Here is a 144,179-nt window from a genome sequence, read left to right as displayed (position 1 = left end):
ATGTATCTGCCTAATGGCTTTTGATACTTACGTTGATCTTGAAATTGGTCCCAAACCTATGCTAACAGGCTTGTCCCTCTCTGCTCCTTTCCCTATTCCTCCCATACAGAGATTTATTGCTTCCCATGGTTGTTCCAGACACTCAGCTAAGACACTGAGGAATAAAGAGTGAATAAAAAGGACACAGGCTCTGCTCTTTGGAGTTTATATTCTAGTGAGTAGGAAAGAAAAAAAAACACCAGTGAATAAATAATTGCAAATTGTGATTAATGTACACAGGAAAAAGAAGGAGTTTGGGTGGAGAAAAAAGAGAGAGAACTACTTGGAAACGGTGCTCTTGGAAGGTGATAATTAATCTGAGAAATAGAGAAAGGGAAAAGGCCAGAAATGTGGAGGAGAAGGAACATTCGAGACAAAAGGAGCTTCAAGTAGGAAGACCCTGTATAAGGAAGGATATGACCTGTTCAGTAACCGGAAGAAGACAAACTTGGCTGGACTATAATGAGCAAGCAGGTGTAGAATACAGCATGTATAAGTGGTACAAGATGACTTTTGAGAAAGAGATAGGGACCTATGTAAAATTTATTCACTTCTTTTTTTCCTAATTCCAGGACTTCTGAAATTTTTTTTTCTGTCTAAGAATCCAAGCTTCCCCAGGAGAAAAACCCACCTGTCTCCCTTGCAAACATTACTTAGGTTTACTTTACTCCTCTCTTCTCTTCCCCCCAAAAGTAGGCTCTTAGTCCCACCTCTACATTGGCAGTCACTCTTCGTGCTAAAAGAAAAACACTAACTATTGCCATGTAAAATATTATCCTAAAACTTAACGACTTAAACAAATATTTCCTTCCTTGCTTTCTGTAGTTTAGTAACTCTAGTGTGGTGTAGCTGGGTCTGCTGATTTAGGGTCCTCACAGGTTGCAATCAAGGTGTTGGCTGGGGCTGCAGTCATCTCAAGGCTCAACTGGGGAAGGATCTACTTCAATGATTATTGACGTGATTGTTGGAAGGATTTAGTTCCTCAAGGGCTGTTAAACTGAAGGCTTTCGTTCCTTGCAGGCTACTGATTGAATATTACCTATAGTTCTTTGTTGCATGGGCTTCTCAACAAGGCAGCGTACAACATGGTGGCATGTTTCATCAGAACTAGCAAGAGAGATAGCCAGCAAGACAGGGTGAATAAACCAAGATGGAAGACAAAATCTCTTGTAATTTAGTTTTAGAAGTGACATCTCTTCACTTTTGCCATATTCTATTTATTTGAAGCAAGTTGCTAGATTTTTCCTACATGCAAAGGGAAGGGATTGCATAAGAACATGAATACCAGAAGGTGGGAGTCATTGGGAGCTATCTGAGAAGCTGTCTATCATGGAAAGTTTTTCAAATACTTCCAATATTAGATATCTGTCATAGTTTCTTTAAAATAAATTAAAACAAATCAGAAGTACTTTGAAATTATGGAGATCTTTAAGAATAACATGAACAGGGATTTTATTTGTATTGAGCACATATACAGACACTCTAAAAGGCTAGTGGAAAATGTCTTTGCCATCTCTATCTAGGTTTCAAGAGATTTATATTATAGAAATAATAATTCATGGCACATGACATGTTAATTTTTCCCTAGAGTTCTATGTGTCATAAAATCACATATTGACAGAACTGGGCAAGAAGCAAGATATAATTTAGAAGAATACTCACATTCCGTAGATGAGAAAAACACATGGATATCCTCAGAGAAAAAACAAACTCTCCCATTATCTAGAATTTTAAAATTTGATGTAGAACCATTACTAGAACCCAGGTCTCTAAGTTCCAGTGGCTTTCTCTTTCTGCCATAATACAACATTTTCTTATGCCTTAAACACCAAAATGGACACTGAAATCCCACAGTATTCATTTTTACGGGTGCAGGCTAGCGAAAGGACAGGCAAATAAGTGACAAAATTCTATGAATAAACAGACTATTTCATTTGATAATGTTATTCTGATATTTTTGATAGAAATTACTTTCAGTCAGAATACATTCACATTATTTACTCTAAGAAATGCATTAAAGTAAAATGAAAATTTGTGGACCCTTAAGCTGGAATAATGAACTAATTTGGTCTACGTATAAGGAAAGTATGGCATATTCTCAAGTTTACTCTCACCCAGACTTCAATATTTTATCACTTAGACCAGAAGATTTCTACATGAAGAACAACTGATAAATCTATAGCAAAACATATGCATAAACACAGACACATATGCGTGCACATATGCATACATGTTCATACACTCTCAGGATAGCTAAAATCACCACTATTCTAAATTGTTTTGTTCATAACGGAGATGTCATACCCAAATGGGTAATTTTCATCACTTAAAAGTGATACTTGACATTCATTTCTCAAATCTTTAAACTAGTGTTTGTGTAGGGTGAAGACAAGAGAAGCAAAATTTGTGAAAATACTAAAGAAAGGATGCAAATATGGATGCGTGTTAGTGCATCCATTCCAGTAAGCACTTTCTAAAGCAACTTAACATGACTTTTGGTGAATGATGGTCACATCAAACTTTAAAGCAGGTACAGATCTCCTTATCTTCAAGGAGCAAGAGATTTGGAGTGACACTTAAATATATGGTGTTATATTTTATTTATAATTCACAAATGGCTTTGAAATTTTGACTTTCCCCTTTTTACCAGTTCCTGTCAGTTTCCATTACAGCTGATGTCTAAAGGACAGATTGGGTACCTCAGTAAAAAAATAACATTTTGCTACAACTAGCTTTGATGATGTCACCAGCTAATCAGACAAATATGTACCTTTTTACTTCTAAAGGTCAAACCAAAGAGCTCTATGTTTTGCTGTTGGATATTAATGATGCCTTTATTTTAAAACCTTTAATTATCTCATAATTCATACATTTTTTTACTCTTTTCGTTTTTTTTTTCTTTTTCCCAAACCTCTAAAATTTGGACACAACCAATTCTGGCCAAATTTCCTAAATACTGCACTGAGTTTTGGGAAGATACGGCAGCAATTTAACATGATGAGGGTCCTGGCAGGAAACAGAAGGCATGCTCTAGAGAAATAAACAAGAGAGTTGAATGAAGGAGTACATGCAAAGGCATAGGCAGAGTTAATGGAAACCAACAACATGGTGAAACACATACGGGCAAGCAACGAGGTATTTCTTAACACTTCTGGGCTTAAAGGAGCAAGGGGAAAGATTATGTTATAGATAGAATTGTGTCTCTCCAAAAAGTACATGCTGAAGTCCTCCAGGACCTCAGAATGTGACCTAATTGGGAAATAGGGTCATTGCAGATGTAATTTGGTAACATGAGGTCATACTAGAGTCACATTTACCCAATGGGACTGAGGTCCTTATAAAAAGATGGCCATGTGAAGGCAGAGACACAAGAAGGCAGAGACACAAGGAAAACGCCATGTGATAATGGAGGCAGAGGTTCGAGGGATGCATCTGCAAGCCAGGGAATAACATGGAATGCCTGGAGCAACCAGAATTTGGATTCTTTTCTTCAGTTTTCAGAGGTAGCATGACATGCTGATACATTGATTTCAGAGTCCTAGTCTGTAGGACTTATTGTCTTACAGTCTCCAGAACTGTAAGACAATAAATTTCTGTTTTAAGCAGCCCAAATTATGGTATTTTGTTATGGAAGCCCTAGGAAACTAATACAGTTTGGTTACTGTAACTCAGTTGCAGTGTACCTCTGTGAGGTACAGAGGCTTCCAACAGGAGCGATGGGTTTTTACTGAGGAACACAAGGTCCAGCAGGACAAGAAGAGGGATAATAAACACTCTGACCTATCTCTTCATCACTTTCTCATCTCCTGTCAGTGCCTCTCATTGGCTGAATCTAATAGGAAGCCAGAGCAAGGATGTCTAGTTGATGTAGACTAGCTTGTCAGTCTCCCAGGGCCCAAATATAGATATAGAAAAGGATGGAAAAGGGTCTAGAGAAAGTCAGATTGAAAGTATGAAAAGTAGATGGCTCCTAGATGGAGCAGTGTTATCAATAATACCAAAAACACACAAACAAACAAAAAACCCTTGAATATTTTAGCATTTTTTCATATACACATAGCTTTCTTTAAACCACGTGTGTTAAGATAAACTATGTCAGCCACTGCTGTGGGTACTGGAGTGTAAAGACAAACTAGATGATCAAGGCCCTTGTGATAGTGAAACTTATAGTCTAGTGAGAAATGCCATTAGATACATAGTTACACCGATAATTAATTGAAATTATTATCAGTGCCACAAAAGAGGAGTTCAGAGAATGATGAAGGTTTGTGGATAGGTCTGTAGGTTTAAGAATCTGTGACATTGCGTACAACAGGTTTCTTCAACATGACTTTATTTAAGAGATAAACAGTAACAGAGTGATTAAGACCATAAACTTTAAGTCAGAAGAGTATAGGGGAGGAAGAACTATTCCTCTACCCTCTAGGTCCTTCTGGAAGATCTAAGCATTAAATTGACATGAGACAGAATAACAGGAGAAAATCAAACAAAGTTTAATAACATGTATACATAGGAGAAACCCAGGAAAACTGAGTAACTGAGTAACCAAAATGGCAGAAGCCACTACATTAAATACCATCTTCAGCTAAGGACAAAGGAGGATGTTGGGGGCAGTGGTTTGGGACTTCAAAGAGGAGGAAGACAATTTACACAGAGATGGAAAAACAAATGTTTGGTAAACAAACGTTGACCAGGCCTTTCAGAGACAATGGGACATGGAGAGGACTTTGATTGAAAGGCCCTTGTTAGATTCCTTCCTATCACACCTAGTTTGTATTATATTATAGTCATCTTATGGTATTAGCTCCTTCTTGGAACAGGCCTTCATCTTAAATAATTTTAGGCAGTTAGGGGGAAGGTCGAAGTTTCTTCCTGAGTCTTTTGCTCTTAAAAATAAACAAGCCAAACAGACACACTTTGTGGTGGCAAATTCTGATCCCCTACAAGAGCATAGAGTTTAAGTCAGATAGACATGAATTTGAATCCAAGTTTCCCCACTTACTTGCTTGGTGACTTTTCCAAACAATTTAACCTCAATTATTTTCCTTCTATAGAAGTGGGAAAAATACCTACACCAGAATTTGGTTGAAAAATATGAGATAAATGTTGAAAGTTCGACACAAGTGTTGTTGCAGAGTAAATGCTTACAAAAGGGCAGAAAAGAAGTAACCCTTTATCGGAATTTCCAGAAGAGTTGGTTACTTTGGAGACTAGAAATGAAGGCCCCGGCCCAGAACTACAAGTAACACCCAAAGGAAGGAAGAAAATGGAGTGCAGCACACAGAATGGGAGAAAACAAAAGAAACACAGTTCATGAGAAATTCAATTGCGAGCTCTCAGATCATTATCATTTTTCTGATCCACTGTGTGTAGGACAGAAAAGAGATTTGGAGTGAGGAAACTTGATCTTAAATCTGCATTTACAACTTCCACCTAAACGAATTTATGCTATCACGAACCTCTGTGAGCCTCAATGTCCTCAACTGTAGTGTGTGGTCAATAATAAATGGGTGAATTATCCTGCCAGGAGCATGGAACTTAGACTGTGGTAGCTAGGGAACAAATGAAGCCTCATCGTGTTGAACAGTAAGAGTAAGTAACTCATGTTACTGTCAAATAGGGAGCCTCTTTTCCCCTCACATCTAAACGAGAAAGTTAATCTTGGGGCAACAGAAATGGAAGTAAGGACTCAGGTCAGAGAATGTCCCCTCGTCCTGTTATGGCTCAGCTCAGCGGTCTATGTTCTCCTTTTCTCCCTTGCAACCTAGAATCTTCTCCCCAATTCTCTCAGCACACTGACTGCCCCTATCATCATTTCAGACTTGCTTTTGCCCCAACCTTGTCCCACGTGGCTGTGCATTGGACTTGGTCCCACCAGTTTCCTCTTGCTGGTCCCGAAGGAAAACCTGTGTTATTTTACTGCTATTTCCTCCCTTCTTTATGATAGTGGGAAAACTGAGAATGGCTATCACACTTGGGAAAATTCATTATAAAATCGAAAAGGTGGCATGTTACAAAGTTCATAAAGTTCTGATTCTTAGGATATTGTTACTAAGTCTATTCTCAAGATTTTCTATTGTAATATTACTCTCTGCTTTTAATTTTGAGGTTGGTACTTATCCAGTCCCTCTCATCAATTCACCCTTACTCAGATGAAAGCCTTATGGAGCCTGCCTTTACGTGTGGTCCTTCCATCCAGACCAAAGAGGAAGATGAAGATAATCCAGATTCCAACTAAAAAGTATTTGCCCTTGAGGTCCTCAAGATTTTCTGAGTCTTTTATGGGGAGAGGCATCATTTTTGACATGTCATGAAAGAGAGATTCCCTAGATTTTTGAAGTACTTAGGAGGAGAAAAATATCCTTGGTGATTTTATTGGTAAAGTATTTTTAAAATGAATTTAAGGAATAAAAAAAAAATGAACAGACTATAACATTTCTACCAACAGTGATAATAATGCACACATACACACACACACACACACACATTCTAATGAGACATAAGAGCAGAGTCAGAGAAGTTAAAGAAGATCAGCAGGACCTAAATACCATATGAAGAAAGTACACATATCAAACACAGAGACATTTCTTTCTTTTCACCAAGAGTGACTGACAACATTCATCAATTCTATGGAGGAAATTATAAGTTCATTTCAGAACCACATTCGGTAATATTTGGTAGCTTGCAGAGCATTATAATGTTGAAGTGCAAAACATATATAGAGAGAGATCTTCTTAGCTCTCACAGTAGTGTGGGAGTGCAGTTATTCTCAACTTTTCTTTCATTGGCTCGTATGTCTGGCCTGCATTTACTGCCCCCAACTCTATCCCCTCAAAAACTGTCATTCAGGGTTCTTGTTACTGGGCAAATTTTAGCAGCTTCTTTCAAAATATTCATTTTGAAAGGCCTTTTTTCTGTCTGAGTATACCCTGTTACAAAAACACAGACTAGGCTAGTGTTAGTTGATTCAGCTAGCATTGGCTGACTCTGGATCTGATGAAGGAATGTACGAGAAGGTACTTGGAAAACAGGAAAAATATCTATGTTTTTAGCTTTTGCCAACATCTGTTCCCCTTTCTGTCTAGTTTGCAAGAGCTAATTTAGGGCCCCTTGGCAGATAATACATAATAAAATGAAGCCAATAGTTAAGAAAAAAGTTCACAACAAGAATGTGGTATAATAAAAATAAAGCCAATTACATAACTACGAGAAAGGGTATAAATATGCCAATTTGAACAGTAACCAGTGTAAGTAATGTATAGCTTCAATAACCTAGTACAAATAAGACAAAATCGATATTGCTGAAATCAACATGTATTATAAAAATAATCAGATTTTATTACTAACCCTAATAACTACTATATATTTATTTGGAATTTTACTGCACTACGTTTAATAAAATATCAGAAATTTCATGAATTTTATGAAGCATTTCATCATGTTAATGTTACATCCCTTTCATACAATTTGAAATAATTACCAAATATATCCAAACTACACGTTTGTGAATAAATCCATCAGCTGTGTGAGGCTGAAAGCTTTGCTACATTTTCTACCACTTTTGAAACCTTAACTTTCTTATTTGACTTGTTAATTCATTGGAAATTTCTTTCAGGACATGAAAGGTGAAATAGACAGTATTTCCTGTCCTTTGGATAACTTTATCCAATCCATTGACTTGCAAAGCATTATGCATGGTCATTTTTCTTTTCTTTGATCACTAATCCCACTTTAGGGCAGATTCTTTCTTCCAGTCATTCGAATTACTTCAATAATCTCCTAACTTCATTTCCCGTGTTCAGAGCCAGCTATTAAAATCAAAACTTTGTATGGTCACCTGATTTATCTTTGACTATGTCACTCTCTTTCCAAACACCGTAAAAAACATCTCACTACCTGGAGAATGGCATCTAATCCCATTAGAATACAGTCAAGAATGTAATTTGATACTGATCTCTATGGCCACTAAGATTCTTAAAATCCCTTTAGCAAACCCTCAGTTAAGGTCCAATACCTGTGGCAGGACTGTCTAGTATTGTGTTAAAACTCTAGACCTGCCATTTAGTTGATCTTCAGTCTTGTCAAATATTCCCATTTCATTCATAGAATGTAGAGAATCATTTCTGTTTTTCTTTTTTTGGAGATTACGGGAGACAAACATGATAAGTGTCCAATAAATGTTAGTTTCTGTTACTGTTCAACCATTTTTTCTCCAGGCTTCTATTCATGGTGTTTCATCCAGTTTCAATATCTTCCTATATTCCCCCCTGCCACCATCTTACACGCTATTTAAGACTTAGATCTGGTTCTTCTTACTCAAAGAAAACTATCTCGATATTAACACTCTGAATTGATCCTTTGTATTTTTTTGAGAATTTTGTTCATGCTGTTGGTTCTCAAATATGCTTGCGTAGCAGCAGCTCTTAAGGAGGTGATTTGCTTTTCTTTAACTCAGCTTTGTATTGCTTCACGTGCCATAAAGAGGTATTACTTGGGAATTAAACAAGTATACGAGGGGCCAGCCCCGTAGCGTAGTGGTTGAGTTCATGCACTCTGCTTTGCCGGCCTGGGTTCAGGTGTTCAGATCCCTGGCACAGACCTACACCACTTGTCAGCCATGCTGTGGTGGCGACCCACATATAAAACAGAGGAAGATGGGCACAGATGTTAGCCCAGGGCAAATCTTCTTCAGCGAAAAAAAAAAAAAGTATATGTAAATGAAACATATATATTATTGGGAACATTAACTAATTTCTCTGAGTCTCAGTTTCCTTATCTGTGAGAAAGGGATAAGAGACTATTCTTTAAGGCTATGCCCAAGGGTGGGAAAGAAAGCAAGCTTTGTGCAAGGCAGTCTCTGCACTTGGCTTATAGCAAGTATTCAGCAAACATTGGTTCTCTTTTTTTTTGCCCCTGTTCATACCACAACTGTCATTTTTCAAAAACTTTAAATCTTTATTGATTCACTATTTCTGCAGCTATCTATTGTGTGGAAAAATGTGTCTTAAACAAAGCAAAGATCTATAAATGATACCACAGAGACACTAAACCCCCATGGCTGACAGGGCTTCCCATTGAGTTCAATGTTATAGCTGACACTTCTTTCTCCATTTCTGTTAGAGAATTTCTGTCAACATGGGGACATTAGAAAGTGATGGATTTTAAACTCTCCCTCACAAGAATCTGGGTTATGTGCCGCTCATTCATCATTCACAAGCTATTAGTTCTCAGAGTCTTCAGTGGTGGAATAAAGTACATGGGATCTGCTATTAAATTATCTGATAATATGAAAGGAAAAGTGGGAAATGAACGAAAGTTTAAAACATATGAAGTGGTCTCTGGATACAACTAAAAATAAAGGAATGCATCACCCAGTGACAACTTTTAAAGTATGACTTGGTATAATGGGCCTATATTCATCATGTTAATTTTAGCTTACAGAAGAATGACTAAAAGATATGCAGGGATTTCATCAAAGTCCATAAACTCTAACAGATTATTTCTAAAGTAGTTATTTTATGGAAAAATGAGTGACTAATTATACATTTTAGTAAATTGACAAATATATATAGCCTATTTCAACTTGTAAAAATCCTCTGGAAGAGAGATTTTATTCTATGAGTGGAGATTCCTCTCAACATTTGATGTTCTTTGCCAACAAGGTATTTGTGTGTGTGTTGTGGAGAAAATGGTAGGAGTTTACAACACGATGTTACAAAATTTGAACTTGTCATCATTCTTATCAATATATGCATTTCCTTTTTCTCAATAAATCCTACAAATAAAACAAAAATAAAACAAAGTCTTTGGACAGGTCATCATCCATCTTTGAACTTTATTTCCTCAACTATGCTTATTGTAACTAAATTTCTTCTACTTGACTCTAGAAATCCATATTCCAAATACAATTTCTGATAAATCCAAATCCAAATTCTGTGTGTGTATATTTGTGTGCTTGGGGAGGCAGGGAGGTCGTATGATGAGTTATGCAGATTACAGAGCTCATTAAATATGAGCCACACCATTAAGTTCTTTGAGAGATCGGTTAATTCACCATATCCTTTAGGTAAAGGAAAAGTGTCTCCTTAAATCCACAGCTTGCTGTTTTCAAATTCCGGATTGAGGCACAAATTAGTGACATAATTTCTCAAAAACCTGCTTTCTTCTAATCTCAGAGGATTACAGGAGGAAAAACAAAAACAGTTAACCCATATGCCAGTGGAGATGCTGGCTTGGTATAATTCAGATGATGTCTTTATACTCAAAGAATATAATCAGATGCATTATTGAGGCCAAAGAGAGTAGGTACATCTGAAGAAATGATACTAAACTAACAAGTCAAAACATATACCTATTGAAGTTAGACTGTTTATACAAAAGAAATGGAGTGGATAGTTATGCTTCTTGGAAGATGAGGTAGACATACTTTTCCCTATTCTTCCCACTAATTGCAACTAAAATCTCTGGACATTATATACAAAACAAAGATAATAACAACACTTTGAACGGGAGAGAGAAAAAGCAGACCAGTTGGGAACCTCAGGACTCAAGCAGTGACATGGTAGTGAATTCTCTGGATTGTAACTATGTCATGTAATTAAGACTTGGGACTAAAGAAGCCAGTCATAAAAAATGCCAACAGGTGGAGAACCAAAAAGAAAAGCCTGTTCACTCAAATAAACAGGAGAGAGGGGTCCTGGAAAGAGAAAATTTTTAGAAAATAACTACTCTACTCCAGTCAAACAGCATAGAATATTCTGTAGCCTTAATTTTCACCCTACAGAAAAGGCGAAGTGGGGAGCTAGATTTTCATCTTCTCCAGGATGTAATGAAGTGCTACCACTCACCAACCCACCAGGGTGGTGTCAGAAATGGCCAAGTGGGGAGTCAGGACTTCCAACTCTGCTGTGCAGTGGTAAAGAATTCAAGCAAATGAAAATGGACAAATGAAAAAAAGAAGATAGAAAGTCTCAGCAAAAAATAGAAAATATAAAGAAAAACTAAATGAAAAAATTAAAAGTATAATAATCAAAATAGAAAACTCAATGGATAGGCTCAAAAGCTGAGTGGAGGGATCAGAGGAAATAATCAGTGAAGTTGGAGATAAAAAAATAGAAATTACAATATAAACAACAGAAAGGCAATGGACTTAAAAAAAATTTTAGTAAAGTAAAAAAAGAATAGGACATCATCAATGAACTGTGGAACTATAAGGAAAGATCTAACATTCTCAACATTGGAGTCCCAGAAGGAGAAGATAAAGAGGATAGGGTTGAAAAAATGCTCAAAGAAATAGTGTCTGAAACTTTCCAAATTTGGCAAAAGACATAAAGAATCAAGAAGGTGAGCAAAGCTTACATGGTATAAACACAAAGAAATCCACACCAAGAAACCCCATAGTCAAACTTATGAATAATAAAAACAAAGAAAAATTGTGAAAGCAACAAGAAGGTTTTTCATCAGAAATAATGGAGGCCAGAAGGAAGAAGTACAACATTTTTCAAATGCTGAAAGAAAAGAACTGTCAACCCAGAAGCCTAAGTCCAGCAAAAGCATCCTCCAGGAATAAAGGGGACATCAATACATTAGCAGATGTAGGAAAGCTAAGAGAATTTGGCACTAGCAGACAGACACTAAAAGAATGGATAAAGGAAGTTCTCTAAACAGAAGGGAAATAAATAAAGAATAAACCCTAGAATATCAAAAAGGAAGAAAGAACTTGATAAGCAAAAATATATATACAGGGCTGGTGGCGTAGCAGTTGAGTTCACATGGTCCGCTTCAGGGATCCTGAGTGCAGACCTACTCACTGCTCACCAGGCAATGCTGAGGTGGCATCCCATATAGAAGAACTAGGAGACCTACAGTGAGGATATACAACTATGTACGGGGGCTCTGGGAAGAAAAAAGAAAAAGAGGAAGATTGGCAACAATGTTAGCTTAGGGCCAATCTTCCTCAAAATAAAAAAAAAACAAAAACAAAAAATGAACAAATTGTCTATATGTGCAATAGATATTTCTTCCTCTCTTGACTTTGCTAAATTATTTTTGGCAATTAGCAAAATTTCTAATACTCTCGGATGTGGTTCTAAATGCACGTGGAGGAGATGTTTAAGAAAATTATATTACAAACAGGGAAGGTAAGGAGACATAAAGGAAGGTAAGTTTTGTACAGGTCACTCAAATTGATAAAATGATGACACCAGTAGCCTGTGACAAAATGTGTGTCATAATGTAATACCTTCAGCAACCACTAAAAAAGCTGTACAAAGAGAAACTCATAAACACTGTAGAGAAATCAAAATGGACTTTTAAAAGTTGTCCAAGTAACCCAAAAGAAAGCAGGAAATAAAAAGCAGAGAGAACCAATAGAATCCAAAAATAAAATGGCAGACTTACGCCCTCCATATCAATAATTAGATTAAACAAAAATGGTCTAAATACACCAAGTAAAAGAAAAAGATTGGCAGAGTGGATTAAAACACAAAACCCAACTTACTTCCTGTATAACATAATAGGCGGTTTGAAACTAGAAGAATGAAAAGAGACATATTATCCAAACATTAATCCAATGAAAACATGAGTGAGTATATTAATATCTGATAAAGTAGACTTCATAGCAAAGAAAATTACCAGAGATGGAGTGACATTATATATCGGTAAATGGGTCAATCCACCAAGAAGGCGCAGCAATCCTAAATATACATTCAGCAAACAACAGAGCAGCAAAATAAGTGAAGCAAAAACTGATAGAATTGAAAGGAAAGACAAATCTATAATTATAGTTCAAAATCTCAATAGCCCTAACTCAACTATTCTAAAAAACTAGACAGAAGAGCAGCAAAGTTGTAAAAGAACTTAACATCATCAACCAACAGGATTGAATTGACATTTATGAAACACTCCACTCAACAGCAAAACATGCATACTTTTCATGTTCTCTCAGAACACATACCAAGATAGATCATATTATGAGCCACAAAATAAGTCATAAGTTTAAAAGGATTGAAATCATGTGGTGTATGTTCTTGAATCACAACGGAATCAAACTAGAATTTATAACATAAAGATAACAGAAAAATATCCAAACACTTGGAAACTAAATAACGAACTTTTAAATTCTTCCTATGTGAAAGTAGAAGTCTTAAAGGAAATTTTAAAAGTACATTAGACTGAAAGAAATTGAAAATACAACATTAAAGTGTGTGAGACATGGCTAAAGCCCCACTGAGAGGGAAATTTATAGTATTAAATTCATACATTAGAAAAGAGGAAAAGTCTCAAATCAATAAACTTCTTTACACCTTAAGACCTAAGAAAAAGAAGAGCAAATAAACACAAACTCAAATAGAGGAAAAGTATAATAAAGATATGATCCAAAATCAATAATATTGAAAGCAGAAAAACAATAGAGAAAAATCAATAAAACAAAGAGCTGATTCTTTGAAAAAAATTAACAAAATTTCAAATCTTCAACAAGTGTGCTAAAGAAAAAAAAAAGAGAAGATACAAATGACCAATATCTGGAATAATAGAGGATATCACTACTGATCTTGCAGACCACGAAAAGATAATAAGGAATACTCTGAGAATTCTAAACACATAAATTTGATAACATGAATGAAATGGACAAATTCCTAAAAAAATACAAACTACCGTTAACTCACTCAATATGATATAAATAATTTATATAGCCGTACGTCTATTAAGGAAATTGAATTTAAAACTAAAATCTCCCAAAATAGAAGTCTCCACACCAAGATGGTTTCACTGGTGAATTCTAACCAATGTTAAAAAAAATTAACACCAATCCAGAAAATAGAAGAGAACAATTCCCAATTCATTTTACGAAGCTAGTGTTACCCTAAGAAAAGATCCAAACACAGTACAAAATAAGAAAATAATAAACCAATGTCTGTCAATAATATAGATCGAAAAATCCTTAACAAAATATTAGAAAATAGAATTCAGAAATATGTGAAAATAATTATATACAATGACCAAGTGACATTTATTCCCTAGATGCAAGTCCACTTCATTATTCAAAAATCAAAGTTCCACCTTGTTAATAAACTAAAAGAGAAAAATCACATGATCATATTAAACAATGCAGAAAAAACATTTGACAAAATTCAATATCCATTCATAATAAAAATCTCAGAAAAATAGAGTGGGAGCTTCCTCAACTTGAAAAATAACATTTGCAAAAGTCTTGCAACTAACAGGCTGGCCTGCTGGCATAGTGGTTAAGTTCACGGGCTCTACTTCGGCAGCCCCAGGTTTACTGGTTCAGATCCTGGGCCCGGACCTACAAACCACTCATTAAGCCATGCTGCGGTGGCGTCCCATATATAAAGTAGAGGAAGGTGGGCACAGATGTTAGCTCAGCAACAGTATTCTTCAACAATAAAAAAAAAGAGGAGGATTGGCAACAGGTGTTAGCTCAGGGCCAATCTCCCTCACAAAAAAAAAAAAAAATCTTGCAACTAACATTATACCTAATGATGTTCAGGAATAAGGCCAGGATGTCTTCTCTAACCTTTCTTATTTAGCACAGTGCTGGAAGTTTTGGCCAGTGCAATAAACAAGGAATGGAAATAAAAGTTATGCTAATTAGACAGGAAGCAATAAATCTGCTTGTATTTGCAGAAGACATGACTGCGTGCTTAGAAAATCCCAAGAAATCTCCAAAAAAGTCTTTAGAAATAATAGTAAGGTCAGTAAGGTAACAGGATAAACATAAACATACAGGTATAAGTTGTATTTGTATAGCAATGAAGGTGTGCATATCGGAATTAAAAATACAATACTTTTTATAATCATTCAAAAAATGAAATACGTAGATGTAAATCTAGCAAAATTTTTTCATTGAAAAGTACAAAATGCTAATGAAAGAAGTTAAAAAGATCTAGGTAAATAGAGACGTACACCATGCTAATGAGTTGGAAGACTCAACAGTTAAGATGTCATTTCTCCCCAAATTGATACACAAGTTAAGTGCAATTTCTACCAATGTTCTAGCAAAATTTTTGAAGATATTGCTCATATTATTCAAAAATTTATTTGAAAAGGCAAAAGAATTAGAATAGCTAAAACAATCTTGAAAAAGACAGTGGGAGGAATCAGTCTACTTGATTTCAATACTTATTATATAACTATAGTAATCAAGACTGTGTGTTATTGTTGGAAGAACAGACATGTAGATCAATGGAACAAAATAGGGAACCAAGAAATAGACCTACATAGATATGCTCATCTGATTTTTGACTAAAGTGCAAAGCAAATTCAGTGGAGGACAGATAGACCCTTCAACAAACCATGCTGGAGCAATTGGCTATTCATAGGCAAAATAATGAACCTCAACCTAAATCTCACGCATTATACAAAAATCAGCTCAAAATGATTATGGACTAACTACAAAAATATAAACTTTATTCTAAAAATAGGAGAAATTCTTCAGTATCTATATCTTGTATCCAAAATATAAAAAGAACTCCTAAAACTCAACAATAAGAAAACAAACAACCCAATTAAAAAATGGGCAAGGGATATGAACATACATCTCATCAAAGAAGATATACAGATTCTAAATAAACATATTAAAAAGTGCTCAACATCATGTGTCATTAGGGAATTGTAAATTAAAACAATGAATTATCACCACACACCTGTTAGCACGGCTATTCTCCAAAAAACTGACAACAGCAAATGCTGGTGGGAGTACTGAGCAGCAAGAAGACTCATTCGTTGCTGGTGGAATGCACAACCGTACAGCCACTTTGGAAGACAGTTTGGCACTTTCTTATAAAGCTAAACATAGTCTTACCATAAGATCCAGCAATCATGGTATTTACCCAAATGAGCTGAAAACTTATGTCCACACAAAAGCCTGCACACAAATGTTTATAACTGCTTTATTCATGATTACCCTAAACTGGAAAAAATCAAGATATTTTTCAGTAGGTGAGTGGATAAACAAACTGTGGTACGTACATCCACTGGAATATTATTCAATAATAAAGAGAAATGAGCTATCAAGCCTGAAAAGACATGGAGGAACCTTAAATAAATATTACTAAGTAAAAGTAAAAAGAAGTAAAAATTACTAAGTAAAAACAGTATTACTAAGTAAAAAGACTATATAACATATGAGTCCAGCTATATGACATTCTGGAAAAGGCAAAACCATAAACAGTGAAAAGAGTGGTGTTTGCCAGGGGTTTGGTGGAAGTGAGGGATGGATAAGTGGATCACAGGGGATTTTTAGGGGGATAATGAAACTATTCTGTATGCTCTGTATTGGTGGATACCTGTCATGTATTTGTTGAAAGCCATAGAATGTACAACACAGAGAGTGAATCTTAAACTATAGACTTTACTTAAAAATGTATAGATATTGTCTCATCAGTTTTAACAAATGTGCCATACTAATGCAAGATGTTAGTAATGGAGGAAACCGTATGGGAGAGGGAATATATGAGAACTCTTTGTACTATCTGCTCCATTTTTCTGTAAACTCCTCTAAATATTAAATATTATTAATGAAAATAACATGCAAGTTGCATTAGTTAGCATTGCATTTCTGAGAAGCAGTGAGTCAAAGGTAGTAGAGAGTTGCAGGGTAAATCTAGAGAGTTGCAAGGTAAATCTTCCACGTAGTAAGAACTAGGCTGCAGTAAGGAAGAATCAATATTATGCAAGGGAGGAGAACAGGGAGTTGGATTTCCAAGTAGAGATATTGAATACTTGTCAGGAGCTCTCTGTTACTTTGCTAATTTGTAGCAAAAGATAACACAGACGGAGAAGGCCTCCTTGTTTCAGATATTAACTAAAAATTAATTAACTTCTCTTGACTAGCTCATAAACAACGACCTACACATACGCAATTGATTTAAGAACTTAGAGAAAAAAGACTGCATATACAGGTGGTGCAATTTAAAGGATAAAAGACTCGGATGCTAGTCAGCAAACTTACGATCCAGTATCATGTTCATCTATGAAGCCTCTTAAATCATTTAAAGTTTTGGGATTATAAAATAAAAGGTTTGTATAGAATTTACGTTTTGCAAATATTTTAGCACTAAAGATCTTTTTTATTACTTTTTTATAAACCCACGTTTTATTTTTGTCTAGTAAATGAACTGTATTTTAAATCAATGTCTAATTTTTTATTCTTATTTTTCAAAACCATGTACACATATCATTCAGAATACTTAATTACCATGAAATAGATAACCAGAGTCTCCATATTGAATTGATAGAATTTCTCCCCTCAAATTTGAAAGATGCTATTTTATTTAACCCATGTAACTATATTGAGATTCTCCTCCAGGCTTTTAAAAATACTGACAATTTGTCCTGGGAATTACATTTACTGTATTGGATTTTTATGAAGATCTATGAACGGTTGCTAACTTTGCAAACAGTTTAACACAGTCACTGAAGCCAATGGGAATTTTAAATGTTGAGAATTTTATCATGATCATCATCATCACTCCCACCACCATAATTATCATCATCCTTATCATCATCATCATTTATTATTTTTCTCTAGTTCTGTTTCACGCACTTAAACGTAGAACAAGTTTCACGTAACCGCACATGTTGCTTTGTCTCTGCTGGAACCAGATCATTTTTCCGGCTACACTTAGTTAATGTTTACTTCTTTAAGACTGAGCTAAAAGAGTCACTGCGTTTGAATAATGTTGTCCTGCTCCTCCTAAATACTCCCAGAACACTCTAAGCTTTTCTTTCTCATATCTTTCAATGGTTTAGTTCAAGAAATATGTGTAAGTACTAACTAAATGTCAAATCTGTGCTAGGCACTGAGACAACAGGGATACCATTATAATCATACATATACTTTCAAGAGTTCATGGTGCAATATTAATATCTCATGCACTTGAGTTGTTCCCCAAATGATCTGCTCTGGCAAGTGGAATCAGAACCTTATTTTTTGTAATGTCTTCCTCCTGTATTTACCATTTAATAGATGCTCAAATATGCTTTTTTATTGACAGCGGAATGGAAAACATGATACTGTCTTTTCTTTGTAAACACACCTTCCCTTAAAGAAAGTAGTTTTATGACCAGGGAACCAGGCAAAGAAAGGATTACTGAGGATCTGGTCAACAACCAACATTGTCTGTCAAATATTTTTCAGACAAAAAGAAACTATGTGTTCTGTTTTGCAGAAGTGGTTGTCCCCATGTTGCAGATGCTGCTGTTTTGCAGAGAAATCACACATCTGCAGAAAAACTTCTGCAAAGTGTTCCAGTGACAGATGTCCTAAAGTTACCTTAACTCATTAGCATCTTAAATTCTCCTCTGGAAGGGTCTGAACAGCCATTTTTAGGTCATACAATGAACAGCCATTTTTAGGTCATACAATGTACGTAATAACATGTATACATGCTATGTATGTGCCTTAAAGAAACAAATTGGTTACACAGTAGTTATACAAATAAACCCCGATCTCTGGATCTCTTGCTCTCTCTTGTATAAAGTCTCCACCAGTGGCACTGAGCTCAGTGCCACTGAGCTCAGTGCCTGCTTTGGGGGTTATCCTTGGTGTTCTCCATTGCTTGTATAAGCGATAAACCTTTTCTTCACCTACTTCTGCCTTGGTTTTGCTTTTTGGCTCCACACTCACCAGAAAGGAACCCACTGAGTTTGGTTACAGTTTCTTATACTCAGAGTCTGAACACTCTATGCCACTCCCTTATATATCTGTTCCAGAAAGTAATATCCTGGGTATCTTCCTATGCTGAAGGTTTGTCCTCAACTCCTCACTAAAGAGGTTTCTGCCATTTGTTTCTATTTCCTCTGTTTCTGCTATTAAAAGTACAACCTCTGGAGTCTGCTTGAGATTAGCAGGGGCTCCTTGTCCAACCTTTGATTATGAAATGCAGCTTTTGTTTCCAGCTTTGCCTTGTCTGATTTCCTCCTGTGATTTTTCCTCTTGGCTTTTTAAATTAAAGTGCTAGTCCCTAGGGTTGTATCTCTTGCCTGAAGCTGTCATCTTGTCCAAAGATTACAATGCTGTATTTACCATCACAAAAAAAAGAGAAAATAACACTAGAATGAGAGAATGTTTGACCCATTAGTGATAGTGTCTTTTCATTATAAAGTAATAAACTGTTTAACTCATAGATTGTGCCAGAGATTTTACAGTTTATAAACCCGTTGCCACATCTCTGCTTTCAGTTCATTTTGCTGATGTTTCAAGAATAAAAGGACATTTTAATCAACACAGAAAGATTAACTCTTGGTTAAAATGAAAGTTCCAAACTGACCCCAAAAATGTCTGTGTATGATTGGGTCTATATTTTTTAAGAGAAATAGTTTAAAAAAACAGATGACAAAAACGGATGAGTTTATTTTTGAACTCTGTTTTTTGAAAGCTCTAATATGTTACATTAAAGGGCATATTTTACAAACTGTGACAATACATAGAAACAAACTGTAATTGTAAACTCCTGGGGATAAAAAACTAAATGAATACCTATTTAGAGAAAATAAAAAAGTTCTACCAATTACATTTCTTTTTTTTAATTGAATGCAGAAGTGTGCTAGGTATATTTAGAAGTAGTTTAATTTCAAACAAAAGTGCCAAAGACGTTTTTACATGTAGTCCTTTGATATCTGCGTGCTTCTTTTGTTTAATTTCATGTTCCAAATGTTTCTGAATGCATACCAAGCCACATTGCACAATGACAGGCTTAGAGGATAGAGCTATAGTTTATATTATACATTAATATAATAATGTCTAAGAAGATCTATTACAATCGAGATAATAGAAACATAGAGAGATACTACTAACAAGGTTAATTATGAAGATAGGAAATTTACAAGTAACCTGAAGGATATTATTTTGTCCTTCATGAACCAGAGAAATACTTAGAAAAGTATACCTTTATTTGTTTCTGAAACCACTCTCATCTCTGCATTGTCTCAACTCTAATCAAGGTCAATATTAAGATTTTTTAACAGTGGTTATACTTAATATTAAGTAACATTGTAACAGTACAATGATATACTTAACAAGAGTTAGAGTACTGAGTATTTAAGATTTAGGATGACAAAACCAGGACACTTTTGAGAGTGACAATTTTAGTATTTATGAGCATTTATAATTATGCAGGGATAAAGACAATTCCCTAGAATATTCCAGGCAAGGATGAATGGTCATGCTACACTACTGTGATAGCTAGCAGAAATAAAAGATATCTCCAAAATTAGTAATAAATTAACATTACCAGGAACTATGAAGCACTATGTAAGTGATACTTCTTTAATGCACACAATTTCAGTAATTTATCCCAACATCTAACATCAGGCAAAATCGCCTGGAGAATATTATTACTGGCTACAGATTAGACGTAACAAAAGAATATACACACACCAGAAATGACCCTGAACATGAATGGTGAATTGTGTGTGTATGTGTGTGTTTGTATATATGTTTGTGTGTGTGTGTGTGTGTGTGTCCCATGATACTTGAGTTGGGGAAGAATGGAGGAACATTTTTTCTCCAACCCTATTTCAATAGTAAGTTAAGAAATGTAGAAACTTGTAGCTATTTTTCCTATTGCCACTACAATAGTACCAGACTTGAAGACATGAGACTTTCTAAGCAGACAAATTTAAATCTGGCAATAGCATAACAAACACCACTCTTATGTCCAACAATAACTGTTTGTGCCACAATTCTACACTTCATACTGTGTTGATGCTTGTGGTAGTGTGCCACATTAATCAAGACAATTCTGTGTCCCTCAGAATATTGTCATTTCAAAAGACAGTCATGTTGAAAGTGGCAAGTAAAAGGAAGGGCAAGTAAAGAGAGGTCATGGGATATAGCATCAAGGCTGATATCACATAAAGCTTGGCTTTGAAGGTGAAGACCTGGTTTTCAGTCTGACTTTGTTCCATGTTAGTTCTGTGAACTTGGGAAATCCACTTAACCTACTTGGGATATAACAGTCCTCGTAAAATGGAAATGACAATAACCAATCTCACTAGAATGTCTAAAGGATGACATGAGATAAAGTATGTAGCTTATAGTATGTTGCATTTCCTGGTGCATTTCCATATATGTTTGATAGTGTAAATACTATTTTATTGTTGATATTTATGGCCAGGGAAGTCATTAGCCATTCTCTATTTCCCCACTCTATTCCCCAACTTCATACGCATCCACAACAGGAACAAAATGTCACATCAGCACTTTAAGAAATCAGTTAGTGTGGCAATGTAGAAGAATACCTGGTTTTTGGAATCAGCAGCTGTGGGTTTCAGTCTTTGCTAGGTGCCCCTATGACATAAGTACGTCTATCTATTCTCATCACAGCCTACTCAGGCACTCGTAGCCAGCACCTAATCAGAACAAGCTCTAGGCAGTACAGCCTTATTGATGACCTAATTCTTATACACTCTGGTATACTCTCAAATTGCATTTGTGTTTATATCTTGATGCTATAACCTTGGAATTCTGTGACTGCATTCCCTTGTCATAAATGGTGTTGATGATAATATCAGCAAATTAAGGGCTGATATTCCATATGGAAATAACCAGAACACAACACAGGGTCCTACAATATTTGTATCATGTGTTTTGAATCACATTTGATATATGTGGATTTCGAGGTAACATCCTATGACTACTTATCTTCAAAAAATAAAAGAGTCAAGTTGGAGGTACAAATCAAAAGACGTACTTTGGGCCAGGATAGTGGGAAGGTGTTTTCTTGCTTTCCACTTTCTCAGCCCGGTTTCAGTCAGTTAGGACACTAACTGACTGAAAAAGAGGAAAAAACACTCTTTTTCTTCCCCTTCCCCCAATGCTGAATGAAACAGGTGTGATATCTTAGACTTTTAGGAGAAACTCTTTTTTATCTTTGTCTTTTAGACTAAATATGGATATTGTCTTAGGATGAAGAGCAATTTGGCAACATAGTTAGCCACGTAGAACTTCTGACTCCAGCTAGAAAACCCCCTATGTGATGCCACCCAACTCATCATCAATTTATTACTTGGGTTTTGGAGTAATTGCCCCATATTATCATTTTGGCTTTATCCCCCTAAAATACATGGCCTTCGGAGTTACATAAAGCTATGTCTGATTTCTATCTATGAACATTATGCAACAACCATTCCTTAATTACTGATATGTGTCATTTATGATGGTATGTACTGGGTTTGTAATATTCAATAAGGCATTATTCCTTCCTTCAGTGGGATTAGTGCCTAGTGGGTAAAATTGAGAGATGAACAAGCTGTTATTATTATGTTTTATAAATTTTAAGATGAGCATGCAAAGTGTTATTGAAATACAGAGTTTGGACATTTATATCATATGGGACAGTGGTGGTTATTGATGGCTATTCTAAGAGATATTATTTAAATTCCATTTTGAAGGATATATAAAAAGAACCTATAAGAAGAAAGAGTGGGAAGAAGCTCATCCTAGGGACAAAAAATGATGCTTCCTATCCAAATGAACTTCGGCATGTTTCCTAACTTCCCTGGGCTTCGTTTACACGGGAAATAGAACTCACAGCATTTTACTTAGATTTGAGTAGAATATAACGTTCCTGGTTCTTTGGATGAAATCTGGAATTTCATAAAAAATGCAAGATGCCTTCTCTCTTTTCTTTTTGCAACAAATCGTTTTTGCAATGTGTCTTACCATTGACCATTGCTAATCCCTGTAATACCAACTGTAGGCTCTTAAATCACATACCGTCATATTTTCCCCAGGACAAGAGAGACACATTTAAAGCTAGATTTAGAGAACTTCAACTAGAAATTAACTAAGAGTAATAGATGTAAGCCAAATGTCTATTACAATTTCATTGCTGAGATTTGGAATTCAATATGCTCAAAAATTTCTCAAAGATGTCAAAGAGCCAACATTTCTAGAGACAAATCCATTTTTTACTTCTTTCTACATTCAATGAAAGCTATGGCTTGGTACTTTTCTTAGAGCATAATTTAGACGTCAATCTTTACTACTCTAAAATAGTGGCCCTGGAGTTTTAGCTCTACTTAAGACCAGCTTCCAAATATAATAAAAAATAGCTATGAAATCAGAAACCTCTTAGTAATTCTACTGGCTCACAGCAGGACCACTTGAAAAGTCACTCAATATAGGAAAGAAATAAAATGTGAAGGTTCAGAAGACAGTGCCAAAAACGAAGTTGAAACGGTTGGAAATATTATTTTATACCACTTCATCCTTAACCCTTTTGTGACATTTCATTGAAAAGTTGTATTTGAAGCTCCAAATTATATTACACAGAATATTGCAACCAACTTTCAGAATGTGTCTCTTAAGTGAGTGACTTTCTACTGATTCATAGCCACAACCTAGAACAGAGATCTGCCCACACAAGTGTGGTCAATTAGATGCAACATGGCTCCCCCCATTTTGAATCTTGAGCTTTGGGAGATGATCTAGTTTCACCTCATCATTTTAATCACAAAAAATGTGGATGTGGTGAAATGGTACATGCCTCAAGCCAATACTGTTTCCTTCACTATCCTGTCATTTTCAGGTGATCACATGGAAAGTGAGGAGAGGAATAAAGCCATGAGGCAGGGCAAGTGGACGCTTATGCAACCCCTCCTGTAGTTAGAGGCAGAGTCTAAATAGGAACGAATCAAAGTCCAGCACCCTTTCCCTTCACAATTAGATAATTTTAACACAGTTAAGCAGATAATGTCAGTTAAGGTCAAAATTAAATGAAGAATGTGCCTCTTTTATGACGTATTTTATAAGAAATACACACTAATGAACTGGCTGCATTTAAGGGTGACTATCTGTTCTACATAGTTCTTAATTTGTTCATGAGCATTAAAATAATATGCTTTGTTATTTCTGGTAAAAAACTATCCAAAATTTATATCAAGATTCCATGCTTTCTTACATTTTACAGAAGCAGAAAAAAGAATGTGGATTTGGAGTTAGAAAACTTTGTGTAACTCGCGGCTTCCACTTGCCTAGTTAACGGCCTTGGGTAAATCACTAATTTCTGTCATTTTCGTCTTTAAAATGGAGTAGAGCAGAAATGCCTATTTTTTAGGAATTTTTCTGCCACTGATGAAAAAGAAATACTATTAAAAAAGGTATTTTGTTTATATTTTAGTCATAATTATCACAGTTAATTACTACACTATTCTGTAGTAAGTTCATGACCTGCGAACCTGCTGAGGCACAATTGTCAGTTTTTCCCTATACTACTTAATTCCAAATACAATATCTACCTCTCTGAGTTTTCCTGTGATTCTTTTTTTTTTGGGGGGGGGGGTAGTGATCTTTGTTTGCTTATTTATTTTGAATTGATTTGTTCTGCCTGCATCTTTATGGCTAGGTTGCCTTAAGTCTAGATTTGCTGCTGAGCGCAGTGTTTTTGTTTTTGAGTCTTTTTCCCTCCTTCCAATGTCCTGTTTGTTGAAAATCAAGAAATCTTTTAGACATTTGTCAAATAAGTCTAAGAAGTGCCTAGATAAAATCCTGGATGTGTTTCTTATTAGTAATTGATGAACTCTACTGCATCTAGAGGTGTTTGAGCAAATCATAGATCTTGATTTTGGATTTTTTTGCTCCCTCAGCATATAAAACTGGTCAGTAGAATTGAATATTAGAGATTATGAACATGAATAAGACATATTTCCTATCCCCCAAAGCTCACAGTCCAGTGAGAGAGAAAGACAATTATGTTTAGTTAGTGAGGACTTCAATCAAGTAGGTGCTGAAGGCTCTGGGGCCTCAGAGGAGGGACATCTAACACCTATAGAGCTTACAGAGAGTGATTTGGTAGAGAAAACATCTAAGCTAATAGCTAACGGAAGAGAAAGGATTAATCAAAAGGAGAAAGGCCTCTTAGGCAGCAGCAGCAACACAGAAGCACATTTTTTCCTGTGCAACAAGCTCTTTCACGTGCATAGAGGGCACAGCGCAAGAAAGGGTCATTTCTAGTAGTGGCCAGGAAGTAAACTGTGTAGGTAAACCAAGTCCATATCTTGAAGGATCTTGTAGAATGGAGTGAAAAATTTGCTCTATCCCAAGGATAATCTGCCAGGTAAATCACCTTCAGATAAGCGAAGAGTTTGGTTTTGCCCTGCCCCTATTTCAGTCTGCATTGTTGAGTGAGCTCATCTTGATCATTAATAAAATAATTGAGAACACTGATGAGGCTGAAGTGAATGTATGTGCGTGTGTGTGTGTGTGTGTGTGTGTGTGTAGTGGAGGGAGTGAAAATATAGTCCATGAAGAGTCAATGGATCAACAACATAGCGAGTGATGCAAAGAAGTCTCAAAACCGTTACATTAATCTAGCAAGAGATATAATCTATCAAGGTTTTAGACAAAAAGGGATGTATTTAGTCCATGAGCTTGAGAACTTCTTGGGCACAGAGTACCTGTCTGTTGTTTTCCTGTTGGAATGACCTTTTTTGGCAAGAGAATTTGTGAATATGCTATCTTGCTTGTCCTCCATATTAGTATCACTGAATGATGTCACATCAGTCACTCTTGATGAATTAACATAAGGCTAGAGTCACTATTATCTGTGGAAGCTTAATCCTCAATGGATCTCTCTGCTCCTTGATATTTCCACAAAGGACCTCAACCCTGCAGAGGGACGAGATAGATTTCATGGATCAGGGGACAAAGGAGGGACAATATATTCTCAACTGGTGGGCCTTGAGCATGGGCTGCTACTAATGCAGTTATGGAGGATTATCTTGGCAGACGCACGTGAACAATTACTTCAAACATTCATGGTATACAAGTATGGCAAATAAAACAAGAATTGGAAGATCTTGGCATGGGAGAGGGGAGGATTCAATGTCAAAGGTATTTAAGTTTTTTGGAATAAGCAGAAATAAAGCAGATTTTTTTCTCTTAACAACTTTTCCAACAAAGTTATTGTGTATTACTATATTCAGATTGTAGTTTAGTTACTAAATTTTGATTGACACTTTTGGCAGGGGGTAGAAGATTACATTTAAGCTATACTGGTGATGAGATATAATAGAGATAGGATCCTGAGATGATGCAGTTTAACTAATGGATTTAGCATGTACTGTAGATACAATTATTAAAAAGAGAAAATAAAATCTGTAGCTATTAATACAAGCTGGATGGAATTTACTACAAGATGGAAATCAAATTTATTAACTGTAGGTGGTTGAGATCATTATTGAAAGGTTTTTAAAAGTTTACAGTTTGGTGAATTATGTAGTGCACTTTTAAATACAAATAAAGAAATATTGAACACTTACAATGATATTTATTTTGAAAGTTGCTTTCAGAGGATATGAGCACACACACATAGATGACACAATACCTCTTCTCTAAGATTCATTCAGGACATGAGGTATAAATATGGGATATGTTAAATAACAGTACTTAAACAATACAAATATATTGCAAATTGTTATTAGGTTGCAAAAATAAGTGATATATGAAGTAATGTCACACAGAAAGACATCATCTGAACCCAGAAAAGAATTCTTTATAAATTGCCTCTGGCAGGATATACAGATTTAAATATTTATAGGATTCAACTAATTGTAAACATGTCCTCAGAGATTTCCAGATGATTACTTCATTCTTTGTAATTATCTGTTAATCTATTAATTTTTCCACTGGATTTTGGCTCCTTGAGGGCAGGGATTGTATCTTTATGACTCTTTTAATTTTTTGAGATAATATTGGTTTATAAACCAATTATATATAACCAATTGGTTTATAAACCAATTATAAAATTTATATAACATTATATAAATTTCAAGTGTACATCATTACGTTTCAATTTCTGTGTAGATTACATCATGTTCACCACCCAAATGTTAATTACCATCCATCAACCTACACATGTACCTAGTCACCCCGTTCACCCTCCTCTCTCCCCGCTTCCCCTCTGGTAACCACCAATCCAATCTCTGTCTCTATGTGTTTGTTTGTTGTGTTACTATCTTCTATTTATGAGTGAGATCATACGGTATTTGACTTTCTCCCTCTGACTTATTTCACTTAGCATAAAACCCTCAAGGCCCGTCCATATTGTCACAAATGGCAAGATTTCAACCTTTTTATGGCTGAGTAGTATTCCATTGTGTGTACATACCACATCTTCTTTATCCATTAGTCCCTTGATGGGTACCTAGGTTGCATCCAAGTCTTGCGTATTGTGAATAATGCTACAATGAACATAGGTGCATTCATGTTTTCACGTTCTGTGGGTAAATATCCAGGAATGGAAGAGCTGGATCATATGGTAGTTCTATTCTTAGTTTTTTGAGGAACCTCCATACTGTTTTCCATAGTGACTGCACCAGTTTGCAGTGTATGAGAGTTGCCTTTTCTCCACATCCTCTCCAACACTTGTTATTTCCTATCTTGTTAATTATAGCCATTCTGATGGGAGTGAGGTGATATCTCATTGTAGTTTTGATTTGCATTTCCCTAATAGTTAGTGATGTTGAACATCTTATCGTATTCCTGTTGGCCATCTGTATATCTTCGGAAAAATGTCTGCTCAAATCTTTTGACCATTTTTATTTGGGTTGGTATTTTTTTTGTTGTTGAGATGTATGAGTTCTTTAAATATTTTGGATATTAACCCCTTATCAAATATATGGTTTGCAAATATATTCTCCCAATTGTTAGATTGTCTTTTCATTTTGTTGATGGTTTCCTTTGTTGTGCAGAAGCTTTTTAGTTTGATGTAGTCCTATTTGTTTATTTTTTCTATTGTTTCTCTTGCCTGGTCAGACACGGTACTTGAAAATATGCTGCAAAGACCAGTGTCTAAGACTGTATGGCCTATGTGTTCCTCTAGAAGTTTTATGGTTTGAGGTCTTACACTCAAGTCTTTAATCCATTTTGAGTTAATTTTTGTGTATGGCGTAACATAATGGTTTACTTTTATTCTTTTGAATGTGGCTGTCCAGTTTTCCAAACACCATTTGTTGAGGAGACTTTCCTTTCTCCACTGTATGTTCTTGCCTCCCTTGTCAAAAATTAGCTGTCCATAGATGTGTGGGTTTATTTCTGGGTTCTCAATTCTGTTCTGTTTGTCTGTGTGTCTGTTTTTGTGCCATTGCCATGCTGTTTTGATTACTATAGCTTTGTAGTATGTTTTGAAATCAGGGCGTGTGATACCTCCAGCTTTGCTTTTTTTCTCAAGATTCCTTTGGCTCTTCAGGGTCTTTTGTTATTTTATATAAATTTTAGGATTCTTTGTCCTATTTCCATGAAAAATGTTGTTGGAACTTTGATAGGGATTGTATTGAATCTGTAGATTGCTCTAGGAAGTATAACATTTTAACTGTGTTAATTCTTCCAATCCAAGAGGACATTTTTTAGTGTCTTCTTCCATTTCTTTCAAGAATGTTTTATAGTTTTCAATGTATTGGTCTTTCATTTCTTCAGTTAAGTTTATTCCTAGGTATTTTATTCTTTTTGTTGCAATTGTAAATGGGATTGTATTCTTAATTTCTCTTTCTGTTACTTTGTCTTTAATGTATGGAAACACAACTGATTTTTGTATGTTGATTTTGTATCCTGCAACTTCACTGTATTAATTTATTATTTCTAAAAGTTTTTTGGTGGATTCTTTAGGGATTTCTACATATAAAATCATGTAATCTGCAAATAGCGACAATTTCACTTCTTCCTTTCCAATTTAGATCATATTTATTTATTCTTCTTGCCTGATTGCTCTGGCTAGGACTTCCAATACTATGTTAAATAAGAGTGGTGAAAGTAGCATCCTTGTCTGGTTCCTGTTCTTAGGGGGATAGCTTTCAGTTTTTCTCCATTGAGAATGATATTAGCTGTGGGTTTGTCATATACAGCCTTTATTATGTTGAGGTACTTTCCTTCTTTATCCATTTTATTCAGAGTTTTTATCATAAATGCCTGCTGTATCTTTTCAAATGCTTTCTCTGCATCTATTGAGATGATCATGTGATTTTTAGTCTTCATTTTGTTAATGGGCTGTATCATGTTGATTGATTTGTGGATGTTGAACCATTCATGCATCCCTGGAATAAATCCCACTTCATCATGATGTATGATCTTTTTAGTGTATTTTTGTATTCGATTTATTAGTATTTTCTTGAAGATTTTTGCATCAAATTTCATCAGTGATATTGGCCTGTAATTTTCTTTTCTTGTGTTGCCCTTGTCTGGTTTTGGTATGAGGGTAATTTTGGCTTCAGAGAATGAGTTAGGAGGCTTCCCCTCTTCTTCAATTTTTTGGAAGAGTTTTTTAAGAAGGTTAGGTATTAAGTCTTCTTTGAATGTTGGGTAGAATTCACCATGGGTGCTGTCTGCTCCTGGACTTTTATTTTTTTGGAGGTTTTTGATTGCTGTTTCTATCTTCTTACTGGTGATTGGTCTATTTGAATTCTCTACTTCTTCCTGATTCAGTTTTGGAAGATTGTATGATTCTAAGAATTTATCCATTTCTTCAGATTATCCAACTTGTTGGTGTATAGCTTTTTGTAGTATTCTCTTATAATCTTTTATATTTCTGAGTTATCTGTTGTAATTTCTCCTCTTTCTTTTCTGATTTTATTTATTTGAGCCTTCTCTTTTTCTCTTGGTGAGTCTAGCTAAAACCTTGTCTTTTTGTTTATCTTTTGAAAGAACCAGCTCTTGGTTTCATTGACTTTTTCTATTTTTTCTTAGTCTTATTTCATTTATTTCTGCTTTGATTTTTATTATATCCTTCCCTCTACTGACTTTGGGCTTTGTTTGTTCTTCTTTTTCCAGTTCCTTTGGGTGCAGTATTAGATTGTTTATTTGAAATTTTTCTTGTTTCTTGAGGTAGGCCTGTATTGCTATAAACTTCCCTCTTAGAACTGCTTTCGCTGTATTCCATAAATTTTGGCATGTCTTATTTTCATTTTCATTTGTCTCCAGGTATTTTTTGATATCTCCTTTGATTTTTTCATTGACCCAATCATTGTTCAGTAGCATTTTGTTTAATCTCCACATATTTATGGCTTTTCCAATTTTCTTCCTGTAGTTGATTTTTAGTTTCATGCAGTCGTCATCGGAAAAGACGTTTGGTATTATTTCAATCTTCTTAAATTTACTGAGACTTGTTTTGTGGCCTAATATATGATCTATCCGGGAGACCATTCCATGTGCATTCGAAAAGAATGTCTATTCTGTGGTTTTTGGATGGAATGTCCTGTATATATTTACTAAGTCCATCTGGTCGAATGTGTCATTTAAGGCCAATGTTTCCTTATTGATCTTCTGTTTGGATGATCTATCCATTGGGGTAAGAGGAATGGTAAAGTCTCCTACTATTATTGTGTTACTGTCTATTTCTCCTTTAATGTGTGCTAATAATTGCTTCATATATTTTGGTGCTCCTATATTGCATGCATAGATATGTACAAATGTTATGTTCTCTTGTTGGATTGTTCCCTTTGTCATTATGTAGTGCCTTTCTTCGTCTCTTGTTTTAGTTTTGGTTTCAAAATCTCTTTTGTCTGATATAAGTATTGCTACCCCAGCTTTCTTTTCATTAACATTTGCATGGAGTATCTTTTTCCATCCCTAAACTTTCAGTTTGTGAGTGTCTTTAGGTCTGAAGTGTGTCTCTTGCATGCAGCATATATATGGGTCTTGTTTTTTATCCAATCAGCTATCTTCTGCCTTTTTATTAGAGCATTCAGTCCATTGATATTTAAAGTAGCTGTTGATAAGAATGTACTTATTGCCATTTTGCTACTTTTTTCTGCATGTTTTAGTAGTTCTTCTCTGTTCCTTTCTTCTTCTCTTGCTCTCTTTCCTTGTGGTTTGATGGCTTTCTTTAGTATTATATTTGGGTTCTCTTCTCTCAGTTTTTTGTGTATTTATTATAGGTTTCTGATTTGTGATTACCATGAGGTTCATTTATAATAACCTACTTATATAGCAATCTATGTTAAGTTGATGGTCTCTTAAGTTTGACCTCTTGCTAAAAGCTCTACTCTTTTACTCCCCTACTCCCACATTTTATGTTTTTGATATCATATCTAACCTCTTTTCTGTGCATGTGTATCACTTACCCTCTTATAATGGAAATAGATAATTTCAGTACTTTTGTCTTAGATCTTCATTTTAGCTTCATAGATGGTTTATCTGCTACCTTTACTATATATTTGCCTTTAGCAGTAATTTTATTAGTATTATTATTATTTTTTTGATAATTTTCTTACTCTTATTTGTGGTCTTTTCTTTTCCATTTAATTATTCCCTTTAGCATTTCTTGTAAGACTGGTTTCTTGGTGGTAAACTTTAGTTTTTGCTTGTGGGGAAAACTCTTTATCTTTCTTTTCATTCTGAATGATAACCTGGCCAGGTAGAGTATTCTTGGCTGTAGGTTTTTTCCTTTCAGCACTTTAAATATATCGTGCCACTCTCTTCTAGCCTGTAAGATTTCTGCTGATAAGTCAGCTGAGAGCCTTATGGGGTTTCCTTTGTGTTTGACTTCTTGCCTTTCTCTTGAGGCTTTTAGGATTCACTCTTTACCTTCAATTCTTGACATTTTGATTATAATGGGTTTTGGTGTGGGCCTCTTTGGATTTATCTTGTTGAGTGCTCTCTGTGCTTCCTGTACCTGGATGTCTGTTTCTTCCCTTAGGTTAGGGAAGTTTTCAGCTATTATTTTTTCAAGTAGATTTTCTGCCCCTTTGTCTCTCTCTTCTCCTTCTGGGACACCTATAATATGGATATTAGTGCACTTGATGTTGTCCCAGAGGCCCCTAGGCTGTCCTCGTTCTTTTTAATTCTTTTTTCTTTTATCTATTCAGCTTGGTAGATTTCCTCTATTCTTTTGTCCAGCTCACTGATCCATTCTTCTGTATCATCTACTCTGCTTGAATCCTTCTAATGAATTTTTCATTTCTGTTATTGTATTCTTCATTTCTGATTTGTTCTTTTTTATATTTTCCAATTTTTTGTTGAAGATCTCACTGAATTCATCCATTCTTCTCCCAAGATCAGTGAACATCTTTATGACCAATAGTTTGTACTCTTTAGATTGTTTACCTCTGTTTCATCTAGTTATTTTTCTGAAGATTTGTTCTGTTCCCTTATTTGGAACATATTCCTTTGTCTTCTCATTTTGCCTCTTTCTCTCTGCTTATATCTATCTTTAGGTAGATCAGCTATGTCTCCCAATATTAGAGAAGTGGTATTATGTAAGAGATGTCTTATGAGGCCCAGCAGTGTGTTTCCATCTCATCGCCAATTCCAAATGTTCCAAGAGTGTCCTCTATGTGGGCTACATGTGTCCTTCTGTTGTGGCAGGGTTGTTCTTGCTGCAGGTGCCTCGGGAGGCTAGGCTGTCCCCCTGGCTGGCTGGTTGAAACTCTCAGCTTCCTGTGGCTACTATGGTCCTTTTAGTCACTTTATTGGGCATGGGGAGACCCAGCACAGTTGGCTGCAAGATCTAACAGCACTTTCCTCCTGCTGCAGTTTTTCTGTTAAATGAGTAGGTCCCTAGTGTGGTTGGTTGCTAGGCTCAGGGGCTTATGATTGCTGCAGACCTCTGGCTTTCAAGGCTGTTGTCAGCCCTCTCTGGAGTGCTGCTGGGTGGGGCCAGCCCCATGTGTGGCAGCACACAATTGTTTCAAGCTTTGGAAGGTGGGGCCAATCCCTTATGTGGCTGTTTGAGAAGCACAAGTCTGCTGCAGCTGACAAGCCCCACCCTTCACAGGCCCACACACCCTGTCCACACAGTCCTTCCCCATAAACATGCCCCACCCCACTGAAGCAGATCCACTCTCCCTGCTGCAGAGGCCCCACACACTCTGCCAACACAGGCCCACCCCTTGTGCATACTCTGCTCCACAGAGTTGGATCCACTCATCCTGCTGCAGAGGTCCCACACACCCTACATGTGCAGGCCCACAAGTTGCCCAAAGGCTTGCTGTTGGGTAGGGCCAGTCCCTAGGATGAGTTGCCTGCCCTGGCTGAGCTGGATTAAATTAGTGCCCTAGTGGGTGGGGCAGACTCTGTGCTAACAGACAAGGGGAAGAACTCCAATGGCTTTTGCCAGGGTGTGTGTCGTCATGCCTGTACTAGGTGACAATAATGGCTCCCGCCAATGTCTTAGTCCCTGGGCAGGTGGTCCCAGCCTGGGGAGATCTCACCTCTTGCCAAGACGTGCCCAGAGCCTATCAAGTGAGTTTCTTTTCACCAAGGGACTGTGCACCTTTCTTTCTGGTGATTTTAGGCTGCTTTCAGAAATGGTGAATTTTTGCATGGGCTCTTTAAGAGTAGGTTTTTCCTTCCCTTATGTCTGATACCTTTTCTGGGGGTATTCCCTGTTGTTGTTAATAGCCAGCAAAACCAGATATTATGACACTCATTTTGGTTGTGGTGAGTCCAAAAGCTGCTTATTGTGGCAAAGCTCTCCCACTCAGATCCCCCACTCCTCCAGGAAAAGCGTCCTACCTTAAGATTGCTCCCAGCCATGAAGCATTGTGGCTGAAATTTGGCTTTTTCCTCTCCAGAAAGGAATTTCTGCCTCTTCTACCTCAGTCAGCACTGCCCCTTATTGTGAGAGTTCTTTTTATCCAGTTTTCAGTTCTCTCTCAGGGGTAATTATTCCAAGTGTAGTTCTACATTTGTTGTGTCTGTGGGAGGAGGTGAGTTCAGAGTCCTCCTATGCTGCCATCTTGACACCAGATCTTTATGACTCTTAATGTTTCAAATTCCTACCCTGTACTTGACATATAAAAGGCCCTATATGGGTGATGTGATAATTGAAGGAATGACTGTATCCTATGCAGGCAGACAAAGGTAGATCATATTATAGCGATTACTAGTTGCCTTTGTCCAAGATCATGCAAAATACAGCATCAAATAATGACAAAGTCCTGAGTAATGTGCTTACCTTTTGGTCCTCCTTCAAAAAGAAATGAGAAGGGCATTTCAGGTGAGGATAATGGCATGAAGAAGACGTGGCTCTGAAAAATACTGGTATAAGTATTGTGGATTGAAGAAGTACTAGATGTCATAGTTCCCCTGACTCTTTATATGGTTAAACATGGAATATTCTGGAGCCCTGGAATATCTCAGATTCTTGTATAGTGCAGATTCTAGAGAATGCTAAACTGTTCAGCAGATCAGGATCTATGGGTGTTAATGATTCCACTATGGCATCAGGAAACAAACAGATTTCAAGGTCTCCATCATGGAACTGACAATCCTTGGGTTGGGACAAGTCTGAGTTGAAGCATATATCATTTCCAGGAGAGCCACAGGCAGCCTAGCGTGTTAGAAAGAGCATTAGATTAAGAGTGAGGAGATTTGATTTTGTTACTGAGCAATGAGCTCCTTCTGCTTGCTGCAAGACTAGCCAAAAAGTCAGGAGGCAAGTTGGTGGAATAGAAAGGGTTTATTTGTTTTTAACAGCAAAGACAAAAAATGGTGGACTAGTGTCCTTAAAGCCAATCTCACAGAACAAAGACTACAGGTGAGTTATATAGAAGCTGATCTCTGGGTGGATCAGACATCTGGTCTTAGTTCCTGATAATCTTTTGTTTTACTGGATATCCATCAGAGACCGGAGCAACACCCTATACCCTGATTTAGTTTGAAGATAATAAGAACAAAATCTTTAATATGTATAGTAAAGATTACTGTTTATGTGAGTGGCACCAACAATTTCTAGATTTGATTCCACCATTAGCAAGCTGTATGACTCAGTTTCTTTGCTTATAGAATGGGAGGTGGTGGGTCCCACTATCCCTTTTGGATGTATCACAAAATGCTCTATGATTCTATGAACGAAGGTGATTCCTGGGGTCACGTCAGAGGAGAGAAGTGGAAGTCTGTGAGGTAGACTTGTCTGTCTGCTTTCTCTTGGAGACACTTTCATGTCATCAAACTATAGAAATAACTGGCAGGTGAAAGCATGGTAAACTAGCTAATAGCATTGATTTTGGAATAAAAAGGATCTGGGTTCTGGGCTCCAAGACTGCATCCACTCTTAGTAGCTGTCACGTCTTCTGTAAAATGAAGATAGAAAAATCTACCTCTCAGGGCTTTCTGAGTGTTAAATGGGTTCATAATGTAAAGTGCCTGTCACAGCCTGGAGACACAGTGAGGGTGATGACAACACTACTTAACTTATTCTCCCTTGAGATGACCACTCTTCTCTTATCTTGCATCTCCCTAATCATCTCCTAACTGTTTCTAGGAAGAAAAAATATCTAATTTTAATCCTCTTAAAATATGGGAAGAAAATATTGCAAAGTGAGTGAGATGGGAAAAGAAGAGGTATTTTCTTGCTGGAAGAAGTTATATTAGGAACACAGGAGATGGGACGGATTACTTGGAATGCAAGTTTTGGGATTCCCTCATATACCTTTGTCTATTAAGGAACTGTTAGAGGGAACAGACAGGGTAGAAAAAGATAACTTTTTGATGATGCTGAAACAAACAAACAAACCTGAGCTCAGACGCAAACTATTAAGATTATAAACATCCCTTCTTTTGTTATTGTCGATAGAGAAATGTGAATACACCCCTTATGGTCTCTTTCTCCTACCTCTATTCAAAGTTCTTCCGGTGACCCCTCTACTTAATTAACCCCCAACAATTTTCCATCACAAATTAGAACAACATTCAAATTCCTCCCCATAACTGAAAAGGCTTTGCATAAAGTGTCTCTGGCTTCTTCTTGATCCCATCTCCACCATTTTCCCCTTTGTTGCCCCACCTCAGCCTCGCTGATCTCTGAAGCTGGTCCACTAATATACTAAGCCAGAGCTTGTCTCAGGGCACTTATAGTTGTGCCTCCAGTCTAGAAACTTCTCTCAGACCTCTGCTTGATAGGCTCCTGTTCATCCTTCAAGTTGCAGCTCAGATGTCATTCTATGAAGATGCCTTCCCTGGCTCTCTTCTCTAAAGCAGCCCCACGTTCAGACATTTTCTATATTCATGAGCCTGTTGTATGTAGTTCACAGCACTTTGTATTTTCTGAAGATGATTTGGCTAATTAATTAATTCATTGTCTGTTTGTTGACTAGTTTACTTTCCGTCTTTCCTACCAAATGGCAAGCTCTCTGAAGACAGGAGCCCTGTCTACTTAGTTCACTGCTATAATGGAGGTGTCTAGAACAGTGCTCAGCACACAGTATTTATTCAATTAATATTTGCTGAATAAATAAATGAATGTATGGATGTTCATGTTAGCATTGTCCTACCTTGTTTCGGGAGTGGAGAAGTCATCCCCCTTTAGCCTAGCCTTAGGTCCACTTGGGCACATCTGAGAAACAAAAAGTGAATTAGTCCTTTTGCTTAAAATAGCATTATTTGCAGAGCTTTTTAAATACAGATGCCAGCACTGCATCCACCAATTAAATCAGAATCTCTGTGAGTGGGGCTTGAGCGTTGATAAACACAAACAAAATAAGCAAACACAATAAACTCTCTGGTGTTTCTAAGATGCAACTAGATTTGGCAACTATTAGCATACATTTTACTCATCCCAAAAAGAGCTGTAAAGTAATCTGCTTTTAAGAGTCCATGAAATGTTTGGAAATAAAGTTTTAAAGTTTGCAATTTGTGTTACACGGAAATCTACAAAGAACAACAGACTGGAAAGAATAGACTGGTGGTTGCCAGAGGCGGCGGGTGGAGGGTGGGTGATGTGGGTGAAGGTGGTCGAAAGGTACAAAATTCCAGTTATACAATAAATAAGGCCTAGGGATGTACATACGTCATGGTGACAGTACTTAACAATACTGTATTGTATATTTGAAAGCTGTTAAGAGAGTAGATCTTAAAAGTTCTCATCACAAGGCAAAAAAAATAACAGACTGGAAAAGACACTATTCTTAACTAAAACAAGAGGGAAAATAGAGTCTGAAATTCAGCCTCAGTTGGGTTAGATGGTCCACTATGGACATCCTGTCCTTGATTTTGTTTGCACTATTCATTAAGCCTCTGGGTCTTTTGCAGCTGGTCATTGTCCTGTGATCTCTATACTGTTTATACTGCTTCCATCTTTCTCTAAGGATTGCTAGGGGTTCCTTTACTACTGTTGGTACGGTAGTTAGAGCTCCTTGGACGACAGTGGCATTGTGCTTTGACACATTTAAGGCAGGTAAACATTGATATAATTTGAATGGGAGTTGTGTGGCATTGTAGAAAAAGCCTAGATGTTTGAAGTAGCTATGGCAGAGACAAATGAAACAATGAAGTGCAATTGAATTTAAGAAAACCATTTATGCAGAGATTGAAAGATATGCTTTTATTATCTCAATATCAGGTTCTCCCACAAAGTTCTCAAGCACGTGAATCCTGTACTACATAAATGTGTATGCATTGCTTTATATTGATTTTTGAAGGCAGAATCAGTTACATTTACACTTTAATCAATCCAGATGCAATGGGCCACTGTAATTACCAAACGTTTAGAATCCAAATTTTGCTGATTAGAATTCTGAAACGATGATTTATTAGAAAGAGCATAATGATTCCAAATGATTTCCTCGGGAGAATCCTTCCATTATTAATTATTAGGAAATGCTGCTCCCTAAGAACTCCCCAAAGGAGATTGGAAAGAAAAGAATCAAAAACAGCAAAAGGCAGAGAAAGATATATTGATGTAATTGTAGTTAATGTGCTACGCATCATGACCAAAGAGTGCTTTTTATATCTCTTATTAAAAAAGAAAGGCGCTAATTTAATTTTAAATATCTGTGAGAAAAATTATAAAGCAGAAAACTGCAAACAGATGTTGCCAGGCATGAGACCTTGTCTCTTTGGTGACATGAACCTGTTTAGAGGCTGCTTTCTCCACGGCCCTGCCATGACTTTTCCCCAATGGTCCTTCAACCATGCTACTTAAAATTAGGTAGAGATGATTAATTTGTCTCTGCCCTCCTCTGAAAAGACATACTGCATAGAGGCTTTGATCTGATCACACAGGGAGGTCTCCTTATGGTCCAGCCATCCCAGGTTGGAATCAGAGCAAAGGCTCATATGATTATATGTGTCACTGTTAATTGAGCACTAATGTCAGTGTTCATTAGGAACAAAGGGACATGTGGCACTGCAACCAGGGCTTAATTTTCTCATTAACTGTATAACGTTAAGTGGTACCTATGATAGCAAAATCACTGTGTAACTTCATGGAAAAGAGCATATTGTATTTTTGTGTGGTTATGTTCTTTCAAAAGGCTAGAAAAATTATTAGAAATCCATCTGGTATTATTAAGTAGCCATTTGAATATAATTAGTTTAGGATCATGCCTTTTGCAGGAAGGACACCTGCAATGAACACAATTCAAATCATAGTGATTTGTACCTTTTCCTCTTCCTGGTGATCATGGGCTGGTTTTCTTGGCATTTGACACTGTCATGCGCATGAGCCTTCGCCACCCCCCAATCCACCCTCTAAAGCTTTTGTGACAGTTTTCTAAACCTGTCTCTTCCAACTGTACCTATCCCTGCCGCTTACCTCATCCTAATGCCGATGGCAGAGATGAGCTATCAGCTGCTTTGGAGAATTGCCCCACAAGCCTGTGGTTTGGCAAATTTGAAGGAAGTACTGTTTCTGATGACAACAGTGAGTGATACAAGCTTCTAAGTATAGAGATGTGCCTGGGCTATCAGGTGAAATTCATCTCCCCTGGAAGAGTTTAGGGCGGGATTGTGATGAGCTCTTTGTAAAATGCTTTCATGTTGAATGATTTAGTTTGGGTTATAAAAATGAAAACAAATATCACATCCTATTCTGAACCCAGCTTGAACTCACAGGAATGACATGAATAGATTCTAGGGTGGTAGGTGGGAGGGAAGAAGTGGAACTTAAATATCCATTGCTCTGGAGGGAAAAAGATGTCAAGAAAGATTTTGTCTGTGAAGGGACATAAAACTAGATGACTTTGAAGATTGTCTTTGAATGCCAGAGTACTAAAAATGGGAAAAGAAAGGCTTTCTTGTAACTCAGCTTGAATCATTATTAGAAGTAGACAACCTTTCTAAAGGGACAAATTAGGCTGGCTAAAAGTTTGGGGTGAGGTTTAGAGGTGAATCGGGTGAACAATGATAAGTCAGAAAAGGAGGTAGGAATGGGTGACTGCGCTGAATTTCTAAGCCTGTAGAAACAGTTTTAGGAGTGGTTGTCTACCCTCATCCTCAAAAGGAAAGAGAGGAATTAGATGTAGAAAAATAGTAGATAGTCTGTAGATTACTAATTTCTGCCTTGTCTGAAGTAATTGAAGAGACTGGATATCAAGTGGAGTCGTCGGAATTAGAGAAGAGAAGGAAAAAGAAAAGAAAAGGAGAGGAGAGGAAAAAACAACCAAAGATTCTCCACCTTAACCTGAAATAGAGATGCTCACTATATGCATTCTCCTAATAAAACTTTCTTAATATCGCCAGTACCACACATTTAAGTGACACTGTTTTGGCCACCATGCATGCTGCACAGTGTGTTCAATCCACCATATTAAAGGGAGAACTAGTCAACTCTGACGATATGAGTTTAGATCTCAGAGGTGAGGTCTGGGCTACAGTCATCAGTGGGCATGTGGATGCTATTTGATAACACCAGTTTGAGTAAGAGTTCTGGAGAGTAAAATTGAAAGGAGGGATCATGCTTAACGCTGCGAAAGGTAAACATTTAAAGGATGTGTGTGAGGAGATGGTCTGGAAAGGAGCCAGAGATGGAGAAGGTAGGGATGCAGGAGGAAAACTAGAAATACGTAGTCTACAAAGGGCAGAAGCTAAGTCAACTCTGTCTGAGACTACTGAGAAGTTAAATACATTGAGGACCAAAAAATACTAACTGTATTTTATAATATGGTATCGTGGATTTCTTCTTTTGGGACCTTAGTTTATCTCTGTCAAAAGAGGAATCGACTCTTTTAAAGACGGAGAAATTCATAAAAGTAAATAAAAATGTAGAACCTCAGTGCATAGAAAATACTTAAAACAGTTCTTGACAAGTAGGAAGGACTTAATATATGTTGGCTCTCATTATTATGACTGTTCAGTTATTGCAACAAGTCTGTAAAAATTCTCTCACTATTCACATTCTATAGAGAAGAAAACTGGAGCTTAGAGAGAAAAAGATGCTCCTGTAAGGTAAACGCAGTTCAGGTGCTATTAGAGCAGAACTAGAATCTTAATCTCTCTGACTCTGAAGTCCATGCTTCTCTCAACACACTGGAAGTTTCCCAACTCTGTTCTGAGGTGCCCATTGGTCAGAGAATGAACTTAAAGGGTCCTCTGTGTGTGGTATTCAGGAGGAGGGAGATGGGAGAATTCAAGAGAGCTGGGAGAAAGAGGCTCTTGTGTCACTTATTTGAAGCTTCCATTTTCTCTGTTACGTAAATTTGGTTCTTATGTAAGATTTCCCATAGAAAGCACTTTGCTGCTAAGAATGATAAAAACAGTATGATTTTGGAGACACTAACAATAAGCTATACACTCAAAGCCCTTCCCTTTCTCCCATCATAATAATCCAGAGTTCAATTTCACCATATTGACGGTTCATCAACAGGCTGTTGAACAGTGTCAAGGTTCTCAGATTAAAAAGGATATAAAACCTTCTACAATTTCATACTCTCTGGGCAACTTTATGACTTCTCTTAAGGAAGAAGATAACTCTCAGCTTTTAAGGGTCTTGTCTTTAAGTATATGCTCTGCCTAACCACTAGGTCAGACCCTGGTGGTGTAAGCAAAGCAAAGTCTTGTGATAATTCAGCCAAACGGTGACTTCCCTTGATTTCTCCCTGGTACCAATTAACTAGTCTGGAAATGATATTGAGTTGTTTTTGCAAAGCTTCTGAGAAAAAAAAAATACAATTAGACTAGACATATCTTTTTAGTTTCAATCTCTGTTAATGAGAAGTGAGAAACTGTTATACAGATAGTATGCTGCTCCTTTGTTCTCTTGAGCATGATATTCCTTTCACAATAAGCCTTTCATGACATATTCTATGTACAAGGTCTTCTGCTTCCCAATGAACTAGTTATTTTAATCTATATTTTGCAAGGTAAGTAACTTACCCCCCAAATCAAAAGGCTAAATGTGAAATACGTGACATTCAAAACCAGATTTTTCACATCTTAAGGTCATTGCCAAGAACTTCTGTACTGTTGAAACACTCCTTTCCAACACTCTCTCTGCTTTTCCCTGGCGGGCTTGCATGTAGGTCAAAGACCAGGAAAGCCCAGTATATTTATAAATTCCCTTAATTTGAAGTATTACCTGTTAAGAATGTTTGTATAGGTTCATGCAAGTTTTCCTATATTTTAAGCTTCTCTTTCTATAAATCTTAAGTGTTTATGGTGCCTTGGGTGATGTGAGGGTCAGAAAAAGCTACAATGAGATATGCTACATATATATGTCCAGCCCTGTGCAACCACTTTGCTTGTATTAAGATTCTACATCCTTGTTACAAGTAAACAGACAGTAAAAATAGAACCTTAATGTGTATCTGCTGTATCTTCCTCAGATATTATCACACACCAAAAGCGCTGTAACTGCAGGCCTCCCAGGACCAATTCAACTGACCCCATCTTATAAACAGAGTGATTAAGAATTGCATTTCAGAAAATTTGCAAAGTCACTTAACCAGACCATGTACAAAAGAAGAACTCTTGACCTGAAATGACCATGGAACCAACGATTCTCTTCCCCATGGAACCAAAGCACCGGGATATGACTGGATCTTAAAAGTCTTATCAGAAGTGAGGAGTCCGTCAGTCAGGAAGATCTGGTGTTAAAATTCCTTCCCCACCTTACCATAAAAGTTTAGAACCACATCATAAATGTGTAGAACCTTACCATAAATGCTTGAAGCCCACCAATCAAAACCTGTCTCTACAGTGTTTCTACATGCCAGCCTGTTTTCTCTAACCTCTTTTTCTTTTTCTTTTTTTTGTGTGGAAGATCAGCTCTGAGCTAACATCTATGTCAATCCTCCTCTTTTTTTACTGAGGAAGACTGGCCATGGGCTAACATCCATGCCCATCTTTGTCCACTTTATATGGGATGCCACCAAAGCATGGCCTGACAAGCGGTGTATCAGTGCGCACCCGGGATCCAAACCAGGACCGCCAGCATTGGAGCACGCACACTTAACTGCTATGCCATGGGGCCGGCCTCTCCCTAGCCTCTCAAATTTTGCCCCAAATCCTGAATCGGGGAGACAGATCTGAGGGCACATGCCCCCTGTCTCCCTGCAGATCAATCTCACAGAATAAAGATGATTTCTTCTCTCAAAGGCTGATGCTGTAATTAATTGGCTCGTTTACATGCATCGGGCAAGAGAACCCCAATTTTGTGCAGTAACAGCACTTTGGGAAGACAGACAAGTAAAAAGGCCATCACAAAATACTATGATAAAGGAGATAATAGAAATATGTACAAAGATTTGTGGAAATAGGAGAAAAAGGAGTAACTATGTGGGTATTCAAGAAGGCTCTTCAGAGGAGGTGGCACATTTCAAAAAGGTCTTGAGTTGTAAGCAAATGTTTTCCAGAGGAGAAGAAAAGGGAGGGAATTCCAGATGGAAGGAACAGCATATGCAAAACCAAGGAGGTATGTGTTAGCATATTTTGCTGGGGAAGAAATGAGCAATCCTAGAAGGAGAGCAGAGCAAGCTTAAGGAGAGATATGACAGGAGATAAAGCTGAAAATGTAGCTTGGAATTAGATTTGGAAGAGTCTTAAATGCCAGGCTAAGATGTTTGTACTTTATTCTGTAAGAAGTAGACAACCATCCTAGGGTTTCAAGAATGAACCTGCCATGATTAGATTGATTTGAAAAGATACATCTGGCTCTGTGTAGAAGAAAGACCAGAATGGAAAGAGACAAGAAGGAAGAGAAAAATGATCAAGATCACCTCTTGAGAGAAAAGTGATATATTTATTGACTGAAATATTGATTTATCTCCTTAAGCCCTATCTTCTAGCTCTCAACACTCTTCATGTTAGTTTAAATGTGAGCGCTGCTTTGAAAATGAAAGGCTTTTAGCTAGCTTGTTATGTGTCTTAATGAAATAAAACCTAATTTATCAGAACAAACAATCTTTAAAATACTTGAAAATGCAAGCACTTTGATGATCCTGATGGATAAATTCATAAGCAATATACAGGAAACGAAAATTATTAATATCCATAGAAGAGTTTCACAAGCATGCTGTTTCACACTTTAAACATTGATCTATGTGGGAGCCCTAATATAATTTAGAAGCAAGGCAAAGTTATCTATGTGGTATTATGGATCAAGACTTCTAAGTTAGTGGCCAACGATGGGAAAGAGTGTTAAGAACAGACTTCATATTTATAGATTTGAAGACCTATTAAAATCATGCAACTTTGGCTCTAAAATAGAAGGAATTCACATACTATGAGAAAGTGTGAGCATATTTTTATTGTGGACAAGCAAGAAGGGTTATGGGTGTTACCAACTCTCCAAGGCTGACGATCTCAAGCCACTGTGTCCTCTCTCTTTGGGCTTTGTGGGTGTGGAGCTTTATTAGCTTAGCTTTCTTCTCCCTTCTAGCATTTGTTTGTCTGCTGTGCTGGACTGTTTGCTCTGCTCAACCACAGTGTGAATGGCTTTTATTTGCTGTCAGTAAAATTATCTGATGACATATTGATAACTTTATTATGTCATATTTCATGTATGGCATGAAACACCCCACTTCTTCAGCCTCGATCCCTTTGGCTGTGTACTCCATCTACTCTATCCATTTTAAGCTCTTGACAGCTCTGGCTTGGGCTTCCTAGATGGCCTCTTACATCCACTCACACCATCTTTAATGGCTTTTCCCTGCCATGAAGAAAAGTGATGACTTCAATATGCAAATCTAAGTGTTTAAAATTAGTGGATGATTTCTTATCACTCCTGTAATAAAGACAAACTCCTTACCTTGGGCTTCCTTATCCTGCATATGTATCTGTCTGGTCTCATTTTAGACCACTTAATCCCTTCTTTCTGTGATCCACTTACAGAGATCTTCCTTTTTGTCGTGCTAATTTCTGTCACAAGGCCTTTGCACCTCCCATTTTCTGTCTTAAATCTTCTTTCCTTGCTTATTTGTCCAGACAAATCTCACTCATTCTTTAGATATCAACTGAAATATTATTTTTTTACTAAAAGCCCTCTGTAACCTCCTGCAGTTGTTCAAGGTTTCCCTTTACAGATTATCCTGACCATAAGTGTCTCTTTTTAGATGCAACACGTTGTAATTTCTTAGAATTCTACTATTTGGGAAATGTCTTTTTTCCCCACTAGATCATAAGTTTCACGAAGGCAGGGGTAGTGGTGGCAGGGAGTACATTTTAGCTGTCATTATTTTTCCCATTCACCTACTCAGGGGCTAGCACAGAGTCTGGCATAAATTAAATACTCATTAAATCATCTTTGAAATTTTTTAAAATTAATAAATGAATGAATGCTGGGCTACTGGATTTGAAGTCTTGACTCTATTCTGGCATTACAACTTACCAATTGTGTGACTTCGATGAAGGAAATGATTTTCTCTAATTTTCACTATACTTAGATGAAAAATGGGAATATAATACCAGTATTTAGTGCAGAAGACTACTAGACAATCAGAGGAAACAAACCAAGGGGGAGAGGAGACCAGAAACCTAGAACCTGCAACACAGTAGTTTCTCAGGGTCACAGCTTGGGCTCCCAGCAGCAGATGATGAGATGTAGCTTGGGGTGCAAGATGTTTCTTAGAGATTAAAGGAGAGCAGAATATGCCACCCCAAAATATGCATCTTTGGCATAAGGATTATTTTGAGCTGGTTATTTAAAAAACAAGCAGACATAGGAGAAGCTCTGAAAACTCAGCAGAAGTTACCCTTTTGTCAGAGACATTTATAATTATAAGGGAAATCTCCAAGTGTAAGAGTGTCTCCCTCTCTCTACCGGGAAGAGGATGACTAAGTCTCTAGAAAGTCTTATCAATGGAGAAGGCAGTGACAAATCTGCATTACAACCCTACCCTAGTTTACTGTGCTTTGCCTGATAACCTCCTATAACTGAATCACCCCTCCGACCCCGCCCTCAACCTCTTTTTTTGTCTTTAGCTAGAGATAGTATTTAAGGTAGTGGCTTGAGCCATTTCGAGGAGTTATTCAGTTTTCCTAAATATTTAGGTATACATGTTATTAAAATTCTGTTTGTTTTTCTCCTGTTAATCTATCTTTTTATTGCAGTAGGGTCTCAGCCAGGCACCTAGAAGGATAGAGGGAAAATTATTTTTCCTCCCCTACAAGATCATTACATGTGAAAGGAAGGGGAAGGAAGCAGGACTGGGCAAAGGGAGAAGTTGAACTCTAATGCAGACCCAGCACAACCTCAGCCAACTCAGTGCTGTCCTGCAACAAACTAAAATGGCGTGACCTTTATAGCCTGCCCCACTGGGTCCCTGGACACAGGCAGCCCAGGGAGAAAGTGAGTTCAGTGAAGCAGCTCCCTGGAGCTGAGGCTCACCCTGATGGAGCTGATGACACCCCTGGCCTCTGGGCAGCAAGTCTGTCCTTGCTGCCTAATTTTTTTTTCCTGGCACAGCTTTAGATGGGGTTAAAATGTCTCAGTGTGTGCAGGAAACAGGCAAAGAAGTTTTCTGAGGGAGGTAATGTCTGTAGAGAGAATGAACCATCTGGTCTACTCTTGGAGAGGAGTTCCCTGAAGCTAGCGGGCCTCGAGGAAGGTATTGGTTTGGAAGATGGAGGGGACGATCTTGCCGGTGGTGTTGCTAGGGGAGGAGACGATCGTGCCGGTGGTGTTAATAGTACATTCGCTGTCTGTGCTGGACCCAGAGTCACTGCTCCCAGAGTAGGGGCCCAGGCCTGGGAGGATGCTGAAACAGACTGGAGCTGTAACTTCAGGCCCCCCCGGGACGACTTCATCTGACCCCATCTCTTATCAACAGAGTGATTAAGAATTGCCTTTCAGAAAACGTACAAAGTCCCATAGCCAGAGCATGCACAGAAGAAGAAATCATGACCTGAAATGACTGCAGAACCAAAAATCCTTCCCCCCATAGACCCAAAGGACTGGGACAAGACCAGGACTTGAAAGTCAGACTCTTATCAGAAGAGAGAGGTCTGTCGTTCAGGAAGATCTGGTGTTAAAATTCCTTCTCCACCTCATCATACATGTTTATAACCCTATCATAAAACTTTAGAGCCTCATCATAAATGTTTGGAACCCTGTCATAAATGTTTAGAACCTCATTATAAATGCTTGAAGCCTACCAATCAAAACCTATCCTGCCAGGTCTTCCATGTGCCAGCCTGCTCTCCCTAACCTCTTAAATTTTGCCCCAAATCCTGAATCAGGGAGACAGATCTGAGGGCACATGCCCCCTGTTTCCCTGCAGATCGATCTCACAGAATAAAGTTGATTTATCCCCCAAAGCTGATGCCATAATTAATTGGCCATTTATGTGCATCAAGCAAGGGAACCCAAATTTTGTGCAGTAGCACAGCAGAGAGGCAGTGGATGGAGGGACCACTCAGGGAGGTGCTTCCAAGAGACACGCAGGACAGAGTCTCTTGATTCTTGTCATCTTGGTCAGGGTCTGATTTCAGTCTTTACAGACTGTTGCCACTCTCTGAGCTCTTATGCTTCACAGCTCCTGCTGACAGCTTTGCCTGGGACAATGTGTTCTTGGTTCTTATAGGTTTCACAGCTAGTTTCTTCTCCACTTCTTTATTGTTATCTGGAAAAATTCCAACATTGTTGAGATTACTTTTGTATTCCTTCAGTTCTTCTTCTCTTCATTGCTCTTCTGTTAGTTTCTGCTGCCTCATCAAGGACCTTGGTCTCATCTTCATCTAAGCCTCTTCCCATGTTTGTGAATTTGAACCGCTCCTCATACTCCTGCTGCTTTCTGTCTCTCTGTTCCTATCTCCTTTCATATAGGGACCAAGGGTCATAAACCTCATCTGGACATTTTTCTGGATCTTCATGTTTTCAAAATTTCTTTCATTCTTCTTGCCACATCTACACTCCCACTCAGTGCTTTCATTCATGGGGGCAGTTGGTCAGTCCATCAGTCACTCTTTCACAAAATGCCCAAATGGGCTTCCACAGACCCTGCATTTCACAAAGGTTCAAAACGAGCAGTCAAGAGTACTGATATTAAACCTTTCCTGATCAATGACACAAGACACAGAAGACACCGAAGGAAGTGATGGATGCTGAGAAGAGGAAATTAGAGAGAGAAGTGCCAATTAATCTAAGGCTGGAGATCACACGGCATAGAAGGAAGCGAATGAGTCTGCTTTTGAGGAGACTAGGAAGTAAACTCGACTTGACCACTACAAGTGATTGTTTACATTTACCAAGCACTTTCTACTTGTCTGTGTTTCAGAAATTTGAATAATGTATAAATGAACTTGTTTAAAAGGAAGGAAAAAAAAAAAACAAGAGAATCTATGCTGATTTAAATTAATTTCACTATAAGATTATTCATGCAATAAACGTAAAACTAGTTAGAAACTTCATAGGCTTACAGCTAATAAACAACTATAAAACCACAAATTTATAATTAAATACATAAAAAATTTCACATTAATAAAATTCACAATAACAAGCATGGATTTTTCTTGACAGGTGACATTGTTCGGCTGAAATAAAGTCCCTGCTTGGCATGTGATTGCTATGCACAGGTTCTTTTGCAATTGAAATGTCAATTGTACCATGTACGCTGTGGGAATCAAAATTGTGATCATTTTTCTCTACTGAAATTATTATAAAACCGTTATTCCTATAGTGTGGTATGATGTAATTTGACCTTCATTTGGCATACGTGTGTCGCTCATGTAGTAGAATTGCTACAATTCTTTCTTCATTACTGCCTAACCATTAAAACGGTTCTATTTGTTACCGGCAATTTTATAACCAAGAATACAAATGTGAATCCTGAAATCTTATGGAAATATTTTTTTTTATAAACTGGTCATCCAGATTACCCATAATATACAGACATTAATATTTTCTAAGTTATTTTTTTAAATGGAAATAATTTTGGATGATTTTTTGGAATTATTTTCTTTAAATTTTTGCTATATATTGCTAGTGATTTCCAATATCCACTGTCCTCTTCAGCTGAAGTTACAGAATCATACTTTTCAACTGGGCATATCGCTGCTCACATAATAGGATGTATTTCCCAATGCTTCTTGAAGCTAGACGAGGCCATGTGCCACCGAGAAAGATATCACTGTAAGTTTAACGAAATGCAACCATGAAGGATATTCAAAAAGAAGATGATATGTCGTTCTTTTCCTTTTTTCTCCACGCTGCCCCCTAGAGTATGGAACTCATGGCTGGAGTGCTGGAAGCTATCTTGGATTGTGAGGGCAAGAGGCATACGATAGAGATGTTGGAGTAGAAAGCTGAGATGCTCGTGAACTCATGACCATGGTGCTGTCACACAAGTCTTGGCTTTCATTTACATGACAGACAAATGCAATTTTATTTTTCAAGTCTCTGTAAGACTCATAGTCCTGATACAAAATTATGATATAGACTTGTTCAACTTTCATCACATTGTCCATAAAATTCCTCAAAATGTGTATTCTCTTCACTTATTCATATGCAATATAGACAAGAACCTATGCTATAGTGTCAGGTTCAAAAGCCAGGCTAGGCCATCTATTAGCTGTGTGACTTTGAGGAAGCTGCTTAATTTCTCTAAGCACTAGTCTCCTGATGTATAAAATAGTGATAAAAATGTCATAGTGGTGTTGTGAGTATTAAATATGATCATGCACATAAAATGGTTATCAGAACAGTTAGCATAAGCTAAATAAATAATGACTTGAAATTTGTGATGATGTTGATGACAACATCATCATCATGTGATGATCTCTTCATACACAGGGACAGTTACCTTTCATCACTTCCACCCAACCCAAAGATAGACACAATCTTAAAGAAACAAAGTTGACAATCTTTCTGAATATTTCTAAAGAGATGCCTAAAAAACTCTATACATAGCTCAAGAATAAGCAGTTCGAGGCTTTATTGAATTTCAATACAAAACTATAATCTTTCCAATTGTACAAGAGAGGATGCAAATTCCTCTTTCAGACTATGATTTTTCTAGTATAATTGCCCCCTGAGAGCACTTGAGTCATGAAGCCGTCCAGTGCACATGTTACCAGTGGGCTGGCGTGTCCTTAACAAGCACATGAGCCCCTCTCAGTGCACCTTGAGGAATTCAACATATGGTCATCAACATCTCTGGATTGTCCACAGTGCGATTCGACATGAATCTCTGTTAAATTGTAACCGATTAAACATTACATGGCATAATATTGCATTTAACAGAATTAGGATGTTATTTTATTCTATGCATTTTTGTCTGTCCCTGACACCATATGACAATCCACCCCCTCCAAAAAAACTGCCTGTCAGTCATTCCTACTGACATAGCTGGTTTTGGAAGACAAACAAACTTCATCAGGCTTCCAATGCACGTCTGGAAGAGAAAACACTTTGCAAAAATCTGTTGAATTTCAGGATTTTGCTGGTCTGTTCCACTCACCAAAGGGAAAGCCAAAGGCCACAGACTTCAGGCCACGATGATCAATTTACTTAAAATAATGTAATCACCTTTTCTTACAACATATATTTAATCCCATTGTGAGCTACGTAAAATCAAAAGTTGTTTTCTTAGTATATTGCCTAATTACTCGCTCCTCTTTTGCTTCTCGTGTTTTTAAAATACATGCTTAAACAGTAGAAAAAATAAACAAATGGGACTACATCAAACTAAAAAGCTTTTGCACAGCAAAGAAAACCATCAACAAAACGAAAAGACAACCTAACAATTGGGAGAAGATATTTGCAAACCATACATCTGATAAGGGGTTAATCTTCAAAATATATAAAGAACTCATGCATCTCAACAACAAAAAAACTAACAACTCAATTAAAAAATGGGCAAAAGACCTGAACAGACATTTCTCCAAAGAAGATATACAGATGGCCAACAGGCACATGAAAAGATGTTCAAAATCATTAGCTATCAGGGAAATGCAAATCAAAACTACAATGAGATATCACCTCACACCCGTCAGAATGGCTATAATTAAGAAGACAGGAAACAACATGTCTTGGAGAGGATGTGGAGAGAAGGGAACTCTCATACACTGCTGGTGGGAGTGCAAACTGGTGCAGCCACTATGGAAAACAGTGTGGAGATTCCTCAGAAAATCAAGGATAGAACTACCATATGATCCAGCTATTCCACTGCTGAGTGTTTATCCAAAGAACTTGAAAACACCAATGCATATAGATACATGCACCCCTGTGTTCATTGCAGCATTATTCACAATAGCCGAGACTTGGAAGCAACCTAAGTGCCCATCAAGGGACGAATGGATAAAGAAGCTGTGGTATATATACACAATGGAATACTACTCAGCCATAAGAAACGATGAAATCCAGCCATTTGTGACAACATGGGTGGACATTGAGGGTATTATGAAAAGTGAAATAAGTCAGAGGGAGAAGGTGAAATACCGTATGATTTCCTTCATTAAGTAGTAGATAATAACAACAATAAACAAACACATAGAGACAGAGATTGGATTGGTGGTTACTAGAGGGGAAGAGGGGAGGGAGGAGGGCGAAAGGGATAATTCAGCACATGTGTGTGGTGATGGGTTGTAATTAGTATTTGGGTGGTGAACATGATGTAATCTATGCATAAATAGAAGTATAATGATGTACACCTGAAATTTATACAATGTTATAAACCAATGTTATTGCAATAAACAAAAAATTTAAAAAAAATAATAAAATACATGCTTATACACACACCTGAAATAATCAATAATAAAAAAAAAATAAAACTTGATCCTCTGTAGTAGTCAAAAAGACTTGATGAAACACAGTGGTATTTCAAAATTCTCCTGCAAGCTTTTGCTGTTGTTGAAAGGCTTCGAGAAAATGGTATTTTTAATTTTTTCCCCCTCACCAAAGGAGTTCAAATGATTCATGTAGTTCTTATGTGTTGAGTGCCTTTTTCTGGTTTGGTCAATTTTCTTTGTACTGGCAAATGTGTAGAGGGACTATTAGGTGTTCTTTGCCCCTTTGTTTTGTACCCTTGTGTGTGAGGCTTGTCAACAATAGCGATCCAAGTTTCAGATTTCAGGACTTCAGAGATCAGTTGACGTAGTATGTGGGGAAAACGAGACTCTGCAAATGTGCGTGCTTGGATCAATGGAAATGAGTGTCCAGTCATTCAACACCTCAACCACGGAGAATAAGTCCTCTGTAAACTCCTTTAGATGGGCCAATCGATGGATTCATTGATTTTTATATTTGTCGGACCACTCTTTCTCGAACATTATTTATATATCATCAGAAGATCTTGTAAAAATGCCAACTCTGATTTGATAGTTCAAGGGTGGGACCTGAGGTTCTGCATTTCTAACACTCTCTCAGATGATTTCAATGCTTCCTGTCCACAGACCACACTTTGATAGTGTGACTTGAGGCCACCACTGCCATTGAGAATTCAAGAGGCAGTTACATCTTAGAGTTTCTGCTGGTTGCTCCTGTTATTCACTATTATGTTTGTCCAAGAAATATTTACTGGGCTACTACTATATACCGTGAACAATCCTGCTGCAGAAGTTCAGTAGGGAAACAAAATCACTGTCCTCTCAACACTGCTATTCTTTTGGGGACCAGGAGAGAGAAAACAAATAAACAAGTGTGGTAGGCAGAGTAATAGCTCTCCCTGATAATATCCGTGTCCTAATCCCTGGAACCTGTGAATATGTTACGTGGCATGGTACAGGGGAGTTAAAGTTATATATGGAATTAAACTTGTTAATCAACTGACCTTAAGATCGAGGAATCCTCCTGGATTATCTGGGTGGGCCCAATGTAATCACAAGGGCCCTTAAATTGGAACAAGGAGGCACAATGTCAGAGTCAGAACAGTATGATGTGAGATAGTCTCAACCAGACATTGCTGGCTTTCAAGGTGGAAACGGGCCATGATCATGCCAAGGACTGAAGGAAGCTGGAAAAGGTAAGGAAACAGATTTTCACTAAGAGCCTCCGTAAAAGAATTCTAGCCCCACCAACACCTTGATTTTAGCATGACTTGTGTCAGATTTCTGATCTACAGAATTCTAAGATAATAAATTTTTGTTTCTTTAAGCCACTAAGTTTGTGATAACTTCTTACAAAAGCCATAGAAAACTAACACAACAATCAAACAACCAATTAAATAATATGTTCTTTTGGTGATGTTATAAAGAGAAAAAAATTAGTTAAGCAGGATAGGGAGAAGGAAGTTTGGGGCTACAATTTTATATAGGGATCTCTAGAAAGTCATAATAAATAATATATGATTTGATGATAAATGGAACGAGGGAAAAAGAGTTAATCAGGGTAAAGCAGAAGAAAGTGGACATGTGTAGGGGGTGGCTATTAATTTTATATAGGGTTTTTGAGAAGTCATCTTTAATAGGATGACATTTGGCCTGAGATCTCCAAGACGCAAGAGAGTCATGCAGATATATCAGAGAGGTGCTATCCAGGCAGAGGGAAAAGTGAAGATCAAGTCCCTGAGGTGGAAGTAGGCTTTACATGTTTGAGAACTAGCAAGTTGACCAGGCAGGCAGGGTGAAATTAGCTAAGGTGAGATTGGTAGGAGACGAGGTCAGAGAGACAGGGAGGAGCGAGGACGTGTGGCCTGAGGCCATTTGAAGCCTTTGGGTTGCATAGTGTGGGAAAATATTACAGAGTTTTTAGGAATGGAATGATATACTCTGAACTAAGGCTTAAAAGGATTATTCTGGATAGTTTGTTAAAAATAAATAGCAAGGGCGTAAATTTGGTAAAAAAGGAAAATCAGTTAAGAGGTGCAATAATCCAAGTGACAGATAAAAGTGGTGAACTAGGATCAAGGTGGTGGTTGGACTAGTGCTCAGATCAGGATCTAATTCAAAATAAAAGTGTTCAGGACTTTCAGATGAATTGCATGAGAGAGAGCGAGATTTTCCTGGAAAATTCTAAGACTGGGCCTGAGCCAATGAGAGTTGCCATTTACAGAGCTGAAACATGCAGGAGGACCAGGTTGGAGACAGGGCCCATCATTAGCTTTGTTTCAACTTGTTAAGTTTTAAATGTCTATGAAACATCCACGTGAAGATGTTTAAGAGATAGCTGGATATATCCTTCTGGATTTCAGGGGAGATGCTGGTGCTGGAGAGAGAAATTTGGGCATCATTAGCGTAGATTATTTTTTTAATGCAGTATTCTGAAAGTTTCCATGAGGTGAAAGAGCAAAGTTCAAGCATCAGTCATTAACTTTGACAGATTTTGCAAAATTTGATTTAAAAAACCCAAATCATTGATGCTTACTCAAGTTTGTGGTATCTAAGTTACATATTACATATTGTATGTTAATACAGCATAATATATTATGTATATAATATTTAATTAAGATCCTACAAGTCATCTCGTAATTATTTATTTCATTTAATTCCCCTATAAATATTTTCCCAACCCTAATTTACAGATGAGAACAAGGAGAAGCTTAGCCAAGTTAAGAAATTTGTCTAAAGGTACCCAGTGAAACAGGGCCAGAGTGGGAGTTATTTGAGACCAAGTCTTCTTGTGCCATACTCGATGCTTTTTTAACTACATAAAAAGACACTTACAAACAAGAGAACAATGAGAGGGGAGAGTTGGGTGAATTGGTAAAGTAAAAATAGATTTTAAGAAATATTTTATATGATAAAATATTTTCTATATTTAAAAATGACTATTTCAACTATATATTTTGTTTTGTTTTCTTGTTAAAAAGACCTCAGTTTACATTTCTGTGTGGGTGTTCTTGAGCTGCTTAAGGCAAATAGTCTAATGATATTTTAAAATACCTGTATACTTGTCAATCAAAGTAAACAAATATCAATATTTTCCACAATTTGCTTTAATAAATCTTATAAAGTCCCATTCTGCTCCTTCTTCAGAGGAAGGTGCAACAGAGGAAGTTTTCAGCCGTTAAAATCATGGCCTAAGTTATACCATCACAAGTAAATTATTTTAAACCAATGGTAGTTATACAATAGGGCAGAGTTAAGTTACCAATATAATAATATCAATCACCTGCAAAGTTGGAAATGATGTGCTTTCTTGAATGGAAGACAACAGGAGAGGAATTAAATACAGGATGTGGGAAAATGCATATAACTTACAAGTTTGGCAATTCTCCAGTGCTTAGAGAGCAATGCTGTTACACTGTTAATAGCTGTTGAAATTTCGAACTGTAGAATTTATTTCCTTGCAAAGCTATTGTCAATTTTGTTAACATTCATAGGAGTTATTACTCATGTGAACTTCATCATGTCTGAAAAGGCAGAAATCATTATCATGATTTTCTGGAAAAGGTAAGCATAATTTCTCTTCTGTCTCAGAAATCTACATTTCTATAAGTGGAGTGGCCTCATCAACTTCATAGGCCTTATGAAATTTTATTATACTGTTTTAAACTTCAAGTTTTGTCTGAAAGGACAGAAAAATACAGAATCAAAGGAAGATTGGGTACATTATTTTCTGACTGTGAAGCTTCCGTCTGGAAGTTTTTTTCCTTTAAAAGCTAGGGTAACATTAGAAATTACGGTTACAGATTTTGGAGGCTGATCCAGTTTATTTCAAGACCAATATCCTATTTTGAAAACAAGAGTTAATATGCCTTTATTCTCAGTCTTTAAATATGGCTACCTAGATATCCCAGACAAACCACTTTCTCTTTTCTTTACATTTCTACACATTAGCATGTCCTCAATGATTTTGTCTTCTGCTTTTCTTTGTGAGTCAGGAGCATGTTCCCGTGTAGCCATCCTCGAGGCCAAGGATGACAACTTACCTATTTCTGTTTCTCTACTACAATACCAATCATGCATGCAATTCCTCTTAATTAATACACTCCCTCCTGCCTCATGGGTTCTTGAAGTCCTCAAACTTAACCTCAATTTGCATAGTCAACGGGACACACTCTGTCGCTGATCACAGACTTATTTTTTCCTGATTATATTAACACTCTGTACTTTACGTCCCAAATTACCTCACCTCCTAAGCTTCTCATAATTCCTTTTCTTCCCAGGCATTTGTGGCTTTTCATTGATCTTGGTTTGGTTTTGCTCTTTGTACCTGCTTCTCTGCCCATGATCTGTTTCTCCTTTTCTTGTGGTTTGTTAGCAGGACTCAGCCCCAGTTCCTCCTCCACACCTAGCCCACTTTACCATCCTTATGGATGGTATTGCAACTCAGTTTGCTTTAGGACCAGATGTGGCTCCCAGGTGCTATTTGTTGGCAAGAGAAAATAAAATACGCATTCATTAATCAAACATATATTTTGTCAAGCACGCATACTTCAATAGCAACAGGTTTAATTGCAGATTTCCTACTCAGCTCCCAAAATCTCATGTCATCAAGTTCAAACAAACTCTAACTTCCTAAAAACATGCCTTGTCATTTATGTATTTTAGCCAATGATATACAAAATGTGTCAATATGAATGAAAGTACCTAGAGGCATTAATATATTTCCTATTGGTCTAAACTTGACACTAAAACTTAGCAATGTCTTATGTATGATCTCATCTGATTTTGACACAAGGCTTATTATATGTTCAATACAGTTATGGATGTACAAATTATGGGGGCTTATGAAAAATCAATTTACACAAATTGACTCTACACAGTAGAAAACCCTCTTTTTCACTACCTGAGTTGTTCTGTAAGGCATGTGCGTGTACAAAGACATCTAAAGTTTTTTTTTTCCCAGCCCCACTTTTCAAGGCACTCAACTGTTACACTCTGAGACAGCTAAGCTCCTGGCTTCTTAGGTCTACCTGGGTATCATATTTGTAACCATTAATATGCAGACAGGAGATGATTAAATGCGGGCATGATAAAATGTGACACCCTGTAATAAATGAGAATGAAAAAATGACTGTATAACCATAAATCATGTATTAAAATTTATGTCACAGGCTTACATTGATGAAGACAATGTAGAAATAAGAAAATATGAGATAGACCTATTTAAAAAATTATAATGAAAGACATTTAAATTTTATGATTTTTTTTCAACTCTTTATCTTAGGTAGAAAATTTGACTTTTTGCCTCTAAAGGTAGAACGCTTGAACTTTGTGGTTTAGAATAAGACACTGGACAGTTACCAGTTTCATTATAATGCAAATTTTTTAACTTCAGTATTTTAAATATCAGTGTTCTTATGCATCCAAGACAATGAGCTACTAGTATCTTCTCAGAAAAAAAGAAATAAAAAGTCTATTTTAAAAGACAAAAAATTATTGAAGTTTAGTCTTACCACGTACTTTACCTAAAAAGAATTTGACTATGCTATTGTATGCCCTGTTGTGTAAAGTTTTATCATAATTATAAAACTTTCAATCATTAAACTTTAAGAGCAGAACCTCACAAATTAAGTGATATGATCTTCAATTAGAAAAATTAAATACCAAACTGAAAATTTCCAGGAATTCAAAATATGATCAGAAATCCCATTTAGAAAGCTAGGGCATTCAGGATGTCATTATAAAATAAAATAACAGGACTTATATTTCAGTAAACTAGCCATCATTTGAATTACAGATGGATGCTGTTCCTTCAAATGTACCCCATTTGGCAGGAGGTAAAATTATTCTAGTGCTATTGAAACAATTTACGTAGTCAGTTACATATGCAATACCTGAGTTATGTTAAAAAATGAATTTCAGAAAAAAATAATTGCCTCGTGACTTTTGGGAAAATAAAGAAATTAACTCTATCATTCATTAGTACCTGACTAAATCTTCATTTTTTTTCTATATTCCCTACATTCAAGGGCTGTCTTGTGCAAAGGAGTAAATTTGAGGACCTGCCAAAGAGCTTTCATAACATAGAGTGACTTTCTAAAGTCATATTTATTTATTTATTTTTTTTATCTTCCCTTTTTTTTATATTTCTATATTTTATTTATTTATTTTTCATTGTGAAATTTTTGTTGTACATTATTGTTTGTCAGTCACCATATAAGTGCATCCCTCCACCCCTTGTGCCTACCCCCCACCCCCCTTGCCCCTGGTAACCACCAAACAGTTCTATATGTCCGTGTGTTGGTTTATCATCCACATATGAATGAAATCATGCACCGTTTGTCTTTCTCTTTCTGGCTTATTTCACTTAACATAATACCCTCCAGGTCCATCCATGTTGTTGCAAATGGGACGATATTGTCTTTCTTTACGGCTGAGTAGTATTCCATGGTATATATATATACCACATCTTCTTTATCCAATCATCAGTCGAGGGACACTTGGATTGCTTCCATGTCTTGGCTATAGTGAATAATGCTGCGATGAACATAGGGGCGCATAAGTCTCTTTGGATTGTTGATTTCAGGTTTGTTGGGTAGATACCCAGTAGTGGGATAGCTGGATCATAAGGTATTTCTATTTTTAATTTTTCGAGGAATCTCCATATTGTTTTCCATAGATGCTGCACCAGTTTGCATTCCCACCAGCAGTGGATTAGGGTTCCCATTTCTCTATATCCTCTCCAGCATTTGTTGCTTTTTGTCTTGGTGATTATAGCCATTCTAACGGGTGTAAGATGATATCTTAGTGTGGTTTTCATTTGTATTTCCCTGATGACTAGTGATGTTGAACTTTTCATGTGCCTATTGACCATCTGTATATCTTCTTTGGAGAAGTGTCTGTTCATTTCCTCTGCCCAATTTTTGATTGAGTTGTTTGTTTTTTTGTTATTCAGTTGTGTGAGTTCTTTATATATTATGTAGATTAATCCCTTGTCAGATATACGGTTTGCAAATATTTTTTCCCAGGGGGTGGGTTGCCTATTCATTTTGATCCTGGTTTCATTTGCCTTGTAGAAGCTCTTTAATCTGATGAAGTCCCACTTGTTTATTTTTTTCTTTTGTTTCCCTTGTCTGAGTAGGCATGGAATTCAAGAAGATCCCTTTATGGCTGATGGTGAGTAGTGTACTACTTGTATTTTCCTCCAGGAGTTTTATAGTTTTAGGTCTCACCTTCAGGTCTTTGATCCATTTTGAGTTAATTTTTGTGTATGGTGAAAGAAGATGGTCTACTTTCATTCTTTTGCAAGTGGCTGTCCAGTTTTCCCAGCACTATTTATTGAAGAGACTTTCCTTTCTCCACTGTATGTTCTTAGCTCCTTTGCCAAAGATTAGCTGCCCATAAATACGAGGTTTTTTTTCTGGACTTTCAATTCTGTTCCATTGATCTATGTGTCTCTTTTTGTACCAGTACCATGCTGTTTTAATTACTATCGCTTTGTAGTATGTTTTGAAGTCAGGGATTGTGATGCCTCCAGGCTTGTTCTTCTTTTTCAGGATTGCTTTAGTTATATGGAGTCTTTTATTGCCCCATATGAATGCTAGTATTCTTTGTTCTATTTCTGTGAAGAATGTCCTTGGGATTCTGATTGGGATTGCATTGAATCTGTAGATTGCTTTAGGTAGTGTGGACATTTTAACTATGTTTATTCTTCCAATCCAAGTGCATGGAATATATTTCCATTTCTTTATGTCATCATTGATTTCACTCAATAATGTCTTATAGTTTTCATTATATAGGACTTTCACTTCCTTGGTTAAATTTACTTCTAGATATTTTATTCTTTTTGTTGCAATTGTAATTGGGATTGTCTTCTTGAGTTCTCTTTCTGTTAGTTTGTTGTTGGTATATAGAAATGCAACTGATTTCTGTAACTTGATTTTGTACCCTGCCACTTGATTGTAGTTGTTGATTATTTATAATAGTTTTCCAATGGATTCTTTAGGGTTTTCTATATATAAGATCATCTCATCTGCAAACAGTGAGAGTTTCACTTCTTTGTTGCCTATTTGGATTCCTTTTATTCCTTTTTCTTGCCTAATTGCTCTGGCCAGAACCTCCAGTATTGTGTTGAATAAAAGTGGCGAGAGTGGGCACCCTTGTCTTGTCCTTGTTTTCAGAGGGATAGCTTTCAGTTTTCCCCATTGAGTATGATGTTTGCTGTGCGTTTGTCATATATGGCCTTTATTATGTTAAGGCACTTTCCTTCTATACCCATTTTGTTGAGAGTTTTTATCATAAATGGATGCTGGATCTTGTCAAAAGCCTTCTCTGCATCTATTGAGATAATCATATGGTTTTTATTTCTAGTTTTGTTGATGTGGTGTATCACATTGATTGATTTGCGGATGTTGAACCATCCCTGTGTCCCTGGTGTAAATCCCACTTGATCATGGTGTATGATCTTTTTAATGTATTGCTGTATTCGGTTTGCCAATATTTTGTTGAGGATTATTGCATCTATGTTCATCAAGGATATTGGTCTGTAGTTTTCCTTCTTAGTATTGTCTTTGCCTGGCTTTGGTATCAGAGTGATGTTGGCCTCATAGAATGTGTTGGGAAGTGTTCCATCTTCCTCTATTTTTTGGAATAGTTTGGGAAGGATAGGTATTAAGTCTTCTTTGAATGTTTGGTAAAATTCTCCAGAGAAGCCATCTGGTCCTGGACTTTTATTTTTTGGGAGGTTTTTGATTCTTGTTTCAATCTCTTTACTTGTGATTGGTCTTTTCAGGTTCTCTAGTTCTTCTTGATTCAGTTTTGAGAGGTTGTATGATTCTAGGAATTTACCCATTTGTTGGCATATAGTTTTTCATAGTATTCTCTTATAATCTTCTGTATTTCTGTGGTATCTGTTGTAATTTCTCCTTTTTCATTTCTAATTTTATTTATTTGAGCCTTCTCTCTTTTTTTCTTGGTGAGTCTGGCTAAGAGTCTGTCAATTTTGTTTATTTTCTCAAAGAACCAGCTCTTTGTTTCATTGATCCTTTCTATTTTTTTTTTATTTCAATTTCATTTATTTCTGCTCTGATTTTTATTATTTCCCTCCTTCTGCTGACTTTAGGCTTTGTTTTTTCTTCTTTTTCTAATTCTGTTAGGCATAGTTTGAGGTTGCTTATTTGGGCTTTTTCTTGTTTGTTAAGGTGGGCCTGTATTGCTATGAGTTTCTCTCTCAGGATCACTTTTGCTGCATCCTATATGAGTTGGTATTGTGTATTTTCATTTTCATTTTTCTCCAGATATGCTTTGATTTCTCTTTAATTTCATCAGTGATCCATTGGTGGTTTAGTAGCATGTTGTCAAGTCTCCACAGCTTTGTCACTTTTCCGGTTTTTTCCTTGTAGTTGATTTCTAACCTCATGGCATTATGGTCTGAAAAGATGCTTGTTATGGTTTCAATCTTCTTAAATTTATATAAGCATGCCTTATTTCCCAACATATGGTATATTCGTGAGAATGTTCCATGCATGCTTGAGAAGAACGTGTAATCTGCTGTGTTTGGATGGAGTGCTCCGTGTATGTCTATTAAGTCCATCTCATCTTGTTTTTCATTTAGGGCCATTATTTCCTTATTTATTTTCTGTCTGGATGATCTGTCCATTGATGAGATTGGGGTGTTAAGATCTCCTACTATTATAGTGTTGTTGTTAATATCTCCTTTTAGGTTTAATAGTTGCTTTATGTACCTTGGTGCTCCTGTATTGGGTGCATATATATTTAAGACTGATATGTCTTCTTGGTGGAGTGTCTCTTTTATCATTATATATTGCCCCTCTTTGTTTCTCATTACCTGTTTTATCTTGAAGTCAACTTTGTCTAAGTATGGCAACACCTGCTTTCTTTTGTTTGCCATTAGCTTGGAGTATTGTGTTCCATCCATTCTCTCTGAGCCTGTGTTTGTCTTTAGATGTGAGATGTGTTTCCTGGAGGCAGCATATTGTTGGGTCTGTTTTTTTAATCCACTCACCACTCTGTGTCTTTTAATTGAAGGATTCAGTCCATTTACATTTAGGGTAATTATTGATATATGGGGGCTTATTGTTGTTATTTTATCACTCTTTTTCCAGTTCTTTTGCATTTCTTTTGTTTCTTGTCCCATGTGTTTTGGACTACCAATGCACTTTGGGAGTTCTGTATGGGAGTTAGCTTAGTTTTCTCTTTCTTTATCGTGTGTGATTCTGTTCTGATTATTTGGTTAGTGGTTACCATGAGATTTGTATAAAAAAATCTTGTGGATGTGATAGTGCATTTTTTGATGGCCTCTTATTCCCTTAGACTAAGTCGATACAATCCCTTTTCTCTTCCCATTCTAATTTATTGTTGTCACATCTTATTCCTTCTTGTGTTGTGAGTTTGTGTTTAACATGATGAGGTTATATTTATTCTTGGTGCTTACCTTCCCTTGATCTTTGGTTTTATAATTAAATGTTTGCTAATCTATTTTGATAGAGGACTAAAATTTTTCTAGTTTTGTCGTCCTATTTTCCTCCTCATTCAAAACTTTGAATCCCCTTTCTCTTTTTTTCCTCAGGGATGAGGGCCTTCTTGAGCACTTCTTGTAGTGGGGGTCTTGTGGCAATGAACTCCCTTAGCTTTTGTTTATCTCGGATAGTTATTATTTCTCCATCATATCTGAAGGATATTTTTGTTGGATAGAGTATTCTTGGCTGAAAGTTTTTGTCCTTGAGAATTTTGAATATATTGTTCCACTCTCTCCTAGCCTGTAAAGTTTCTGTCAAGAAATCAGCTGAGAGCCTGATAGGAAATCCTTTGTATGTTATTATTTTTTTTTTTTGTCTAGCTGCCCTTAATACTTTTTCTTTGTCATTGACTTTTGCCGGCTTTACTACTATATGCCTTGGAGAGGGTCTTTTCATGTTGATATATTTGGGAGATCTATTGATTTCATTCACTGTTATTTCCAGCTCCTTCCCCATGTTTGGGAAGTTCTCAGATATTATTTCTTTGAACAAGTTTTCTGCTCCTTTTTCTCTCTCTTCTCCCTCTGGAATACATATAATCCTCATGTTGAATTTCCTAATTGAGTCAGATATTTCTCGGAGAGTTTCTTCATTTCTTTTTAGTCTTAGTTCTCTTTCCTCCTCCATCTGGAGCACTTATGCATCACTGTCCTCAATATTGCTTAATCTTTCCTCCATATTGTCAGCTCTGGTGCTTAAGGCTTCCAGATTTGTCTTTACCTCCTCTATTGTGTTTTTCATCTCTAAGATTTCTTATTGGTTTTTTTTATAGTTTCAATCTCTTTTGTGAAGAAACTACTGATTTCACTGAACTGTCTGTCTGTGTTTTGTTGTATTTTATTAAACTTTTTTATGATGGCTATTTTGAATTCTATGTCATTAAGGTTATACATTTCTGTGCTTTCCAGGTTGACTTCTGGGTGCTTGTCATTTTCCTTTTGGTCTGGAGATTTAATATATTTTTGCATGGTGCCTGTCGGTGTTGGCTTACCTTTCCTCATAGTGAAAATGTATAGTCGCAGTTTCCTCTTGCTGCCACTGGGTGGGGGTCAAGGGCTGTGTGCTCTGGCCTGCCTCAATCTGTGGGCACTCTTGTTGATCCCTGGCTGATCTGCAGTGTGGCTGAGTGGAGGCTGCTGGGGGAGAAGCGTGGCGATAGCTGGAGCTGGAGCATAGCTAGGCTGAAGCAGCTGGGTCTCGGGTGTGGGTGTGTTGAAGCAGCTGCAGCTGAAGGGCCACTGGGCCAAAGAAGCTGGAACTGGAGTGCACTAGGCAGAAGAAGCTGGAACTGGAGTGCGCTGGGCCTAAGAAGCTGGAACTGGAGTGTGCTGGGCCGAAGAAGGAAGAGCTGGAGTGTCACTGGGCCAAAGAAGCTGGAACTGGAGTGCGGTGAGCCAAAGTTGCTGGTGCTGAGTCAGCTGGAGCCTGTGCACAGGCCAAGTGGAAGCAGCTGGAGCCAGGGGTAGGGGGGCAGTCAAGCCGAAGGAGCTGGGGGTGGGGCATGTTCCAGCTGAAAGAGGGGCCATGGCATGGTGGAGCCGGGGAAGCTGGGGCTGTGGCTTGGTCCAGCTGGAGCAGCTGGGGCTGTGGCGTGTTGGGGACTAAGCTGCCACTGCCTCTCATGTGGGGGGGGCAGGCTTGCCCTGCCTCTGGTGTGGGGGTGCAGGTTTGCCCCACTCCTGGTCAGGCCAAGCCCCTGGGGGCCACTGCCTCTGGGGACGGGGCTGAACTGAAGCACTGCTGTGCTGAAGCACCAGTCAGGTAGGCTGGGTGGGGGAGGGGCGTTTACTTTCGCCTCCCCAATCTCAGAGGCTTCTCGCCTTGCTGTTGCTCTCTGCTCTCCTAAGGGGGTAGATTGTTGAAACTACCCTTGCAACAGTTCCACACCCTCCACAGAGGACTCCCCTTGGGCTGTGAGGGGTCTTGGAGAGCACCGTTTTTCACGTGGCGAGCCGCCCCTCCCCCTCCTCTGAGAGCCACATGGTCTCAGTCTCTGGGTTGCAGTCCTTGGGGAAGGAAGGGAGCTCCTCTTACCTCGTTCCAGTTACTCTGGAGATTCCAGCACCTCAGTCCTCAGGTGTATGGCTGCCTGGGTGCCTCAGATGTCCCCTGTGTTGTGTGAATAGCTTCTGTTGGAATATGAATGTCCTTTTTGTTGTGTCTTAGAGGGGGAGAGTTCAGTGGGGGAAGCTCACTCCACCATGATGCTGACATCACTCTAAAGTCATATTTATTATCTACTGTTGTGAGTTGAATTGTGTCTCCTCAAAATAGGTATGTTGGAGTCCTAACACCCAGTAGGTCAAAATGTAACCTTATATGGAGGAAAGTATTTACAGAAGTAACCAAGTTAAAGTGAAGTCATTAGGATAGATTTTAATCCAATAGACTAGTGTCCTTATTAAGGGGAAATTTGGACATAGAGACAGATATGCATAGAGGGAAGATGATTTGAAGAGACACAGAGGGAAGACAGCCATCTATAAGCCAAGGAAAGAGGCCTGGAAGAGATCCTTCCCTGCCAGCCCTCCGAAGGAACCAACCCCGCTGACACCTTGATTTTGGACCTCTAGCCTCCAAAAATATCAGGCAATGAATTTCTGTTGTTTAAGCCTCCCAGTTGATGGTACTTTGTTACTTCAGTGCTCGCAAACTAATATGCCTGCTGTAATGCAATCATAAACTCTCTTGTCAGTATTTTACTGCAATAGTCACAAGTTTAGTTGCAATCACTCTGTTATTGTTATTGTTATTGTTATTGTTATTGTTATTGTTATTGTTATGAAAGCTCCTTAGAAGGACCCCAAAAGTCCCCACTAGGTCTAATACCACTGTACTAGGGAAATAGTAGATGCTCAAGACATATCTCTTAAACCCAAATGTCAACTAAGTACCATGACCTTTGAAAGTCAGGTGAATACTATGGAACACACAGTGTCCACTCCAATTTACTCTCACTAACTCTCCAGAGATTTAGGGGTCAGCTGTAACTCCCCCTTTATTCCTGAGCTCCTGCTTCTGCTAATTTCGTCGATGGCTTGCCTTGTTGTCTCTATAGTTAGGTTCTATTCTGCTTGGCGTTGCCAACAACATAATCCTTTTTCCTAGAATTTTCCCTGTGATATCACTATATAAGGCACTCTTGGAGCTTAAGGTGAAAGAGAAGAATTATTGCAGCCACCATAAAGAGCCTAGAACTGAATATCAGGTATCTCAACTTTTAGTAGACTTTTGTTCATTTCAGCCAAGCAGATTTTCTTAATTTGCCCCTTCTGTTTTTTTAAAAATAGATTTTAGTCCCCCACCATCTCTTTGCCCCCTAATTTCTCTATGATTGTATGGCTTTTCCTTTTCCTTTGGTCTCTCTTGCTATGGACTGAATTGTTTTCCCTCCAAAATTCATACGTTTAAGCCCTAACCCCCAATGTGCTGGTATTTGGATATGGAGCTTTTGGAGGTAATTAGGTTTAGATGAAGTCATGAAGGTGGGACCTCTGATGGAATTAGTTTCCTTATAAGAAGAGACACAAGAGAACTGACTCCCTCTCTTTCCCTCTCCTTGTGCGCACACATCTAGGAAAGGCCAAGTGAACACACAGTCAGATGGCAGCCATCTGCAAGCCAGGAGAAGAGCGCTCACCAGAACTTGACCATTTTGGCACCCTGACAGTAGATATTCAGCCTCCAAAACTGTGAGAGAATAGCCCCGATGGCCTAGTGGTTAAAGATTGACGTGCTCCACTTAGGCAGCATAGGTTCAGTTCCACCCATCTGTCAGTAGCCATGCTGTGGTGGTGGCTCACACAGAAGAACTAGAAGGGCTTACAACTAGAATATACAGCTATATACTGGGGCTTTGGGAAGAGGGAAAAAAAAGCAACTGTGAGAGAATAAATATCTATTGGTTAAGCCACCCAGTCTATGGTATTTTGTTATGGCAGCCCAAACTGACTGAGACACCTCTCTTCCAGGTTTATTGGAAATTCAGTCCCCTTTACTTCATTTTGCTAAGAAACTTAGCTCTATACCCATCATTATACTTGCCTATGCAAATCCAGAGGGTCCACAAGGAGCTATACTAAGAAATGGTCATCGATTTTGGGTGTTATCTTTTAGGCACACAGAAAAAAGAAAATAACAAACGCTTCTAAATTTCTGTATTTGCCTCTAATTCTCTGCAGGGAAAGTAACTTGAAAGCAGCGTTAAATATTATGTATATTTCTTTAATGATATAAATTATGCCACCCTGCTTAGAAGTCAGGAGTGACCAGAGTTCATTTAGATTTAAAGAAAAACTCTATATGTTTGTTTAACAAAAAGACATAATACACTACTTGAATGAATGAATTAGCAAATAAATAATAATAATAATGATAAAAGAATATAGATAACTGAATCAGACAAACTTGAATTCAAATTCTAAACATATTTATCCTCTGTATGACCTTTGGTGTAACTTGCCTCAACCATTTTTCTCATTTGTGAAATTAAGTTAAAAATGTTTCTCTTGAAGTGTTGCTAGGAATTAAATAATATATCACACCTAACGTTGTTGTCTGGCTAGTTATAGATACTCAAAAACAAACAGAAAATGATTCTTACCTTCTCATGAAAGTCTTTTACTATCTTCATTTAGATTTACTTTTAGTGCTAATGACTTAAAATAACACACATGCACACATATATACGTGTGTGTGTGTGTGTATACGATTTTCTGTCTCTATTTTTGTTTTTATGTGGAATAAAATTATATTAACTTAGGAGAGATGAAGAAAACTTTAAAAATAGTTCAGAATCATGGGCTCATGCTCCAGACTGTGTGAAGGCATGGATGAACAGACATGCATGGAGAGGTTTGTGAAATTGTAAAAGAAGAGAAAAGAAGAAGGTATCCTTTCTCTACTGTGTTTACATCTATACTTTCAAAAACATGACGCTAAAGGTGACGGTTGAGCAAAATAACGTTATTTCAGCTACTCAGGAAGCTCGCTGACAATAAGTACAGTCCCTTGAGGCAAGATTCTTCCCAGCAGCATTGTTCGCTACAATATTTGTTCGAAACTGAGAAGTGATTTGTAAGATCTGTCCCTTCAGGAAAAAAGTGATATTGATGCCATGTAGCTAATGTAGAACCAAACCTAAAAAACAACAACAACAAAAAAAACCCCTTCAAACCAGCGAAATGATGAACGTACCGCCACTTTCAATTTTTCCTTTGAGTGAAAGATTTGTTTTGTAGCATCAAAGTAATTCCCTGTGCAATCCAGCTAAAATATAATAGGAAAAAAAAAAAAAGAAAAAAAGAAGAGTAGGTTTTTGTGGAAGGGGTTTTGGAGTCTTAATGAAAATTTATTATTATTTTTCAACATTTCGAGTTCTCATGAGTTTAATCAAAGAACTTCATTAAGCCCCTGTGCCAAGTCTCCTGGTAGACAGTAAAGGGTCTGTGCCCAACAGTGTTTTCTGGGCATCTACTGTATACCATACACCTCTGGCACCTTGTTGTTGTTGTTATTCTTATCCCTAGGTTACAGAAGAGAAACCCAGGATCAGGTAATTTAAATGCTTGTCCCATGGTAAAATCTCTCATAAGCAACAGAACTTGGCCCAAGAGCTCATGAATGTGTTGCAAAGACAGAGGGAAGCAGCCAAAGCTTACTTAAGGATACAAGAGCAAAGGAGGAAGCACAAAAAATGTTTCTCCTCGAGGTCTTTTACAGAACATTCTCTAAGATGCCACAGCAAGCTTACATTGCCCCAGTCACTCACTTTACTTGAGAGATAAAGCGGTGTAACCCAGAGTAGAGAAACTGCCTGTATTCAAAGATCAGCTTATTCATGTACCCTTTCTTTAAATTTGAGGAGATGTTTCATCTGCCCATACTTCTATTTCACTGTATGTACAATTAGAATGATGAGATAGTAATGCATGCTTCACAGGAATGTGATAAAGATTAACGAAGTTAACGTGTTCAGGACAGTGCCTGGCTATTGTAAGTTTCCCACAATTGTTAGCTGTCAGTAGTATTGTTATATGAGTCTTCCCTGTCACAATCATCTCGTGGTTTTGGCTTATTTATAGATTCTACTCTCTTCTGGCGTTTGCTTACTTCCTTCATCCCATATGTCTCTCTGATGCTGTAGACACAAAAATATCCCTCTGTGTGCCTCATGTTCAAATTCCTCAAGGAAGTAGATATGATCGGATTGGTTAGTCACTATCCAATACAGACTCTCTGTTTAGAGCAGACCACTTTACTTCTGCAAAACCCCATTGGAGGCTCATAATAATCACAGGTTAATCAGCTCCCATTAGGATCGTGTTGTCTTATGGAATAAAACACGGCAAAATATGGGTAAGTCAAACCAGCAGCAGGTTTTTTTCTTTAATATGTAGCTTGATCTTTGATACATCTCCAGTATATTCGGTCTCCCCCATTCTTGCCCTATGAAGCACACTACAATTAACATTCTCTCCTGATGCACGTCAAAGAGGAGCCAAATAGCTCTCTCATACTTCAAACCCAAGATTAAGTGGAAAATTCACAATATAAAGAGGTAAACATGTTAAGCTAGCAAATACTACATTTTCAAAGCAAATGGTGACGTACTTACTTACAGATTAGTGATTGGATTTATCCCATATGGTATTTTTTCTGGAGCAGAGCCTGTAGTGATGGTGATTTGATGTATCAGAGTCGTTGATGCATGCAGCTTGCCAATTGCAGTGTAGATGCTCATGATGACAAAACAAAGATGTGTCTGATTTCTCTTAACAAGCTGAGAAGGCATTTCTCCAATCTCCTTGCAAACATCAGAGTTGTATAGTCACAGTCTAATCCATAAATTAAATACAGCTCCTTGCCAAGCCTCAGTTGTCTACGTCCTCAAAGATGTCATGAGATTGTGGTTCTTAGTCTCATGGTTCTTTACCTGTAGCTTCCTGAGTCACGCTGAAGGTCCCATAGTAAATAAGCTCTGCCTACCATTTATGTCTTTTTCACTCTCTAGTAGCTCTGATATTCTTTTTCGTTTTCTTTTTTTTACAGTTATACTTAAAGGAATTGACTGTCCAATTGCATAAATTGGAAACAAAATTGATAACAATAACCAGGGTTAAGCCATATGATTCAATTAGGAGCATTTTCAAAGTAACAGTAAACTTTTCTTACAGTGACTTAAGCAAAAAGTGATTTTTTTTTTTCTGATTTAACAAGAGGTCTGTTGGTGGATGATTGCTGACAGCAGTTGAGTGGTTTATTAATGTGCAGGCTGGCAATTCTGATTCTTTTGGTCTATGTCTATGTTTGTACTTCATAATCATAATATGACTGTTGTGGTTGAATTTCAAAGCTAAAAACACTGAAAGGATGTTTTAGGGAAACAAGATGGCTTTCCAGAAACCCTAGCTGACTACTACTTATATCTAATTGGCCAGGATTGTGTCCCATCGCCTCTCTTACATCTACAAGGGAAGCTAGGAAAGTTAAAATCTCTGCTAGGGCTTAGTATATCATTTTATTGAACCAAATAGGTTTTTGTTTTCAAGAAAGAAAATAATAGTGGTTGGTGATTAGGCAATTGACAATGTCTGTTATATTATGATGGTAGAATTTTGTGTAAGGAGAACTCAGATTTGACAAAAGTTTACCGCTTCTTTTCCTGATTGTGGATCTGATAGAGAAGGAGGTAGAAACTTCAACAGATAAAATTTGCAATGTGTAGCACTGTAAATGGTTTAGGAGAACACAGGCTGGCACTCTAAGGGGAGGAGAGAAAGAAGAAATTTGTGTAATAACTCGAGTAATTGCAACTTTCAAATGCTTCTGCTCACAATTCCACCTTAAAATTTGGAAAGATGCCAACCCAATGCTTCTATCTGTTCTGCTGATATTGCATCTCCAAAGCTCTACTCTCTGGTGTTGTTTACACTGGATCTGTTCACTCAGGTTGTCACTGGGTCTGTCAATATTGCTGCAACAAGTGCTTCCTCCAAGAAAGGGACACTGTAAAAATAGCCACAAAGCCCGGATCTTTATGCTGCTGCTATTTTCATCAATTTGAGGAAATTAACATTTATTTAGCACCCAAGGGGTGTTAGTAGGGGCTGCTATAACAGAATACCACAGACCAGGTGTCTTATAAACAACAGAAATTTATTTCTTACAGTTCTGGAGTCTGGGCGCCAACAGAGTCGATGTCTGGAGATACCTGCTTCCTGGTTCATAGACAGCCATCTTCTCGTGTGTCCTCATGTAGCAGAAAGGGAGAGGGAGCTCTCTGGGGTCTCTTTGATATGGGCACTAATCTCATTCATGAAGGTTCCACCCTCATGACCTAAGAACCTTCTGAAGTCCCCACCTCCTAATGCCATCACATTGGGGATTATGTTTCAACTTCAACATGTGAATTTTAGGGGGATACAAACATGCAGTCCATTGCACGAGGTATACCAGGCTCTGTGGTACACACTTTATAAAGTCTTACGGGTATTTGTCCTCAGGCAGGGATTTTAATCCTGAACTCTCTGAATCCAAAGCGTGTTTTCTTTCTATTTGATGTTGAGATTTCAAAACTGTACTCTACACACATACACAAATACACATGAATTTAACTATATCCAGGTGTTATCCTCATCTTAATTTTAAACTCTTTGATGACAGAGAAGAGCTCTGTTTATGTTCTTATGTCTCAAAATGCCTAACAACATGCGCAATGAATGAACAGTCTCAATAAATAATTCAGTTCTAATGTGTTCCAATGTGTAATGTAAAGAATACATACTCCCTCTGGTTACATGAGTATTTTCAGTTTCAAACTTCATGATACTATGTACCTATGGGCTGAGTACATAAAATATGTTTACTAAACGTCAATAAATAATTTTAAAGGTATTCACTTTCGGAAGTCATTTGCACATTAACAATAAGAGTGTAACACACCACACAAAAAGACCAATTTCAGGTTAAGAAACAAACTTCATATCTGCAATGACATGTGTAGAGAAAATGACGTTAACTGTGGAGTTCTTAAAATAAAGGGCTATGAAGCATAACCAAATCTGTGAAGTTGGGGGAAATTTACACTCTATAAAAATCATTGAAGTTGTTTTTATCATAAATATCTATGAATATCTTCTGTAAGACTGATATAAATGTGTCAATTTACCTATTTTGGATTTATATGCCACATATCATGTTGGAGAAGTTAAAACAGTTTAAACAATCTTAGCAACGTGTCTCTGAGAATCCTAATTGTATTTAGCTTGTCCATTAAATCAGCAGATTTCAAATTTTTTGACCATGACCCACAGTAAGAAAAACCTTTACATCCAAACCCAACACATACACACACACACACACACACACAATGGAAACAAATGTTTCACAAAAATAGTAATTATTAGTGTGGTACATACTTTTTGTCTTATTGCTTCTATTTGTTTCACTTCTGTTCTCTGTTCTCTTTAATTCTTTTCTTTATTTTATAAGAATGCTTGTCCAAAACCACAAAATTAATTTCCTGGCTCACAGACTCCAAAGTTGGTAAATATCATTCTCTAAACGGCCAGAGAGTAAATATTATAGGCTTTACGAGCCATATGAGTCTTTGTCATAATTACTGAATTTTGCTGCAGTGATTCAATTCTACCATTGCAGTGTGAAAGCAGCCATAAGTAATATGGGAACAGTTGGGCATATTTGTGTTCCAATAAAACTTTATTTACAAAAGCAGACCGTTGTTCAGATTTGGCCCACAATCAGTAGTTTTCCTGCTATGGGATCATAGCAACCAAGCGATCATAAGGCTCAGTTTGAAAAATATTCCTCGAAAAGTAGCTATTCTCAAACATTTGGTCTCAGGAACTCTTTCTACTCTTAAAATTATTGAACCAAGCAAATAGATTTTTTATGTGAGTTGTATCCCTCAGTATTTATCATATTAGAAGGAAAAACTGAGAAATTTTGAAATATATTTATTATTAATTTTAAAATAATTAAATTTCATGTTAATGTAAATGACATACATTTATGAAAAAATAATTGTTTCACAAAACAAAAAAATAATTATTGATGATAGCAGTGTGCTTTTAGATTTTAACAAATCTCTTCAATATCTGGATTAAAAGAATAGAGCTGAATTCTCATTTCTATTTTTGCATTTAATCTGTGAAACACAGCACATTATTTTGATAAAATTATATGAAGAGAATCCAGCCTTACACTGACATGTGTTGAAAAAAGGAGGAGTATTTTAATAGCCTTATCAGATAATTATGGGTATTCTTTTATGATACTACACCAAAACTTGATAAATGGTAGTTTCTTAAATGGTAGTTGTAAGTTAGATTCTGAAAAATCATATCAATGAACATTTGTTAATGTCATCACTGATCTCTCCAGAAAAGTCTCTAAATATTTTGAAGCTGTCAAACTCGTGATTGTGGATACACATTTTCCAAAGTCTAATGTTTGCTTAAAACTTTAATTTGGGCAGTGAAGAATTTAACCTTGCCCCAAGAGAGGTCTGATCTATGTCCTGAGCTTCTTGGAGGTAATCTCCAAGACCTTGGAATGTCATGCCTATATGATTATCTTTGTTTATCCTGAGGCCTTGGGACCTTGCCAAATAATAAGAGTGTGATTTAGGGTTGGGGCTTTGGGCTACACCAACAATGTGATTTAGAGGGCTTTGGTCAGGTTGTATCAGCTTGACTTTCAGAGGGCTGGAGATTGAGTTTATCCATGTGGGCAGCCAACCAGGTTTGCATGACCAAGCCTCAGTAAAGACTGGACACTAAGGCTAGGGTGAGTTCCCCCGGTTGGAAATATTTCATGCATATGTCACACATTGATGCCAGAAAGTAATACTGTCTACCACTCCATGGGGAGAAGACATTGAAGGTTTGTGTATGGAATTTTCCTGGACTTTGCTGTATGTGCCTCTTGGCTGATTTTAATCTATATCCTTAAGTTGTAATAAACTATAACCATAGCAGCTTTCTTTGAGTTATTGAGTCCTTCTAGCAAATTATTGATCCTAAGTGTAGTCTTGGGAACCTCTGAATTTGAAATTTGTCTCAGAAGCTGGGTGGTCTTGTGAACACTATTCTTTCTAATTTCACAATTTGTTAGTCATTCTTTCAAGCAAAAACAGTCAGTGTTCCATGACAAATACAGCTAGCTCAGCTCACAGACAATTGCATAAGAGTTTTTCCCTGGGGCAATCATCATACTTCAGGATGCAGCAGAAGTGCCGTATATTTTGCACAATATACTGAAAACGACCCATGTCAAGTGCTATTCTTAAGTGAACCTGGCTTTTTAAACTGTAGGTGCATGACCATGAAGAATACTTTGACAACTAGTATAGTTTAATGTTACCGCCTTTGTTGGTGCTAAGGCCCCAGTAGTGTTATCAACCATTGCTTTAGCACCATCAGTGTAAGTGTCAATACAGGAAAAAGAGAGAATAACATCTTAATTTCATTATAAATATAATTATTTATATTTAATTATTAATTATATACTAATTATATATAATTATATAAAACAGACCCCCTAAAGTGATGTCAGAGAATCCCAAGCATCTGTGTACATTATTTTGAAAACTATTTCTATAAAAACAATGCTACATATATCATATCTTACATGTATCTCAAGAATTCTCTACTTAAGAGCCAGGATTCCACTTAGTTACAAGAGAGAAACTTAATTGTAAACTTAACTGGAAATATATCCAATAATTTTATGTTTTTGAATTTCTTCATGGTTGGCCATTGATTTTCATTTTAATGTCTTTCATTTCCTGGAATTTTCTCACCTGCCTCAAGACTTTGCCCCTCTGCTTGCAATGTTCTTCTACTTTCCACAACACCGTGTGTTCATTCATCCATATATGACCTCATGTTTACACACACTCATTCATACTCTAACACACTTCACATGCCATATTTCCCTCCTTCTTCATGTCTCCTCTTCATCCTTTAAGTGACTTCTTTAAATATCTCCTCCTCAAAGAGGCCTTCTGTGATGATTCTATTCTCTTTACTTTTTATTTATTGCTGTATTTTCCATGGCCTAACCTAATACCTGGTAGGTAGGGTGCATAAAATCCAATGAGCTGAAAAAAACTAATGATTGAATATAAAGAACCTGATAAATTCAGTTGTCAGCTATCATTTTGCAGCCAAGTGAAATGTTCTAAGATCTAGCATACCACCTCTGATTGAAGCTGTATGTCTTCACTTATTTCTGCATAGATGCATAGATGCATAGATAGGTAGGTAGGTAGGTAGGTAGGTAGGTAGGTAGGTAGATAGATAGATAGATAGATAGATAGATAGATAGATAGATAGACAGCTGAAACGCAGATACACTCACTGACTGGTGCAAAGTAAGCATTCATTACAACTTACTAGATGCATGCATAAAGAATTCAGCCATACATTAAAGGATATTAAGCTTTCTGCTTCAGTAGATTCATCAAACATGCTTCCAGAACATGCTCAGGTGTTTCTTCATCTTCTGGAATTATATTATTCTTAACACATTTTTCCCTTTAAAATAATTAAGTAATTAGGGTTGTACCTTCTTTTGTAGACTATAGACTTCCTTGACCTAGAGAATTAACTCCTAGTCAATTAGCAAGGTTCTTGCCTTCAATCTCTCTTTCTTGGATTGGGTGTTAAGGGGAGGAGGTATGGGGGAGTGTGGGTTATTGGAGTTAAGGAACAAATGAATACAGTGGTAAAACACTAGACATCAAATCTATGAAAACAAAAGGCAAAATCAACAGGGAGAATAACAGAGTATACAAAGGTGGAGATATCTGTGCAGATGATCTAATCCAAATCCCTAATTTTATAGCTGGGGACACTGAAAGAGCCCAAGAGAAAGTAAGTCCACTCAGAAAGAGCTAGAACCAATTTTATTGATGCCTAGGTGCAGCTAGTGTTTAGTGTTAATGGTCCGTGCTGCAATTGTTATTCCAATTGCATTTCTACCTTTGTTTTTATACCTTTGTTTCAATTGTTTTTATACCTTTGTGTAATAGTTTTTTCCTGAGGCCCTGAGTCCCAGCCACCTTAGAAGAAAGCTGCAAAGTAGCAGGTGAAGACATCTGCTATCCATCCTGTAAACTTCCCCCTAAGCTGACTCCAGTGGAGAGATCCATCCTCGCACATGTCTGGGATGAGACATAAGGCTGCCTTGGGCCCTCTGTTTTTCCAGGTGAGGAAGAAGCTAGAGAATCATGTTCTGATGAGACACAGGATACAAGGTGATTAATACTTGAAGTCTGGGTTCCTCTGACAGCTCTCCATTTGGTCTTGGCTACGTCTTGCCATGAAAATAAAATAGCGATCTCCTGTTACAAAGCAGTGGGAGAGACAGAAAGGGAAGAGGAATTTACAAGAATCTTAGATAAAGCTAGAAAACTTTTTCTTCACTCCGGTTTTTATTTGCAGACAAGTAACCTAAAGCCTCAACATTGTACAGCCAAGCTAGCACCCAGATTTTTTCATTCGCAGAAGAGTACTCTTCTCACATCCCCCAAGACTCCATGATTTCTCAATGTATGATCAAAGACTGACTTTCTTCTGCTGAAGAAGAGTATTCCTCAAGTTCTTTTCTACTTCGTATGTCTCTGAATGCTTCTGTTAGCCAGAAAAAGCAGAGCCCTATATTTTGGATAAGAATATTTTAAGTTTAAGTAAAATTTTTTATTCCTATCTCAGTTTAAAAATTTAAAAAAATACATAAAAATATCTGAATTGTAATCTACAGCCTCTTGCTTGGACATTCTTATCCTGATTATATATGTTATGGGACTTAGTTATGAACAAATAAGGAAAATACTCCTGCATGTTTGCAACATTTTATTTCTCTTTCTCACACTGTTTCTTCTCTTGTTCTCTCTCTCTCTCAGTTCAATTTTGTGTCTCTATTTTCTATTGGTTTTATCCACTTGTGACACTTCCCACCTTCAGCACACTTTCTCAGTAATATCTGGATACCCTGAGTTTCACCTCCTTGAAAACAAACAGAATCCTAACACAGCTTTCAAATCCTGCTTTTTGACTGCACTGTAAACTCCAGAGGACTCTCAAAGTTCATTTATCTCCTCTAAGAAGGAATAATGCAAACAATCCTCAGGTCTAAGAAAACCAGTGCTAGAAGTAAGTGCTCCAATTTGACGTGGGAAGTCTCCCTCTTTTTCTTAGTTAGTTCTCTCCTTGTAAAATTACTTCTCACTCTGCAATTTCTCTTTGGGTGGTAAATACTGTTTCTATGAATTGTGAGAATTGGTGATTGTCAGCATAAGTATCTACAAATAACCTTATAAGACTAATGTGTAGAAAGATATTTATTTTTTTATGCCCTCTTTGTGACTATTGCATAGTTCATCCCAGTTATCAGATGAGAGGAATCATAATAGATCAAAGGGTTTTGCTAATAGTTAATAGTATTTTATTTTTCCCTCTGTTGGCAATGTGAATTATTCTTGTAAATTTGCTATTACAATACATAATTTATTAAGAATTTGAAGAGGGTTAATATTCCAGCCAAATATATCTATTACTCATTACTATATATCTTAAGTTTTTGTTACATGAACGTTCATGTCCGTTGTTATTGCCAGAAACTGTGCATGGCCTATGGGGGTGCTGTCCATGGTGCTGCTGTTGAGATTCAGAGGTCCCAAGACTGAAGAGAATAGGGTAGTGCGTGTGTGTGTATGTGTGTGTGTGTGTGTGTGTTTAATATATATATTCCCCCACACCCTCATAAAAGCCTGATTCAGCAAAAGGAGAGATTAGGTTATCTGTAAGAAGTGTAAAGAACATTGACAGAAAGACATTCTGAACACCATACTTGAAAGATAGGGTGATATCTTCTTCCCCATCCAGCTGCAGGATTTGCTGAGAAGCACGAGAGGGTGAAGTGGAAGAAATCATACAGGGACAGTCACTCAGAAGTAAATCTGGGAACCAGAGGGCTGGTATTTTCCCTTTTTATGTATGGCCTGAAAAGAGGCCCAGAGTGTTATGTAGGATAATGAAAGCCACCCAATCTGTCTGGACAAATATATCTGTGAAGGGGTGTCTGTGAGAAATTGACAAGAAAATGTTAAAAGGACCTCTGGTTTCTAAGAACTTGTAGTTATCAAAACAGAAAGGAATAATATTATACGGCTTTGCCATCTCTGTTCTTTGCTGAGTGGATTCTGCTTATTTTTTTTTTTCTCAATGTTGAGTGGCTATTTCATGGGGGATCCATTTGGCTTAAGATCATTTCCTTCACTCTTGGCCCCTGGATGGACTATGTCACCGAACAGCTTCTAAAACTAGTCATCTCTAAATATTGCTCCACTCTGGTGGGATAAAATTTTTATCATTCCTGTTAAGGTACTTTGGGGCCTCCCCAAATCTGTCTACCAATCTCAGCCCTGTGTATCATGTTTTTGGGTTGCTGGGAAAGGAGATAGCTCCTTCAGCAGGCAGACAATTATGTAATATACTGAAATGGAGCTTTGGGGTGGAGAAATTTCCATAACCGTTGAAGTGATCAGAGAGGGAACAATAAAGTGAGCTGTTTAGGCTGGATGATGTGCTGTATTGGATGATCTATTCCCTGGTCTCCCACCATGCCTGCCCCATTAGCTGTGGCCATGAAAGCATAGGGAGCCCTCAGGAGTTCTAAGCATTGCATTTATTGCAGCTTGTCTTTATGAATTGTACTTTGTTTGTTAAAAACAAAAAGAAACAAATACATTCTAAATGTAAACAAGGTTTACAGTGATTGACTCTGAATGGTAGTATTATAAATATTTTTATATTTACTTATTATCTAGTTTCCAGAATTTCTAAAATGAAAATGCATTACTCTAATAATCACGAGTAAAATGAATAAAATTAAGAATAAAATTACACAAGACAAAACTTCGTAAAAAATCTTGATTGGTGTTTGAGTAAAGCTGTCATTGTCACCTCATTCCCCACTCCCAAAATTAATATACCCACAGAGAGCGCTGATGTGTTCAACTGATTTTCAGTCTTTAACCAAGGCAGTATCTCAAACTATTGTGGGGATTTTAAGTTATTTAGCATCCTTGTACGTGTCTCTTAGTTAAATCCCTATTTATTTATTTATTTATTTATTTATTTATCTATTTTTGAGAGGGGTGACTCACCTTCCCGATGATGTTTGAAATAATAATATATAGAGGCATAGGGTGCATTGATATCAGGCTGGCCAGTGGCTGCCAAGGGGCCTCACAAGGGCTGTGTGTCTGAACTTTGTTTTGTCTTGAACTTCCCTGTGTAGAACCATCACTCCACCTTACTTATAAACCTCGCGACTTTTAGAAAGCTTCTTAATCTCCTCCCACTTCAAATTTATCACGTAGAATGGGAAAAGGTATTTGCAACACTTATAGCAAATAATTAACACATTATCGTAGATAGACAGAGAGAGAGAGAGAGAGCGAGAGAGAGAGAGAGAGAGAGAGATAGATAGATAGATAGATAAATAATAGATAGATAGATAGATAGATAGATAGATAGATAGATAGATAGGTACGGACACACACATACATATACGTGTGTGTGTGTACATATCTATGAAATAGTTTTAAAAGACATACCACTCACTACCAGAAAAAAATGAAAAAAAATTATGAATTAGCAATTTATAGAAAAGGAAAGGTAAAGGTCAGTAAAGTGAAAGGACGGTAACTTCCCTGGTGTCATAGATTTGCATGCCAGAAGAGTGTCTTTTGTTTTGCCCAAATGTTGGGTAGATCACAAATTTGCTGTAACAATTAGATGATTCATTTCTATGATAGGCCTAAAATAATACCTAACATAAGAAAGTGGTTTGATAAAAGATTTATGCCTTTATGCCTTTGGGAAGAGGATATATATGTCCAACTAGTATTTATGGGCCCAGAATCTGGGGTCTGACTCCTGAGAAGAAGAGAACAAGTTGTTGGCAGTGGACAGAAGGCAGGGGGATGTACCATATTCTGCTTTTCAGGGCAAGATGCCTGGAGGCTAGTAATACTCTGAAACCAAAGCAGCAGTCCAATTTATACAGTGATTTATCAAAGTATAAGTACATCTCCTAGTACTACATTAGTAAATACTCATCTTTTCTTCCACCTCCTTTCTCTTCTTCCTTCATCTTTCCTCCCTCCTCCCTCCCTCTCATTATCATCAATATATTCTCATCGTAATTACCTTTAATTGAGAACTTTATTCTTTGATTTGCATTGCATTAAACACTATGTAGAGAGACAGACTATATCTGTACATCATATATAGACACGCTATATCTATAGATATAGATGTATCAGCTAGTATTCAGAACAATCTTGCAAGAGGTATACTAATATCCTAATTTGGGGTAGACAATGAAACAACAATCCAGAGTGGTTAATCATGCTTCTTGCAGTCACCTAGTGAAAAACGTGGTAAAGACATGATTGAAAGCTTAATATTTCTGATACCAAAGCAAATTATTTTAGGTTGGAGACAAAAGTGTGGCTAACCCCAGGGACCCCACATACCTATAGTATGGCGGTGAGACTCATTGCAGAAGCCACCCATAGGTGAGGATGGATGTTTCATTACTCAGGAATCAGGAATGGGATGAGCCATGAGAGCCAAGGACCATCCCTGGGACAGGGGTACAGAGGGAGGTGGCCTCTTCTGGCACAGTGGAGATCTCAGCCCTCCACCAGCTGCCAAGTTTCTCAACTTCTACAGGAAGGTGGGATTTTATTATGCTCTCTTTCAGGAACTTCCCAAATCTTTGCATTCTTCCTTGGGCATATGTAAACTGATTCTTCGAGCCTGTAAGCGAGCTGGGTAAATACTGACAGAGTAGCAAGCAGAAAGCAAAGAAAATGGGAAAATGTCAATCCCTTACATATGAAAAATAAATTTTAAAAAATCTTTTAAGACATTCTAAAATGTTGTCGTATTAGCAGCGCTCAAAACTGTTAACCTATGCGTGTAGAACTGAAAGCATATTTCCTGTGGTGCCTTCCTGCTGTTCAATAGCGGGAGAAAAGGGGAGAAAGCATCTCACTTACAAGTTTGCAGTGGGGATTATTTTTAACCTAAAAAAAAGTATGTTATTGATAAAATTCTAAGTTTCCTTTCATTTTTATGCACACCCCCCCACATACCCTCTGCTCAAGCCACAGACTATTTCTTAGCATTCCTCAAACATGCCAGACTCTTTCACATTCCATGACTTTGCACATGTTGTTTTTTCTAAGGGAGATACACTTAAAAGGAGTTCTGCCTACTCCAAATTTAAAAGGCAGATGAAATGACACTTCCTCAGTCAGACCTTCCCAAATGGCTTCAGGGCATTGGACATCCCCCCTTCTCTCTGTTTCTACCTCTCCTACAGTGCATATCTTTTCATCTTTACAATGGATATATTTCAATTAAGTTGCCCTCATTAATCTGAGTTTTCTAAACCAAAGGATTGTATCTCCTACATTATCTGTCTTCTGGGGTTGACAATTAGTGTGAACTCAATATATGTACACACACCCACACACAAATATATACTGATAAATGAATTTCAACTCCTCTCCTTGACTCTCCTTTCTTTCTGTTTAGGAGACAATCAGACTTTGTAAGGTTTCTCTTATGTGGTGAGCTCCTGTGTAGAAAGTGGGATGACCCCAAAGTAAAGAGAGGAAAAACAAGTGATTCCAGTATGCTTGCCTTCTCAGAAAGAGTGGACCATTTACTATCCATGAAGTGTAATAATTCCACCCTGATTCCATCCTTTATTTTTATTAGTCGTAGCTGTGAGTTCCAATCCTACTTCTGGACTTGTAAGCCTGGCTGATTTACCTCACTGCTCTGACAGCTAATATCTGCATCTATAAGTTGGGAATGGTTGTACTGATATCATAGAAGTTTAGTGGGGATTAGTGGGTTCTTGATACATGGCAGGAGTTGAATACGTTGTAGTGAACAGTGTTGCTGGCACATTCAACCCTTGGTTTCACCAGTAAATCCTGGAGTTGCATGCCTGATGATGAATCCACTGATTGGTGTATCTGGCAAAGAGCTGCATCTTGTGCTGCCAATCCAGTGGCACAATGGCGTAGTTCAAAGAGCACTGGAGTAGGAGTCAAAGGTAGTTGCCTCAACTGATGTGTGGCTACAACCAGCAACATGTGGGTGTAGGGGAGGAAGACTATCCTCTACCCACGCTGGGCCCTTTCTGGCTGGGCTACAAATTAAATTGACATGAGACAGAATAACAGGAGAAAATGAAATAAAGTTTTATAACATGTATACATGGGAGAGACCTGGAAAAACCGGGCTTCTCGACAAAATGGTAGAGGTTGTTTTCGTAAATAGATTCAAGTAAAGACAAAGGAGGATGTTGGGGGTGGGGGGAGTCAGTTATGGGAGATTACCAGAAAAGCACAGAAAACAAGAATAAGGTTATTACGCAGATTTAAGTCCTTGCCTTCCACATTGACAAGTTTCTAGGGATGAGGTCATCCCACTCTCTTCCCAGTACAGAGAGGGACATACCTTTACAAATGGAGGTTGCCTTTACAAATGTAAATATTTGGTAAACAGAACTTTGATAATAATGGGTTTAGCAAGGACCCTCCCAGTTTATCGATACCTAGAGTTATCTATAGTGATGGCCTGTCCTGGGGACAGACCTCTTATCTTAAATTCTTTTAGGCTGTTTGGGGGAAGGTCAAATGTCCTTCACAATTCTTCTGAGCCTTTATTGTCTTCAGCTAGAAATAATGCGCATACCAGGGTGGCACATCTTTGGGCGGCCTGCCCTGAACCCCATCATGGGGAAGGGTCTTGCACAAAGCTTTGCACATATAAGCATTTAGATTCTGGTCCAGCCTTCCCAAAAATTATATTTGCAATCTTGGGCAAATGATCTCTTTTTAATGGGTCTATTTCCCACTTGTTAAATGAGAATCACACTATCTAACTCTCAGCAGTTTTGTGGTCATTAAATGATACTATAATAGTGCTGTTTCTTGAATGCTTTCTGTATGGCAGCCACTGTGTTAAGCAGTGGGCATGAATCATCTCATTTAATATTATAGAAATCCTGTGAAGAAGATGCTACTATCTATTTACACATGAGGAAATCAAGGCTTTGTGGGATGTCAGTACCATGTGCAAGGAAACAAAGCCAGTCTACCTGGATTCAAAGCTCACACTTGCAGCTGCTAAAATGTATTGTTTCGCTTTAAATTTAGTTTATTTAACAAACATTTACTTTAGGCTTACTTTTTTTTTTTTTTTTGTGAGGAAGGTCAGCCCTGAGCTAACATCCCTGCTAATCCTCCTCTTTTTGCTGAGGAAGACCCGCTCTGAGCTAACATCTATTGCCAATCCTCCTCCTTTTTTTTTTCCTTCCCCAAAAGCCCCAGTGGATAGTTGTATGTCATAGTTGTACATCCTTCTAGTTGCTGTATGTGGGACGCGGCCTCAGCATGCTCAGAGAAGCGGTGCGTCGGTGCGTGCCGGATCCGAACCCAGGCCGCCAGTAGCAGAGCACGCCCACTTAACCGCTAAGCCACGGGGCCGGCCCTAGGCTTACTTAAGGGTGAGATACAGAAGTTAAGGGGAGAAGCAAAATCTGTGCTTTCATGAAAGTTGCATTCTAATAGGAAAGAAACAAACAAAACAATATAGTTTCAGTTAGTGATAACAATTTAAGAAAATGAATAAAACAAAATGATGTGATGGCCTGATAAGACAGGAGCAGCTCTTTAGATATCATGGTCAAGGAAGGCCATTCTGAGTTGATGACATTTGCTGTGTGACCTAAATAATGAGAGGACTGTGTCTGTTAAAGGGACTCCATAGCATCTGGGGCACAGCTCAACAAATGTGTGCTGAGTGTAAGCAGGAATCAATCACTGAGTCAATCAATTGGTCCCTCAATCAGCCAGCCTACCACTAGACTCAGCCCTTCCACTAACTGGCTATATGAGCTAAGCAGTGATCCTTGACTCGCACTGCGTAGGAGAACTTGGAAAAGCACTGATGTCCCCAGGGTTTCTGATTTAATTGGTCTGGGGTGGGGCCTACATATCTTAAGGTTTAAAAACTCCTCAGGTGATTTTAGTAATCAGCCTTGGTTAAGAATTACTGTCTAAGGAAAGTTATTCCTATCTTTGAGCCTCATTTTCTTCCTCTGAAAAATGAGGGAAAAAATAAGCAGTCTCTAGTACAGAGTAGACCCTTTCTATTCCAACTGTGACTCTCAAACCAGTAACATCAGCATCATTTATTAGAAATTCAGACTCATGGGTCCCAACCCAGACCTAGTGAACTAGAATCTGGATTTTGACAAGTTCCCCAAGTGATTTCTAAGCACGTTGAAGTTTCAATGCTAGACTAAATTACGCCAAGAATTAAGCTGCCAGATAACCAATGAGAGGGGAAAAGTCATAAACAATCATCCTTAAACCGAGTATAAGCAGGGAACAGCTCCTTATGGTCAACAAGGAATTCTCCCCTGTTAAACCCAGAATAGTTTCCACGAGTTGCTCTGAGAATCAGATACATCCTTTTTGGATTTCAGAGTTCATTGTAAAATGTCTCCAAGAAAAGCTTGGCATAGATTTTATTTTCATGCTTAGAGATACTGCTTTGAACTTTAACCAAAACTTTCCCAACTTAAAGAATAGATTATGAATAAGGTCATAAATCTCATTAAAATCTAATATTCAGCAAAGCTGCCTGGTGTGTATACTATGGAAAATTGGATTTTACTGTAAATGGAGCCTTATGTGTAATATTGCAAGTTAATTACAGAAGTTAGTTCTCAACATGTAATGATAGCTTATACAGCTCAGTCTCTGCGCTACCATCAGAATTTAACTGCTCTTAAGAGACCAAATTTAATAACTATGCACCTATTCAGGTTCACAAGACGAAACACTTCCTGGGTAAATAGTCATTTACGCCTTTTTGGTGCAGAAAAAATTAACAAATTAATAAAGCCTTCAGATCCACACACACACAAAATACATACTTCTTCTTACAATACTATATGTTAAGTTGGTCTCAGTTTTAAAATTCTCTCATATCGTGCTTAGCTGTTGATTTAAAGGGTCAGAAAAATTGCTGTTATTTGGTGACTCAGATGGGACCTCAGGGTGTCTCTGTACCTTTGACTTGCAGTTACTCAATCTGTATTATTTGAGTTGATGACAAAATCACAATAATATTATTGTTTACGTAGACTACTATGAAAATGTAAAGAGCCAGGTAGAAAATATGAGCTGATTGTGCTTCTTTTGTCTGTTTCTGAAGGGAACTGAACAGTGCTTTCTTATAAAACAGCACCTGTAGGGGCCAGACCAGTGGCCTAGTGCTTAGGTTGGGCACACTCCGCTTTGGCGGCCGGGTTCAGTTCCTGGGTGTGGACCTACACTACTCGTTGGTGGCCATGCTGTGGCAGCAACCCACATACAAAATAGAGGAAGATTGGCACAGATGTTAGCCCAGGGCAAATCATCTTCAGCAAAAAAAAAAAAAAAAAAAAAAAAAACAGCACCTGCAATACCACGAACATACAGAGAAAGACACACACACACCCCTACATTCTTTCCTCAGTAGAAAAGGAATACCCCAGTGACAGAGTGGTGTATCTATGTTTTGTTTCCTTAGCTAAATAAGTTTTTGGTTTCTGTTAAATCAATATACTAAAGGATAACTTAATGAAAAGAAGACACAAATTTACATTTTCTTGTTTCTCTGAAATAAATTAATTCCCAAGGTGCTTTATCTTGTTTAGAAGTTGTCTTAACCCAGGAGATATCACTGAATAATCTTTAATGTAGAAAAATAAACTCGGCACAGTGCAGATATACATTTAAATAGCATTGATAAATCAAATTTAAACGTCGATACTTGTTAGCATTCCTTTAAATGTGCTCTCCTTCCAGCTAATGAAAACCGAGGAGAGATTCAGAATGGTCCACTATTATTGATTACCGAGAGTTCTAATTTTCCTCCTGAGATTGCACTTCGGCCAAAACTTTCACATTCATATTTTCCAAGTAAAGAAAGTAATAATTATAAATTAATGATATCAATTCTATTGAAATGCAATTACTACAGTTTCACTGAGGGGAGGAAAAAAAAACAGTTACAGCTTCAGCAAAGTTTCAGTCAACATCTTGATTCCACAGAGCCATTTGTGTTCGTGCCAAAAATGGACTTTGAGCTATCGCAATTATGCACCTGCCTTTTTCTAGTTCATTTCACTAGCTTTGCTCACCAGTGGTAGGAATATTAACGGGTTCTTTCTGAAGTCATAACAAGAGATTAGGCAGTTGTTGGTTTATATAATAAATAAAGAGGTTGATTTAATATTGTGTCCTTAGGCAGTTGTACAAAAAAGAGCCACTATCATGTGTGTGTGTGAGTGTGTGTGTGTGTTTAAGATGGGAGGCAGCCAGTTTTGACACAAAAGTACAAGCATCGCTTAGTCTCCTGTTGGAATCCTGGCTCTGCACATCCTGGCTGCGTCCACTCTGGGCATGTCTTTCACGGGAAATGCTGTGCAGTTCTCCAGTGTTTCCAGATCTTTCACACGTGCATTCTAAATGGACAGTATGAAAAGTCAAAACTATTATTTTCAGATCCAAATATTCATCTGCTGTGCTCTTCAGGTACAAAGTTCCTTCAAGCATTTTCAATCTGCAAAGACATTCAGCCTTATTTAGCCTCGAATCCAATTTTTAAGGATCCTCTAAAGTCGATATGAATATGTTAATTTAGTTTTATCATCATAACCACACAAGTGCTTATAAAAATCTGCAGGATCCACGTGTAAGCATACATATTCTAACATTATCGAAAGCCTTATGAAATTGTCGAGTTCTTAGAATTGATTATAGTTTCCAAAGAACTCTGAATTATGCACAGAAAAAAAATACCGACAATCTTTTAGAATCCAACATTCTCCAAACTGTATTTATAATGCTATTAGTAGCAGTTTATGTATTTAATGTAAGACTAATAATTCTATTAAAATGACACCATATAGTATTAAAGTATTGCAGCTTGAAAGTGTTTTATTTGATAGCGTTTATCTGATTATCACACATTCTGTATGCCCATTTTAAAATAATTTAGATTTTGGATGTATTCATCATTCCAAGTTTATCTCTTAACAGCTTTTCTCACTGAAATAATCAATGTCTTTGAAAATTAAAAGATATGTTAAAAATCCTCCCAGAGGAACTCTTTTGCTTTTGAGCAAACCTAATGAAAATTAAGCTAAGAAAACCCAGCTCACATATTCCACTTACACTGTAAAGCATTATGACTTTCATAACATATGTTTACAATTTAAAATACCAGAGCATATCAATTAGCAAACATGCCTATGAAAATGTCCATTTAAAGGAACATTCTTACAATGTACATAGTCTTGTAAATCCCAAGATGCTGACAACATGATATACCAGCTGCAGACAGAGAAACTGATGAAAATGCAGTCATTTTGAATTTTAATATAATACAAACCATGTCAGCAACATTTTTGAAGAGCAGCTGCCAAGACTTCAATCCAACTGAACGGATCATGTTATTTTTATATTCTGTTCTCTTCTAGCAAATTAGACTTTCCCCCCTTTTTCCTTATGATAAGCTTTGACTTATTGACAACAACAAAACTTCTGACTCAATATCATGCAATGAATTATCACTCTGTTTAAGAAGAAAGACTAATTATAGTGATGAAGAATATAGAGACCACAAGAGTGCCAAGGAGAGAAACTGAAACAACACGTTATTTGTTAGTTGAAATTTGATATATTTCATTGTAGGGATAAGTAACATTAAAAAAAAGAAATCTCTTTTCTGTTCAAATTCAAATTGCAAAACATGGCATCTTGCTTACTCACTCAATTTCTTGTAAACCAAAGTGAAAAATAAATCTGACAGAGTATTTCGTGTTGAGTCAGATATCCCCAGTGTTAAGCCAGTCTCCCAGGCATGTCTAAAAATGCCAAATAAATGGACTGTGGCATTACAGATCTGGCCAAAATGATTTGCCACAGCCATCAGGATATCAGGATGCACCGCAGTTCAGGGACTAAATAAACTGATCCGGACTTCTGCCATTTGGCACCCCTCCTCCCACCTACAAGTAGAGCTGACAAACACTGCTGGGTGGTGATTATTTATAATGACTTCATTCACCCCAGCCCCTCTACTCCACCCTCCACAATGCCGTGATGATCTTCCCAAAACACAAGCAGGTGCGACACACCTGTTTAAAGCTATTCAATAACCATCATAGACTTTGGAAGAAAATCAGAACCCTTTAGTTCTTCATAATCTGGCCCCTGCCTACCTTTCCTCTCATTTCTTGTTACAGTCCCCTGAATTACCCACAAGCTGTACTCACTATAAGAAACCCTTTTCAATTTCTGAAATTCACTCTTTTCTTCTGAACCTCTATATCCTTGCTTCTCTGCTGGAAAAATCCTTTTGTATTTTAAATTTTTTAAATTTTATATTTTCCTGATGCCTCACCATCCCCATAAGTAGGCTGTGAGCACCCTGCCCAGGCAAGCAGGTGTACGAGTCTGATAAGGCTGGTCCTCTCTGCCACGAGTTCCCCTTTTTGCTCTTCCCTGTCTGTGACACAGTGACGTTGAAATACGCCAATGAAATCTCCTATGCTTTTTGCTTGTGTAATCCACCTTGATCTCCACTAAAGGCATTTGCCCCCGCCTCCCCGTCTGCTTGGTTGAGCCTGATCCCTTGCACTCCTCCCGTATGGTCCCCTGTGTGGCAGGCCATGCCCCCCTCTTCTAGGACCTGTGAGTGTAATAAATCCTTTGATTTCATATGCCGTGTTGGCGGGATCCTTAAAGACCCCTCAAAGGGGACTTACTCCCCATTTACAACACACCTTGCCTTCACTTCCTAGGCATCCTCGCCTCCTCCTGAATCCAAGGCTGGGTCCTTTCTGTGTCCCAGTTTCTTCCATTAGGGTACTTTACACATTCTGTTGCTCATATTGATGACTATGTGAAAATTTTGTGTTTAAGAACATACGATAGGGTTTCAAAACGTCTCTTCTGCTTACCAGCCTGGTAGCCTTGGAAAAATTATTTAAATTCTCTAAGCCACAGTTTCCTTATCAGAAAAACAAAAAATGAGGTTAAAACTAACTTCCTGCTTGATAGAGTTATTGAGATCAAAGATTGAGATAATCCTTGTAAAGCCCATGCCAACTGGCATAGTGAGTAATCCCATAGTGAGTAATTTTGGGTCAAGCTATGACCTATTTCAATAAAACCTGCCATTCTGTCTAAGCTATTTTTTTGAAAAATCAGATTGTTTCAAGAGATTGTTTTTCTAGAAATTGGCATGAGTTGATAAAAGGAAGCATAATTATATATGGTGAACATACAACACATATACACACACAAAAACACAAAACTAACAAAGAGTTCCAGCAATGATTAATATATGAGTCATATGACCTCAAGCAAATTATTTTACTTGATAGACTTTAATTTTCTAAGCTGTAAAGTAATGGTCCATCTAATGATAATTTAGCTATGTTTCAACTCTGTCATAAAACCGGAATAATGAATTCAATATCCGTATAGGCCTTCCAGTTACTGAACTGAAAAACTTTAAATTCCCTCCTATTTAATAGCGGTGATGTGAGAAGGAAAGAATCACTGCTCTTTTTACTTTTGCCATGGGAAAATTTTGATTTAACAAAAGATAAGCTGTTCTTTCCATCCTTGAGAAGGGTATATTTGAGTAGAGTGGCAACATCTGTTCAAGTTTAATCACGTTCAAAAGAGCAGTTTCAAGAATACATGGAATTCTGTATCTCAACAGCTTTCATTCTGGTTGTTTTGCCCTTTGGAAGACTGGTTTTGAATGTAATTGAAGACAGCTTAGAATAACAGATTGGGTGTTTTGAAGAACATTTATTGTGCCTGTAGCACTGAGCAAGAAGACCAGTCACAAAGAGACTTGTATGATGTTCCAGTTCCAAACACTCTTAAAGAGACTCAGCATCCTCTCTGTGTCCCCACATTAAGCCTTCAGAAATGAATCATTCCAAATTGCATTTTAAAATGCAGTAAGAACTTCTGCTGATAGATGTTTTCCTTTGGAGCCCACAGTCTCTAATTTCACTCTCCGACATTCACTCATACATCAAACACTTACAATGAACAACTCCCACAGGGCTGGCCTTGAGTCTCCTTCAGTGGGTGGGGCTGCCTCTGTGTCAACTCCAAGTTCAAATCCAGCCTTTTAATTGTGAATTAGATATTTAAGATTTTTGACTTGAGATATTTTCACTCAATGAACAGAATGAAGGAACAGATCGTATTCCGTCTCCTCCTCTTTGCATAATTGGAAGTGATGGTCGTTTCCCTGGTTCAGTTCAATTTGGTCTGATCAAACTCTGATTAATTATAATCAGCTAGTCTGGTATCAACTGAAAATAACTGAGGAAATAACACACATTACCCACAAACAAAACAAAATACAAATACAATTTGATCACAATATTATATCTTAATATACAGTTTATATAATTAGTGCTACAAGAAAACGTATGGATGAGATATTGATATGAGCTGACAGTTTCATATGTTCCAATGGAGACTTAAAGCATGTAGGGTTTGCTTTAGTAAAGATGCTATGATGTGGGCCTTGACTACATCTTCACCCCCATCTCTGCCCTCCCTTGCACTCTGTGCTGCTGTCACAGTGAACATTTAGAGTTCCCTGAAATTGCCATATTTTTAATGTCATGAAGTCTTGTACATGTTCCCCTCTCTACTAGAATACAAAGTATCAGTCATTCATTAGATACTCCTATCCAAACTCCAAAACCCAGTTTAGATGTTTTCTTAACTGATGTAGAGATCTGCCTCCCACTAAGCTTGAGATCGAGTCATTTTATTCATTTCTATGATTCTAGTACCCAACATATTGTCTGGGAGAAAGTATGCATGCAATGATAATTTTTAAATAAATGAATAGATGAATGAATGAATGACATTGATTGAAGGGAAGAAGGCAAGGACACTCAAGGACAGGATTAGGAGAGCGGGGGGACATGGCATGGGAATAGGGGGATCTCGTGTACAGCAATGTGTGGGGTCATGATTGAAAGAATTAGTGTGGAAGGCTGAACCACAGTGGGCAACAAGTTTGTATGGGTTTGGATGCAATGAAATTGCATTCAGGATTAATGTATTAGATTCCAGCTAGTCAAAGAAGATTCTCGAGTAGATAAAAGAAATCCTAAAGACTTTATTTTTGGACATTTCATTTTTCTGCTTGAATAAAGCCTTTGATGCTACTAAGAGAATTAGCCTTGTTTAACAAAATCTGAAATGGGACAATAAGAAAATGGTAGGGTTGATATCACATGACACTCACCTCAGTCCTGTTGTGTGTAGATGGTGACTTCTGCTTTGAAGTGGTAATTTATAAAATGTTAACCTTGAGACCTGGGTAAGTGAATGTCATTTGCAGGGCATAGAGGCTGAACTCTGAAACTCTGTCTTATTATGGTAAATAACAGAGCAATGAAGGAAGCAGAGAAACAGTCGACTACTGAAAGTCAAAGTTCACAAGCAAAATGCCTCCATGTGTTTGTCACCACACATTTGCATTTTATATATCATTTTATTTTCCAGTGTGCTTTAATAATCATTTTAGCTATTTACCTTTACTCATGCAAAATTCACAATTTGCATCTGCAAATATCTGCTCCTAGATACATCTGCCCACCTGCAGCATAATTAACTAACTGAAATTCTTTGACATTCTAAGAAGTAAACAATTTCCCAGCCTTGATGTTGATGAGTCTGCAAATATTAAAAGTTGATGTTTGATTCTCTTTCTTTCCCTCCTTCTTTCTTTCTTTCCTTCCCTTCCTCCTTTCCTCTCTCTCTCTCTGTCTCTCTCTCTCTCTCCCCCTCCCTTCCTTCCTTCCTTCCTTCCTTCCTTCCTTCCTTCCTTCCTTCCTTCCTTCCTTCCTTCCTTTCTGATATAGCATTATCTCTGCCACTTGGATATTTAAAAGCAAATCTTTGGGTTGCGGTTATGAATCTGAAAATATTTCGGAAGTGCAATAGGCACTCTTATGTACAGCCTAGATCTTTCTCTCCTCAATAAAGTACTCATTCCATCAGTTGATGACAGTGTTGCTGACTGACAGCTTGTAGCTGAGTCCCCTCTGAAGAATGCTCCTGATCAACCCTCCCAAGTTCATGATATCTTCCCAAAGTCATGCCTTTTTTCTAGGGTCATCCTGTATCCAATGATTGGTAGATGCAGTGGATCAAGGCTTTGGTCCTTGTCTTAGTCAGTTGGGGCTGCTATAAGAAAATCCCATACTGGGTGGCTTAAATAACACATTTATTTCTCACAGTTCTGAAGGCTGGGAAGTCCAAAATCAAGGCAGATTCAGCAGCTGGTGAGGACCAGCTTCCTGGTTCACAGACAACTGTCTTCTAGCTGTGTTCTCACATGGCAGAAAGAGGGCTGGAGAGCTCTCTGGGGCCTCTTTTATAAGGGCACTAATCTCATTCATGAGGACTCCACCCTTATGACCTAATTACCTCCAAAGGCCCCACTTCCTAATACCATTATATTGGGGGTTAGGATTTCAATATATGAGTTTTGTGGGGGCACATTCAGTTCGTTGTGCTCCCTTTGCCCCAATTCAGGATAATTCTGCAGGAACACCACTGTTCGAGCTTCCCATAGTATAGACTGAATCCTTTTTTAAGTTGGTGTTGCAACCTAACTTCTTGCTCTGTCCAATCCTCACAATTTACTCCCCACATTTGAGGGAAAGTGAGAAAACATTATCTAAAATGTCCTGCATACTAATCTCCATCTCAGAGTCTGTCTGCAGGGAAACTTGACCTTCTACAGGAAACAAGTAAAAATATGTCAAATCAACCTAGGCAATTTGAATTTCAAAAAACCCTGTCTGCTAACTTAATACATTTGAAAATCTCACAGAAAGGTTCTCCATTCCTCCACAGGGGTCATCAAAGTATGCTAAATAGTCGTTGTTTGCTGCTTTAAAAAAACTCTAAGGAGTACCGTATAGTACAGCCATAATGGTCATATCTTTTGTCCCTATACCCAGTATGGGGCATTTATTTTATGAGACATTGAAGAGTGTGACAGGTTTTCTCATGCCAAGTTGTTACAGGCTGCAGTGAAATCAAAACTCTTAAATTTTACACAACTATCTTAAAGAAACTTTGATAGACATCTTGACAGATTAGACAACTGTATTATATTTTCTCACATCTGTATGTCACTTTATATTTTTCAAAGTACCCTCTCCTCATCTGATATCAAATTTGATCCACAGCTGTGAGATGGAGGCAAAACTGGTGTCCCTCTCCATTTTACAGATGGGCATAAATATTTACTCAAATAAATCATTTCCCTCAGGTAACGGGTGAGTAAATGCTAAACGCTTTAGGGATATGAGTTGATATATAAATAAATCAATAATAATTAAATGAACATAATAAGACTCAACCAAAGGACTTTTGGTTCCTACTCTGGTGATAACATTTGCCTATCGTCCAATATGCATAATAATCACTTTTGGTTTTCATGTGGCACTGTCCCACCACAAACCGAGCACAAGAGAAGGGCCATTTCTAATTCTACAGCCAGGAACTAGAGAGTGTAGCAGAGCCCAAGATCCTTTCTTTATAACTACTTGTATCTCATCAAAACGTGCCAGAGAAGCTAACATTTTTAAAAATGAGTTTCAATAAAGATTGGGCATCACCCCCATCTGTAACTATTTTTGCCTCCAATGTTTCCAAACCTATGTAGCTGACTCCATTGGAGAAGGATAAAATGTTGCTGGATCATATCTCTCAGTATGAATGGCTGGAATCTGATCTGGGGAAACCGTCTCACCTCATACAAAAGCAGGGAGAAATTTATTCTTTTTCTCTAAATTCAGAGAAATCAAAATTAGGCTAATGACCTCCTGTGGTGACCATCAGCATATCTGAAGATATACCAATATTGTTTCAAAAAAACGTCATTTCTTAGTAGAGATGTCCATATTCACAAATCACAAAAAAAAAGAAAGAAAGAAAAAAAAAGAAGCTGGTTAAGTGTGAAGTGATGAACTTTATTTTGTCTTATTTTCTCACTTTTCCAAAGACCAAGAAGTCATCCTACATCCTTGAAAACTACTCATCTCCAAATAAGGAAGCATGACAGGCAGTCTCTGTCTTCCCACTTACCAGCTTTCCTTTTCCCTATTTGGTTATTACTTAACTTCTCTAATTATTGAATTCTTATTCTATAACATGGGGACAATAATAGGACATATCAGTTCAGCCAGGGTCCACCAGGAAGAGACAAACCATCCCAAGTCTTTCAAACAGAGGAATTTAATCCAGACATGAGAAGAGAGGACTGTGAGAAACCCAGAATTTGCTGAGCATTTGAATTATTTCCTTTTTTCTTTCTATAAAGGTTGTTACTCTGTACATGTAGGTTCATAAAATATGTTTTCTTCTATTTTGGACTTTTTATTTTAAACTCTAAAGAAGTGTTATTTAGGATTTTTAAAGTTGTAAGTTACTTTGTGAGCTTCTACTGCTTAGCAAACAATAATAAAATCTCAGTGGCATACGATAATATGCATTTATTTCTTCCTCTGCTCTCTGGGTTGGCCAGCGCTCTGATTCAGGCAGTGGGTCCAGTTCAGGTCTGCTGCACCTGTCCCTTTCTGGGGTCTACACTGGAGAAGCAGCAGCCACCTGGGGGCATATTATTCTCATGACAGGGGTGAGCAGCACCCAGCAGTGCAAGCAGAAACACAGGATGCCTCTTAAAGCCTAGATGTGGAACCAGCACATTGTCACTTCTACCCTCATTTGGCTGGCAAAAACAAAGTCACCTGGGTAAGCCCAACACCAGTGGGTTGGACAAGGATGTTTCTCCCACAGAGGGAGTGAATATTTGCAGAAGAGTAATCTAGTCGACTACAACAGAAACAGAAAAACTCAGATGTTTAAAAAAAGTTGCGCATGGAGAAAAAGAAAAAAGATACCAGTAATCACACACAAAGAAGTGGAATATATTTTAGTAACTGAAATTTTGTTCAAGACATACTGGAGCTGTAGCTAAAGCATTTCTGGGGGCTGTTCAGCAGTTGGCATTCAGGTAACTGTGCTCTAGGGTTCAGCTGTCATCGTGAGGGAGCTAATTGGTTTTTTTTGTTGTTGTTGTTGTTTTTAATTTGAGGAAGATCAGCCCTGAGCTAACATTCATGCCAATACTCCTCTTTTTGCTGAGGAAGACCGGCCCTGAGCTAACATCTATTGCCAATCCTCCTCCTTTTTTACCCTCTTTTCTCCCCAAAGCCCCAGTAGATAGTTGTATGTCATAGCTGCATATCCTTCTAGTTGCTGTATGTGGGACGCCGCCTCAGCATGGCGGGATAAGCGGTGCGTCGGTGCGAGCCCAGGATCCAAACCCCGGGCCGCCAGTAGCGGAGCGCGTGTACTTAACTTCTAAGCCATGGGGCCAGCCCTGAGGGAGCTGATTGTTGTCTCTGCTCGTGGAGTCTTGCTGGTACATATTTCTCTTTACTCCCCTGGTGGCCATCTCATCATTCCTGTGCATTCATGACTTCCATGCACTAAAGACTTACACTGCCTCTTAGATTTTACTACCACATGGCTTCTTTTTACTGCTTTCTCCCTCTGGGTCATTTCATTTATTCTCTTGATCTGACTTGTTTAGTTTCTCTGTATGTTTTATACTCAAACTCACTGGAAATGAGAATATTATTGGTTCAGTTTACCACTGTATCACTCTTGGGCAGAGCACAGAGGCTGCTAACCAGCTGAGAATAATTTGACCTTAGGTTGCCTGCCTATTTCTGGTCCAATCAGCTGTGTCCTGGGAGTTAGTCACATGATACGAATGAGGTTTACAATACATCGTCAATCATCACAGGCAACTTATTTTTTGTAGAAGTTTCAAGTATGTCAATTTCTTTGAGAAGGGGGCTGTGGGCTTGGTAAGAAATTCTGAGACATCTCAGACGGGGTGCTTTAACTAACAAGCTCTTTGCTTGGTCTTATGGTGGAGACAGGGTACTGTTGGAAAGAAGGAGGGAAAGGAAGGAAGGAAAGAAGGAAGAAAGGAAGGAAGGAAGGGAAGGAGGGAGGAAGGAAAGAAGGAAATGAGGAAAGGGGAGAGAGAGAGGGAGGAAATCTTGAGTGGCAGGGCTAAAAACATCTCCCACAATTCACCTTCCTTACTTAATTCTACATTACTTCAATCTCTTTCTCCCTCCCTCTTTCCTCTCCCTCTCTTCCTTTTTCTCCTGAACATTTATGCAAATAAATTATGTTTATTTGGGGGACCTCTCCTATATTTGAGCGATTTCAAGGAAAGGAAAGTTTGAACTTCAAAGGATCCAATGTGTTTAGACAAAATGTCATCAATGGAACATGGGGAATCCTCAGCCTAGGGCTTTCTCCAAGCAATGGCCGCCTTTCAGCTGCCTGATTTTTCCAACAGTTCCTTTCGGTTCTTAACTGACAACACGCTTATTGCTTCTCTTGGTGATTATTTGACCCTGTATTCTGATTCTTGGTCCAACATTGGTTTCTCTTTTTCTCTGCATTTTCATAAGTCTGTAGCTGCTTTTCGGACTATTCATCTGCCCCCAAAGCAACTAGTAGGATCCAGCTGCCACCTTGTAAGACAAGAGGAACACCATAAACAAGAACAAAATCATTGCTATTGAACAGTGAACAAAATGTTTGTGAATACTATATTCCATTTATTTGAAAATGCTAGGAGAATTATCTGCAATAAATGAATTGCCAAATTTCGAAGTGCTAAAATATAAACATATTTAAACCAATTTAGAAAAATCTCATTTATAAAATAACAAGATTATGCTCAATTACAACAATAAGGACAATAAGGGCTATACATTATTGGGTGATTTATATGTACAGCATGTAAATCATCTAAATCAAAGTAAACTATGCCTACTCTTCAGGTACATGTTGCCATTTAATCGCCACAGTTAGCCTATGGAGTGTGGTGGTGATTGTAATCCTCATTTTAAAGATACTGTAACTGAAGGAAAGGTAAGTTAAATAGCATATCTGGTCTACTTGGTGGCAGAGCCAGGAACATATAGGTGTTTAATAATCACTTTGAGTTAACAGATGAACGAGTAAATGGATAGATGAATGCTTGAGTTTGGCTGAACTATAAGGTTTGAAGAGGCAAGTACTGGCATGTATACTTGAGAAAATTCTGCGGGTACTGAATGTCAGGCTAAGAGATTGAATCTTTTATAATTGATAGAGTTCACATTTAGAAGGCTTTTGAGTAGTAAAGTGGCATTCTCAATGTTTTTTACTGAATAATCAGGAAGCATGATATTTTATGTCCTGAAACAGAGATAGACTTGAGGCAGTGGAGTTCAGCCGGACGAGTTTTGCAAAATCTACATGTGAGTGAAGGGTTTAAACTGTAATGGCAGCCGTGGGACTAGAAAGAATGAGATTAACGTGAGAAATTTTGCACAGCATCGTTCATTTCCACAACTGGGAAACTGATTAGACACAGCAACTAAGGGAGATGAAGGAGTTAACAGTGCGAAAACTGCCTTTTGTGTAAAAGGCATTTCAAGATATTCAATTACTTTAGGGCTATAATTTTGAACATTAATTGTATTTGTTATACTGTAAGGCATTTGCTTATCTGGCAAGAAACTATCCAAATGCCTGTAAACTCTTGATTTGGCCGAGAACAACTTACTTTTTAAAAATATATTATCTTTTGGGAAAAATAAGTCTTTATAATTATACTTCATATAACATATGTATTATTCTGATTGTTCTGTATGATTCTGATTATTCACTTATTATTTTTACTACTCTCTGCCCCTGACCTAGTGAATTTTCTGACAGAATATACTCAATACGTAATCGTTAAATGAATGAATGAGGAAATCTTACCAGTTTCACAAAATAACTCTCTGAAATAGGTAGATATTTGAGTTTCCTTTTATTGGTAAGGAAATAGCATGAATACAGTTCTTTACTTTCCCTGCCCAGCATGTGGTCTCCTGGGAAATGAACCCAAGTAGTTTTCTCTGAGTTCAAGGCTCATTTAAGTACACTGTTCTGTTTGGTTAACATAAAGGATACCCCCACCAACCTATTAATAAAGATTAACTATATTTATAAAGTCCAGTCAGGTAAAAAGATGGAAAAAAGGTAATACTTTCAAGATTGCAAGTATCTATCACATGTAGGTATAAAATATGCTGCTTCATCTCATGCTATGTTGTCGGAATGAAACAGTGGGAGATGGGCCTCTCTCAGCTCTGACATACTGTGGCAGATGTTCACCTGAGTGTGCTCCAGGTGAGAACCTTAACCACCTGCAGCCTTAGTAAAAGGCAGAGCACCCGGCTGAGAATTACAACTGCTTCCCGTGTCTGAGGAGACTATTGCCTACATATCAATTCAGAAGCAGATAAGCGAGACAGAGGCCAGTGTCTAATAGGTAACTGTCCAAATCAAAGAATCTTTTTTGGAAATAATGAAATTCCACAATCCACAGCCTGTACTCAGATCCTGTGTTTTTAATTACTGTGCTCTTTGAAATAGGTATTCCACAGAAAAGATATCTGTGTTTCTAGAACCATGGTGATATTGTAGGAAAGGAATAAGATGCAAGGTCTGTAAACCTGGATTCCAGAGCTGATTACTTCTGCCATCAACAGCCCTGTGGTTTTAGTCATATCTTAATATCTGAGCCACAACATCAAAACCTGTAAATTGAGAGGAGCAAAACAAGATTATTTCTACTCATTCCACTTCTAAGATATTTCGATTCTGACTTAGGTATTAACTAATTTTTACTGTGTCTTATCGAGGGCCTGGCACTTCATGCAAGAGGGAAAAGGATGCTGGACACAGAGACAGTGCTAATTATATGTTTGTGGAATTAAAATAAATTGAATAAGCATTATAACAAGGTTAGTGAAGGGTTAAAGATGTGTCATTTCTTTAAATTTCCCATTTTCTCCCTTGCCCTTACCCAGTAGACACACACACACACACACACACACACACACACTCTCACTCACTCACCATGGCTAGAACTGGATCAGAAGAGGAATACACTTTAAGGGCCACAATTCCACTAGAAAATTATCAAATTGTCTCCTTATACTGTGGTGTAAACAATTAAGTATTTATTGTACAACCTGGAGGAATACTAACAAAATCAAGACACAGTAACTACACACAAGTTGCTTCCAGACCAGACAAATATAAAAAGCTGTAAGCAATGCCGATGGAGAAGATCAGCCATGCAGGTTTAGAAATCGAGTTATTTTTAGAATCAATTTCATTATGTTATCCCATCAGAATAAAGGAGCTCCATTGCCTTGCCAATTATAATTGTCTTTTTGTAGTTAGTTGATATTCAACGGATTCTAATTTACTTGCAAATTAGTCAACTTGGTCATATTTGCCAGAAGAAGGAATAGAGGAAATCAGAGAATTTTAGTTACTTGTGCTGCTTATACATGACTGAGCCAAACTTCAAACTCTGCCTGTAACCACACCACACACGGTCTCAGACCCAGCTGGACGAAGAGTTAGCATATTTCACAGACCATATCTGTCATTACTACTTTAAAATTGGTCTCCAAACACTTAAATAAGCTGGAATCTTCTAACAGAGGACTAGCACTACCTAGACTTTAGTTGTTGCTTTAGAAAATTTGCTGCAATCAAGGCAATTAAGCAGACAGCCCAAGCCCTGTAACCAACCTCCCTGGAGTGCTTCTCCTATTGAGCTTATAATAAAATCAGAATCACTTAACTAAACTCCAACATACTTGCACATTTTTAAAGAGAGAAAATGTAATTAGGCCAACCTTCCCAACAGCCTGTTAAATAAAAGATTTGAGAGTGTAGACCTTCTATATTGTCTTTAGTGTATATCATTTTTTTTTTCTAATTTACCAACTGTCAAATCGTAAAGAAGAGGAAACAATGAAAATTTTAATGAACCCAACAAACACTGGACTTCTGAGAGATTGCATAGGTGGAATATATCAGTTGATATTAAGCTAGGACACTTTCTGAAACACAATCCCTTGAATATGCATAAGTTTTGTTCTGGAGGAAAAAGGCTTTGTTAGAAACGATATACCTTGAAAGTTTGTCTAATTGTGATTTTAATAAACCAAAAAACTTAAGCAATTCATATATATAAAATGGTGAGTCTGCTGCAAGAAAATAAATGGGAGTTTAAAAGACTTTACCCTAGGTTACCTGGTTCTAAGAATTGCATAATGAATAACACACCTTGAAAGGAAAACTGTGATTTCTAGATTAAAACTAAGCATTGTCTACTTGGCCTGAAACTATGATAAAAGGAATTTGGAATAAAATATAGAAGATCCAGGGATAAAAGTATAGTCAGATAGACTATTATGGGGCAAACAAATTTTCTGATAGATGACTTTATTCCTCCACATATGTTTTTAATATAGGCATCACAGCTTTCTTCTCAAGAGTTTCAATGAACTGTTTTTAAAACAGTACTATAAAAATAATAATAATATTCTTACCAGTAACAATAGTGCCTGCATTTATTGAGCATTTACTGTGTGTCAGGCCATGTGCTCAGATACGTGATCATATTAAATCTCATCAATGACATTATTGAGTGAATATTTCAATTTTATAGCTTTATGGTTTTGAGAGATTAAATTTCCCAAAGTATTCTTGCCAGTAAATGGTGACACCAGTGATTGAGATTCGTTCTGACCTACTCCAAATACCGCGCTGTTATTCACAATACTGCGTATCAGAGTCTCACTGTTAGATTACGTTTTGGGTTTCCCTGCTGGAAGAAATTGATTTGGCGTTGGCCTCTACCATCAGAGAATGTTCAACTTGCTTTTCTGACCTAATAAATAGCCTTGTACATAAAAGGATGAGTGAGATAAAGAGCCATCCAAATTCCCCAACATACCTGCAGGCTGCTCTCCAAGTCCTCAGGACTCTGAGATGACAACCTCCCCATCCACTCTGCTGTTGTACCCACTTTGTCAATGCTTAGATTTTCCTTAATGGGACAATGTGAAGATGAGACTGAAAATGCAAATCTTTCTGTTAACATGGGCTCTGGTTTAGAATTCAGGTCACCTGAGTTCTAATCCCAGAGTAATAAATGTGTGATCCTGAACACATCAATTCTTCATCAGGCTTTCAGTGGTGTTCTTTGGAAGGCTTATAGGTTCTTTAGAGCTGGTTGTGTGTGTCTCTTCCCAACTCTGCACTCAGTGATGTCATCTAAGTAGTTTAGGATCTGCCAACATGGGAGTATTTACATCACAGAAATTGCCAAATGATACAAATCAGAGCCCACCTTCTCCCCGCCAGCCAGTTGATTAACTTTTCTGAGACCATCTCTGATCAATTTCTTTGTTAGAAGGGGGTTTAAACTATATTAGAGATGGCAATCAATTTACAGCTCTAAGGTAGACTCAGTTTGACCGATAATGGCCACCAGCTTCAACAAGAAAGAAATAAGTGCAATTAAGTTATATAATCTGCCCAGAGAGGAGATCTATCTTTTCCATCTCTCAGCAATGAGGTTTGCTTCAGAGGTCTTCATTATTCTTATCACCATGAGGCAGTCATCATAAAGCTAATGATAGAAGCAAAGTTCTATGGCAAAAAAACACTTCCTGCATATGGTGCTGTTGCTGCTAAAAGCATTGGCATGGTTTTCTGCTGATGTGTAGCAAAACTGGTTCTGGTCCTGATTCTTCACCAGGGTGGAAGAAGCTGATGAAATACTGTTCAAACATTTATATTTATTTTGCACTTTAACAAATTTTTCAAATGATAGTGCTGTCCATTATCCATCCTCTGCAGGAAGTACACTGCTACCCAAACCCCATTCCATTTTTTAAAAAGGGCACATTAACATCAGAGAAACTTTGGTCTTGATTCTAACTTTTATCACTTATGACTAGTTGGACGTTGGACAAGTTAATTAACATCTATAAATTTCAGTTTATTACTCCTCCAAAGCATAAAAATGATAATATTGACTCCCCATGAATTTTGGGAATATTAAACAAGGCAATTCTTGAAGATACTCAGTAACGTCTGCTATACTAAAAATGTTTTCCATAATTATTATTATTAATTTATTTGTCAAGAAGTGCTCCTTCTTAACACTTTATCAAAATATATTAATAGTAAAGGAGGAATTTATGGAGCTAGGAGTAGTTTGAAGGAGTTCATAACATACACGGCTCATAGTCAATGTCAAGTTTTTACCTGGTGTTATTTTCTTCTGTAATCTCAATGTTACACCAAACCTGTAGCAAAGTTTTGATACCTACAACAATTTGTGTTAACACTGCCTTGGAAGATAAAGGAAGATTTTGTGTGTGCAGCGGCGGGGGAGGCAGAAAGTGGATAGCAGGAGGTGAGCCAATGATTTTGGTAATATGAGAATTTACTTTGAAAATATACTCTCCACACTGAGAAATCCTTAGAAATCTTGATTACTAGATAGACTTCCAATAGTAAACGGCATGGAGTTATAAGGCCTTTTAATTGAATATTAAAGCAAATGATGATTTCAGAGAGCTGAAATACTTGGGGTTACCCATGCCACAGACGCGTTGGTTAAAAAGCTGTCCACACACAGACATTAGAATCCTACAGCAGATATAGCTGAGAATCTACCTCATGGGAATAATAGCGCAGAATTTTTTCAGATCACAGAATTCAACAGTGGGAAAGAAAAAAGGGAAGTTAGAGGGGCAGCCCAGTGGCACAAGCGGTTAAGTGCACGCACTCCGCTGCGGCAGCCCCGGGGTTGGCCGGTTCAGATCCCAGGCGGACACCGTCGCACTGCTTGGCAAGCCATGCTATGGCGGCGTCCCATATAAAGTGGAGGAAGATGGGCACGGATGTTAACCCAGGGCCAATCTTCCTCAGCAAAAAGAAGAGGATTGGCAGATGTTAGCACAGGACAGATCTTCCTCACACACACACCAAAAAAAAGAAAAGAATAAAGAGAAGTTAGAGCGATCAAGGACTGACTTCATAATTTTGCCCAGGGTTCACTCACCCTGATCTTTTTCTTAATAATGTTTGACCGTTTGCTATTTTCTTTTTTTTTTCCAGTCCCTAAATGAGGCAACAGTTCTTCATTATTTATTTTTCTGAGAAATGGCAAAGGGGCATAACGACCTAGATCACCGCAGTGGGGCTGGGAGGAGGGTTGGTTGCTTTTTGACAAGGCAAAGATAATTATAGAAGCTTAATGATTTGTTCAGGTTGTAAATGTGGGGGTTGCACTTTCCTGACCTTGCTATTTTATTTTGGATTTGTGAATAATGAATAATTCGTTTTAGGGCATTCAAAGGGTTTAAATGTCACATCCAAAACTTTGACCCTGTCATTTTTAAGTGCCTGGTTAGGTAGAATAATCATTGCTAAAGCCAATGGGTGCTTTTCTTAAATTAAAAGGTTTTCAGAATATTTTTGAACTTGATAATATTTCCATAATTGTTTTGTGAAAAATATTTTAAAGAATTATTATTTTAATAAATGTTAAAGATGAAATTAATGTGTATTCTTATGCAAAATGAATGCTGTGGTAAATTTTGTCTTATAAATGTCACTTTTAATGGAGTCTTCCAAAGGAAAAAAATGTAGTCTGATTACATAAATACTCTAGTCGCGAAGGTATTACATTTATCCATATTTGTGTCATGTCATTGGACTAATATAGTTCTCATTTTTAAATTGTTATTCATTCAGTTTACTTATAGAAAGGACTTGAAATGACTCACAATTTAAAAAAAAAACAGTTAATTCAGGCCTTTGAAATAATGATAAAAGGGCTAAAGGTATATAGTTCAGAGTTGGGAAACTGAGGGCAGTAATTGTACTAGAAACTTTTTCTAAAGATGGCTACAGCTAAGAAGTTAGCACAAAATGCGTGACAGCCAAGGCATAAGGAGAAATGTGATGGGTCTTGTATTTTCCTCTTGTATTCAAAAAGAAAAAAAAAACAACAGCTTCTCAAATAAGATTTTTCCATGTTCTGAGCTCTCAGTTTTTTTTAACACATATTCTTTTCTCTGTAGCAGTTAATGTTGACATCCCACCAAGATCCCTTTTACTAGGCTGGTGCACACATCCCAGAGCATCTTATATCTCCATCTTTCACTGGAGGATTTCTTTTGGCTGATGGGAACCATGTAGCCCAGAGAGTCATGGGAGGTGTTATGCTAACTTCTTCCTGGGATACTTCATGAAAAATAAGGGACTGATATTAACATATACAGCCCAGTCTCCTGCCTCTTAGTGGGAAATTTTATAGACCAAGTCATACTCCAGAGTGCCTTGTGAGAACAGGCTGAGGTTAACCTTCTGCTGAAAATACATTTTCACCCACCTTTTTTCTCCTGCACAATCCGATTTCTCTGACTTTCTTCACAAGTTTCTCTTGAGAATACTCCTTCAATAAATCATTTGATCAAGAACCCTCCTAAGACAAGGCAAAATAAATTTTTAAAAATAGAAGTAAATCATTTTCAATAAAATGTTGCTTACAAAATTGAGAGAAGCCTTTTATTTAGATAGCTATTTCTTCCCTTAATAAAACCTGAGGGAATAATATTAATTCATAATTTTTTAAAGGCTTAGTACCAAATATCCTTTATCTTGTTTCTAATTCTCCCTTGGATTTGCTTTACTTGTCTTTTTTTTTTTTTAATTATGTGGTCTCCAGATGATATTTTCTGGCTTTGACCAAAGGGAAGATTGATTAGTATTTGTCCAGGAGGAAGAGACTGTCTGAACATAGAGATCCAATCAAAGTCAAAAAGAACTAGGTTAAGACAATTTGTCAGAGAGTTTGAGGCATGCAGGGGATTTTGAACAGAAAATAAGTGTAAGGAGACCTGTAGACCTGCATTTAATCTCAGGAATCCTTCCTGAGAAGGCTCCTGACTTTCAGCAAGTAAAATAATCTCTGTGTACTATTTCATTTTCTCCATCAAGTTAGGAAATAATAACACTTGCCTGCTTGGATTGTAATCAAGATTAAAATATAACATAGAGTCTCTCATAGAGTAAGTGATAAAATGGTTGATTAATAGATATCAGTTTAATTATCTCCTCGAATGCCACCTCTTCAGTAAACAGATGTAATATTGAAGAACATAGAGGCAACTGCAAAAAGTGTTTCTGAAATGGAAAGACATATATGTAGGAGATATGTCTTGGAGGAAAGAAAAATAAAACCTGAGTGGGTGGGTTTGTGTGTGTGTGTGTGTGTGTGTGTGTGTGTGAGAGAGAGAGAGAAAGTGAGAGAGAGAGAAATTTAGTCTAGAATGAGTTCATAATGGTCCTTGATAATATTTGCCTAAGGATTCAGAAATAATAGAAGCAACTAAACCAATAAGAATTGTTTAGTAAAAATATTCCACACAAAGGGTAATAACACTGGGGGAAGAAGGGAAAGGGTCAATTTTCCTCCCAATAAAACATAGCACAAGGGACACAGAAGTTTAACTTCTATGGCTCTCTAAAATGTGTGCTTATGGTCTTAACAATTAGCTGTTTCCTAAGTCAACAATTAAAATAATTCTTATGAGCTATTTTGAGTGAAATAGTTGGTAAGGTGTTTGTTTACTGAATGAAACTACTTATATCTAGTTCTAAGTGAAAAGGTTAAGATAAAGAAACCTGAGTAGTTTGAGATCAACGGGAAAACCATTCATCGCTTGGCTTTGAATTTAATTCACAGCAGTGGCCCAGACAATTGCTATGGATAAAAGCACTTCATAGTCTCACCAATGGCTTATCAAGAGCTCAGAAAGAATTATGAATCCAACACCTCCTGAAGCGTGTCTCATGAGATGCTTTTTAAAAAGAGGACTCCGTGATGAAATGCTTGCAAGTATAGGACACTGTTTATTTGGAGATTTGCAATGCATTCTAAAATGCACGTTAGCATATTTAAGCCTCTGAAAAAAAAATCCTGTATTCAAGATAAATTGTAACCAGAAGTTTCTTTGTTCATTTATTTGTTTAGCTTATAGTTTGGGGTAAAAATTGCATATTACCATCAGTCTCGGAATGATAATGATAGCAGATTATCCCCTTCTTCATTATGTGCCCAAGAGTTTTGAGAGCTTACTAGTTCCCAATAGGAAGAACTCAGCCTGGCTCATTTCGGTCTTGGTATAGAAGGTAGGAGCATGGGTGCTGAAGGGAGCCTTCTTGGAAAGCAGAGCTTGAAGGGTAGGAAATGGGTAAATCCCTGGTTCCCACAGCAGCCACAAGGTTTGATAGAAGCAGACAGCTACTGTTATAAAGGCTGAGAGTTCCCTTCACTGAAGTTTGAAAACTTGTCAACTAACTAGCTCTTTCAATTCCATCCCTCACTCTTTCTAGAGGTATGTTTGCTGCTTTAGCGTAATGAAAGTAGATCAGGTTTTATGCCTGTTGTCCTCAAAATTATGTTATGGGGATACTTGTTGCGTTGGATCAGTACTGCTGAGTGCTGAAATCCTCACTATGGGACCGGGGCCTCAGAAAGCCAATGGCAGCTGAGTGTCTCTGGTGGAGCAGATGGGGCTGCCCAGTCAAGTGGTGAGGGTTACAGTCTCCAGTGGAAGTGATGGTCTACCAAGCTCTGAAGAGCTGAGCATACCTATGAGGCTACTCCTGAATAGCAGGCTGGAAGTAGTGACAAAAGCTGAGAGCTTCTTTGCCCTCCGTGTTGAAGACCTTTCCGTGGTAATTGGAGTGAAATGTTACTATCGCTCAAAAGGGCTTCCTGCACAACAGGCTGAACTCTAAATGTTATAGCTCTCCTCACTGCCACACACACACATACACACACATTTATTGCTCCCTGATGACCAAATTCTATGAGGTTAGAATCATCCTTTTATTTTGTTCTTTGTTAATCATCTAAAAAAAATTTTTGACACTTTCATCTTAGGTAAGTGAAGCCAACTAAACTTATACTTAAATATCTCAGAAAAGCCATTCAACTTTTTATTTGCAAAAACAGGAAGTCTATTTCAAGGTTATTTTCTGTCCTTGCCCATCTGTGAAGCTTGACAACTCTTCTAGCTAAGAGAGATAAAAAACAATTTAATCTAGCATATCTTTTTTTAGGACCCCCCACATTAGAGTTTAATTATATTTAAACTAGAGTTTCCCAAACTTATGTTGGCCCTTTTAATATCCCCTCAAACTGAGGTTCTGCAGAGCGTAATCTTTTAAGTGCTTGACTGCAAGGTGCATTATTTGGTATTTGCATCTTATAAAACTATGTAAAGTAGAAAAATGAGAGCAGATAACTAAACTTTCCCATGCCTCATTTCCCCCATCTCCTGAATTGAATTAATAGAATCTGTCTTATTTATTTCTGTCTATGACCTTGGGGAGTTTCAAATAGAAATGCCCTGTAGAAAAGTTTTTATATTTCGTGTATTCAGTTACTGTTTCATACCGGCAAGTTAGGTTAAAGAAATGATATATTTTATTTGTAAACATTTCTTTAACCCTTATTAAGTTCTGAATGATTGTTCAGACAACTTTCCATCAGCATGATTCCCATGAAGGAAACTGAGGCAGAGAGTATTTACATGTTCAACCTAAACTCATAGTCACTAGAGAATGAATTGATACAAGAAATTTGATCACCTCCTGAGACTATTGGTGAATTTCAAGCATCAGTGTAATTTGTAGTATGTCCAAAAATGAAAACTAAACAAAAAACAAACAGATTTGTCAAAGAAATCTTTTAAAAATGTTGTTGCTTATCTAGTTTTATCCCCTTCCAGTAGCAGAATTGTGAGCAAAAAATTCCTTTATCCAGATACCTACAAATCTTGGTAAATCTGAATTTTAAAATCATTGTCATTTTACCTCAAGAATGAAGCCTCCCATCACAGAGCTCTGTCTTGCTTAAGAAAAAAATCTGTCTCTCTCTGAGTTTCTGGAAATTTGTGACTCAACTTTTCCTAATTCTTTCTCCTTATTCACTCATGCAAGCTCTACTAGGAAGCACAGCAGTGACACATGTGTTAGAGGGAAGGAATGAGTAGGCTGGGCTGGGCATACTATCCAGGCTGGAGCGATGAGTTCTCGAGTTTTATGAATATGCAAACAGTCCAATTCATGGTCTTTAATATGGTGATATTAGATTCCTCTCTTCCCGTGTCCCTGTCTGTGTGTTTGATCAATCTGGGGAGAACCACGGAAGATCCGAGCAGGGTCAATTCTACCATTTAGGTGATGGGAAGCAAAAGGGTTCCAAGACTTCTATTTGTTTTTTTAAAAGGACCACAGTTTGTTAGCTAATAAGAATTAAACAATAATTTAAGATCCTAGTAAAGAGGTTTGGGTCCAGGTCAAGGCCTAGAGGGGAGAGGGACAGATTGGGGTGACTGGATTGTAATGAGAAAACTAAGGCAGATAAAACTACACAAAGAAAGAAAAGAGGATGGAGGATAGGTAGCAGCTTATTTCGCAAAGACTCTTTTCAACCAGGAACATTTTCTCCCATGATTAAGACATGGATCCAACCTGCTGATTCTTTAGATCAGGAATGATTCAAGTCCTGGGTGGGGGTGAAGATTGTGGTACCTATAAATATGCAGAGTTTAGGCAGTCAGACATCTATTCTTATCCTCATAAGGAGTCATTTTTGTACCTGCAATCATTGCAATACCTACAATTATTAAAACAGTGTTTGTGAATAAAGGAACTATTTCTTTCTTTTCATGTTAGATTATTGTCACTCAATTTTTTTAATGCTCTGCCAGGCTGTGTTAGAGAATGAAGGGTAAGGTTCAAATGATTCAAATGATTGATTAAATGAAAGTTTTATAATCCCCAAAGATTTTTACTTTTTTTTTTTTCGTTGTTTTTCTTGGTTCTTTTGTACTAAGTAGCAAAAGTTAGTCTGTGTAATCTAAATGAGGAGTACAAGTCCTTCTATTTGTCTACACAAAATATAGTGAATATCTTATAGATAGCTCACAGATCATGTATTACAGTTCACAAAATTCCTAGAACAGTGTAAATGACTATCATGTCTTTGGACCTCTTAATTTTTAGTCTCTATTCTCTTTTTCCTTGTGATGTAAACTTAAACTCTTATAACCCTCCAGTATTTGAGATACCTATGTTACAGACTTTTATTTTCCAACATCTCCAAGCTGAAGTTCCTATTACTTTCCACAATTTCTTCCTTTTCTAATACGCTACAAACAGGTAAGGCTGCGTATCAGCAGATTTGGCTCTGAAATAAGGCTTGCCATTGTGATGCAGTGTCTAGTGTGATGGGAGAGATCCTTGAACACTTGTTTGCCTTCCAATTATTACTTTCCTGTTTATTCTTCAACACTATATTGATTAAATCTAACATAACACCTCTTGCTGGAATATGCTTTATTCTGGTCCAACCTCAGCTGCTTTGAACTGAAATTAATTTAAATTTGTACTTAGTCCCATAGACTTGACATTTCTAGAGTTAGCTATATATGTTTTCTTTCACCACTCTTTAGCCAAGATTTTAGATCTTATAAGATCTACTTAGATCCTATCCTACACAAATGGGTCTTGTTATAGAGTCTGAGCCATGGAAATAGGTAGAGACAAGACTCTGAACTTCTTCATACAATTTGCTAAAGGAGCAACTCATAAGAAGAGATCCCATGGTTTGGATGTCATAGTAGACCAAACTCCTACAGTGATGAATAAGGATTGCCAAGAATGAAACTAGTTTTAGTAGACATCTATGTTCCTGCACACTTAGCATTCCTCCTCATTTTTTTGGAAATGGTATTCTATTTTGATAAAACTGTCACCCTTCCCACCCCATTTTGAGAATCCAGAGTCTATGGCTTAATCTTGGAATAGTTATCTAGATTTATTTCTCAGCAAGTGGAATCCTGGTTCTGTGAATAGAATAGAGGGGTACTTTTTTACTTATCTTTTTATGATTTTTGTCTCACATAAAAGAATCATGGCCTGTGTTTACTATTTTCCAAGGACAATTCCAGACATGGTTCTAACCTACTACCCTCACCCCAAAAGACACCTCTATTAATAAGAGTTGATTATATGCTATTTTGCATGTGTATAAATACATGTTCCTTGAGCATATCTCCTTAATGAAACAGCAGAATGTTTGAGGGCAAAGACCATGGGAGACACATCTTTATAGTTTTCTACAGCATTACACACATAGTAAGCCCTCATCACATTATTATCCAAATGAATTTAAGGGAAAAATTATTTTTACTTCAGATCTCCAAATTAGATTTGCAATTGTCACCTAAACTACACTTCCTACTGGAAAACATTACATTTTCTTTTCTTTTTCAGAAAACAATTAGTCGTTAAGAATATCAAACCCCCAAGGGCAGGGAAAAATTATTTAAACCTCACCACATGTGGCTTGAAGCAGGATTTTCTAACTGGGAGACTAATCAAGCACATTGAATGTTCTAAACGTATTTTCTATTAAACGAGGACTGCTGTAAGGCCAACTGTTTCCCACCCGTGTCTTTAGACTCATTAATTAACTAGCTGCTGTACGAAATTCACGCTAAAGAAGCAAGCTAACTCAAGATAATCCAGAAATGAATTCTCTGTTAGGACTATAGTCCTCACCACATTTCCACGTTGCGAAATGGTAGTAGAACTGTAAGACCAGTGTTTTGTGAAATAAAGGGAATGATACATGATTGAGAATGTGTATCTTTTACGATGCTGAATTTATCTATACAGTTTTTACCTTCTTGATTTAATTCAATCCAATTCTTGGTTCAATCACATTTTTCAAGTTATTTCTTTACTTAAGTAGATGATTAAGTCATTTAAAATGTTGGAACTGACTAGGCAGTGTGAATTTGAGTTAGTAATTCCAAAGAAAAATACTAATTGTGCATGAGATTGCCTTTATATTTCTTCTTGTACAATGTTTCAGTTCTTATTTAGTTTCCCCATCTTTTCCCATCGTAGATCCATAATTGGATCTGCTAAGGAACATACCTTCTCACATAAACATACACATGAATACCAATTCTGTGTCAAATCTGATCAGAATAGAATATTCAGCAGTAGTGTTTCTCTCACCATCTGGAAGAACTAGAAACTATGTCACTATGTCACATGTTCCTTGACAGAATTGGGAAACATTGCCCTAGGGATGAGTCCTACTGTTTGTGTGACCCCAAGTCACGGCATCTTTCTTTCTTCCTCCATCTCGCATATTATTATTATCTGTAATATTTCTTATCCTAGGACCATACCCTAATCCAAATTCCTCTTATCTAGGACTTTGGGAATTGAGATTTTGGTAGCTCTTGGTAGAGTTCAATAAGACTGCAACGTGTGTGGGGGTAGGTGTGGGTAGAAGTGAGGAGATCAGAGATTGATTGACTCCTCCATATCCAGCCATTCCTGGAGCCCAACTGTAAAAGAATCTGAGACCTATATCCTGGAAGTTCTTGTCGGCATGTTTAGCTGATACCTCATGCTAAGGTGCACGTTCAATGCTGTATATGGGAACTTGCACAACTGCCAATTGCATAGTTGCCTTTACCAGGTTGCCACCTTAGAATTTGCATATTATATATCCATAAAAATCAACATGTTAGCTAGGCTTGAAATCATCTTGTTTCCTTTCCTTGGATCACAATTTCCAATACTGGGGTCTTTTAAAATCTTACTATTTGAGATAAAGAAAAATAAAGTCACAAGAGAACATATATATGCAATACCAGATGGGATGCACGTTCCAATATGGTGCATTCTTCTCGTTCTTTGTCCTCACACTGGCATTGAACTCTCCTAGACACAGAAGTGTGAATCCCCATCACCATGTGCTATCTGCCCGAGAAAATGTGAACTGCTTTTACATACATTAACTCATTTACAAGAGACTATACGAAGCATTATGCTAGGTGTTTTTGCATGTATTATCTCATTTACCTGGAAAAATACAACTCACTTTTTTTTTTTTTTGGTGAGGGAGATTGGCCATAAGCTAACACCTGTTGCCAATCTTCCTCTTTTTGCTGGGGAAGATTGGCCCTGAGCTAACATCTGTGCTTATCTTCCTCTATTTTGTATATGGGATGCCGCCACAGCCTGGCTTGACGAGCGGTGCCTATGTCCGTGCCCAGGATCCGAACCTGTGAACCACGAGCCACTGAAGCAGAGTGTGTGAACTTAACCACTATGCCATCAGACAGGCCCACAAACTACTTTTATGTGCAAGATTTTCCTAATTGTAGGAAATCTTGTTGTCCAGCCTTATCTATTCATTTTGCATGTCTATATCACTCAAAATTCCATTAAGGTCAGGAAATGCTACTTTGGAAGGATAAGGAATAACAAACTGGAGTTAAAATGAGAGAAGGGTAGAGAGTAGCCAGGATAGAGGAAAGAGTCAGAAAGCTTGAAAATAAATAGGGGTATAGAGGTAAGTGTTTTTGGCAGTAGGAGCTAACTATTTCTCAATTAATACTTTTCTAAATGTGGTAGCAAACTTGAGACTAATGCACTTATCAGAATAAAATGTTTCATTTTTATGAAGAATTCATGACAATTTATTCTTCGCTATTGCTCATCTAAATCATCTAAGAAAAGAGTAACAAAATCATCTAAGAAAATAATATATTCCACATAAATATATTATAACTCAGGATTTTTTAAATACATATGTATATATACATATATTTTCTTTTCTTATTCAAAAATTTTTTAAAATTTATCATAGAAATATTTCAATAGCAATTTTTCTATATTTGAAGAGTGATAATGTTCCTTTTTTGCCCCCAATCCTTCAATGGTTCTCAACTGGAAGATAGTATTTAAACTTCAAAATCAGGCCTACGGAGTCCTTCATGATCAACACCCAGGCTATTTATCTACTCTCACTCCTTGATCCTACTCCTTATTCCAGATCTCATCTCAAACATTTGTATCTGGCAATGCTGAATACGTTTCTATGTAACTGAACATACTAAGATCCACTCCCCAACTCTACACTTTTTTTTTTTTTTTTTGTGAGGAGATCAGCCCTGTGCCAACATCTGCAAATCCTCCCCTTTTTTTGGGGAGGAAGACTGGCCCCGGGTTAACATCCGTGCCCATCTTCCTCCACTTTACATGGGACGTCGCTACACCATGGCCTGCCAAGCAGTGCGTCGGTGCACGTCCAGGATCCGAACCGGCGAACCCTGGGCCGCCGCAGCGGAGTGCGCGCACTTAATAGCTTGCACCACCGGGCCGGCCCCACTCTACACTTTTTAATATTCTTCTGTGTGCCTAAAATTATTAGAAATTAGAAAATGCATACCTATACTTCAAAACTCAATTCAAATGCTACTTCCACTTTAAATCTACTTCAAATGGATCAGGATTCTTCTTCCATTCTCCTCTTGTGCATTAGGTCTATTTTAAGCAATTACCTGGTATACAGTGGTTTTAATATTTGCAAATCTGTCTTCCTATTAAAACCTAATCCTGAATCATGGACACTGACTTCTTATCTTTGCAACTCTAGTGTCTGATACTGTCCCTGACATATCATAAGTGCATCATGATTCATTTATTGTCCAAACAAATGAAGAATGGATGGATATATCGTGGCTTTAAATATATAAGGCAAATAAGTTTTTTTTTTTTTTTGTGAAGACGATCAGCCCCGAGCTAACATCCATGCCAATCCTCCTCTTTTTGCTGAGGAAGAATGGCCCTGAGCTAATATCTATTGTCAATTTTCCTCCTTTTTTTCTTTTCCCTTTTTTCCCCCGGAAGCCCCAGTAGATAGCTGTATGTCATAGCTGCACATCCTTCTAGTTGCTGTATGTGGGACACGGCCTCAGCATGGCCAGAGAAGCGGTGCGTCGGTGCGCGCCCGGGATCCGAACCCAGGCCGCCAATAGTGGAGCACATGCACTTAACTGCTAAGCCACGGGGCCGGCCCCAAGTGAGTCTTTTTAACAAGAGAGTTTTGCAGAATGTGAGATCACTGCATTTGTTATCAAGAATAGATGGACCTATGGTATAGTTATAAAATTTCTATACTTGATCACATTGTAAAAATAGTAGATTTCAACGTTATGAGAAAGAGAAGGAAAGGTAGGGATAAGAAGTATTTTCTCTGTCATAACAATCTCTTGTAATTAATGTTAATGCTAGATAATTCTATCATCCTAGAAAAATAAGCTATTAGGCACTTAAATTTTAAACTATTATTGTTATTTTCTATACTGAACTGACAGCATGTCTCCTCACTAAAAATATTTTTAAAACAGTATGCTAAGAAGTGTTATGTAACATATGGCTTTTTTTCTTGGAATTAGTAATCTATCCTAAAATGTAATTAATACTGTAAATTATGAGAGGAATGTTCGTTTCAAATAATGGTAATACACACTGCAATCAAGGTTTTCTTTTCTTTTTTTCTCATGCACTTTTTTCTCTCAACAATAACAAAAAAATATTGCCTCTTTGGGAAAAAAAAAGTGTTCATATTTCCTATGATTCTTAATTAATTCGTTTTGAAAACCTTTTTCTTTTTTAAACATTCTAGCTGTTTGCAATAATTACACACAGAAAACAGATGCGAAGGTCATTCTCCAACATCTGGAAATGGAAACAGAGATTCTTGTTAATTAGGATAACTTATAGATGAAGCAAAATCTACTTTGTAAGCAGGTATTGGATAGTAGTGTGGGATCAGGGGAGGGATAGAGAGGAGAAACACAGGGCCAGCTGTAACAGCATGAGACAAAAAGGGGAGAAGAGATCCTAAATGTGAATGGCTTGCAAAAAAAAAAAAAAGGCAATCTTCAGTACCACGGTTATAGAAGGAGTGGGAAATGCTTTTTAAAAATGTTGTCCTCCCAGTGACTCTTTCCTCCAAGAGGGATGCGCTACATCTGTACTGATAATAATGCACATCCAGGAGGATTTCGGTCTGCTGCAGACTGTCATGCTGATGTGTGGAGCATCAGTCAATCCTTTTGCAGAAGATTCAAGGTAACATGAACTCACCAATCCTCCTTCCTCAGTCGGTGACTTTGTTCAAGGCCGGAGGCAAGCCCAGATTCCCAGTCACTAGCAGAGGTGTTTGTCACTCCTGGAGTTCACACTGCCTCCAGCCCAGCAGCTGTTGTTTAGTGATAGATCAGTGAAGCAAAACATTATGCAGTGATGAAAAATAGATCTTGAGCCACCGTTGGTGTCCGTACCCTTTTGTTCTACATTAGTGGCAAACCTCTGGGATTCATTTAGCTGTAATCATTTGTTACTGAGGGGCAACTGTCTTTCAGACAATGATGATGGAGTCACCTTTGAAACATGTGCAAATGAGGAAGCATCCTTTTCCAATACACCTTCTTAAGGTTGCTTTTGATAAACCGCTGCTTGCTCAGAGAGGCTGCCTGGAATGCAGATTATATTCATCAATAACAAATGAGAAATTTTGACTTTTTTTCTTTCTTTTTTTTTTTCTCCCCAGGAAGTTAATTGGCTTATCTTCTGGAATTTCTAATAAGACTTATTTCAGGAGATAAGGGATCTGGAATAAGACACAAATGCTTGAAGTTTCAAGGGGTTCTCTGTGTAGCAAAGTCCTAATGTATTTTATTATATCTTATTTTATTTTGCTTCACTTTATTTGCTTTGGGGAAAAAAAGTCCTGGTTAAATCTCATGCAGTCTACTGAAAATACAAGTTCTGACTGCAGTCTTCTAATTCTCTAAGGTAAATTGTTTGCAAATTTAAGAGGAATATTTCCCCTAGGCCCGTGGAGCTCCCTCTAAAGTCAGTGACTTTGGTACAGTCTTTTAGATCTCAATAAAAGTAATTTCCATCTCAGCCTTGGAATGAAGATCAATATTTTGTGATTTCTTCCACATAATTTAATCCATTAGATTTATTGGCAATGCCAATGCCAAACATCAAACTTTTAATGAAAATGAAGATTAATATTTCGCCAAGTAACCTCAAATCAGCAAATGTCTGAAGTATTTGTGTTGCCTGCATTGAACATTGATTTCTTCCTCCCGAAAAACAATCTTGGGCAGTGGAGAACACTTACTTGAATCATATTCCTTTCCACATGAGCAGGAGGGAAGTGCTTTGAAACAGGCATCAGGGACAGGGTCTCTTTGGATCTCAGCTATGCCCCTACCTGACAAAGCAAGCCTAGGTTAAAGGGACACTCTACATTTCACATGCATAATCCATTTCTCGCCCCAAACATCTCATGAGTTAGTTAGAACAGACGTTAATTTGTTTTAACTTGCTTCAATGTGCTGAAGTATTTATATAGTAAAAGTCACCAATTTTAAGTGTTCAATTGGATGTGTTTTGACAAATGTATCCAGTGGTGTAACCGTAGAGATCATTTCCATCACCCCAAAATGTCTCTTCTTGCCCGTTTTGCAAAGTGTCATCCTTCCCACCATTCCCTTGCCCCTGACAAATACTGGTCTTCTTTATATCACTATAGTTGCATCCTCTTTAGAATTTCTTATAAATGGAATCATGCAATATGTAGTATTTGCATCTGGCGTCGTCCACTTAGTATAAACACCTTTGAGATTCATCCATGTGGTTGCACACCTCAATGCTTCCTTTGTTTTTATTGCTGAGTAGTATTGCTTTGCATGGATACATCACAATATTTTTATACATTCACCGGTGGATGAAAATTTGGATTGTATCCAGGTTTTAGCTATTATGGAGATAGTTTCTATGAATTTCCGAATACAAGTCTTCAGAAGTTTTTATATGTCTTGGGTAACTACCTAGCTGTGGAATTGCTGGGCCATATGATAAGTGACTGTTTGACTTTATAATGAATGGCCAAACTATATTCCAAAGTTGCTGCACTGTTTTTTATTCCCACAGACAATGTATGAGAAGCTCAGTTGTTCTATAACATGGTCTTGCCAAAACTTGATATTGTTAAGTCTTTAATTTTAGACCTTGTAATGGGTAGATATTACTATCTCCTTGTAATCTTTTTTTATGTTTCACAAATGACTGATGGTACTGTTCCTTTTTTAATGGGCTCATTTGCCCTTTGATATATTCTTTGATGAGGCATCTCTTCAAATCTTTTGCCCATTTTTTAAAAAATCAGATGGTATGTTGTTATTGAGTTGTAAGAATTTTTATGAATTCTGGATACAAGTTGTTTATCAAATGAATGTCCTGCCCTTTTTTCTCTCTGTTTAAGATTTGCATTTTTTTCATTTTCCTTATAGTGTCTTGAAGAACTAAACTTTTTAATTTTGATAAAGTCTAAAATATCATTTTTTTATACCTCATGCTTTATTTTCTTATTTTAAAATGTTTTGCCTAAACTAAGATCATTTACGTTTTCTCCTATGTTTTGTTTTTGAAGTTTTATAGCTTTCACACTAAGAATTAGGTTTAAGATCCATCTTGAGATAATTTTTATTTGGAGGAGGTGAGGATTGAGGTTCAGTTTTTGGATATTGATATCCAAATGTTGCAGAATCATTGTTGAAACAGTTATCCTTTGCCATTGAATTGTCTTTGCACCTTTGCTGAAAATCAAGTGACTATAAATATATGGGTCTATTTTTGAACTCTATTCTGTTACATCATCTACATGTCTTTCTTAATGCTAATAATACACTGCTTACACTTTAATTTTAGAGTATATCATCAAATCAGGCAGTGAAAATACTGAAATATTGGAATCAGCCTATTAATTTCTATATAAAAACATTTTGCTGGGATATTCGTGATTCGGTTGAATCTTTAGCTGAATTTGGGGAAAACAGACATCTTAAAATGTTAAAACTTCTTATAATGAATCTTCTGTTTTATTTAAATCTACTTTCATTTTTCTCAGGAACGTTTTGTAATTTTCAGTGTGCAAGTCTTGTATGTTTTTGGTAAATTTCCCCATAATATTTCATAAATTTCTAAGCCATTGTAAGTGGCATTATTTTCATTTTAATTTCCATTTGTTCCATTGTAGTATAATGAAATAGTATTGACTTTTTGTAATTTTTTTTTAATCATTCTTTATGCAGCCTTACTAAACTCATTCATAAGTTCTAGTAAAATTTTTGGGTTTCCTAAGATTTTGTACATAAACAAATATGTCATTTGTGAATAAGGACAGTTTTTATAATTGATTTTGAATCTTTATACTTTTTCTATCTTTTTCTTACCTTGTGCTTGCTAGGACATTCAGTATAATGTTCAATGGAAGTGATGAGAAGGGGTGTTCATTGTTTTCCTGATCATAAGAGAAAAGAATGAAGACTTCCACCATTAAGTGGATGCTAGCTGTCAGTTTTTCATGGGTACCCTTACTCAGGTTGAAGAATTTCTTTTTTATTCCTTTGTTGCGTTATGTCGAATGTTTATTTTTGCATCTATTGCGATAATCACATTTTTTAGCATATGAATATAGTGAATTCCATTGATTTTTAATATTAATCAACTTGTCTTTCCTAAGATAAAACTCACTAGTTCATGATTTGTTATCTTTTTTATATATTGCTGGATTTGGTTTGTCCATATTTTGTTATGGAATTTATCTTTTGTATTCATGAGAGATATTGGTCCGAAGTTTTCTTGAAATGACTGCCTAATCTTGGCCTCAGAATGATGCTGGTGTCATAAAATGGCTGGGAAATGTTTCTTCTTCTTCTATATTCTGGAAGAGTTCATATTTATATATATAATATATTTATATATATAATATATTTATATATTTATATATGTAGTTGAATTTGCCGGTGAAGCCATCTGGACCACAAGTTTTATTTGTGGGAAAGTTATGAGTAGAAATTTAATTTATTTAACAGATATAGGTCTATTCAGATTATTTCTGCTTAAGCGAGGTTTGGTAGGTTGTGTCTTTTAAGAAATTTTCCATTTCATTTAAATTGTTCAATTTATTAGCATGCTTTTATTCATAGTATTCCGTTGTTATCTTTCTAATGCTCATGGGATCTGTGGTCATGTTTTCCCTTTTATTCCTGATACTGGTAATTGTACCTTCTCTCTTTTATTGACTTGTCTTATGGTTCAAAATATGGTCTATCTTGGTGAATGTTCTATGTGCAGTTGGAAAGAATGTGTATTTTTCTCTTTTGTGGTGGTGTGTTTTTTAAATGTCAGGTCAATTTGACTGATTGAGTTGATCAGGCCTTTGAGATCCTTACTGATTTTCTATTTATTTCTTTTTCCAATTGTTGAGAGAGGAGCATTGAGATCTCCACCCAAAGCTGTGGATTTGTCTCTCTCTCTTTTCAGTTCTCTCATATTTTGCTTCTTGTACTTTGAAGCTGTGTTATTAGATGCATACACATTTAGGTTTATCCTGATCTCTTGGTGAAAAAATTTTTTCTTTGATCATTATGAAATATCCTTCTTTATTTGTGGTAGTATTTCTTGTTCTGAAATCTACTTTGATATTAATATAGCCACTCCAGCTTTTTCTTATATTTGTATTTGTATGGTATAGCTTTTTCATCCTTTTATTTTAAACTGTTTGTGTTTAAAGTGGATTAAAGTAGGTGTTTTTGTAGACATCATATGGTTTATTCTTATTGTTTCATCAAATCTGATCATCTCTGCCTTTTAATCTATTTATATTTAATATTCTTATCAGTTGATTTTAAATCTATTATCTTGCTACTTACTTTTTTTCTAATTATTCCCTGTCTTCTTTGATTTGTCCTCCTTCTACTTGTCTCCTCTCTGCTTTATTTCCAAAAGAAGAAAGGAAAGTAAGAGACTATTTTCCTTACTTCTCGTCAATGAATAGAATATTTTTTTAATTCCATTTTACCTCCACTACTGACTTTTTAGCTATAACTATTTTAATTTTATTTGTAATGATTTCTCTGGAGTTTACAACATACATCTTAACTTATCACAGTTTTCTGTCAGATAATATTGTACCACTTGGTATAGAGAATAAAAACCCAACAGAGCATACTCCAGCATTTACTCACAAGCATGCAAGGATGAGTCCTCAGCCAAAGCCTCCGTGGCTTCCTTCCCAGAGCTCTCATGAACTCCTATTCTGTGTAGTGTTCTCCTAGTCCATGTTTTGCCTTTCCACGGCACTCACCTCTACCTCCTCAACTGGATGAAATCTCTGGACTTTGTATAGCTTTACCTTCCCTGTGCTTTGGCCTCTAAATTCTCTCCTAGTTTTAAGCTGGGGCAACTGTAGGGCTTGCCTCTTTGTTCCCTTCTCTGAGTGGGCATTGTCTTATGTTGCCTGATACACAATATCTAAAAATCTTTGTTTCATATATAGTATTAACAATGTTTCTAGCCTCTGTTAACTTGATGTTTTACCATCTGCCCCCCCCACCATATGTTGGACATGCCTTGTTATGGATAACATGTCTGAGCTGCCTTGCCTTGACCTCCTGCCTTCTTTGCCACTTCTTGCTTCTCTCAAGAGGAATCCTCCTCCCTGGAGTTCACTTTTCAAATAGAAAGCAATCAATCTAAAGGTCACACTCCAACGACCTCCTGTGGTGGGCTGTTATGCTCTGAGCCACCATCCACCTGCCCTGATCACCCAGGGCCACGTACTGGACAACTAGGAATAGTCCTTATGCCCCAGAGCTCACTGAAATTATTCAAACTAGGCAATTCTAAGCTTTCTTACCCCACTTCACCAGTTCCTTCCACAGTAAAGGCTCTTGCTCAAAGTTTATCCTCTCTCTCTCTGCCACCTGACTGACCCCAGTGCTTCCTCAGTCTCCCCCACCCCCTTGGCATGGCATGACTGCTCTTCTTGAGAACTCTGAGTAACAAACTATCTTTCTGATGGCAATTATCTACTGATCTGTTGGCTTGATAAACCTCACATTTTCTATTAATACACTATATTTTAAAACATGTCGTTTTTGAGTTTTCTAGTTTTTAAAGTGGGAGAATAAATCGAGTTACTCCATCATGGCTGAAGAGGGAAAGGCACGACTTTACCACCATTTTAGAGTTAAAGAAAACACTGCTCAGGGAATTTGTTAACTATCAAAGACACACAACCACTGGCCATTTATCTACGAACTCAATGTATTTGCTCAGTTTCCTTATTAAAAAATACTTATCAACCATAGGTTAGGTTGTATTACTGTTTTAGTTTCCTGAGGCGGCTGTAACAAATTACCGCAAACTTGTGACTTAAAACAACACATATTCATTCTCTTATAGTTCGGGAGGCCAGAAGTCTGAAAGTGGTATCACTGCCAACACCGAGGTGTGCGCAGGGCCACACTCCCTCTGGAGGATCTAGGGGAGAATCTCTCCATTGTCTCTTCCAGGTGATGGTGGCTGCTGACACTCCTTGGCTGTGGTTGTGTCACCCTAATCTTCAAGATTAGTATTTTCAATTCTCTCTGTACTCTGTCTTCACATAGCCTTCTCCTCTGTGCATATCAAGTTTCCCTCTGCCTCTTTCTTCCAAGGACACCTGTGATTATGGTTAGGGCTTGCCCGGATAATCCAGGATAATCTCCCCATCTCAAGTTCCTTAACTTAATTACACCCAAAAGGAACCTATTTTGTCATATGAGGTACTATTCACAGGTTTGAGAGATTAGGATATGGACTTCTTTTGGAGGACTCATTTTCCAGCCTGGCACAATTGCTTTGTTTTCAAGTTTTGTTTTGTTTGTTTTTGCCAACATTTCATCTTGCCCACTGTCACCATTAACTGCAGAATAAAACTTATTGTCCCTCTGAACAGACATAACACTCAGTAGATAAATCTCTGAAGATTTGAGAAAAACAAAATAACAGCTGAAAACATTAATAGTTTCCCAATAGACTAGAAAGAGACAAAATTCAAATCTCTTTAGCATCAATTTCCCAGTTTTCTAAATTTCAAGTTTCCTAGTTCTTATCTTTGGCTTTCCGAGTTGTGTCAGGAGGAGCTAAGAGGATAAAGGAAGTTGTCCAGTTTAATAACAATGACAACAAAATTTAGAGTTTCTTCTCAATGTGGAAGAGACTACATGAAGGATAAAAATCCTTGAGTAATAAGATTATACGTAAAAACCTATGCTGACTTCATAAGTTTTCAGTAAAATGAGAGCCTAGTACAAAGTAAACACTTAATAAACATGCTGAAGTAAAAAAGGAATACATCAATGAATGAATGAATGAATGAATGCATAAAAAACCAAAGTGAGATATTGCTTCCTATAAAGTAAGACTATCATCTGCCATTCACAGGCACATATGGGTAATTACATAACAAATATTTCCCTAAAACTGTGGTTCTAGAACAGGATTACAAAATTTTCATGGTAAATTCATGATTTATTTGCAAAATTTCCAAGGTATCTGCAAACAGCCTTGTGCTTTACTTTTAAAATGTGAGCATTCTTGAAAAGAATGCAAATGCTTCCCAAGCAACATTCAGTTTTCTTTCAACAATATTTTAGCCATATAGAAAGGTGGGTAGCATTCAGAATAAATTTAGCCATTCTCACCAAATTTCTAGCATAGTCATATAACTAATTGTGCATTTTGACATTCACAGAGTCTAGGATCCAGAAAAGATGAACCCAAATATGACAGAACTAGTCAATTCATCCTTCTAATTACTGGGTGATGGCAACAACTCTCTTGACTTAGTGTGGTTTGGAGTTAAGACTTTGTGGTGGATGCTAGTACCTTATCTTTAGGTCCCACACAGCCTCTTATTGGACACATGACCTTGAACCATTATTTAACTTTTTTATCAATCTATATAATGATGAAAATCCAAGCCTTACATATCTCAGAGCATTGTTCCTAAAACAAATGAACACTAATGCATTATCTGACTTTGAAGAACTAAGACTTGGTATTTCTATATGCTGGGAATATTGCACAGTACCTGAAAAAAATAGTAGAAATGCCATATATGTTAAATAGGGATATAACTAAATGATTATACAAAGATCAGGTGTAATTTTCACCCATTCCAAAGCAGATTGGAAACAAAACAAAATAAAACAAAAACCCTGCATCTCTCTTAATTTCTTCCACTGTGGGCAGATATTGGAGCTAGACTTCAAGAAACATGAAACAAAACAAAACAGGACACTGATAGATCCAATGGGTTCCCTAGTATGGAATTCCGTTCAGTGATAACTAGGGAAGGCAGCAAGAAGCTTGAGTCTCTGATGAAGAAACAAAAGTGAGAACATGAGTGGACCAGATACAGATAGTACAGGAAAAAGGTAGGAGCCCCTACCATGAATGGGAGCAAAAGCCAGAAACTGGATGAAGGGTCACTGAAACAGTAGCAAGTCAAAACGATTAAGGATGGGAGGTGAAGATTGATAGAAAATTTAGAGGTTGGCTATGGCTACTCTATAAGGCTAGTAGGTGTGGTGTTCCTGCAATTCTCCTGGGCTGGACTGAAAAATATGGCATTGAGATGGCTGATATTATAGATTAACAATAACCATGAAAATCTGTTTAGCTACATTAGTCTTTGAAAGATTAGAATGATTCGGATTTTGGAGAGAATTTGAAGTATGGTATTCCTTTCAAAGCTCAAGTAGCCACAAGATAAAATGCTTGACAAGGTAATATTATAATAGAAAGTAATACTCCTCTTTAGAGAAGTTTCCCTTTTCTTTTTTCCCCTGTACAATCTCCTTTACAACTTGAAATGGATAACCCCTTGTAGAGACATTTTGAGTGACAGGTTTTGTGGTGCTATTGTAGATATGGAAAGAAAAAAACTACTGCCAATTCAAGTAATGTTTGGTTAGCACATAATGGCCATGCAGGTGAGCAAAGAGTGAGAGATCAATCAGACACCCTGTCATTGGATAAACTAGGTACAGGGTAAATTTATTTTCCTCACCACATGATGTCAAGTTTATTTCTCTGTAGGATGTGTTAAAAAAAATCCTGGTGCAAGAACTTGCATCGTATGTACGTCCTGGAGGGGAGAAACTTACCAAGAAAATGAACAGTTTCCAAATTTAACAAATGACTGGTTGTGAATGGGTTGCATTTCTAAAGATGAAAATGTCAAAAATTTTAATACTCATTTAATGAAGTACCAGACCATTTTTCATAATTAAAACAAAAAAGAAACTGCCTCATTCCCTGGAAGCATCCAAAACTCATAGAAATATATGTGCAGATATATATTTGTGTGCATATGTGTATTGTGTACGTGTGTGTATGGATAAACTTATTTAGTTTTCTGTGGTTAGTTGACCTCAACTATGCTGAAGCTTGTTTGTTTTCGCTTATAGATTATTGGGGGAAGGAGAAAAACATTCTCTCCATGCTAATTAATGTAATTATAACATCTAAAAACTTATATAAGGTTATTTATATTTTCATTCACTCATTAGAACACCATCAACATTTTGAAAGTCACTTGAGGGACTGCAAAGGTGACCAAGATATATTCATGAATTTTCCTGGACTTATCGTCTTGGTGGGGTGCTCAGGTATGCATGCAAAGCCTTCTGTATGAAACAAAACACGTGCTATAGGATTTCACAGTTTATCCAGGATATGGTCATTGTCCAACGAGCAAAATGAAATGCTTCCCAGTACAGAGATCAGTTAGAATTGAGTCTTCAAAAATTGGAAAGATTTCTTTCTGACATGATTCGATGGGAATTATACAATACCACTTATATAATGTTTAACTTGAAATAATCGTGAGGTAAAAATTAAGCACATCCAGACTGTGAGACATTCTATAAGAAAACTGGCCCAAAATGTTTAAAATTTTCAATGCCATGTGAAAACAAACAAACGAAAAATGATGAAGATGGAGGGTTTTTACTTAAAAGACAAATAGAAAGAGTGATCTTTGACTGGATCTTGGATTGCTAATAAAATAATTTTGGACAATTAAAGAAATGTTAATATAAATTGAATACTAAATAATAATATTAAATCAATTTTAAATATGTGTTATAATCTTAGTTTTGATTCTCCCAAGATGAGAGCCTGAGACAAAAACTTATGTGTGCATAGTTTATTTTAAAGGTGATCCCAGGAAAAGAAATGGAGTGGAGAAAGTGACAGAGGGAAGTAGAGACCTCATATAAATGTGCAGCTTTAATGTACTGTTTACTGTAGGGATCTGGGTAGCTGTTCCTCTAGGAATTCTCTGACAAGCTGCATAGAATGCACTCCGGAAAGGTAACCAAAAGACAAGGGGCTGGGATATTCATCCACTGCTTCAAGACTCCTACTGGTTGAAAGTAGCTTCCTATGAGTGTTATGTCACCTACGTTTGCAAGCACATTTACTAAGTTCTAAAGGAGGAAAGTGTTAAGGTATATGGCAAGGTGCATAAGATGGTAAGCTTTCAGTGTAAATAAGAACTATCTATTGTAGTAGTGACTGAAATAAAATCTGAATTGACAAGTATAATAATATTATTGTAGTAATGTAAGATAGTGCCCTTATTTTTATGAAATAAATATTGAATTATTTAAGGGTGAAGTGTCAATATGTCTATCAGTCAATACCAAATGGATCTTGGGTGTGCATGCATACGTGAATGAGTGTGTGTGTGTGCACGTGTATGGAGACAGGTAAGGACAAAGAGAGTTAAAGCCACTGTAGTCAAGTCCTTTGCACCATTCCATCAACTTCAATGTAAGTTTAGAATTTTTCAAGATCAAAAATGGGGATAAGAAGAAAAGATAGGATTTGAACAGATGAATTTGGAATAGGAAAGGATACTCTTTGTCCAAGAAAGCCTAAGAATAAAAAGAGTGAAAACATGGGAACCTGCAAATTGGAAAGCATAAATTTGGATGGATGGAGTGTTTGGAATTACCAGTTTGAAATTACAAGAGAATTTCAAACTGATTTTGTAATTGATGGTAACTATTGGGAGTTATAAAGAATGACAGAAGAAATGTGTATACGATATAGGATGCCCTCTCTTTCTCTGTGTGTGTGTGCTGGCAAAGATCAGAGGTTCATTTGTAGCGCTGAAACAAAGTGGAGGCTACTGGAATATTAATGAAGTGAAGAATTAAAGACTTGAACAAGGATAGTATTTACATAAAAACTCAGATGAATGTTAATAAGGAAATATTATACACGGGGAATTGATGTTTTCTATCTAATTGGATTCCCAGATGGTAAAGGAAAAAGAATCTATAGGAACTAAACTTAGCAATATTTTAATCTTTGTGTCCTCTGATCTCAAATTGGTGATCAAAAATTGATAAATAAAGGGACAAGGTATACCTTGGATAATAAGGAAGAGCTTTACAGCTTCAACAAACATGGGAAAGAAGAGGAAAAGAGGGATTTCTGGGGAGAGAAGAAAGCCAATGAGGTGTTGAATTTTATATTGCTTTCAAGATGTTGCCCATTCCTTCAAATTTATTTTAGAATTGGGGTTTTTATAAAGCCTTTCAAAAGGGGAACTATGTGCAAGGATACAAAGATGGTATTTAAACAATATTTTAAATTGACCAATATTTTAATTGACCAAATTTTGGTGGTAACTCATTCAGGAACTTATTGGATGGCTGGGCTAATGACACGGCGGTAAGATGCAAACGTTTATTAATACTCACAGAGCAGAGGATTCTGGATTGAAGGGTCTTCTCCACAAGTGGAGACTGAACAAAAATGGGAAGCAAGCCAAGCAAAACAGAAGCAAAAGTACTCACGTGGTTGGGGAGAAGGGAGGACAAGTTGGATGGGGTTGTGGCTTGAGTGGTTTATGTGAACAGCAATTGTGTACTGAGGTTTGTGGTAGTTACCACATGTCATACGCGCATTTATAACAGCACATCATCAGGGCTTCTTATCCAATCAACACACAGTGGGGGTTAGGGGGCAGAGTTGATCAGGGAGGGCGTGAGGGAGAGGCAAGTGGGAAGGACTTTGTGGGGCTGAAGACACTTGAGTTAATATTAATAGAAAAACAATGAAGTTTGTTTAAAACTAAAATGGAGTCTCTCAGACATCATAGATGGTTTCCTCTCATTACAAACAGGAGTGAGATTTTCCTTATCATGGCAGCAAAATATCAGAGCAAAAGGAGTAAAAGTAAGGGAGATTAGCATGAAAACACAAGGATCCAATAGGAAAGAGAGTGTCTGGCACAGAGGAAGATGCCAGATAGTACATTTTCATCACCACATCCCTTATTCTATATGATGGGCAGACTTCAGAAGGGTGTATCCCATCAAGCTTGTTCTCTACATTAAAAAGTTTCACAGAGTAGCCTGAAAGCTTCCTCTATGGAGTAGCAGTTAAGCAAGTAGCTCTTGGAGTCACTACATTTGTGTTTGAACCCTTGATCATCCACTTGCTAGTGTTGTCCTATTGAGTAACTCATCTAACCTCTATAAATCTGCACTTACTGGTCTGTAAAGTGGGAATAATGATAGTACCAAAATAGAGGGCAAACGTAATTTTATTCAATCCAAAAAAGCAACATATGAGGCAGGCATGGTTGTTAAAAATATTTTATATATAAGAAACTCAGATATGAAGAAGTAAGTTACTTTTTCAAAGTTATAAACCCATAGTTAGCAGAGCTGGAATGAGAAACCAGGTCTGCTTTATTTCAAAATTCATTTTTAAAATTAATATATGATATAATGTCCTTTTTAAAATAAAGACTACATCAGTCAGAAGGGGATTGCTTAGGAAAGGGAGCAAAGAATAAGGAAGAGTCAAGGTTATCAAGGTAGACAGTACCCATTCAAAAACCATGTTGGGAAGAGAGTGCCTTGGATATTGCAAGGCAAATATAATCGTCCCATTTCAAGGCAATTTCTATGCAGAAGCAGCTGAACTAGGTTTTCTTAGCCAGATGTCATGAAACATGAGAATAAGAACACATAACCTATCCTTTCCTGCTCCTAATTTCTTATCCACCAAACCCTTTTTTGATTATAATTTTGCTTCTTAAAATAAGCTTGCCAGTGGAGACCAATGTTGAGTTTTCTAGGTAATTATATGTCATAGCATATATAAAACTATAGGTATTCAGTTCCACATATTCATTTCTTCTGAGAGATCTTGCAGGTAACAAACACTAAATCCATCCACTCTGAGACACTGCTAGGGTAATGTTTCAGAGCCAGAAAGATTTCAGATCAGGCTCTAGAAGGCAACAAAACCCACAACTTCACTCCTTTTGGGGAGGCTGCTAGTCGGCCACACATTGACTAGATGTTCTTATCCTCATTTACTCTTACAGAAGTTATTATCCCCGGGCCGGCCCCATTGCTTAGTGGTTAAGTGCACGTGCTCCGCTACTGGCGGCCCGGTTCGGATCCCAGGCGCACACCAACGCACAGCTTCTCCCGCCGTGCTGAGGTCGCGTCCCACATACAGCAACTAGAAGAATGTGCAACGATGACATACAACTATCTACTGGGGCTTTGGGGGGAAAAAAAAAGGAGGAGGATTGGCAATAGATGTTAGCTCAGAGCCAGTCTTCCTCAGCAGAAAAGAGGAGGATGAGCATGGATGTTAGCACAGGGCTGATCTTCCACACACACACACACACACACACACACACACAAAGAGCAAGCACTGGATGGAAAGAGTGGCCAGTGTATTCATTAAAAAAACAAAAGAAGTTATTATCCCATTTTGCAGATGAATAAGTTATAGCTACAATAAATAAAGGAAATTGCTCTGTTACACCATTATTCAGTTGGAAGAATTGTGCTTTGATCACACCTCTTTTGACCCCAAAGTACAACTTAGTCCCACTGTATCATAAAAGCACTTCTAAGAAAATCCAGGTTCTCAAGTTAACTTCAGAGAAGACATTTGCTGCTTTCTCTTTTTCACAACACCAATAATAGCAGATGGAAAGGGCTTGAGATATGATCGAGTTATTTTGTCATAATCAGAGAATGTTCGTATGAAATCTAAACTCTAGCTGTTACGTTGTCTCTTTAGGTTACCAGCTCTCTTACTCGGGCATGGGAGGGAACCAACACCATTCACTCTGAGATGCTGTGTCTACATTGATGCTGACTGAGCCAATGAAATATGCAGCTACTAGTTGAGCTATGATCGTGGTGAAAGGTCAGGACTCATAGCTTTCGTGCTAATTACACTCACCTTCTTGCTTTGCTGTCTTCTTCATCTCTTTCCTCTTCATGCATTCATTTCTCTTGAGGGTGTCTTCCTCTACCACCTTGATCGATGCAGTTGTCTCTCGGAACAATGATTCCTTTAGGTTCCCCATGTTTTCAATTCTTCTAACTATACTGACTTGCTCTGGGTACAAATATAAAAGAGTAGTGTAGAAAAGTGAACTTATTTACCAGTATCAGACACTTTCTAACTCCTGTTTTACAATCATGAAATTATGAAACATGCATGGATTCCTAGTTTTTTTTTAATTAATTAAAACTACTTTTAGTGAAATGACTGCTTCCTATATTTCCTAAACACTGATTTGTTTTGTCTTAAAATTCAACTTAAAATTGGAATGGAAGCCCCTCAGTACACTCCTGTTTCCAAGTACACCCTAATACATCCAGGAGTATTTTTAACTCTTCCTTGAATAGTTCTAGTGACAAGGCACTCCTAACCGTATCAAGCAGTTGACTCCTTCTTGGGTGAGATCACAACTTCTCTTAAGATGTGCTGGAAATTACCTCCTGGTAATTTTAAGCCATTGAGGTTAATTTATGATTAGGAGCATCAGGGCAATACCTAATCTTTCTACTAGTGAACAGCTTTGAGATACCACTCCTTCCTGTTAAAGGAGTTGGGAAACTTTTGCCTTTCTTCATACGATTATCCTTGAGCTTAATCAAACCTCATATCTTATTAAACCAAGTGGCTGTTAATCCACGTATCTGTCCTCTTGTCACTAACCTTTTGGCTTTACTCCTCTCTCTCTCCTCTCACTCATCTTCTTTTCTTCCTTCTCCCTTCCTTTTTTCCTTCTTTCCTTTTCTTTCTTCTTTCCTCCCTCCTCCTTCCTAGTGTCCTTTTATTTCCAACCCCAATATAGGAATATACAATCCCTTAAGATAAATATCAGTTTGTTGGTTTGGGGCCATAATTTCTGCTTGCCATGATGTATACGGTTTCTAGTTAAAAGGCATTGTGTATGCTTATTCTTTTTTGTTTCATAGTCATAGACTGCGGCTCCAGCTTAGTGACATCTGCTTACGTTCTGTCTTGTCCCAACGCCCCTGTGAGGAACGGGCAAATGCTGGGGTGCTGACAACATAATTGGATTCAGGACCCAGGGCTGGTTAAGGTAGGAAAATTTGTACACCTTAATGGTTCTCACCAGTGTCACCTGGAGGGCTTGTTAAAAGCCATATTGCTGTGCCCCACTCCCCAGAATTCCTGATTCAACAGGTATGGGGTGGGGCCATAGAATTTCCTTTTCCCACAAGTTCCCACAGAGTGTTGATCCACTGATATAGACAGAAGGATACCAGTTCTGTGTAAATAGTTACATTTTAGGAGGTGAATCAAGGGTCTAAAATCAAGATTCAAGATCAGTTTCCATATCTGATGAAAAATTAAAAGTCAGAAATGAGGTGAATGCAAGAGGTCAGAGGTCTTACAAACCCAAGAGAGCTCAGAGTGGGAGTGGCATGGGGAGTGGACCAGGTGGACCAGAGGAGAACATCTTTGGGACTTACACTAGAGCCTACTCTTACTTTTAGATGATTAATTAGAAATAACGCGCTTTATTGCAAAAAGAAATGTATTTGTCAGTTAACAAATATACAATACAGCCAGGCAGAAGAAATTAAAATCAACTAAATAAATCAATGATGGGAACAACAGCAGAAACCCAGAGCAGGTAAATAAACTTGCTCTCATTGATGCTACCATGTGTGCCCAGCAGGGCCACCTGGAGTTACAAGCCCAGCATGAGCAAGGATATCTCTCCTGTTTTGCTCTTACCTATGGGTACACCGAAGATGCACGTCTCATCTCCTCCCTGTGGAGTCTGGCAGCTGTGGTAGTTGCTGGAAAGTAAGTATTCATGAGCTTCTCTGCATCTTGGTGGCAGAGGCAAGTGAGAACTCACACAGAGTGTGTTAGCCTCACTTTTAAAACTCCTGCAGAAAAGCCATCACAGACTGTTCTGTTCTGTGACAGAAACTATTATCTTTGTGTCTCTTTCTCAGTGCCTGTGGCAGCAAGGGTTCTCTGGGCCACTTCTCTTTCTTACGTTTCTTGGAGGTGCTGCAAAATGAGAGAAAAAGTCTCAAGTGCTGCTTGCAGGGCAGTTTAAATTGCCTTTCAATTTATTTCCCCAGGTCTGACTTCCAGAATGATTGTCAAACCTCTTGGTGGCCATTTGCAGTAGCTTATTCAGTGTGAGAAGTCCTAAAGTGTCCTAAATTCTCAGGAAATTGGTGATACTACTCAGAAAGGTACCAGAGAATGTGGAGGGGCAGTGATCTTGAGAGCAATACAAAATTCACAATGTTCAAAGTTTATATAGAACAATTCTCAAGTAACCTCCAAACAGTTCACGTTTCCTTCTGATAAAAATTGGAAATGGAAGAAAAGCCTGGAGAGGAATTCACTATGGCAGTAGAGACGAAAAACCTACCAAAATCAACACCGCATGTTGGCATTCTAGTTATGCCTGGGGTGGGAGCAACTATTGTAGGAACATTTGCTACCTGTATGCCTTCTTGTGATTTTTAGTGATATACTGGACTTCTCTCTGCTCAGAAGTGACATTCCCATCCTTATTGTCAATCTCTCTGTGTACCAAATGACAGCATCTCTTGGGTGCAAATGAGAGAAATAAATATGTTTGATCTTGCAATGATGCAGTTTTACAGGAAGGGTGATGTACAAAATTTCAGGCCATGAAAGACCATCTTTTGTTTTACATCTTTGCATGGCATGTGCTACCTAAATCGTGCTCCTTTCTCGAGTCTTCCTGCAGCTGTCTCATGTATAAGTGTGAATGAGTAACCACTTATTTTTCTCTAATTTTACCTTGTGAAATTGGAAGATAAGGTCACCAGTCTAAGCATATGTTGAGGAATCATTAGTAGTTCTAAAACAGCGTGGTATTTTAGGGAAAAAGAAATTGCAACAGGGTGGTAAAATATTTTAAGATGCTTTAAATTGAGAGTCAATTGTTATCCTTAATCTTGAGTTAGCTTGATTATTAAAAACCTTAAATTGAGAGTCAATTGTTATCCTTAATCTTGAGTTAGCTTGATTATTAAAAACCTAATTGTTGATTTGCAAGCTAAAGAATGTCGTTGCATACAATTACTAACAACACCAAAACCAACAGCAAAAAAAAAAAAAAAAAAAATGCATATAGTCTTTGTAATAGCTTCAGGATTCTTGTTTAATTTATTTCTTCTGAGGAAGCTGTACCAAGAACCTGCTAGAAAATCTTCAACGGCCTTCTGTCTTCTTTGTGACAATGAGTTTGCTTTGTAGAGATTCTTCTGAACACTTTAGATAGGATTCAGTGAGTTCTGAGAAAACGGTTTTGCTCCCATCTAGTAAGTTTCTGTGATGGAGCATTTGCATACATTCCAACTAAGGCTTGCATTTCTTTGGTATGCACATTTGAAATTAATGAGCTTCCGAAGAAAGAAAGCACTCTATTGTCATCACAAAGATTTCAATGCCTGGTGAATTTTTTGTCACCGAATGAAATGTTCTGTATCTCAGCAATTGTATGGCTCAGCAAGTGTTGAACTTGAAGTTCTCTGAAGAAGAGATGTGATAAATACTCTTTTAGTGGCTTCCACTCTTTGTAGACTGGATTAGAAGGTTGGCAAAGTGTGGTGTCCCTCAATGCTGAGAATATGAATTGATCGCCTGGTAATATCAAACACAGTATTCTGAAAACTCTGGAAGACATCAGGGCAACAGAAATTCAGGTTTCGCAACTAGACAAAAAAAAAAAAGAAAGAATCATTTGTTAAGAATCTAATGGGCACTACGTACTGGCTGTACTTTCCATGTATCAGGTTACAATTATTAATGTTGGCTTCATTAGAATTTAGGGGCCTGTTTTGAACTCCAAACTTAAATGAATGAGGAGTGAAGTCAGTGAGGCTCTAAAGTTAATGTTATAGCCACACATTAGAATGTTTTTAACTGGTAATTATTAGTGTTTTAAAATTATCTGCCCTTTCCCTTATTGATGTAAGTAACTATTTCTGTGAATTTGTCCATTTATTGATACTGGAACTTGGTGAGGTATCCAGGATCAATAATGTAGAGTTTTTCCCCCTCTCTTTTGTTAAGAATGGGCTGAACCCCTGATGGCCTCACAGTTAAAGTTCAGCACGCTCCGCTTCAGCTACTTGGGTTTGGTTCTCTGGCATGGAACCACACCACTCCTCTGTCAGTAGTCATGCTGTGGCAGTGGATCATATAGAACAAACAGAAGGACTTAGAACCATACACAACTGTGTATTGGGGCTTTGTGGGGATCGAGGTGGAGGGAAGGAAAAAAAGGAGAAAGATTGGCAACAGATGTTAGCTTAGGGCAAATTTTCCCCTGCAAAAACAAAGAAAGGAAAAGAAAAAAACAATGGACTGAACACTTGAGGAAGGTGAGTGTTCTGATAACAACTAGGTGTCCTACAATTTAATTCAATTCTGACACTAATTAACCATAGTGGGCACTGAACCCACAGGTTAAGGGACTCAGTTTCACAAGACTGTGCCCACTTCACTCACCAGCCTCAAGTCTCAGGTGACCTCAAGCCACCTGCACTCTTTCCCAGTTTGGCTACTAATTCAGGGGTTCCTACAACCCCCCTCCAGATTTGCTAATCTGTTAGAATGACTCACAGAACTCAGGAAACTGCTGTACTTATGATTGCCTATAACGAATACAAATGAATAGACAGAGGAAGAGATATACAGAGTGACAAGGCCTAGACTGGTCCTGTCCTCATGGAGTCAGGGTGTGCCACCATCCCCATCTCTGTACTTCAGTATATTCACCAACCAGGAAGCTCTCTGAGCCTCATTGTTCAGCGTTTTTATTAAGGTTTCATTACATAGACATGCTTAATTAAATCATTGGACATATGATTGAACTCAATCTTCAATACTTAGCCTGATAGTTCTTTCTAATTAATTGCTTGTTTTTTCTGTCAACCAGCCCTCATCCTAAGCTATCTAGGGCCCCTGGCAGGAGTCACCTCATTAACATAACAAAGACACTCCTTTCACTCAGGAAATTCCAAAGGTTTTTAAAGATCTGTGCCAGGAAGAGGGTACAAATACCAAATATATATGGCATATATATTTATAATACTGTAGTAAGAATTCTTTTCTTATTCAGAAAGCCCATTTTTAAAAATCAAGTTTAGAGATATCTATTCATATTTCTATGAAATCAAAAAGGAAAATTTGATCTATCTATTGATCTATCATCTATCTATATCTGTCTGTCTATCTGTCTGTCTATCTATCTATCTATCTGTCTATCTATCTATTCCCTTAGCAAATCAAGTCTTTCCTTTTTAGGAATCTATAACCTTAAATGGCCATAACTATGGTAAAGGCTCTGCCTGCAACAGCAGTAGACATTATTTTATAGATGAGGAGACAAGCTTACGAATTTAAGTGGCTTTTCTAAAGTTCTACAACTGGAGACTACATGGAAATTTAGGCTCTAAAACTATGACGCCTGTGATCTTTCTAATAGTCCTTCAGACTTTCAACAATTAGCCAGGATTTATTCATTCAAGGTTACAGTTTCTGGTAGACCAGGCAAAAGGAGGAGAACAAAAGTACGCAGGTGTCAGAATGATTGGTCCCATGCAGAACTGAGTTTGATTCAACCTGAAAAGAAATGCAAAAGGCCACAGATATTAAATAAGAGAAATATGACATCTTCGCTTAAATTATTTTTTGATAAATAAAAATCAAGTTAAAACAAAGTTGACATCATATCTCAACTCACATGTTTGGTCTTTAAAAAGGCTTTGTAATCATTACATGTTGTTTGTGTCTACTATGCTTTTTTCAGACTTTTAAAATCTGTATTGGAGTTCCATTAACCTGCCAATTAACATAATAATTAACTCATTACCTTAATGGTACTATAATTATCTGTTAGCTATGATTGTATTTTAATTTTTCCAAAGTCAAAGCATAATAGTTTTATCTATGCTCCCCAAATGTAATTTTCTCTCTGTGCCCTTTTTCCCTGCAGGTTATAAGTAGGACACAGAGAATCCATATGACAAGGTATCTAATCCCTACCACATCTAGGATAGTCATTTTCCCAGAGCTAGAGTGTCTCTAAGAAAAAAAAGATGCAAGAGAATTTGAAAGAAAAAGCCCCAAAGGAGTTCTCTATCTGATTATATCTCTTTCCTGACCTGGGATGGAACTCCACACTTTCTCTTGGGAGGTTTCTGCTTCCCAGATAGTGCTGCCAGGCAGTTTAATGAGCAGTGTCTTGAAGAAGATATGATGGGGAAAAAAAGAAGATGTGATGGGTTAATGAGTTATTGTCAACATTCTGGATGCATCTCTTACCTGCTTTTCTGGTGTCTTTAGCATGCTTATTTGACTGGTTACGTAATCCAGCACTGGTTTTTGGACAAGAAGGAAAAAAAATAATGTTCAAAGTTGGTTCAGCACAGTTTAACATAAGCAGAAATTTCACACAGATATTATGGGACAAGGCCAAATATTTAGCAAAGAGTCAGCTCTGGAAACATTCATAGTACCTTTTTACTGAGTGTATTTAAATGCCAAGCACTAAGTGGTTTATTTTGCTTATCCCTCTGATCTCACAATACCTCTATAAGTTAGGTATCATTTTTATCCCCATATTACAGATGAGGCTTAGAAATTTGATATACTTTTCCCAAAATCATAGAGCTGGCTGGTGATAGATGTCTAGGCAAGAATTCAGGTTTATAGGCTTCTGTCTATATATCAGTATCTGTGTCCTATCAAGTTCATGATGAGGAGAACTCAAGTCCGTCTAACTTCAAAGTCCACATTTTAAAACATTTTTCAAAAATCACCTTCCTTTCCTGTCTCTTCCTCCAACGCACACACACATGCACACACCCACACGTGTACGCACGCACACTCACACACACACACACCACAAAGCATTACTTAAAAGATCAATAATCGTAGAGGAACCATTTTTCCCTTTAGTCAAGAGGAGAACAGTGCCATTAGAAAAATAGTTTTATTATTTGACAATTGAGTCATAAATACATATTTGGTCCAAGGGGCATAAAGCCTGTACGGAATAACTAAACTAACTCCTTTATTTTATATTTCACAGACCTAGAGACAAATTTCTCCGGTAATTTGATCCTCAGCAGTAAACTCATGGATTCTTTAGCTTTGCCCTGATTGAAGCGTTGGTTGTAAAAATAATGGGATGTTAGCTTGTCTGATTGGCTGAATACCAGCGAGTATATCCACTTTGTATTTGGCCACTGCAACAGGCTACATTGTTGAGAATCTAAGGAGGTTCACCTGAAGTTGAGATGATTGTGGGAACAAACCATTAGAGACCTATTGATAGGATAAATCAAGAATGCCTTGATTTGTTTGAGCTCTTCTCCCAGATCCAACTTGGTTCCAGATTAATGTCCTGGTGAGAAACACTGCATATGAATACAACTACCTTGTCTGTTGCTCATATCTTCTTCGCTTGAGCCCTCACTCTTAGTTTCTTACAAGAGGATAGTCAAATTCAAAAAACAAATAGAACACATATTTTTTACCACTCTGAGCAGCAAAAGCAAAGTGTCTCTGTTGGACACAACTAGTGACTTCTTCCAGGAATTAAATGCTGAGATTCCTACCAACACCCGTGCCTATGACCCCAGGCATCAGCAGTTGTGACAACACTGATGAGTCTCGGCTGTCCCAGTCCCTTCAAATTGCATTGGAGGCATAGCTTCTGTGTTTGTCATTGACTAGGACAAAAGATGTCATTGCGAGTAATCGGAACACAAATTAGAAATGGGTTAGCCAAAAGGAACATTCTGTGCACAGAGATAGAAAATGTAGAGCTGAGACTCACACTTATGTGTATTTGATTTTAAAGCTCGTGCCATATTAACTGGGGACTTGAGAAAAGTTCCCAAACTACTCTCTCAGTTTTCTCAGCTCTGCATTGTCGAATGAATGCATAGGATTTGAAATGTCAGCCTGTGTGCTATGTGTTTTATGTGCTAGTGTTCTAAACATAGTAACTGATATTTGTAATATTAGAATAATATGTCTTATAGTCTCAGGATACACTAGAGAAAGGTTAAAATTCCCCCTTGCATGAAGGGAATCACGGAATATCAATCTGTGAATATAGTTGAGTTGATATTATTTACTCCAATTTATATAAGTTCAGACTCACCTTTATATAAATTGGTCTTTTTCTGCTAAAATAGGGGTTTAATCCTTGGGGCTTCCCCTAGATGGCACATCTTAAATGCATTTCCTTTCTGTTTAATCTGGTCTGTGTCCTGGGTCCTTTTATGTGAGTGAACATTTCCGGTGACTCAAACAAGATATCTCAGTGTCAGTTAGGAACAATTATGGTCTAACAGTAGTTAAGTGCAGATTTTTTAATGAAGTGAATCTGTTTCTCTTGTGCATTAAGTGCCAAATGAAATGGCTGTTGGGTAACCTCAAGTTAATGAAGTATTTCCACATTCTTACCTCTGTGCTAATAAAATAAGCATGTTAGGGAAAAACAGAAAGGTTGTAAAATGGTATAGAAAGCCATTGATAAGTTAGGTTGAATGAATGCCTTCCTTGGAATTTAGTTTCTCATAAAGCAGGAAATCGTAATGCTCATGTGGCCCCATAGTTTGTAAAGATAAGTTTGTGATGGGAACTTGTATTAGGAAGTGCTTTTGGAAGCTGATCTTCTGCAAACCACAAGTTGACAGGACTTTTAGATCATCTGTTACAGGGTCATTTGGAAGAAAAAATAAGACATTGAGAAGCAGTTAAGTCAATACAAGAACAAATTTCTGCAGTTGCCCTTGAATAAAAACATAGATTGTTGTGCCAACTCTTCAAAGAATGGTGATATTTGGTATTTATCAGTGACCTCTGGGTATGTCCGAGAGCTAATAGAGATTTCCTTCAAAATACACTTCACACTTGCAAAGTCTAAATGATGTCAGAGAAGCAATACAGATATATCATAAAAGGCTACCATCCTATCAGGTGAAATTACCTTTCCAGGAGAGAAAAAGTACTTGAATGCAACAATTCATCTCTGAGCTCTCTCCTGTTCTATATTAAACAATATGAGATCAAACACATAAAGTGTCTACTTTTTAGGGGATTGACTCTGTGCATGTGTGTGTGTGTGAAAAGAAGTTTCAGAATTTATCGAGTCTAAATTTAAGACCAAAACCAAACATCCCCTCTTCTGTGTAGCCTTTTATAACCCTTTTCCCCTAACAAGGGCACTAAAATACCTCCCTTTCTATGATGCACAATCCAGATCTCCTGTCCAGAATTTAGGATTATTTCCCAGCTTCTAGGAGTGTGCTAAGTGAAGATGTCTGTCAGCTGTCAGCATTCATTGGGGGACTGACTTAATTTAAAAAAATTTCCTTGCCCAAATTCATGCCTCCTTTCAGAAGCAGACTGCATGGAATGACTGATGAATATGTGGCTATAAAACCTTCCCCCTTCACCCCAACTCTGAAGGAATGTTACAGCTCTAGGGTTCCTTATGGTTTGGTCTGTGTTACAGCTCAGTGACTTCTGCCTGATCCTGAGTCTGTTCCATCTCTTCCACAGATGTAAATCCTCAAAACACTCCTTTAGTAAATATTCTGAGTACTAACTCCACTTTGTAGGCTGCCTCCAGAGGGACTCAATCAGCAACACCTTCTTTGTGCTTCCAGAGAATTTTTATGTGTCCTGATGTTTCTATTACAACGATCCACTGCATTTTTATAATGGTTTATATTTTCCTATATGTTAGCTCATTTAATTCTCCTGATGGCCCTATGAGGTAAGCATTATTCCCTTCATATGCCAAATGAAGCTTAGAAGAGGTTAACAGCTTGTGCATTGGCAGAATTAAAACCTAAGTAATATAATTCTATGCGCAATTAAATCACTCATTGCCACAATATTTGACCTTATGCATGTCCATTTCTCCCATTAGGAAAAAGACCACACCTTCTCCACATTTGTGTACCTACTGCTGAGCCCAATGCCTGGCCCCAAAACTCATTGTGAGTTTTGAGAACTTGGGAAAAATTAACTTTTTTAATCTGTAGTTTCTTTATCTTTAAAATGGATAAATAGTATAGACATTAGGCTAAAATAAGATAAATTATGTGAAAGGTATAACATTCAATTGGATTTTGGTCCATAAGTTCTCAATTAGGCTAGCTAATATTATGGGAATTATAAGGTAAGTGTATAAGTATAAGGTAAGTGTTAGGATTGACAACATGAGTGTTGGAGTCAGGCAAGTCTGGTTTCTAGTATAAAACTCTGAGACACTTCATCCCTGACTTTGGGCAGCTTTTATGATGTCTCTGAAACTAAAATTGATCAGCCATGATGTTTTTTAATTCTCATAACAATTCTGTAAGATCATCCACATAAAAATGTTAGAAGGATGCCTGAAACATTACTAGCCCTCAATAAACAGAAGCTACCCTGTGTAGACACACACACAAACACACACACACACACAGACAATATGTTTGTATCAAATAAATGTGCTAGGACAAAAGAGGGGTTGGGATGTAGAAGAGATAGAAACGGCAGCTAATTGGTTGGGGTGTGGAAGAGATGGAAAGGTCAGCTAAAAGGCAATGGTTGGTTTGGATAGCTTATCAAATTCAGCTGAAAATCCTACCATTCGAAATAAGGAAGCTAAGTTTAAAGAAGATTAAATAACTCCCTCGAGGTCACGTACTTGGTAATTGATGGAGCAGCTGTTCAAACCCAGGTCTACATTGACTACAGAGATTGAGGAGAGGAAGAGAGTGATAGAAAATATTGAGAAATAAAAGGAGATAAATGAGGGAATAAATAATATAATTACTTATAAAATATATATGTCTGAAAATATAGCAAATGAATCCCAAAATTTTTGTACAAAAGAGAATCCCTAAATCTTTAGTTGATCATAAGCTTCACAGAGTCTTCTGCACATCAATTCTTTATCTCTCTCCACTGAAAATGTCTATCAGTCTGGAGAATGTGTTTCTTCCTGGATCTCTAGATACAAGTGTTGTGGTCTCCATTGATTGATTGAAGACACCAGAATCCAATTTGCAGGAGAGTTCTTACTTCCTTATTAAGCACACATCACCATTAAATGCTCACCGTCAAGAATTCTCATCAGGCTTTTAGAGCTTTTCTGCACTGCCTGTGAGGTACTCACAATATTGGATGTTACCAATAAAGGCACTTTCATGTCTACAGGGGTGATTATGACCAACAGGAGAAATACATTTTCTGGCATAATTAAGATAATTATCCATGAGATCAATTCTAGGTATTGTGAAGGTCATTCCCACCACAAGTTATTCTCAGTGAGATACAATCCTCTCTCACTCTCATCTCTCAGGGAAAAAAAAAGCTGATGAAAAATTATGTATCAAATCTACGTTTCTTTTATTGATGCAGACTTGCCAGGGATGATAAAAGTTGGTCATTCAATAAAGAGGTTTAGTTTGTAAATATTGCTAATCTCTCAGCAGTATTTCCCATTCTTATATTCTTATTCTTCACACAGCCTGTAAGGCATGCTTACCTGCTCAAGATAATGACTAAGATGACAACTGGAATTTGGATTGTACTTACATTAACCTGAAAGAGGATTTGTTCCAATACTTTTACCATCAAAATCAAAGAAATGCTATAATTACCCTTGCTAGGGATTTTCAGCAAACCAAAAATAAGCCTTCCTAAAGAGAAATACTACATTTGCATCTTCGTATGATTTAACCCCTAAATATCCCAAAGTACTGTACTTGAGAACATGGACAATTATTAAGAATTCCATGATGTTCTTTCGAAAACTACAGTATTCTACTACATCAAGAGTAACCTATATGATTACACTAAATGGGCTACTAGCAAAGAAATTCATTGTAGGTGCACGTAGGAAAGGCTCATTGAGTAAACGGATGTATATCTTCTATATCAAGCTTTACATACAGTACAGATTAATAAATTCATTTTCTTATTGTGCAGGCACTTATTATGAGTCTGTAAAATAACAGATGCTGTGCCAAAGCTCAGGAATTCACAAATGCTGACATAGAAATCCACACCCTGCAGACATTCATTCACATACTCATATATTAATCCATTCAAAAATAATTGAGTGTCTACTGCTAGTGTATGAGGCAAGTGCTATCTTGGTGAACAAGACAAAGTATTGGTGCAAATACAGTTTACATTCTAATGAATATATAAAATAAAGGTGCCTTGCCCATAGTGAATGACAACAAATATTTCATTTTAATAATAATAACGTAATTGTAACTAATATGAACTAATTATAAGAAATATCACATATGTGACAATTATTACAATTATTATTATAGATGTTGTGATAGAGGGAAACACAGGTCTCTTTGGGAGTATAGAAAAAGAAGCAAAGAGATGGTGACATTTAGCCTGAGCTTTTAATCATGACTTCTCCAAAGAAACAAACAATTATCGCAGGGAAAATCACAATTTTAAAGCTTCCAAGTCCAGAAAATATGGAGTGTGGCAAATTGCATGTAGCTCGATAAGATCTGTCGTAGTATTCACATCTTCACAAAGACCCTTGATTCCTTCGCTGCTCTCTTCCTCTCCCATGCTCTCTGGTAAATAGCCTTGCCTAGGATAAACATGACTGCACTAAGCAGGTGAGTTTTGCTGCAGAAAAGCACAAAATTGTGCTAAATAATCTTATTTTAAATCTGTGATCACAAATGCCAAATGAATACAGTATTGCTGAGCAATTCGGCTACACATTCCTAACTTTTTATCTTCCCACTCTCCACAATTACTTCATACCTCTGTATCTCTTCTCAAAGCTCCTGTACCAGTCTTCTCATCTCACTGTCAGCTAATGATTTAAATCATAATCTACTGAGAAAATAGAAACAAACAGATGTTTCTTCCTATTGGTTTCCCATGAACAACTAAGCCTTCATCTGTCCCTGCACTTATGGCCTCCCTTTATGTTTCTTTGAATGGAAGATCTCTACCAAAAGTTTATCAAAAGCCAATCCCTCCACTCTGCCCTGAATTCCATAGTCTCATGGATTCAAGGAAAATCTCATTGCTCCACGTTAGGAGATAAGGGAGTGAATATTTGCTAAATATCAGGAGCTAGACACACAGTCATTGCCCAGATCAACTTGTAGTGAACAACAATTAGATATGTCTAACCATGTGCATGTGTGTGTAAAGAGAGATACCAACAAAAGACAAGACACCAATTATTTTCTCTAATAATGTTCTTTTCACTCTCATGCCTTTGTACAGATCCCTGTTAGTTCAGCTTTACTTGCAGAGGTGTATTTACCACGATGCTAATGAAGTTTAAGCTTCAGAATCTCTCACTTACATGGACCTTACTAAGACACTAGAATGGACCATAACTTTATATATATATATATTTATAATCAAATTTGTATTAACATTGCATTCTTCTTTTTTGAAGCAGATCCTCCAAAGGGCATAAGCCTCAAGATCCACGAACCAGGTTCCACGTGCTTATATGACTCACATACTTACGACTTTGATTGAAACCAGATTGCACTCTGACCCAGACTGGTTCCGTCACATATTCTCTCATGGAGATCTGGAATAGAGACACAGTGATTGAATTAGCAGAGGTTGGGCACTGGAATTTTTTAAACAAAATTTAATTTTTAGAACAGTTTTACATTTACATAAAAATGGAAGGGTAATGTAAAGAGTTCCTGTAGATCTCATACCTAGTTTTTCCTATTAGTAACACTTTATATTAATGTGATGTATTTGTTACAACTAATGAATTAGTGTTGATACATTAGTATTAACTGAAGTCAATACTTTTCAAATTTCTTTTGTTTTTACTTAACGTCCTTTTTTTCTCCCAGGATCCCACCCAGGGTACCATATTCTATTTAATTGTCATGTGTCCTTAGGCTTCTCTTTGTCTGTGACAATTTCTCCAGTTTACATTGTTTATGATAACCTTGGCAGTTTTGAGGAGTACTGGTCAAGTATTTTGTCAAATGTTCCTCTACTGGGATTTGTCTGATCTTTTTCTTATGGTTAAACCGGAGTTATGGGGTTTTTTGTGGGGGAAGACCAAAGAGATAAATTACTATTTTCATTACATCATATCAAGGGTACACACTATCAATGCGATTTAGCACCGTTGATGTTGAACTTGATCACCTAGCTGAGATAGTGTTTGGTAGATTTCTCCACTGAAAACTTACTCTCCCTTGCCCCCTTCCATATTGTACTCTTTGGACAAAGGTCACTATCTGTAGCTTACAGCTAAGGAGTGGGGAGGTGTGCTCCCCCTCCCAACGAACAGAGTAATTACATACATTATTTGCAATTTTTTTGCCTGGAAATTTGTCTCTTCTCCCCCATTTATTTATTTATCCAATCATTTGTTTATATGAGTATGGACTTCTGTATTTAGTTTACACTTTGGGTTATAATCTACTACTTTATTTTGTTGTTCAAAATGTTCTTGCTTTGACCATTGAGAGTCTTTCAGGTGACTCTTGTGTCCTTTGACATACCTCCACCATTGTAGTTTTTGTTTTTTGTTTTTGTTTCTGAGCACTTTCTTACTTTCTGCTACCACAAGATGCTTCGTCTTATATATTCCCTGCCTCAGTCTTAGAATCAGCCATTTCTCTAAGGGTCTCTGGTTCCTTTTCTTGAAGAATGGTGTTAGAAACCAAGATCTTAGCCCTAGGTGTGCTCATTGCTACTAGGGCATAGTTGCTTCTAGACCATCTCAGCTGAGAGAGAAAGGAGATATTAACTTGTATATACAAACATCTATAAATATTTCTATATGTATCCATCTGTTTCTATACTAAGCTAAAAATGAGTTCATACTTATGTCTCCAATTCTAATCCATACCACATGGATCACTCTAGTCTCCTTCCTTTGACAGTGAAAGACCTGGCTCCAACCATCTGCCATACGTTTATTTAATTATTTCATTCAGCAGACATGCATAGCAGTATCAGAACTGTTAACCCATATCCCTGTGGGAAAATACTTTATTAACTAGGTACAATGCTTAAGTACAATTTCTTTTAATTTATCACGATTTCACATATTTCCAAAATTACTTAGGTCAGCATCTTTTTCTTCCACTCCATTCAATGAAGTTGTTTTATACATTTGAAATACAGTTAGATTGTTTTATCACATTCTGCATTCCATCTTGGGTTTCCTCCAATCCTCTAATTTTTAAAAATTTACGTACATTAAGATTTACTCTTTGTGTTGTAAATTTCAGTAAGTTTTGATAGAAGTATAATATCATATATTCACAAATTCAGTATAATAAGAATAATTTAACTGCCCTAAATAATCCACAGTGCTTCTCCTTTTCATCCCTTCCATACATCCTCCTAAACCTCTAGCAACCATTGATATTTTTACTTTCTTTGTGGTTTTGCATTTTCCAGAATGTCACATAACAGGAATTATACAGTATGTAGCCTTTCACACCGTCTTTTATCACTTAGCAATATGCATTTTAGAACCATCCATGTCTTTTACAACTTGATAGCTTACTTTTGTATCACTGAGTAATATTCCATTGTGTGAATATACCACAGCTTTTTTAACCATTCACCTATTAAAAAAACACCTTGGTTGTTTCTAAGTTTTATCAATAATGAATAAAGCTGCTATAAATATCCATGCACAGGTTTTTGTGGGAGCATAAGCTTTTAAATCAGTTGGATAAATAACTAGGAGTGTGATTGCTGGATTATATGGTAAAACTATGTTTAACTTGTAAGAAATTGTCAACTGTATTCTGGTGAGGCTGAACCAAAGAGCAATGAATGAGAATTCCTGTTCCTCTGCATCCTCACCAGCAATTGATACAGTCAGTTTTTATAAATTGTAGACATTATAATTGGTGTGTAATAGTATCTCATTGTTGTTTTGCTTTGCAATTCCATAACTAAAAACCACACTGAGCATTGTTTCACATGCTTATTTCCCGTTTGTATATCATCTTTGGTGAGATGTGTGTTCAGATCTTTTGCCCATTTTTGGAATGGATTATTTGTTTTATTATTGTTGAGTTTTAAGAGTTCTTTGAATATTTTGGATACAAGTTCTTTATCAGATATACACTTTGCATATATGTTTACATACGGTGTGGCTTGTCTTTTCACTGTCTTAAAAACACCTTTTACAAAGCAAAAGTTTTTAATTTTAATAAAGTCCAACCTATTTTTTTTTCCTTCATGGTTTATGCTTTTGGTGTTGTATCCAAAAGCTCGTCATCTAAATTTTCTACTATGTTATCTTCTAGTAGTTTCATGATTTGTGTTTTAC

General features: G+C 37.3%; 1 pseudogene; it reads right to left on the bottom strand.

Annotated features, from left to right (window-relative positions):
• Nucleotides 1-45,743: 45,743 nt before the first annotated feature.
• LOC131395939 (PSME3-interacting protein-like) lies at nt 45,744-127,874 on the bottom strand (annotated as a pseudogene).
• Nucleotides 127,875-144,179: the final 16,305 nt, after the last annotated feature.

This window comes from Diceros bicornis, chromosome 32, assembly GCF_020826845.1.
Source record: "Diceros bicornis minor isolate mBicDic1 chromosome 32, mDicBic1.mat.cur, whole genome shotgun sequence".
Taxonomy (NCBI): domain Eukaryota; kingdom Metazoa; phylum Chordata; class Mammalia; order Perissodactyla; family Rhinocerotidae; genus Diceros; species Diceros bicornis.
This window is presented reverse-complemented; position numbering and strand designations above follow the sequence as displayed.